This window comes from Lynx rufus, unplaced genomic scaffold, assembly GCF_022079265.1.
Source record: "Lynx rufus isolate CCGP_SWC_20201006 ecotype Redwood Valley unplaced genomic scaffold, mLynRuf1.p SCAF_1, whole genome shotgun sequence".
Lineage (NCBI taxonomy): Eukaryota > Metazoa > Chordata > Mammalia > Carnivora > Felidae > Lynx > Lynx rufus.
The window spans coordinates 112,494,431-112,637,611 of record NW_025814823.1 but is presented as its reverse complement, the minus strand read 5'-3'; the positions used below and the strand labels follow the sequence as shown (position 1 = coordinate 112,637,611).

At 47.2% G+C, this 143,181-nt stretch overlaps 2 protein-coding genes and 3 long non-coding RNA genes across 11 annotated transcripts in view; 3 read left to right on the top strand and 2 right to left on the bottom strand.

The window, feature by feature from the left end:
- Window positions 1–36,932: 36,932 nt before the first annotated feature.
- TGFBI (transforming growth factor beta induced) lies at window positions 36,933–69,966 on the bottom strand. 2 transcript variants are annotated; one of them, XM_047084928.1, is made up of 17 exons: window positions 69,736–69,962; window positions 64,520–64,618; window positions 54,669–54,733; window positions 53,253–53,413; window positions 52,752–52,916; window positions 52,348–52,494; window positions 50,207–50,348; window positions 47,421–47,633; window positions 46,438–46,575; window positions 45,708–45,853; window positions 44,605–44,741; window positions 43,678–43,808; window positions 41,138–41,262; window positions 39,768–39,870; window positions 39,109–39,188; window positions 38,007–38,031; window positions 36,933–37,584 (listed from the first exon to the last, which is right to left on the bottom strand). In XM_047084928.1, exons 1-17 carry the CDS (start codon window positions 69,867–69,869, stop codon window positions 37,544–37,546), a joined length of 2,052 nt encoding a protein of 683 aa, XP_046940884.1. In that variant the 5' UTR covers window positions 69,870–69,962; the 3' UTR covers window positions 36,933–37,543. The 2 variants fall into 2 exon arrangements, with proteins under 2 accessions (XP_046940884.1, XP_046940892.1); XM_047084936.1 differs by lacking the exons at window positions 36,933–37,584; window positions 38,007–38,031; window positions 39,109–39,188 and having other exon boundaries at window positions 39,781–39,870; window positions 41,134–41,262; window positions 69,736–69,966.
- On the top strand, window positions 51,737–55,320 carry LOC124515890 (uncharacterized). Its single transcript, XR_006962915.1, has 2 exons — window positions 51,737–52,186; window positions 53,659–55,320. It is a non-coding gene; the product is annotated as an uncharacterized LOC124515890 (long non-coding RNA).
- On the top strand, window positions 57,771–61,198 carry LOC124515907 (uncharacterized). The gene is made up of 2 exons (XR_006962922.1): window positions 57,771–58,714; window positions 60,266–61,198. It is a non-coding gene; the product is annotated as an uncharacterized LOC124515907 (long non-coding RNA).
- Window positions 69,967–73,586: 3,620 nt separating the features above from the next.
- On the bottom strand, window positions 73,587–108,346 carry LOC124515895 (uncharacterized). 6 transcript variants are annotated; one of them, XR_006962921.1, is made up of 9 exons: window positions 108,269–108,346; window positions 101,817–101,978; window positions 99,492–99,692; window positions 96,511–96,735; window positions 88,852–88,937; window positions 83,230–83,488; window positions 78,916–79,016; window positions 75,338–75,622; window positions 73,587–74,856 (listed from the first exon to the last, which is right to left on the bottom strand). It is a non-coding gene; the product is annotated as an uncharacterized LOC124515895 (long non-coding RNA). The 6 variants fall into 6 exon arrangements; XR_006962916.1 differs by having other exon boundaries at window positions 73,587–75,622; XR_006962917.1 differs by having other exon boundaries at window positions 73,587–75,622; window positions 83,230–83,470.
- A 30,853-nt stretch (window positions 108,347–139,199) lies between these two features.
- Window positions 139,200–143,181, top strand: part of LECT2 (leukocyte cell derived chemotaxin 2) — a 10,930-nt gene continuing 6,948 nt past the window's right edge. The window contains exons 1-3 of the mRNA XM_047097026.1: window positions 139,200–139,245; window positions 140,767–140,863; window positions 142,775–142,920. Of these exons, the coding sequence (XP_046952982.1) occupies window positions 139,200–139,245; window positions 140,767–140,863; window positions 142,775–142,920 (289 nt within the window). The remainder of the gene's footprint in view (window positions 139,246–140,766; window positions 140,864–142,774; window positions 142,921–143,181) is intronic.

Below are 143,181 nucleotides of genomic sequence, written 5' to 3'. Positions count from 1 at the left end.
GTGAGCTCACGGTGCAATGTGAATGTCAGGTTCTGGGAAGAAATGGCATTTCAATCAGTTAGATCTCAGGTGTGTTGTGAATCATTTTGTCTTTCAAATTTCCCATTACTCTGTCTACTCAGCCTGCCCCTCCTTGTTAGATACGGGACTGCTATGGGAGGAATGGATGTTTGATGTATGTGACTAGAGATGGTTGAAAAAAAAAGCAAAATAGAACCCTCCGTAGGACTCCTGGCCATAAGCTTGGATTAGTCACTATAAGACAAGGCCGCCCTGAAGATAATAGCTCACCAGAAGTAAGAGTTAACATTTATTCAGTGCTTACCATATATCAGCTCCCACTCCAAATACTATCTAGCATTATATATAATAAACATTTAATTCTTTCAACAATCTTAGGAGGTATGAATTCTTATTATCTGAGCCTCACTCGAGTTAACGAGGTAATCTGACCCCTCAGCTTGATGTAAGCTTTCCTCCTCAGATGTCTTCTTTTATAGAGCATTCCAGACACATCTCATTTGATGTTCAAACAAAATAGTGCTGAGAGGCTGTGGGGAAATGTATTAATGTGCTCATTTGACAGGTGGGAAAACTGAGGCCCAGATATATGCTTTGTGTGAGACCCCATCTCCTTGCTGGAATGCGAACCAAGTCCCTTGACGGTGATTTTTCACATGATACCCCAGTTGAGCGTCTGTCCTTGGGTCTCAGGTATTTCTTCAAAGCGCAGGGTGTTCTCAGGGCTTGAAGCACTGGGCATGGAGCCAGCACAGGTGGCTCCCAGCCAGGTGACAGGATCTATAGACAAACTCTGTCCCCGCCCGTAGCCCGGCATGCCTTGGGCAATTATTTTCAGAAGCCATTGACATCTCGGTTGGCTAGAAAGCCTGGCTCTCACCCGCTGCCCAGGAATTGAACTGCTCATTGGCCCATGGGTTTATGAGTGTCAGCTGCTTTTTCTCATTACCACTTTCAATTAACTCATTGTTCTGAGTCCAAGCTAACGGCCCCCCTTGGGATTCATTTACATTAATGTTGGGGCCCTGGTTTCTTTCTTTCTTTTTTTTTTTAGAAGAAAAATTCAGGTTTTGTGAAGTGAACAATTAGAAACATCAGGGGTAGAGGCCCTGGTTGTGGGTCCAGGACAGAAGGGGCACACATTTCCCACAGTGGCTCTGCCAGGACTAGGTGCCCTGGCCACTTAGACAAATTGAACACATCCTTCAAGGCCCAGACCAATCCTTTTTCTTGGAGGCAGCCGGGACTGCAGGACCAAGATGCTGGTGGGTGAGGAAGCAACGTGCTGTGGAGCTTCAAGAAGGCACCTTCCTATCCTGCTGGGACCCACTCCCTAAGGGAAGTGTTCACAGGCTTCCACCAGAGAAGGAAAAAAATTGGAAGAGAACAAACGTTTATTATAACCACCTACTGCATGCAAAGTGCCATAGCTTTCACTTCACATAATCGCCAAATAAGAACTAATATCCCCCTTTTATAGGTGAGGAAACTAAGGCACAGAGAGGGACAGTGACTGGACCAAAGTCACACATCCAGCAATGGTGGCATGGGGATTTGTACCAGCAGACACGGGTGAATGTGGGGAAAGTGAGTGTGAGGGACAGGAGGAGTGCAACTGAGAATTCCTTCCAATCCGTTTTTAAAAGTTTCTTGTGAGAACGCGCCCATTTTCATGCACTTCTTTGGGAATCACTTGTTCCTTATTGCCTTATAGATAAGCCAAGAGCGCTGGTTTGAAAACGTTTCCTCTTATTAAAAAAAAAAAAAAAAAAAAGGTTTCTGCCTCTTCTCCCCTTTCATGTGATTGTTGGTCCAGCTGCTGCTGCTGCTGCTGCATGGCTGGGACTTGTGGATCAGAGTGAACCCTAAGGAGACCCAGCTGAGCGTTTGGAGAACGGAAAGACGGGAGGCAGAGACAGCAGGGCAGGCAAAGCCCAGACCTGGGACTGCCACCTTGCTTTTCCAGAGATGTGTGAGGGGAGGTATAACGACACCCAAAAGTGGGCCCTTGTGCTGGGAAGCCCCCTGTGCCATCAATCAAGGGACCTGGGGTAAGTCCTTTCCCCCTGGGCAGAGCCTCGGTTTCTCTGCCTGGAAAGGGAAGGAACGGCAAGAGTGGCCGTCTGAGGACTCTCCCAGTTCCAAAGTCCTCTGCCGTGAGTCGGAGAAGATCTGGGTCTCACTATTCCAGAAGCTGGGAAAGCTGCCTTACCTATTATTTTTTTCACACCCAGTCACTCTGATGGTAACAGATTTTGCATTTATTTCCCTTTGGGTGCCGTTTTAAGTTGTGAGTTTGTTGATCTCTTTCTCTGACTGAGGACCCAGTCTGAATGTATTGGATCTGAATCTAGCCAGACAGCAAATGAACCCAGGGGCTGAACTGCTACCCTCCCCACCCCCACCTGCCGCGGCATCCCCTGACCCTCCACTAACTGAACGTGGTGTATAAAATCCTCAACACGGCTGCAGCAGTTTGCAGGCCACCTTTTGTTTCTCCTCCGGAGGGTGTTCACGTGTATGAGCTAAAGGAGATGGAGCGTGAAGAAGCTGAGAGATCTAACGGAGAGGAAAGGCCGGAAGTTTACAGGGAAGATGGCTAATCCTTGCCAAGGGGGTGAAAAAGTCAGACATCTGGTTGCTGGTTATGTTTCCTGCTGAAATTCAGGGCAAAAGGTCCCCTCCAAGTTTGGATCTGGGTGGGAGGAGAAGAAAAGGAGTAGGAGGATAGATGTGAGACAGAAACCGTGCAGCCGGGGGAGACGGAAAGGGCAGGCGGACACAACTGTTTCTGTATTCCTGCGGTTCAAATCTTCTTCCAAGAGTGGGAAGGAGATTTGGCAAAATATTCAAAGCAATCCTGCTTCCGGGGAGTGAGCACTATCTCAGGGGCCCTTACAGGTTTGCCCTTGGTTCAACTACGTTTCCAGGAGGAGCCGCCCGGCTCGGAGCCAAAGTCCTGCCAGAGGACCGAAGCGGGGAGGTAACCGGGAATTCTTCATTAACAGCGCAAATTAGCGAGAAGGAAAATAAACAGATCCCCGGTTGCTTTGTGTGGGCTGCCGCCTGCCATAACCCCTTACGTTTAAACGGCACTTTGTGCTTTGTATTTCCTACATCTGATTCCCATCATCCCATCTCAGTGAGCAATGAGGAGGTCAGGCCTGGCATATTAATCCCCATTTCACAGAAGAAGCTGGGTGGGAAAGGAGAACCAATTCGACCTGCACCACAGAGCCTCGTGTGGTCTCGATTAGACCCTCCAGGCCCAGATGTATTCCGTCCCCCCAACACCCAGTGTCACCAGGAACTGAGAGGAAGCCTCAGTTCTGTGTGTGGGTACCTGCAGCTTTCTGTCCAAGGTACTGCTTCTGGGCCACCTTGTGTAGAACCAGTGCTTTGTAACTGAGAACTCCCAAAGCACTTGGCAGTGAGCGCTGGTCCAATGTCTAGCGTGCCGCAACCAGCCGACCCAACTTTAAATTCAGTTTTCCTGAACATGAACTTCAATCGGTAGCTCTTAATTTAAGTTAACAACCTTCGTTGAAGCCATACTACACAATTCTTTCCACTGACTGTATGCCTTAACGTTTTCGTAATATAACGTCAGGGAAAACAGTTTTAATTTTATCTTTGACCCTTCAAAGACAAGTGATCCGTCAGCCTGCCTGCCTTCCCTCCTTCCACTCGCTTTTCCACAATTATTAATAAGCACCGTGCCCAGGGCTGAGAAGACAGCAGTGAACTGAACAGGCATAGACGTCAACTTCATGAGGGGAGGATTAACAATATACCAAATCACGTGTTCGAAAGTATGTGGATCTCTCTTCATATGTGCCTGGAAGGAAAGGAAGTGCTACGGTAGAGAAAAATGAGCAGGAAAATCTGTATTTAAGATGTGGAAGGAGGCAGAAGACCAGGAGGGAGAGAAGGATGGACTAAGAGAGGGCAATAGCAAAGACTCCTAGGTGGGTGGGCAGAGTGCGAAGGGCCTAGAAGCCCGAGAAGAAACCCAGTGTGGCCTGAGCTCCTGGGGGAATCCGAAGGCAGCCGCTAAGCCAAGAAATACCTTCAGCGACACACTGGGGAGGATGTTTTCACCATGGACCTCAGTTTTCTCATCCGTACAGTATGAGATACCAGCCTCACTGGATGTTTGAGGCAATAATGAAAATCCTAATGATGGCCATCCTAAGCCGAGGTATACAAATGTGTCTTTATCACATTACCAGATTTGCTTCATCGTCACGTCTCATGGGTCTTCCTTGGTGGCGGCTCGAGCACTTTGAGTCTCTCCTACCATTAAAATGTTCTGTGATCTGTAAGCAAACATTGAGAGTTTGGGGTTGCCAAAGGACACTGCATAGCTTTGGTCTAGCACCGCTTCACCCCCCCAATCTATCGTTCCAGTGCTAATGGCAGGGTCTAGCCTAAGTAATAAGCAAGGATTGCCTCTGTATGTAGAAAAGAAATCTTCCCATCCTCTTATCCCTGCCACTTATTTGGGAGACTTTGAAAACTTAGGGAAAATATTGAAATAAATACAGACAACTGTTTTATTTACTGGAAAGCAGCGTTTCTCCACCTTTGGCCCTCCGGATGTCCTCTCTCCTTTGAGACACCTTTTCTTTGAGAATCACAGAAGCTTGGGTGGTTGGTATTACAAATATATGGGTACTTTGTCGTTTTCTGAGAATTATATTTCATATCACGTAGTATCGTTTACAAAACCCTTTGATGCAACTCATTTGAAGCCCCAGCAACCCTGGGAGACAGGCGACCTGTCACGTTTAACCATATCACCCCACCTGATTGTCTTTGGGGCACCTGCTGGTAGCACTGATATCCGATGGTGGGTATTAACTGGTGAATGTATTTTGCTTATCACCTCTTTCCCTACTTCTGTAATGTAAATTTGAGGATATCTTTCTTGCTTACTGCTATGTGCAAAGCACCTAGAAATATGTCTGGTGCACAGGCAGCACTCAGTAACTAAGAGTTTGATGAATTAATTAATGAATCTCATTTTATAGATGGGGCAACTGAGGCTTAGCAAGGTTCAGTGACTTTTCCGGGTCCATGCAGGTATTAAATGGTAGGGCCAGGACCAGGAATCAGGTCTTTGGATTTCTCTCTGAGATGCTACCCCTTTTTCTATGCTATAACCATAAGTTCAGAAATAAATGAAATATATTATCATGGATCTTAAATATCTGAGATCACAGTCCTAATAGCCCACTCTTATAATAAACTTGGTGTTTTGTTTCCTCAACAAAGGAGATTAGAAACCCCTAACTAACGTGGGAAGGAGCAGGAGGGAAGGCCACCATCTGACATCAAGGGAGAGGTAGAAAGACTAAGGAGGAGGCCTGGGGCTCCTAGAGGTTGGCTGGCTGGGGCCATTTAGTGTAAGGGTAGAATGCTCCCTACATTGTCATAGCTCTAGATGAGAGCATCTCAGCATCACACCATTTGATGCAATGTTCAGGAAAATTCCAAGTTGCGAAGGGCACAGACTATAAGAGTGAATTGCAGCAGACTGGGCAGACTTCCAGTTTCGACTTTATAGACTCCTACATTATTTATGTGTATATACTGAGGTATATCAAGTATAACAAAAGCAAAGGCATTTGCTGTATTTAGTATATTCTATTTAATAAGCCTGGAGAATATGCACTTCATTGTAGAAGGTTTCCATAAAACCATTTGAAGTTTAAAGAAAAATAATTAAGATATAAAGGAAAAGGTCATTTTGACTGATAGGTCGAGACGCAGCTATGAAATAATGCTTAACATATATTGAATGCCTGTAACATGCCAGGCTCTATGCTAAGCATTTTGTGTACTTATCTCATGTAACTCTGATTACAACTCTTTCATGACCCCAAATTTACGGGAGATTTGGGCTCATAAGATTAAGAAATTTGCACACAGGCAAGCTATAGAACTCAGACTCACACGCAGACCCTTCTAACACCAAAGCTCAGGTTCTTAACCCAGTGCCCTGAGCTGCTTTGTTTCTTGTGCGAATCCCGTATTAAGGGGGCTGTGGCAGATTAGAGGTTGAAAGAAATGTCTCCATTCTACAAAACAGCATGCCTTCAACAATTCTTTCCCTGCTCCCTGCTGGTCACAGATGTTAATTAGCAAACCCTCTCTCTTCCAGCTGCCCCCCCCCCCAATCTCTGTCCCCCAAACCTGCAGGCTCTAGCACCAGATAACCCCATGCCAGACCTCATGGCTGTCTCCTTGCAAACAAAGGGCAATAACCCCCCATCCACTTGACGTAATAACTCATACATGTCCTGTATCCTCATAAGATGTTGTTTATCTTGCTATCTATTTGACATTTACAAAGGAGCATATGGAAGTGAAAAGATATTTTCCTTTGGATCCAAGAAAGGATTTGGACACTTGAATCATGAATTCCTCAAGGGTCCTGGGTTTGCTTTGTATCTTTATGGTGGAATGTGACGTTCTGAAATGTGGAGCTATTTGTCACGGATAAAGTTTTGCGTACTGAAACAAAAAAAAAAAAAAAGAAAAGAAAGAAAGAAAAAGGAAGGTGAATTTTTAGTATTTTGTAATAAAGCCACTTTATATCTTTGAAATGTAATTTTGATCTGCTGGAGTAGCCTCAGAAAGGGGTGCTGTGGTGCTGCCTAAGGGCCAGAAAATGAAAGACCTAGTCCTTTCCTAGAGGGAGAGAGCTTGGCTTCCGGATGATCCATCTGGATAGAAAAGAAGCCTGCAACTCTCAGACCAGAAGCAGTAGTTAGCCAGTGGAGGCAGGTACCAGCCCCACCATGCAAGACAAGGCATTAAACCTCTGTCAACGTCATCAGCTTTCTCCTCCGTAAAACAAGTACGAAAAGAATCTATATCGTAAGGTTATTGGGAGGATTAAATGAAGTAAGACACATTAAAGCACTCAACTATTTCATAGCACAATATAAATTCTCAATATAAACTTCAGTTACCACTACAGTCTCAGTGAGGTCCCAAATACTGAATACACAAATCACACACAAATAGTCACACTATGGTTGAGATAAAGGCCACAAAATGTAAGGTGCAATGGAGACTAATGAAAGGTCACAACCTAGCTTGAGTGGTCAGAGAGAACTGGGAGGAAGGGAAGGTCAAACTGAAACCTGAAGGATAAGAAGAGTCCTTCAAGTGGGAGAAGGCCAGTACAATTCCAATTGTGTTTTTCAAAAACCAACTAGTGTGTGTATGATAACCTTCAAAGACTCTGCAAACGTGAAAGGCATCTATATGTTAACACTGCTCTGTATTTGCATATTTTTGGTGATTAATGAGGTTATGTTTTCAAATATTTATCAGTCATTTGAGTCTTTATTATAATCTTTGCCTAAGTTGGTTATTGAAGAGGAAACTGTTTTTCTTATTTGTTTCTAAAGACTCTTTATATATTAAGTATATTAACCTTGTCATATTTATTATAGATAATTTTCCAAATTTCTAATTTCCTCCATTTTGTGATGCTCTTTAAACTTAAAGAAAAAGTACATGGGTGTCTGGGTGGCTCAGTTGGTTAAGTGTCCAACTCTTGATTTTGACTCAAGTCATGATCTCACAGTTTGTAAGATTGAGCCCCACATCCAGGGGCACTGCCAACACGGACCCTGCTTGGGATTTGCTCTCTCCCTCTTTCTCTCTGCCCCTCCCTACTTGTATGCACTCTGTTTCAAAATAAACATCTTTTTAAAAAGTACATATGCAGGTACATTAATATTCTGATAAATACATTTGCTATCATTGATGTTCTTTGTTAAGAGTTCTTGCCCCTAACATCAGATAAATACCTATATTTCCTTCCTTTCTGATGGTTTTGTTTTTGATTTACATCCTCACAAGATTTTTTTAAATCCCTGCGATGTTTCAGTTATATTTGTTCTACATGTACTGACGATGATTCTTACTTGTTGGAATTAGTCTCTATTATTTATCCTCCACGTAGATAATTTCCTTTCTCATAATCTTGATCGCCTTTCCTGTTTCCTTTGCATTTTATAAAGATTGCTCAAGTTTCTCCTCCATGTTAGTGATTTAATTTTCTGGGCATTTAGTTCTTTTTTGCCTCCAATCCCGATGATTTTAATCTTACCATTAATATAGCAGTTTCCCTGACTTCTTAATACCCCTTTTCATCTTGTCTTTTTTCTTCATGATTTTCTACCTCTATTACTGGAAGCTATGTTTATCAGATATGCCAAACAGTTTTCAAAACTGTTCTTCTGGGTTCTGCTATCCATCATGTCCGCTATCACATTCTTCCCGTGTATTTCTTCAGATGTTATTTCTATTCTGCCTTCTTCATGAGGGTTTTAGTTGTCCCTTGTCAGGTTCCTCCTTCTCGACTTGGTTCTGCACGAAGGGGGAGCTACCCACAGGGCAGCTGTGTAGGTGTGCTGCCCAACTCCACTTCTGTGAATTCAGCACTAGAGCAGGTGGCTGTGACAGCTCATGACCCAATTCCCAATGTCCAGTAGGAGTGACTACCATGGTTTTCAGCAGAAACTTTTTTCGGGAAAAAAATCTTACATTGAACTCCAACATAAAACCCTCTAAAATCATAAAAAGCTTGATTGAAGCGAAGGATAAAGGCCCAGACTATCACTCTGTCACATGCCTCTCTTGTCCTAAGACGGCTTTTCTCCTCCTTCCCAACTCCTGGCTTTGATGCATTGAATTGCTGGAATAAGTGGGACAGGCACACCTGTGTCAGGGGCTATTATAAAGATTTCTTCTCTCTTCCTTATTGTCAAAGCAGTGACCTTGGGTCCTCAGCACTTCGAAATGCTCTGTATCATCTCTTTCCCTCTTGCCCGCCCTCAAACTCCCGGCTCTCCTCTGTTCTGTGATTTGCAGTCTCTGGATGCACTTAAGACAAACATGTGGTTCTTGGGGTGGGTGGGAAATGACAGTCCCAAGAGGCAGGCTCCTGTTCTGAAATGCTCCCTGATTTTAAGGCTGCTGCAGGAAATGGAGTTTGCTGGGGATTCTTTCTGCCTTCTTTCTAGGAAAGAGGGATACTCTTTCCTGCTCAATTAGCCCTGTATTTGGTGGAAATTCTTCCCAGATTCACTTTATAAACTCTCCTTCAGGCATTATGAGCCTTGAGCATTTTCTGTACCTTCTAGGAGACCACTTTCAGTTTTGGTGGGAAATTGGGGATAGGGGTTGGTATTAGGCTGTTTTTATTTGATTTTTATTTAATTTTTATTTATTTTTTTTTAAAGTTTATTTATTCCTGGGAGAGAAAGAGAGACAGAGCATGAGCAGGGGACTGGAAGAGAGGGGAACACAAAATCCAAACCAGGCTCCAGGCTCTGAGCTGTCAGAACAGAGCCCGATGCGGGGCTCAAACTCACAAACCGTGAGATCATGACTTGAGCTGAAGTCAGTGGTTGGTGGCCAACCAACTGAGCCACCTAGGTGCCCGTAGGCTGCTTGTTTTTAAAGCTACAAGTTCCAAGGATCATTTCATCTTTCAGCTGGGGACCATGGGGACCAGAGGTCTGTTCCTATCTCATCTATAAAAGTGGTCTTATAATTAAATTTATCTTATTTTTTAATTTCATCTTTAAAATGTTGGGTTTTTTTTTTTAGTTTATAAGATATTCCACATATCATTATAATGTATATTGGGAGTATATGCTCAGACATTTTTACCCAAAGAGGCAGTTGTGATTAAATCAGCAAGGGGGGGGGGGGAATTGCATGGAGACTGCTGGTCTATACAATATTCTGGCACCTCTGGCCCAAGAGGTTTAAGTGCCACCCTCTGGCCCTCCCATCATTCCCTCTGGGCCCAGACCCCAGGAGAGGGGGAGGAGGCCACCTGAGCAGCGCACCTCCTGCCCCAGACACCCCCGCCTGGCTCCTTCCCCACCCAGGGCTCAGACACAGGTGCTAGGGTCCCCTTTCTTTCCAGTTTGCTACAGCTATGAACTTGCTTTAGGATATTTTGCTCTGTTCCAGAGCCCAACAAAGTCAGCATTTAGCTAACGAGCCCCATATTACCGAGAATGTAAAAGACCCCATTGTTTCGCCCTCCCCTTTATAGAGGGACGTGGCTTCCTGAGGTAAATTAATTTGCGGAAGGAGTCAGAATAACCAATTGCTCTACAATGAGCAATGCTGTAAGCCACTCACATACCGGGTGGGGCTTGGGAAAATGATCACACAGTATATTTTTCTTCAATTTAAGTCTTCTATGAAAAAAAAAAACTTCTTAAAGCTCTTATTAAGGTATTTGGGCCATGAACTCTGAATGGTTCCCCAACACACCCCTGCATTCTTCCTCATCTTCTTTGACTACCTTTACAAGAGATTCACGTGTTAGGTCACCGGAAGGAAGGAAACAGTCACAACACGATGGTTAAATATGGCTCCTACCCTAGTAGGAAAGGTAGTTCAGAGGGGATCACAGAAGCACCTGGCAGTGACAAGGGGCAAACCTTCCAAAGAGTAGAAAGTCACTAATGAGAGAGGCTTGTCAGGGAGAAAAGCCTTGTATGTGCGTCGTGCGTGTGTGTGTGTGTGTGTGTGTGTGTGTGTGTGTGAAATTTTTAATGAACTAGTACATTTAAAAAAAATTTTAAGTGTATTTATTTTGAGAGAGAGAGAGACAAAAGGAACAGGGGAGAGGGAGAGAGAGAGGAAGAGAGAGAATCCCAAGCAGGCTCCGCACTCTCAGCACGGATCTGACACGGGAATAGAACTCAGGAACTGTGAGATCATGACCAGAGCTAAAATCAAGACTTGGACGCTTAGCTGGCTGAACCACTCATGTGCCCCTGAACTAGTACTTTTTTATGTTACTTAAGTAATTCACCTTCAAGGGGAAAATTCATACAGTACAGAAGAGAACATGTGATCCTGGTTTTATGACTGTCGGAAAACCACATATATATGTGCAAATGTTCACGTGTGACATTTTTCTTCCAATGAGGTCTTTTATAAATATAAACGGGGCGGGGGAGGGAGGGAAATGTTGCCCTAAGTTATTCAAACTATTAACTCTAAGTAGTTTTCAAAAGCCACCCCGGATCCTACTTGTCTCGTCTTCTTTGAGAATGTTTGGAAGAGAAGCCATTTTTCAAGTCAAAGACAATTGAGGAAATAGAACAGATGAAATTTTTAACAACAGGGCAATGGAAAAGCCTGGTCAGTAGTACCCACTCATTAAATATTTAGTGAAATATCAGTTTGTGAACTACGGCTCTAACACCCTTTTGCAATTTCATGTTTTCTCTGAGTACACGTTGGGCACCTTCCAGAGGGGTCTGCGGAAATCGCTGGCGTTACTCCCAGGTACTGGGTTGTGTTACATCATACACAGTCACTTGACCAAACCGATGGACATGTCAGTGTTGCCACTTTGTAAGCTGTCACAATCAAAGCTGCAAGGAACATCTTTTTGTGTTATCTTTGCACATGGCTGTGAGTTCCTCTGTGAGACAAAAAAAAAAAAAAAAAAAAAAACCAACCAGGCCATGGGTCAAAGGGCAAAGACAGGAGAGAGTTCTCAGGAGAGAACTCAAGTCCAAGGACTCAAGAAATGGGTCAGGACTCCTCAGCCCTGTCCCTTCACTCCAAATACACTTGCAGCATTTTTACGTGGTTAACCCCGAAACCGCAGACAAGCATATGCTGGGGATTCTAGCATCAGTGTTCAATGTTAGAAAAGACGAGAAGGAGCAAAATGAGGTTTAAATAGAGGAGCATTAGCCAGAGTTTCATTTGGGACATCACTGATTAGAGGAAGAGAGGACATTTTTACATTTCTTGGGAAAAAAATTAAAAGTTAATACTATTGAAGTTGAATTCTACCAAATGACTACCCCAAAAAACCAACCAAACAAAGCCTATAAAAGATGTAGATGTCTGTGTGCATGTAAGTGGGTGGGTATGATTAACAGGTTATGCAGTAAACGCTAGCAATACATTGACAGCTTTATGGGTGACTTTTTAACAAAATTTATAAAAATAATGGAACAAAATAATTCGACATGCGGAGGCAGGACAAGTTTCGCACCCCTTAGGTACAAGGGATGTGTTCTGGTCTGTCAGCAGCCCTCTGGGGAATGACCCCTCCTGAACTCCATACTCTCCTGTCTGATCCATGCGGCGCGGTGCCACTGAAACCGGGCAATTAGACGGCTCATCCTGTCAATCGGCTCAGAGATAGGTAGGTGATGCAAGGTGAGACTCAGACTGTAGGCGACAATCTAGCTCTTTCATCTGAAATAGCATGGCATCATCTTTGCCTGTCCCAGAACGAAGCCACATGGTGGTAAATCGGTAAGAAGAAGCAAAGACAGAGCGGGAAAGACCAAATGAGAGAGATAAGAGATGACAAGTTTGAACACCTCTACTTTGCCAGCTGACTCCTCAGACTCCCCAGTGGTTTGAATCCATACATGTCTCTTCCTCACCTAAGCTAATCTGAGGTAGTTTCTGTCAGTGGTAACTAGAAGAATCCTAAGGCATCATCCCAGCCCCTGCAAGTCTGGGCCACATTCACAGACGTGAGCTGTCGGGTCTTACTTTAATCAAGAATGCTTTCCCCTGCCAGTATGATGTGATTTTTGCCTGAGATAAATTTTTCTGTGAAAGCAAATGCCATTCACAAAGCAACTGCCTCATGAGTAAGGAGAGCTTTGGGGACCTCTTCTTGCTATTGTCCATCGGTCTGTCCTAGCAAAGGGTATAGTTTTGGGGGTGATTCCACCACCCTCCTTAGGCCTTAAAGCCTCATCTGCACTTGCTCTATAGAGACCCTCATTCCCAGAAAATGTGGCCCACTCCCACCATCCAGGCTTATCACCTCTCAGTCTCTCCCATGCAGTTAAACTCCAGATGTTTTTCCTTTCAAGACCTCAAAACTGCCCAAGTGTCACCTGACCCCAGGCCTGCACCCACACTGCCCCCCCACCTGCAACTTTATTCTGAGACCCTCTCCTTCCTTCATGTGATTGCCTGCCTCTTCATGTGTCAGCTTGAATAGTACTTGCAATATCCCTTCTTCTCACATCTTTGATAATCGAATTGAAGATCTTTTACTTTAGTCTTTGCTTTTCTTTCACGGCATTTATCACAAGACATAATTATACAGTTAGCTGTGTTTCTGCAGTCAGGTGTCAAGTATCTCTTTCTCTAGAGGACAAGCCCCACGCGGGCAGGGGCAGGGTCTGTTTTATCCGTGACTCTCTGCTCAGTATCTAGAAGAGTGCCTGATCCATGGTGGGTCCTCCCTAGATAGTTACTGAACGGGTGAGTGCATGTTCATGACCAGTCTTGGATGCACTAGATAATTCCTGGAACACAGAAAGTGGCCTGATTTCAGAAACAGGGCAGCTCTTAAGAGCTTTGCCAATAAGACGTCAGCAGCCTTTGCATGACTTCACAATAAATAATCAGGAAGGAGGGTTTCCAGGAAAGCTCTGGAGACTGGGGAGCAAATGGATGGCATGGAGCCTCCACACTTCCATTTGTTTCTTACAGACATCAGTCAGGACTCCTGCATCCTCTTTAACGGAGTATTTTGCGCCAGTGTTCAGCCAGATTAACTAGGATGCCCCTGGCACAATCACCCTTACTTTCACAGCAGGAGAATGATAGCCATCGAATGCAGACGGTGTATTAGAAACACTCAAGCAGCAAAGTTGAAGAAATTTGCCTGATAAAGGTGTTGGACACTCAGTACAGAATAGAAATGGCTTTCATAAAAGGATGCTTTTAAATTTTAGGAGCATTTTTTATTGTTTTCGATTATTTCTTATCGTATAGAATAATGTCAGAGCAAAGATCCTGGAGTCAGCAAGACCTGGGTTTTAACTGGGCCGTGCTACTTACTAGCTGTGTGACACAAAGCAAGTTGCTTAACCTCTCTGGGCCTTGGGTTTTTTTTTTTTCCTTCTGAAAATGGAAGATACTATCAGAACCTACCACATAGGGTTATAATGATGGATGGGCATTAAAATGGCATAATCAATGCAAAGTACTTAGCACCATCCCTGGCATCTAATGAACTACTGTTGTTAGCTACTGTTGTCTTATGGCTATTGCTACTGTTGTAGATACAAGGAAAGCATCTAGAATGGAGGGGGGTGACTGATAGCAAAGAGTAATGAACGAGCGCTACTCTTTTGGGTCCAGCATAGGTGATATTCATGTATTTAACAGCCCTGGCACGAGGCAACCACTGCAAAGCTAGGCACTGACCTTTGGGCAGCTGGACTTGCTAGGTGAGGAGTGGGTACCATGGGACATAGGGATGAGGGATGACATCATGATGGCTGTGATGGTTAAGAGTCATTATGGGGGAGTCTGGGCAGGGGCTAGTTACCAGCCAGTGCAAAAGTAGCTCTGCAGTGAACCCCCAGCACAGCCACACTGGTGCAAACCAGCTCACATCAGCCCTGGAGCAGGTACTGAGTTGGAACCTGCGGAGGATCTGAACTCAAGGGCATGGCTGGTTCTCACCCAGTTAGAAAATGGCCTGTCAATACTCACATACACTGCCCGGACGTTAGCAGGCCTCCGCCTCCTTTTCTGGACCCTTCTTCTTCAGCGGCTGCCTGCACAGGAACCATGAGCTCTGTCCATGTCCAGAGACTTCAGCCTCAACACCTCCTTAGCTGCAATTTGTAAGGACTGGCCTCAGCCCATGTTCCCCATTGTACCCCTCTCTCCCCACCCCCGCACCAGGCAGAGTTGGGAGCCACCCCTCCCCACCAGCAATCAATACAGCAGCCATCTCACCGTCTGCTCTGTCACCACCACCCCCCATTCCACCCGCCCCTCCCCGCAGTGTGAGAGCCTCAGGGGCCCTGAACTTTGCCCCCGCTTCCCACTTTCCAGCAGGGGTGCAAGACGCTCCAATGGTCAGAAGCTGTAGGGCTGGGGCTGCCTTCCCACCCCCAGCTGAGTCCCACTCAGGAAATGGCCAGTCTCTATTTTGAGCAGAGAAACGTGTCACACCTCCCTGGGCCAGGACACCTCCTCCCTTGTTAAGAAACCACACTCCAACTGTGCTTAGCCAATGACATTTCAGCCGCCGTCTGCAAAAGCCCTGAGGACCTTTCAAGTTGCCTCAATCCTCTGAGCCTCCAAAAAGTAAATCTTATTTTCTCTTTCTTCCCCAAAGTCAGCTATATATAGCTCTATGCACAATAGCTAACCTTGGAGGACTGGACTCTTGGACGGAGTTGGCCTATTGTTTCAACACCAGCCCAACTGGCAGCTGTCTGCAGGGAGGGGTCCACAGAGCAGGGGCGGGGTGGGGGGGGGGGGGACAAGTGCAGCCATCTCAGGCCCCTCATATCCCGGCCCTGCCACTCCTTCGCTGTGCACTTTTGGAAAGCTGACGTGATGCCTCTGACACTCATTTTCGAAACTGTCACACTACTCTAAATTTATCGGGAGGGTCAAAAGGATTATTGTATGCATTTGTCAAGAATCTGACTCAAGGAGGGAGTCAAGTTGGTTGGTAAATAAATACTTGCTGTTAATTATATTACACGGTGACTTTTTGAAGCCTCTGGTTCTTTGGGCACGTGAGAAAAATGTCTTCTGTTTTTGTGTCTCACAAATAGCACGCTCACACATACTCAGAGAAGTCTATTTGCTTTTTCTTAATGTTTAACTCTTATTAATGGCCCATCACGGAACTTGTTCCTGACATTTGTGGAACAAAAGCAGAGTAACAGGGAGATCAACATACTAGGAGCCTCTATACTCAACAGCTTTATCGAGGTGCAATTAACACACAATAAACTGTATGCAATAGGTTGAACACACGTATACGCCCATGAAACCATCACTGCAATCAGACTGTGAACACATCTAACATTCCCCAAAGACCCCTCCCCCTGTATAATTCCACCCTGCCATACCTCCCACCCCACCCCTACCATCCCCAGGCAACCACTATTCAGCTTTCTGTCAAAAGGGATTAATTTGCATGTTTTAGAGTTTTAGGTAAATGATCCATATTACATGTGCTCCTTTCATTTGGCTTCTCCATCTTAGCATCATTATTTTTTTTAAGTTTATTAATTTTGAGAGCTAGTGAGCAGGGGAGGGGCACAGAGAATCCCAAGCAGGCTCCGTGCCGTCAGCGCATGTCAAGCCCAACGTGGGGCTTGAACCCACAAATCCTGACATCATGATCTGAGCCAAAATCAAGAGTCAGACGCTTAACTGACCAGGCAGCCCTCGGCATGGTTCTTTTGAGATTCATCCATGTTGATGAAACTACCAATATTTCATTCCCCTTTATTTCCGAGTAGTATTCCACTGCATAGATACGACACAGACTGTTGATCCATCGACTAGTTTTTGACTATTTGTTTCCTGTTTGGGGCTATTATGAATAAAGCTGATAGGAATATTGATGTACAAGATTTGGTTTCTACACATGCTCTCATTTCTCCTGAGGAAACACCTAGGAGGGAAGAAGCTGGTATGTTATGAACATGTTGACTTTTTAAGAAACTGTCCAACTTTGCCTTACACAGGTTTGCCTCATCATTCATACCGGCAGTGCATAAGAAAATTCCAGCTCCTTCCCACCCTAGGCTGTGACTGCCACTTGGACTGGTCTCTCCCAGTCTAGCCATTCTGACAAATGTGTAGTGGAATAATCCTACTGTGACTTTAGTTTGCATTTCCCTCAACAAGAATGATGCTGAGAATTTCTTATCATGTGCTTTTGTGTCATCCCTGTACCTGCTCTGGTGACATGTCTGTTCAAACCTTTGGCCCTTTTTTGAAAAATGAGCTGTTTATTTTCTTGACGTGGAGTGTTTGAGAGCTTTTCTATTCTGTGTTTTTCAGGTCTGTGATTTGCAAAGATTCGTCTCTCAGTCCCTGGCTTGTCTGTTTATTCTCTTAACAGCATCTTTCAAAGAGCAAAGTTAATTCAAATGATCTTTTTTTTTTTTTTTTTCAATCAGGCTTTTTGCTCTTGTATCTAAAAAATTTCTGCCTAGCTCAAGGTCAAAAAGATTTTCTCCTGGAAGCTTTATGGGTTTTGGGTTTCTCATTTAGGTCTATGATCTGTAAGTTTTTTAAGAAAAAAGTTTTTATGATTTCTTTTTATATATGGTGGGAAATATGGCTTAAACTTACTTTTTTATATGGATAACCAATTGTTTCAGCCCCATTAGTGGAAAAGGCCACGACTTCTTCACCGAATTGCCTTTGCAAATTGGTTAAGAATCAGTTGTCTCTTTTTGGAGTCTCCGTTCTGTTCCACTGATCTATTTGTCCATCTCTGTGCCATTATCATCATCTGATTTTTACTTTTCCAATCAGGTAAGGTGAGCCCTCCCATTGTACCCTTTTTCCAAGTCATTTTGGCTAATACAGGTCTATTACTTTTTATACGAATTTCAACATAAACTCATCAATTTTTAATTTAAAAGAAAGCCACATGGGACTCCGATTGGGAGTATATTACATCTATAGAACACTGTGGTGAGGCGTGAGAGCAATACTGAGTCTTCTGATCCATGAACAAACTAAATGTTTTTTCCATTTATTTTGATTTTTAAAATTTGTCTCAGCCAAGTTTAGTTTTTCGTCCATGGGTCTTGCACATCATTTGCCATGTTCATCCCTAAGGATTTTATAACTTCTGGTACTATTGTAAATAGTATTATCTTCAATTTCATTTTTGGTTGTTTGTTGCTGTGAAAGGAAGTAGAATCATAGACTGATCTTGTGTCCTGCCACCTTGCTGAACTTGTTCATCAGTGCTGGTAGCTTTTCTGCGATCCCGTCAGATTTTCTACATAGATGATTGTGTCATTGGCTCCTAAAAACAGTTTTACTTCTGCCTTTCTGATTTGGGTAACTCGTTACTTTTTCTTGACTTACTGCACTGATTAGAACCTTCAGTATAATGTCAAATCCAAGTGCTAAAAGCAGACATCCCTGTTAACTACTTGATCTTAGTAGGGAAAGTCTGTTAGTCTCTTCCACTTATGCAGGTTGTTAGATGGGCTTCTCTTGTAGGTGCTAGTTATCAAGTTGAGGAAATTCCCCACCGTTCCTGGGGTGCTGAGAGTTGTTTTGTTTTGTTTTCTTTCTTTGTTTTATTAATCAGGAATGGACGTTGGACTTTCAAATGTCTTTTCTGCACCTATTGCTATGATGTGTTCTCTGGGCTTTAGTTTATTAATATAGTGAACTATGTTGATTTTCAAATGTTAAACCAACCTTCCATTTCTGTGGTAAAGCCTACGTGGTCATGATACATTGCATTTTTGTAGATTGTTGGCTTCTATATGCTAAAATTTTATTTAGAATTTTCACATCTATGTTTATGAGGGATATCAGTTTGTTTCCTTGCAATGGATTTTCCTGGTGTGGAATCAGACTAACGCTAACCTCAAAAAATGAGTTGGCTTCCCCTTGGGAATGGACTGTTCTAGGGAGGATGTGAGGAGGGAAAGGTTCACAAAGACTCCAAGAGACACTCGGGGCCATTCTGGAGGTGACTTGAGTATTCCAGTCACCTGGAGTATGGTCTAAAAGGGGCCCCTGATGCCCAGGACTAAGGCACACCACCTCCATGAAGCCTTCTGGAATTCTGACTAGCTGTCATCTGGAGTCTTTGCTTAATATAGAGCTAAACTCTCTCCCTCCATGAAGCCTTGCTGTGTGAGTCATCCTGGTGAAAACACTCTCTAGTGAGTTTTCAACTTCCCTTGGCTACTATTACTGCCTTCCCTACAGCATTCAGACATGTTCAAGGCTGTCATCTTTTTTTTTTTCTTAATGTTTATTTTTGAGAGAGACAGAGACAGAGCATGAATGAGGGTGGGGGGCAGAGAGAGAGAGAGGGAGACACAGAATCCAAAGCAGGTTCCAGGCTCTGGGCTGTCAGCACAGAGCCTGACGCAGGGCTCGAACTCGGGGATGGCGAGATCATGACTTGAGCCAAAGTTTGATGCCTAACCGACTGAGCCACCCAGGGGCCCCTCAAGGTTCTCATCTTAAAGGCCGCTAAAAAATGAAGCTCTCCCCAGTCCCGAAGACCCAGGCCACTACTTGCTCCCTCTCTCTCACAGCCAATTTCCAGCAAGAGCTGAATACCCTCCCTCTGTCCCTACATCCCATCCATCCCTATAAAAAGGGGAATGTGATCCTCACCACTCCTGCCAAGGTCACCAACCAACTCCTTGTTGCCACTTGGGAGCCCTTCTCTGCTTCCCCAGGCACACCCTTGGGCACTGCTAGCTGCACCTCCGCCTGGGTTCATCTTCTGCTGGCTTCTGTAACACCCGGTCCTCCTCCTCTATCTCTGCCTTTTGCACCTTCCACAGACCCCTACACATTGCTGCTCCCTTGAGGTCTATCTTCTCTTCTCTTCTTACTCCTCAGATAGATGCCCTAATTCCAGGCGACATACCCCATCCTCACCAGCAGCCACATGTTTGCTCAGGTTGTGCGTGGCCTGACTACGGACAGCACTGTTCACACTGTGGTCATTCCTCAGGGCAGAGCCCAGATTTGAGTTATGCACAACCTGGCTATATGTGACTGCTCTGCTTCTACACACTCCCAACACGCCCCTTGACATCTTCCACAGCAACGGTCTCTAGACCGTAAAGCTTTTAAATGCCGAATTTACCCCTTAATCATCTTTGACAGGCCTGGTGCACCATAGATGATCTCTAATGGTGTGCTGTCTGGGGGAAGTCCACAACCCTGTCGCAGCCACTATAGATTCCCCCACTGAGAAAGGCCACCATGTCCCAAGTGGGGGAATGTCCTCCTTTCAGATTCTGTTCCTTTGGACCAAAAGAAGGGATTGAGCCTGACTCTAGGGGTGTCTCTTCCTCTGCCTCTTTGGGCCTGAGTTTGCTCAGCGAGCACATAATACGGTCAATCTTACAGACTGTGGGGAGGGAGGTTTCCTGAGGAAAATGTCCCCTGCCTTCTGTCCCCCTGCCTCATCCCCAGGGCAGTACCTCTTACAAAAACCTACCCCAGGAAAAACATTTTCTTATCCCATGGAGACAACAAGAGCCCAGACCCCAGAAGGTATGTCCTGCTTGACCCCTGCTAGCTCTCGAGGTCAGTTCTACTCCTGCGTGTAATAGCGTCATGTATGTATTCACTCGGCCATTCTTCTAACAAGTGCCCAGAGCATGCCATCGCCCAGGGGCCAGGCCAGGCACTGGGAGCTAGGGAGCACAGCTACGACAGATACGACCCCCGTCCTCAGGACACTGCACTCCTCCGCACTTGGACATGTCTGAGCTGATCTAGGTGTGGACTTGCTCACGGAGGAAAAACACCAGCTGCCGTGACAAGGAAGAAGGTGGGTGCTAACACCCGTTGGGCAGTGTTCATGGAAGGGCCCTCTGAGGAGGTAAGTGTTAAAGAATGAGACTGAAGGGCGGGAAGATTTTTTGAGACACAGCACAGCAGCTAGAAAAGGCATGCTTGAGGAACCAGAGAGGGCAGTGTGGTGGCGACGCGACAAGGCAACAAGAGAGGGGCACCAGGTATCATCGGAAAAGGAGCCAGGTACCGGATCACCCGGCGAACAGAGTCTGGGCTGGGTTGTAAGAATGGGAGGCCTTTGCTGAGGGTTCGGAGCAGGCGTGGACGGAACCGGGTTAGGCTTCCCAGGTGGATTTCCTTACTGTCAAGGGACATCTGCCCACCAGGGGGAGCACCCGCAACGTACCCGCTGAGTCCTCCCCTTCCTGCTGCCCAGTACTTATTCCTCAACCCAGACCCCAGGCTCCAAACCCTGAGCCACCTCAGACCAGCAGCTGGATTGCAGAGACGTGATTGACGGCAGGTGAACTGAGTTCACAGCTGACAGAATCCCATGCACCTGGCCTGAAAGAGGCACAGTGTCTCGGCACAAATTCCCAGGCCTCTATCCCACGCGATATTCTTAATACCCTAATTTTGGATGGCAATTTGGTGATTACAGTTTTGAATGTGTAAACGGCTGCCCAGCAAGTCCGCTGCTGAGAATTCACCCTCAAGCAACACTCATCTGTTTCGGTGAAGAGACTTGTACAAAGATGTTCAGCGGAGCAAGATTGTAAAACTGGTTAAAAACAAACAAAGTAAGAATCCAGAAACAACTTCAGTGTCTAATCCTACCAGGGGAATGGCAAAACGCATCGTGGTTCATGTCCTGGTACTCTGGGGGAGCTATTATAAATAAGGAGAGATCTCCAGACACTGTTGTGGGATCGTTTCCCAGACACAATTGAGTTTCCCACAAAGCCGGGTCACTGGAGTCCCATCCTATCCAACAAAAGAGAGACATAAGCAAAATGAAGCTATTTTTATTTAAATTTTACCTTCCTATGTAAATTTATAGAAAGACGACTAGGAAGGAGGCACAGCCAACTCACTAAAAAAAAAGCTGTAATTGGGGTGCCTGGGTGGCTCAGTCAGTTAAGCATCGACCCTTCATTTCGGCTCAGGTCACGATCTCCGTGGGCCCATGGAGCCTGCTTGAGATCCTGTCTCTCCCTCGTCTCTGCTCCTCCCTCCCTCACCATGTCACGCACACACTTTTCTGTCTAAAAATTAAAAAAAAAAAAATAGGGAAGGATCAGGATGAATACCTAAAATTAGGTTAAGGGTGGCTTTTATTACCTGTACTGGCTTTAACTGCTCGTGCGGTTTTTGTTCCACACAACATGTTTTTAAAAACCAATTAGTCAAACATTTGAGCTTCGAGTTTCTAGGCCAGTTTCTACAACAAAGCTGTCCAACTCTTCCTGTTGCTCACTCACTCGTGTTTATAGATTATCTACTGTGGCCCCCACACTGTGCCAGGCACAGGGAAATGGGAAAGAATAAAATGGTTTATCCGTCTGGTGGAGCTTACCAGATGTTGGAAACATTTTAAAGTAAGACCGGCAGACAGACCCTTACAGATAACTCTTCCCCTTTCCTTAGAGTTCACACTGTGGTTCTGTCACTGAGTAGTTGTGTCACTTTTCCATTTCTTACTGTTTCAGTTTCTTAAACTCTGAGTCTGTTTGTCTACAAAATGGGGCAACATTACCAATTAGGGTATAAATGAGACAGCTTAACCCGGAGCTTTTCATGGTGCTGTATGCTCTAAACGGGTATGTTATTATGCTTGAGGTTTGAGTCCCTTTTTTAACACTTGTATATGTCAGGTCTCTATCCAGCTCCTGAATCCTCCAATAGGAAAGAAGTGGAGACCAGCCATGGGATGGGAAAAAGGAAGGACACTTAGCCCTACTTTATCCCTGAGAGAGGACTTTCTTATGAGCTATGAGGCTTTCAAGTTTTTTTTTAATTTTTTATTGTTTATTCATTTTTGAGAGAGACAGAGTAGGAGCAGAGGAGGGGCAGAGAGAGAGGGAGACACAGAATCTGAAACAGGCTCCAGGCTCCGAGCTGTCAGCACAGAGCCCGACATGGGGCTCGAGACTCACAGACCGTGAGATCATGACCTGAGCAGAAGTCGGCTGCCCAACGGACCGAGCCACCCAGGTACCCTGAGGCTTTCAAGTTTTGAGCCTCCAAGCTCAATTCTGGGCTGAACCTTGGGGTCCAGAAACCGGATAATCCTTCATTAGTTCACTCACGCCCCATCCCAAAAGCATTTGCACATCACGAACTCCGTCACTAGGGGCCAGCTCAAGGGCCTGGCATAGAGATGAAATGAGCTTGTCTCTTAGCCCTAGGCAAGATCACAGGCTGTAGGGGGAGATTTTACTGAGACTTGGGCTCCCTGGGCCTGCTCAAGGACACCTTGACAAGTTTCTAGCGGGGGAGGACTTCTCCAAGTGCTGGCTGCTTCTCATAGCCCTCGATCTGCAAACCCATCCCCTCCCTCCTGATTCTCATCCCCTCCCTCAGCTCTGCGGGAAGGGGAGGGCCAAGAGAACAGGACAAGCTCCCGGGGAACAGGCAGGACTGGGCGAGGCCAGCAGCTCTGGGGGCGTGGAGAAATGCAGCCCTGCCCCTAGACGTCACTCCACACCACTACAGTTGAGAGGTTGAAATTGCAGCCAGACACTCGGGTCGGCTTTAGCTCAAGCGGTTACTTCGCATGTGGTTACTCAACCTTACAACCCTCTCGTTGGGGTTCGAGACCCGCGGGTGCTTTCTGACCCTTTTGTCCTCAAATTCTCTGTATTAATTCCTTCTTTTTGAGAATTTTAGATTATGTTCTTTCAGTCTTCATTTTGCCCCATTACTTATCTGTTGATAATATATATCGGTGTAGCTTTGATAGCCTGAAGGAGATTATGGAAAGGGTCACTTCTGGGCCCAGAGTCAGACTAGTTCTGTATGACAGGCTGACCAGTCAGATACCTGCAACGGGGCGAGGCGGGGGGGGGGGGGGGGCGGTAAATGCCAGACAAGAGAGTCAAGGGGCAAGATCAAAACTGTGTAGTATGGATCATGGATTTCATTTCAAGTTTTAGAGAGCCTCCGGAACTTTAATAACAATTACTGCCATTTATTCTTATTTTACCCTTCCAGACTATTTTGTTTGCATATACCAAGCTCCCCAAGGACCTGCTGGCTCAACCATAGCTGAGACCTCCCCCTCCTATCTTACCCCAGATTTTGCTTTTAAGTCCTAGAATCCTCCTGTGGCAGCCTGTTGCTGTCTTACTCACATGGGCCGTCCCTACGCATGCCTCCCTCCCAATCAAAAGGCAATCTCTCCTTTTATCTACACCCCCCACCCAGGTACCTTACTGGTTTCCTCATAACGCTTGCCCAAATCCTAGACATTTTATGGGATTTTGTTTAATGTGAGGGGTCTTTCTAGAATATAAACTGCATGAGGAGGGCAGCATCTTTGACCCCTGCTGTACCCAGGGCATCCAGCCCTTTCAAGGTTAGATTGAGTTAAGGCACATTTGAGGGTGTTAGATACTCGCAGCCCAAATTCCCTGCGGAGAGGTCCAGTTGGGGGGGGGGTGACCCTTGGTTCCCCCCAAAATCCCTACAAGCCCCATGAGGCTGAGACTGTGCATGGGGCAGGGGATCCTGACATGACTGTGCTCTTGGGCTACAGTTCCAAGCCCTGGTCTCAACACTGCAGCCGTTCTGGGACAGGCAACCAGCGGTCCTGCCTGCTATCCAGCCCCCTTGACTCTGGACAGGCTACATGCATTGTGCAAACCACACTTCTAAGTCTTTGCATGTTTCCGAGTCTTTGCAGGCGCCCTGTTCTGCCTTCTGGCTGCACCGGCTCAGCCCTGTTGCCTCTGCACCCTGCCTCCAAGGGCTTGCCTCCCCTTCCTCCGACACTGTGGTGGGGGGCGGGGAGGCAGAGGTCCCGGGCGCACCCCCTCTGCTCCCTACCGGATAGGCACGAGATCCTGAAAGGGGACTGGGAGCAGGGAGCAGCGAGCAGCAAGCAGCCCCAGCCCACGAGCAAGCACCAGCATCTGGGAGGAACCTTCCCAGCGCAGAAAAAGGAGCATGGGTCCATCACAATCGACCTGGATTCCCCTAACCTCCTCCCACATCACCGACCTCTCCCCCTCTACTGGGTTCTTCCCATGGTCCCACAAACTGGCCTTAGCATGGTCCAACCCTCCAAAAACAAAACTAAGACCTACACCAACAAAGAGGTTCCTTCTAACCCATGTCCTCCCCTGACAACACCCCCCACTTCCCCGCCCCTCCCCCCCCCCCGCCCCTTCTTGGCAAAGCACCTCTGTCTCCATTTTCTTAGCCTTCAATTCTTTTCTCCTCTCACTGGGTTAAGAGCTTTTCTCTCCAGCTGAGGTACCCTCAGGCTAAGTGCAAATGTCAATTCCCTTTCCCAACCTTATTCTGTCCCACCAACTTCAGCCACACTTGCTGCTCTAAGCCTCCTGACACCACTGGTCCCCTTTTCCCACCTGCCTTCCTGGCCTGTCTTTCCTGGTCTCCTCTGCGGACTCTTGTTCTCTGGACTCCCAAGGGTTGAAGGCCCCATGGCTCTCCCATCTTTTCTGCGACTATCCAGCCCTCTTCCATCCCCCTGTAACCTTGCTCAACCCTCAGGCATTAAATTCCCAGGCTGCAGATGATTTCCAAACGCAGATCTCAAGCCCAGGTTTTTTTGACCTTCACATTTTAATATCCAATTGCTTACCTGATATATCTCTGACATTTCAAACTTGATTAACCCAAACTCTTGATTCCCTCCCTCTACCCACCCAAACATGTTCCTCGCTCCTTCCCATCAGGAAATGGCAGCACTACCCACTTGGATGCTATCTTTTGGTCTTCGTCATCCCCCCCCCCCGCCCCCATTCAAGCCGTTAATGAACAAGTCCTAATGATTTTACTTTGTAAAATAAATCTTTAATTCCATCACTTATCATTGCCACTGCAACCTGGTCCCCAAACATCCTGACTCCATCACCTTTCACCTAGACTCCATGACAGCAGCCAGCTGGGCTCCCTGCTTGGTCTGAGCACCCTCCAGTTCACCCTCCACATGGCAGGGTCACCTGCTAATGGTCTATGAAAAAAGCAAGGAAATGCTCCAAGCTGTTGGGGTCTAATTAGAAGGATACAGAAGCTGGATGTTCCAGAGGGGCAGAGAGATGTGACAGGAGCTCCCTGGGATCCCTGAACCTGAATCTGGGGAGGATGGCTGGAGACACCCAGATCCTTAATCCAACAGCTGGGGCAGGGATGGCGGGGTGGAGGGGGGGGGAGCCACACTGCAGGGTGAAAAATCCACGTATTTATGTATTTGGCAGAGGGTGAAGTGGAGACCGCGTGCTCCTCTGTTCTGCCCTCCACGGCTGGCTGGCCCTTGAGGCTCACTGCTGCAGACTTGTCACAGCATTCCTAAAACACGGCTTCTCTCTTCTGTGAGGAGCTCTCAGCCCTTAGCCATCAAGAGACCTACAGGTGGTGTCCTGCTATGTAAAAAACCTCTGTGCGGGGCCAGGCAGAACAGGTGGACTTTGAAGGGGGTCTCATGTGACTGCCCAGCTCAGGGAATAGGGAGCTGGAGGGCTGGACTTGTTCTCCTGGACAGAAGAGGCCACTGGGCCCCCATTGGTCCCAGGCTCTTGTACTTCCCGCTCCTTCGCCTTCAGCCCTGAGCCCTTCTCTCTTCAGGACGCAAGGTTCCAGCTCAGAGAGGCATACCTATTATTTCATGCTCTACTTTAAAAAAAAAGGGGAACCCATCAGAATGCCCCCTAAGGCCCCTGTTTAAAAGCTAGATGTTCCCAGAATGTAGGAATGTGTCCCTATAAAGGGTACCTGGTGACCTGTAGGGGAGAGGATCCTGGCACCTGCCTCTGGGGTAGGCAGGAGGTTGGTGGGATGGGGTACACAATAAATGTTTCTGCCATTTCTCACCCTGCTTCCTAGCAGAGGGCTTGGTATACACCAGGCATTCGATATGTACTTACTCAAACAAAGACTGAATCAATGTTCAAAGTGAGAAATAATCCCACCCTCTCCTTTCACAGAAGAGCTCACTTTATTTCCTCAAGCCAGGGAAATCCCACTGCTTTCCAGAAAAGGGTATTTAGGCTCCAGAAACTGATGCACTGAGAAAAAACTCGACCTAACTGTGCTGCATCCTTCAAGAATGTTCAGTTTTCCGTATTTGCCTCACAATATCTACCTGGCTGCCCCAGACCTTGTCAGGAAACTAGGGAATTTTTGCTGGTTCCAGTGTGGCTGCTGGAAGCCTTGCCTGCTTCCTGTTCCACTGGCTTGTCCTCCTGGGGAAACAAAGCTCTGCCTTTGGAGCCCAAGGCAGAAACAACGAAGAGAGCAGACACCCCTTCTCTGCCAGCCCTGAGCTGCTATCCCAGATATGGCCGATTTCTCAGTGGTTCTCAAAACGTACCCCACATCAGAATTACCTGGAAGGTTTATCCAAAATGCTGACTCCACCCCCTGAATTTCTAATCCAGTAAGGCTGAGGTGGGGCCCCCCAGTTTCCCTTTCTGTTAAGTTTGCTCACCAGGCTGCTGGTCCCCAGACTACACTTTGAGAAACATTGGTCTAGGGTACTTCTAAGTCTGCTGGGACATTGGCCACTTCAAATGTAGCCCCTGGACCAGTACCGTTCATGTCAGCTGGAAATTTGTTTAAAATGCAGACTCTGAGGTTCCTTCTCAGACTTAGAATTGGAATCTTCATTTTCAGCAAGTTTAAATAGCACGGACGGCTATTTAGCACACACGGCTGGGGGTGAAATATGCTAATTCTTGGTCTTTACCCCACCCCAGCTGAACCAGTCTCCCAGGGAGGCCCAGGCATCTGCGTATGTGAGGAGGGCCCTAATAAGGATCTTTTGCATAACACTGGCAGAGAACCGCGGTTCTTCACCTTAAAATCTCCAAGAGAGGTTCTCAACTATTGAGGCACAGGTTCCCTTAAAACCATTCATGTCCAAATATCTGTTGGAGTCCAGGCCTAGGGCTTTTAGAAGGTTGCTCAAAACTCTAACATGCAGCAGGATAAAAAGCACTGCTCTGGGTTGTTGCTGAGGCAGTCCTTCCCCGTGGCTACCCAAGGTAGTGAATGGTGACAAGAGTCTAGAGTCAGAGCGGGATCAGAATCCCCACTTAATCATTAACGGTGCCTCCTTGGGTACATTATACAATCTCTTGGACCCTCAGCTTCTCCCTCTGTAAACGAAAACAATAATGAAAGAGAAGGTGAGTGTAATATAGGGAGCATAAGGCTTCACAAAGCTAGGCGTTCAGTAAGAGAGGTCTTGGTTTATTACAATAGGCACCAGAGGGTGAGATTGGTGGAGCCCCAGAGTCTTTGTGATTCAATTCCTCTCTCACGGGGCAGTCCTAAGGCCACCCTTGGCGGCTATAGGATAACAACTTTCAGGCTTTTCCGTGTGTTCAAATGCAAAGGTGGGGACTTGTTCCCAGGAGGCCCTCTGAATGCTCACAGGCTCCTAATTTGTCAGATACACTGTGTGGATGCCCTGGGGGTGAGCTAGCCCACCAGGGGTGTGCCTAGGAGCACCCCCAGCTCAAAACAAGTCTCTTGTGAATCTGGGAGAGCTTTACGGGCAGGGAATCACTCCGCTTCGCGGAGTGGGTGCGCAGTGGGGCCTCACACGGCCTGGCCCCGAATCCCAGCCCCAGAGACCCCATCTTGACACAGGCTTTCCCTGGAACCAGAGCAATCGAGAGGCCGCTGCAGATGCCGAGTAGAAAGAAATGAAACTAAATCCACAGGATTATTCCCCAAAGTGATTTTCCTAATATTGAAAATACAGTTAGAAAGATAAATGTGTTTTCCTTTTTAATCATTCACTAGTTTAAATACCTACATTAGTTTCAACTGCCGTGTAAGAAGTTACCACAAACGTAGTGGCTTAAAACAACACTAACTGTTGCCCAGTTCCATGAGTGCTCTGAGTGGGTTCTCTGCTCAGCATCCCCTAGGCTGACAGTATGGCGGTGGGGGTGCGGGGGGCGGCTCTTACCTGGAAGTTCTGGAGTAAGATCCATTTCCAGACTCCTTGAGGTGGGTGGTCAAGCCGAGTTCTTTGGGGTAGTAGGTTCTAAGTCCCTATTTCCTTGCTAGCTCTCAGTGGGAGCTACCCTCACTGTTAAAGGCTGCCTGCTTTGGGGGCGCCTGGGTGGCGCAGTTGGTTAAGCGTCCGACTTCAGCCAGGTCACGATCTCGCGGTCCGGGAGTTCGAGCCCCGCGTCAGGCTCTGGGCTGATGGCTCGGAGCCTGGAGCCTGTTTCCGATTCTGTGTCTCCCTCTCTCTCTGCCCCTCCCCCGTTCATGCACTGTCTCTCTCTGTCCCAAAAATAAATAAACGTTGAAAAAAAAATTGAAAAAAAAAAAAAAAAGGCTGCCTGCTTTGTTCTCCACTTGACCATCTCTGAATTCAAAGAACGACTCTGCCTCCATCCGTCCTAAAACACCACGTCGGCCTAACGTCCTCTCCTGCCCGCAGCTGGCGAAAACTCTGCTTTTCAATAGTTGTGTGATTAGATTGGACCCACCTGGATCATCTCCCTTTTGCCAACAAAGGAGTAACACTACAGAGCCAAGGTCACGGAGGCCCCCTCCAAAATTCCGTCTACCACAACACCTGTTTTGTTTTTATTTTGCGACTTGTGAATAATTTATTTTAGCACAATTAAGGGAGATTATGAGCTGTTACATATGCTCACATTTGCCTCAAAAACAAAATCTGGCAGAACCTGCTCCAATAATTTGACCAAGGTTGTCCCTCGTTGATAGAGGTATAGATGATTTTTACTTTTTTTTTTTCCCCCGCTTCTCTGTATTTTCTGAAACTTTTACAAGGAGAAAGTGTTAATTTCACAAAAAGAAAAAAAGTTACCTTCAAAAGCAAAGAAATCTGACTCCAAGGTGTTAAAAGATGTTAAATTAACACCAGTTGATGGGGTGTGGTACAGGTGCCAGCACAGCTAGGTAGATGAAAGGAACAGAAGATGAGAAAACATGGTCCTGAGACACAGCCGATATGAATAAAAATCAAAAGTATCTCTGAGAAGACAAAACAACATAATAGGGGAGGAAGTAACTGTTGAATTTCTGGCAGAGGGATAAAAGATTGGAGGTGACATTATTCATCAAAACCTTGAATTTTGGGGGTGACTGGGTGGCTCAGTCAGTTAACCATCCGACCTCAACTCAGATCATAATCTCATGGCTTGTGGGTTCGAGCCCCGCGTCGGGCTCTGTGCTGACAGCTCAGAGCCTGGAGTCTGCTTTGGATTCTGTTTCCCTCTCTCTCTGCCCACCCTCCCCCCCCCCCCAACTTATGCTCTCACTGTCTCTCTCAAAAATAAATAAACATTTAAAAAAGAGACCCTGAATTCTTGTCTTAGAGTAAATCAAATTCAAATCAAATTTAAACATGAACACAAATATGATAGATGCGTTAGGAAATAAAACTAAGTTCACAAATAGGATTTTTCTCAAGCTAAAAGGTGGTCAGAAAGATGACTGAAGGGCTTTTATTTTTAATCACTTACTGGTATAAATTCCATGATTTCCAAAAAAGGTGTAGGCTATTGAGAACCACCTTCCAAGACTGACTTTCTGTATGGGGTGTCCTTGTGGTCGAGTCGACACAAGGATATAAACTATAAACCCCACATAGTGGTGCTTCCCCATCACTCAAGGGCACAGGGGTTCCCATCGGGGTGGATTCTCTCATGTTAAAAACGTTTTGAGTTCTGAGGAAAGGTCTTCTCACACTCCTGACAGCCGCGGGGCTTCTCACCATTTCCATCTGCGCCGGTGGGTGGGCCACACCATGAGACCCCAGAAGGCCTTTCCCCATCAGGCCTGGTGACGGCTCTCTCAAGTCCCTTGCTGTCCAGCTACCCCTGTGCCTCTGACGGACAGCCCGTGTGCACTGTCACAGGCTCAGAAACCGGGCTGCTGTGGGATGGCCCACATTTTATATTTACTGGTGTATATTTTATATTTTATATAAATGTTTTATATTTCTTTTATAAATATATGCTATCTTTATTAGTGTACATTGTGTGTCCAAGTGGGATGCTGGGGAGGCAGAGAACTTGGTGCCAAGAAGCTCGCAGTGCTAGAGAATTTCAGCCAGTAGGAAATGTGCTTAGGGCGGGGCTCAAGGGCCAGCGGTCATTCAAACTGAGTATAGGCGCCCGTGTCCCTGGGAGAGGGTCCCAGCTTGCATCAGGAGCTCGGGGCTCAAGGAGGGTGAGGAAGCCCTGCTCTAGGCTGGAAGTCGACGGGGTCTGATTGGTGGTGTTTCCTGTCACAGTAGAACTGGGATTTGAGGCTGCATCCTGGCAGGTCAGAGTCTGTTCTTGCTTTGCTCTCAGATATGTTCTGAGCTCCTGTGCCTGTGTGCTGGAAGAACTGAGGATACAGGAGTGTGTGTGTGTGTGTGTGTGTGCGCGCGCGCGCGCGCGCACGCTAGCCTTGGGTCACTCCCCTCCTCGACCGACCACAGTGTGGCGACGCCACCCCCAGGTCTGTTTGCCTCATTCTCCACCTCTGGGAGCCCGACTGAGCGCTGTCATCAGGGAAAGGTCCCTGCATGCAGATGGCTTCCTTGAGCTCGAATTATTTATGGGCTGTTGCCAGGAAGCCATAGGGACGTACTGGCCCCAACTGACAGGGGAGAGAGTGGTTTTTCCATCTGTTCCCTCAAAAACTCATTTCCGCCCAAATGAGGATATTTAATCCAAAGTCTTTCCCCTCTGTCTCTGCTGCTTCCCAATCGCAGACCTTCTTCCTTCAATAGAACTGGAGGGAGAGGATCCTGCACACGGTGAAAACTACCTAAGCATGAAACTTCCTCCCCAGAGGGGTTAGAGGGTCAGGTCACCCGCTCAAGATGAAGTCACCTGCTCGATGGCGTGATTACCCAGCCGTATGTCTGCCGTCTGGACCAGACGTCCTCCTCCATCTGGGGCCTGCTGGCCCACGGGTGTCCCCTCTGAGTGAGGGGGAGGCCTCTTAGCCAAAGTGGACTGAAGCAGAGCAGAGCAGGCCACCCTCTGCTTTCCGGGGAGAGACCTCAGGAGAGCCCTGGATTCATGCTTCCTCCCATCCACATGCGTAACAGCCTCCAGAGGACATCCCCCGTATCTGGGAAGACTCCTTTTCCTTTTCAGAGAAGAAAAGGGGCCTGAGCCCACCTTGTTGAAGAAAGGAGCTATTGCCTGTCTGGAAACCAGGCTTTGGGGTAGTTCCTACTGAGCGCTTACCGCGAGCCGGGCCCCGTGCCGGGTGCTGGGACAGAGTCCCTACCTGAGAGCAGCTCACTCTTTAGGAGGGGGAGGCAGAAAGGAAGTGGAAAACTACTCCAAATAAGTGATGAAGGCTATGATAATGGATGCATGGGGGATGGCGGAAGGGGCTTCTGAGCCAGACATGAATGAGGAGGCTGAACGAATGGACAATGTCCAGGTTTTTTTTCCCCCCCTCCGGGGCACTTGTTCCCTGAAAAGGGCATCTATTCACACACTCAGACCACAAAACGTATCCATCTCACCTTTGTGCCCTCCCACTCCAGATGCAGTCCTCTTGCCTCCACTGACCATGTTCTTGCCAAGGCTACTGAGGGCATTCATGTGGTCAAATCCCATGGGCATACCAGTAACTTAACACAGCTGACACTCTATCCTTCTGGAAAGGTTCTCCTCCCTTGGCATCCAGGGCTCCACACACAAGTTTTCGGGTCCCTCTGCAGCTTTCTCTGCCTCGGCCAGGCCTCTGGATGCTACAGAAACCCAAGGCACTCTTCTTGACCTGTGTGATCTCACCCAGGCACCGTTTGTGAACAACCCTTAAGTGTCATGACTCCCAAACACCGCAACTCGGTCCTGACCTCTTCCCTGAGCTCTAGGCTCGGATATCGAAAAACCTCTTTGACACCCGAGCCGGATGTTGAACTGGCTTCCCCAGCTTCGAAACATCCAAAGTAGAGCGATTAGTTTTCTTCTCCCGACAGCTTCTCCCTCATTCTTCTGCATTTTAGAAAAAACTGGCACCACCTTTCAGCCGGATGTTCAAGGTGGAAACATTAGCACTTTTGAATTCTCCTCTTGTTTCACACCACTCCTCCAACCCAGTTCCAAGTCCTATTTGTTGCACCTCCAGAATAGATCTCATCCTTCCATGTCCTCCCGTTTCTAGTGCCACCACCCTGGTCCTGCGCCGTCCCTTGACCGCATGACTGTAACAATCTCCTGACTGGCTTCCCAGCTTCTTTCTACTCCCTCCCTCCACCCTGAAGCCAAAGCAATCCTTCAAACACAAACTGGAAAATTAAGAAGACAACGGCATTTCCAATAGCATCAAAAAATTAAACACCCAGGTATGAATTTAACCCAGGTTCTATGAAGGATTTACACACTGAAAAGTGTAAAACATTATGGAAAGAAATTGAAGATGACAAAAATAAATGGAAGATACCCTGGGTCCACGGGCCAGAAGACTTAATCCTGTAAATGTGTCAATACTACCCAAAGTGATCTACATTTTCAGTGAAATCTCTACCAAGATCCCAATGACTTTTTTTGTTTGTTTGTTTTTGTTTTGCAGAAATAGAAACATCCATCCTAAAATGCATTTGGGATCTCAGGGGACTCTGCTTGGGCAAAATACTCCTGAAAAAGAACAAAGTCGGACAACTCACGTTCTTGACTTCAAAATTCACTACAAAGCTACAGTAATCAAAACAGTGTGGTTTTGACATAAAAATCAACATATAGGCCAATAGAAAACAGATCCCAGACATAAAACCTTGCAGATATGGCCAAATGATTTGCAAAGGTGGTGCCAAGACCATTCAACAGGAAAGGGACAGTCTTGCCAAGAAATGTTACTGAGAAAACTGGGGTCTGCATGAAATGAAGTTAGACTCTGACACCACAACTCAAAATGGGACAGAGATCTAAACATAAAAGCTAAAACGATAAAACTCTTAGAAGAAACATAGGGCGAAACTTCACAACATTGCATTTGGCAATGATTTCTTGGGTATGACACCAAAAGCATAGGGAACAAAAGTAAAACAGATACACTGGGCTTAATCAAAATGAAAAATTCCCATTCATCAAAGGGCAATATCAACAGAGTAAAAAGGCAACCCACAGAATGGGAGAAGATATTTGCAAGTCATATATTTTACGAAATAAAATATATCCAGAGTATGTAAAGAACTTCTATAACATTCACGAAGCCAACAACCTAACTCAAAAATGGGCACAGACTTGAATAGATATTTCTCCAAAGAAGATACACACGTGAAAAAATACTTAACTGATCATCAGGCTTCAGACGTGTGCGGCCTGCCGCCAACAGGCCTGAGGCCACAGCCAGAGGTTCCTGGGGGGGAAAGTGGGACCCTGCTGCTCCCCTTCCTCTCCCAGGTCCCAGAGTCCCCTTGCCACCGCCAGTTACCTGCACCCCAGGCTCTGTTTGGGGCCTTTCAGGCCTGCGGAAGGGTGTGTGTGTGTGGGGGGGGGGAGTTAGTGTGCGAGTGTGTGAGAGTGTGTGCATGCATGTGCAGGTGTGTGACCATGTGAAAATGAGTGTGTGCAGGCGTCTGACCATGTGAGAGCACATGCATACGAATGTGTGAGCATTTGTGAGTGTGTGTACTTCCCCAAACTGCTTCAGTCCAGCATTTGGCCACAGGATCCCACGGAGGGGATGCGTTTCTGTCCTCGCCAGCCTGGGATGGCCAGAGATGGCCTCATTTGACTTGTCTGGAAAGGGCACTGGGCCCATCCCTCATTCCATGGCTTTCTCTCCTGGCTTTGGAAAGATTTCTGAGCACAGTATTCCGGGCAGCTCCTCTCAGACCATGACACTGAATATGGCTTCAAGCACAAAGGCATTTTCCCTGCATGCGAAATCCCCTTCCTCTCTTCTTTCCTGACATCCCTGTGGCCCGGGCACCCGCAGCTGTTGCTGACCCCCTCCTGGCCACCAGCAGCACAGAAACAAGTTACGGTCTAAGTTGTGCAAACAGAGACCAGGCTTTCTGGGGCTTCTCAGAAGGGGTGGGGGCGTCACACCCTTTCCAGCCCCCCAGAACCATGTCCTACTTGGCCAGACACCCCGGTGTGAGTGGGGCCGAGAGGGCAGAGTGCTTGAGAGGGTTCGGTCTGGAGCCACGTGGGCCAGGTTTATGTTCCAGCCTCTGCCCGGTCTGCCATCTGGCAGACGTCCTCTTTAAGCTCCCATTTCCACAGCAGTAAAATGAAAACTACTCATACACACTTATTTTATAAGACTGTAAAGACCAGGAAAGATAAGGCATTTAGTGCATGGCCCAGTGCAGGGTTCCCTCCTCTGGCCCCAGAGCCAGGCGGCCCTGTGTGGGAAAGGCACGGCCCTGCTCAGGGTCTCTGTGGTCCTCTCTACCCCGGAGGCATTGGCAGCCACCCAGTGGCTGAAGCAGAGAGAGAAGGGAGCCAAGCGGAGCCCTTCCCTTCTCCCTCTCCTTCCTTTTCCTCATTGGGGCTCAGTGGTCAGGGCCGGCCCAGGCTTGGGCTGCCTCTGGCCTTCTGTTGGAAGGGGACACAGGGCAGGCACACACCTCCCTCCAGCAGTCGCCCACCCCCCCAAACATCCAGGGGCCGCTCCCCCAGCCCTGGGCATCCATTCCCAGATGGGAGCACCGAATGTTTAGCCAGGGTCTCCAGGAAAAACACAGGCGGGGGTCAGGGTGTTGAGGACCCAAAAAAGGGAGCTTGACCCTCTTTGCCCAGGAGGGGAAGGCAGGGCCAGGCTGTGTGTGATGCTCAGTCACAAGGAGGACACAGGCAGCTGAAAGAATGGAGCCCCTAGTTGGGGAGGCAGGGGTGGAGGCAGGGCAGGGATCGCAGGGACACAGGGCGTTTTTAAGGAACTTGTGTTGATTTTTATTTTAAATTAAGGGATCTTTAAAAGTTACACCAACCACTTCTTTGGTTCTGGTGTTTTCTTGGAAGGTCTGGGGTGTGCATTTCGGGTGCTTAAGTGAGGTATGGCTGCAGCAGTTCTGTGAGAGCTAGCCATCACCAGCAGCCCCTGGGTGCAGGTGAGCAGGGCAGAGCTGTGGGAACAGCACCAGCCCGCAGAAGGGGCTAAATGTCACCTTTCAGGGCACCCTCTCCCCGAGAGCCCTTTGCCCCCAGGCTAGCTCCTGAACCTGCTCTCACTCCTCCCACTTCCGGGAGCACCCTGGCATCCCTTCCTCCACCCCTACTTCCTCAGATTCTCCGTCATCTGTCACAGAAGCTCAGGGGGTAGTGCCACTAGCAGATTCACAATTCGCTTCCCCATGAGCAGGGAAGCTTCATGAAAACAGAGCCTAACACAGCTATTTGTGGAGCCACTGAGAAGCGCCTTGGGGTGATGGATGAGTGACCTTAAGGTGTGAGAAGTAACGTCTGTCTTTCCCCAGGCTGCGGGGCAGGGGCTCTATTGCCAGCAGTGGCTCTACGGACGCACCGTCCTTGGGTCTCGGGGTCCTGGATGTGGAATGAGCTCCGCCTGCTGGAGCCAGACAGCCCTGGCAGAGTGTGGGAGGCAGCACTGACCCCCTGCTCCGAGTAAGCGGGCTGCCTTCGAGACAGAACCAGAGAAGGGCTCTCAGCTGCACTGATAATTAGCAATCCCCGACACCAGGACGGGAGTAAGGATACCTGATGCTGTGCTAAGCGTTTTACCAGGATCATCTCATCTCTTCCTCATGATGGACCCAGGAAGGAGATGATACGGTCATCCCCCTGGTACAGATGATGAAACAGAGGCCCTGAGAGGTGAAGGCCACATAGGCAGGGAGTGGTGATGCCCCGGTTGCACTAGCCTATCTGTGCTGAGGATATTTCAAAACGGAGAAGACAAAAGGAGCAGGGGCAGGGATTTGTGTGTGGGTCCGCACAGGGGGTCTGGGTCTAGAAAACCTTGAACGGCTCCCCTGCCTCGTCTCTGGGAGGCAGAAGGCTTGGGAGGCAGTCCCAACTCAGCTATTTTCTGTGTTGCCAGTGGCTCTCCCTTTCCGGAACCTTGGTCTCCTCATCTGTATAATGGGACTGTGTCTGTAAGTTCTTCACAGGGCAGAACGCTGAGCATTCAAAAGTCCAACCCGAAGGCGGGGCTCACGAGGCTGCAAGGGAGATGGGTACTTGGGGAGGAAAGCGAAGACTGAGGACTCAGCCCCCCAGGGCCTGTGGAGACTAAAAAGGAAAAAAGTTCAGCAAAACTCAGCACGGCCCACAGAGGGTCCCCTCAGCGCTCCTTTCAGGCCTACTGCAGCTGCTTGCGGGTGGAGCCCCGGTAAGAAGGACCCGCGAACCGCGAGAAACAGAAACCTATCCCTCGTGAATACCCAGACCAGCACACAGGTCCCGTCCACACAGGCACATGTTCCTTTGGTTTTATTTTCACCAACACACGATGGCTCTGCCACACCTGGAAAATCCTGGGCTCTGCGTGTTCCACCTGCCCTCTCTTTCCTACCTGGACAGGGCCACAAAGAAGTGTCCAAACCACGTGCAGGCACGAGACGCGCTGGAAAGAGCAGTTCCAGCTCATAGCTTATAATGATGCCATTTCTCCAGTTGCTAAAGAGCTTTACAGAGACCACGCCAGGACTCCCCCCCCCACCAGGATGCTGGAGCGTGTGATTCGTGTTTTGTGAGCTCCACAAAACCTCAGCTCCCTTTTCCAGAGCACTTGGCATGGGCAGGAAATTCCACGTTTGGGACAGGGCCTTTTTGGAAGCGACTCTCAGGCAGTGACATCCAGGTCTCTGCATGGAGTAGTTTACCAGCCGCGTGTAGGGGGAAAACAATTTAAAGGACATCTCTTTCTCTCCTCCCTCCACCCACCCAGGGCTCAGATCTCATTATGGTGCCGCCCAGATACACTGAAGTGTGTGTGATATTTGGTTTCAAAAACATTCAGTCTCTTTGGTAAACTCAGAGAAAGTGGCAGGGAGCTGCCGAAGTGCGTTCTTCCTACATCTTCCGCACTAATGCTTCATCCTCTCTAATAGCCGCTGATAGACAGGAGCTGGAAGAGAGAAGTTTCAAGGTGAGACGTGCAAACTGCCCCTGTCTGTCAAGACACCGTCAGAGTCACAAGTGCATGGCCGGCGGCCCCTTCCGCCACTCTCTCCCGCACATCCCGGGTGCTTTTTGGTTGGTGAGCCTTGCTGTCTCACTCAACAATGTTCTGAACTGGGATTTTCTCCGTCTTCCAGCTGGGTTCCCAAAGCCAAAAACTCGCAGCAAGCCTAAAATGTTGGTACTCTTATTATCTCCATCTTATGGAGAAGGGAAGTGGGTGTTCTGCGTCTGACCCCAAAGGCCAGGCTGGTTTTATTGCACCATGACGTTCTTATCTATATACAGCAGATGGCACGTTTGGGCCTGCTTGGGGGAAAGGCCCAAACTAGTTAGTATACAAGGACTTCAAATCCAGGCCAGACTCACCTAGTTTCACAGAGGTCCGGGCGGCCTGAAAAAACAAACAAACAAAAAAACGCACAAAGTGTCAAGTTTTCCAGTGAAAGCTGTCCCTGCATGTGTTCACAGCGATGGTTTTGCCCCCTGCCACACTACTCACAAAAAATGCCAGGGGTGAGGGAGAGGAATGGGAATGTGTAGCTGCTGGGCCCCAGGGAGCCCCTCAGTTAGTCTCAGCAGCCCCAAGTGAGGTGTAAGCCCCAACCAACTAGAGTCTGAGGTGGATATTCCTGGGAGACCACAAAACCTGACTTCCACAGAGACCAAAGCCTAGAGCCTGGACAGCTGGGACGGCACAGGGGGTGGCCCTGAGGAGTAGGAGCTCAGAGCCAAGAACCCTTCTCAAGGGGCACTGAGGAGACCTCTCTGTCCAAAAGCAGAGGACATATTCCAGCCCTGGGTCTCTGGGGTAAGAACCACCTCCAGCCACACCCTCTTGTCTTCTGTAAGGTGCCCATATTCCCAAAGGGCTCCACCTCACTCGAAGCAGCAAAGGAGCCTGAGTGGGGCTTCTAGGAGGCCCTGGGCAAGCTGGGGAGCAGGAACAGAAGCCCAGGAAGAATCAGAGAGGCTCTGCAAGGAAAGGGAAGCTGGAGCAAGGAAGGGAGGTTCCACACTCACACTTGCCCTGTATCCAGAATCCTCACCACTACCCTGAAGAGCCCCAGCATCACCCAAGACGGGCCACATCATGGAAACCAGAGGGTGACTTAGAGGCCACACTGTAAGGCTGATTCGGGATGGGTTGCCCTGGTTGGATAGATGGATTCTAGAGCTTTATCTGTTTGCACCAGCATTCTATGGGCTTCCCCATAGAATGAGGCTCAGAGGCCTTGGTTTATAGGCCTTGGTTTTGGCCCACAAAGGTACAGGGGCTGCCTGGGTTCTTTTCTCTGAACTCCACACAGGCCAGTGCTAAGGATTCCTGAATGGGAGTGAGGAGAAGTTTCACGGGAGCCCTGGGAGGGCAGCCAAGGAAGACAGGGACCCAGAGAGCCCTCCCCCACCAGGGGCCCAAGCAGAGGCACCAAGGGTGCTGAGGCCACAGGCAAACCTAGCCGCGTCTTACCCTGGAATATGCAGACGCCTGTTTGAAGATTTCAAGTGCAGAGTCTGCAAGTTCATCCCCTCGTTCCTGAGGTCTGATGGCTGGCGATGAAAGAAAAGGCAACTTTGGTGAGAGCAAAACTATTAGCACGGCATTCATAGCGACCGTGACTGAGGGGCACTGTTGGGTTTCCTGCCTCACATTCGCCAATGAATTTTTCCCTTAAAATTTTTCATAACTGACGGTGGATGGAATCTGGCCCATGGGGAGAGAGCTCCAAGAAAGGTGAATGCACAGTGCAGACAGAGGCTGGACTCAAGTTCAGCTTTGCTGGAGGTAAAGAGAGCTCCCATGAGGCGAGATGTAAGAAGCGTGCTTGGAACCACGTTCCCAGCATCCACGTGTGAGAAATCCGCGTCTGTGTCTGTGTCTGAGTTGGGTGAAGACAGCCAGGCAATTCAACAAAAAGAAATCTGGCTTGAGTTTCTGGGGTAGCGCGTTTGAAACCAACAGTTCCTAATTCACTTTTGGATCAGCCACAGCGATGCTGGCCACGGACCCTCTGTGGGCACGTTGCACACTACTCTTTGCTTCGAACAGTTTTCCTGTCGAGTACCAGCTGCTGTGTGGAGAAGAGTCAGCCGCAGACTGCGGGGCCATGGGATACTTTAGGGCCTTACCTGGAGGCTGCAGGACACTAGAGATGGCATAGACCACGCCATTTGTGGCCATGATGTCAGCTTCAGCAACAGGCTCCTTATTGACATTCACTACATTGTTTTTCTGGGAGAAAAAGAGACCACTGTTGAACATAGACCGTACATATCTTACTCTCAGCAAGTGCTTACCGAGCAGTTCTGGATGCCAGAGCCTGTGCTAAGCGTGAGGGACACCTGGTGAATGGAACGGTCCCTGCCAGCCACACCTTCAGTCTGGCGGACTCTTTCTAATCCCTTGTGTGCCTCAGCCCGGTGTAATTTACAAAACACCCTTCCGTGCTAGTCACTTGGTCCTCACAGCGACATGTGGTAAAGACACAGATGTCATCGTCTCACTTAGCAGAAGAGAAACAGAGATTCAAGAGAGGCCAGGTGCCTCCTTTAAGCTAAGCGGGTGGGATGGCTGGGAACAGAAGCTGGGCCTCCAGTTCTGGTGCAGGGCTCCTTCCTTCCACTCGTCCTCAATGCCTTACCTCTCCCATAGGAAGCGCACCCGGGTGTCTCTCTCTGTCCTTCCTGAACCTCAGGTGTCATCCCAGGGGGAAGGAAGAACAGAAGCCTGTGACAGCATCCCAACACCCCAAACGAGCGGGGAGATTCTCAGGTGACCTGCAGAAGTCAACTAGTCATCACATTCCTACCCCTTGCCATGCTTCCTCATGGGGAAGTGATATGCAAAGGGATGGGGGAAGGACGGGAGAGAGGAGCAGGCAGCAGAGGCCGAGCCAGCCACATACTGGAAGAGCGGTCCCTCCATGGGGAAGCCCAGTGACCTTGCCAGGTGCAGCCAGGGAGGCCACGGGCAGCTTCACGGAGCGGGGACAGCTATCTGTTCTCTCTCTTCAAGGCAGGAACCCCCTGAGGCAGCTTCAGAGCGGAATGTGTGTTATCAAAGTGCAAAGCAAGGGAAAGCTTGCAGACCAAGCATCTGAAGGAAAGGGCTCTTGGGATGGTCTGGCACGTGGTACAGCTCAGTGAGCCCCAGACTGGAAGAGATGGGGCGGGAAGGGGCCGGGGGGACTGATCCCTCAAGACCCGTAAGTAATTGCCTATCGTCTCTTTAAGGGGAGGAAGATCTAATGGCCTCTCCCAGAGGCCCTCCATCTTGATTCCTGAGCAAATCCGAGAGTTCTTATTTGTATGCCGCCACAGTCTCGCCTCATTTCCCTGAAAACCCTTTTCTCTTTTCTTTCTTTGGACAGAATGCACTCAGAGATTCAAGGTGAATCTTCAAGACTGTGTGTGTGTCTAAGGCTGGCCCAGGGGCAAGAGAAGCCCTGGAACCCCAGTGACGGTGCCCGGCCGGCTGTTTGGTTCTGAAACACACTCACTGAGCTGACTTCCAGCTTGTCCCCCTGGAGAGACTTCAGCCGCACCAGGGATCCGATGCCTCCGCTGACCAGGATCTCATCGCCAATGTGGTATTTCAGGATGTTGGCAAGCTCTTTAGCATTGCCTGCAGGTTCATGGGAAAGAAGGGAGAGCAGAGTTCATTCCAAGGCTGGTCACTGGCATGGTCAAGGAGGGCCCAGAGGGGATGCGAGTGGTGATGCCCGAGATGGAGAACTCCCTTAACAGGTAACGAGCACTCTTTGAGCACCTGCCGTGTGCTCACCCCTCAGACCCCCCCCACCTGCCTAAGGCTCAGGGGAAAAAGGTCCATGTCTGCGGCCCTGCATCTGTCTCGGCAGTCAGGGGGCTGATGGGGTAAGCGAGAGCTCTCTGTGATGCCGAGAAGGAGTTAATCCATACTCCTCTATGAGTATGACTCATTTTTCCATGAGCTAAATATTTGCTTGGAAAGCTAGGAACCTTTCCAGCCCCGGCATCTGGGACATTTCATCATCAGCATGGCTCCCGATGGTTATAACACAGTAGTGAAATATTTACACGTTCTGCCCTCAAATGCATATTCTGCGGCCGCTGTTTCCTGAAGGGAGAACTTAAAAGAGTCAACAGCTGCAGTCTGTGGGGGGGGCTGTGGAGCCGATGAGGTCAGGGCTGAGGGGGGCATTCCCTCCACGGCGCCCCTCCCGTCACGTCTCAACATTCCTTCCAGCCCACATCAGCTCCTCCACCAACTGGGGAGAGCATCCGATTGCTCATAAAGGTGCACAGGCATTTTCCAAATTAAGTGTGGGAGGCAATGCCTGAAGCCGCCAGCTGCCCTCTCCTCTCCATCACGGCCGCCCCGACACTCACAGTCCCAGCCCAGTGGCTAGATTTCCCCAGGGCCTGTGGATGGCTATTTCCAGCATCTCGAAACTGAGAACGGGGGAAGTTTTAAAGCATCTTGGAGAGTTCACTTGGTTACTGACAAATCCACATCAGTACCCGTGGGATGGAGACACCAGGTACCAAGTAATTTCCAAACACCCACAGCCTGGCTGCCACGGATTCCCATTCCACGAAAATACTGCCGGGAGCTGCTGCGCCCAGCCGGCCCCCGGGGGTGCGAGAGGCTTCTTTCTTCCGAGACATTTAACACCTGGATTGACCTCTTACACCTGGACGGCCTTCCGTCTCTGTCTCCCAGGAGGGCTGGGGGCTATTCCTGCCCGTGGACCTGGCGGAAGGTGTGTGTGGGCAGCCTTGGGCACACCATCCCACCCCGTCCCTGTTCCTGCACGACCGAACACGCAAGGGAGGCCGAACAGGCCCGAGGCCACTGGGGAATATTGCAGTCCTGCTGGACACAGAGAGGATGGAACAAGTTTACGTTCAGAAGGAACTTCTCCCCTCTTCTCGGGAACATACGTCAGCATCAAAGAGACAGGCGTTTACCAGGCAATAAAGAATCTTAAACAGAACACAAGTTCAGCTCAGGGCTGCCTGCAACCTGAATCTCCTATTCTCCTGCTCCAGAGCAGGAAGGAAGGTGTCTATGATGTGGGCCCCAAGGTCTGGCCAAGATCCTTCCTCCTCCTCCTCCTCCTCCCTCTCTCCCCCCTCCCCTCCTCTCCCTCCTCAGGCTCACCTTTTTGTGAGGTGTGTGTGTCAAGGGCAAGCTCAACACTGCACCCCCACCCCACCCCCTCCTCATCGTAGCCATCACCGAGGGAGGACGCGTGCCCAGCGCCCAGCAGCACATTTATTCCGCACAACACACAGCAAGGTGCTCTCATTTTTCTAATGGGAAAACTGAAGCTCAGAGAGGTTAAGCAACTTGCTAGAGGTCACTCAGCTGGTGAATGTCCGAGCCAGGATGGGAAGCAGCTTTGAGTTAATCCCAGAGCCCAAGCTCTGAACTGCGAGGATCACCTCTGAAACATCCTCAACTAAATTTCTCAGGGCCAGGAATAGCTTGTTGGTAAAGCTTTTATCCCGAGGGACATTTCGTGAAGGTACATGGCTTCATTATCGCTGTCCTCAGCGGCAGACATGTCTCAGTGACCAGGCTGGCTGTTACCCACTCAATGCCTTTCCACTCTTCTCTGCCTTGTATGGTTCCCAGGGAGGCTGATGACTGTGAAGCACATTGTCCAGGCTCCTTTGCCCCGTGTACCCCCAACTCACAGCTGATAGGAGGCCCACGGCAACGGGAATGCGGGAAGAGAACGAGGCTAAGGTAGTCCTGGCCCCCTTGCCCTGGTTCTGCCAGCAGCTGCGTGTGGCTCTGGCTGCTGTCCTGTGTCCCTCCTCTGAAGCTCTGGTTCTCCCTGTCCCCTCCTCCACCTTCCTCCCCAACCCCAGGCCTGGGTGTCATCACCCTTTGCTGGTCCCTTCCTCCTGCCCATAGTTTTACAAACAGTCTCCTCATTAAGTTCCTTCCAGTGAAACCCTCTGTAACGTGCCACCTGTTTCCTGCAGGTCCCCTGACCGATACGGTCACTTTAGAAACCATGGAAAATGTACTTCAGTTGGTCTTTACCCAGGAGTTTGTTGAGCTCTCCCGGTGGCATGGCCTGGAAGGCTTCATTTGTAGGAGCAAAGACCGTGTAGACGCCTTCCCTGTTGAGCATCTCTGTCAGCCCTGCAGACTGGATGGCGGCCACCAGCATGCTGTGGAGACAGCAGAGAAAATGTCACCTGCCTGTGGTGGGGAGAGGGGCAGTCACTTTCCCAAATGCCTCTCCACTGTGGGTAGGTGGGGCCCAGCACTGGAATTCACACCCCTGGCTGGTTTTCACTCCCGGCTTGGCTCGGCTCGTACACAAAGAGGGAAGATTCCAGTCTGCATCTTCTCTCCATAAATGCTAAGCTCAGTCAAATGGCCGGAAGTCAGAGGCCAGAGAGGGAAGGAGGAAGGGAGAGGCCGGCAGCATGGCCAACCCACAGACTGGCCGAGCCACTGGGCCCTGGGGATACGATTCAGGGGAGTGCCTGGCTGGTCTCCCAGACTCCGGTGTCAGAGCACCCTGTGGTAAGTGAGCAAGTCAGAAAAGGAGAGAGAGGAGCAAGAAAGCAAAGCAACACAGGGAGCCTGAGAAGGAGCAGCTGGGAGTCTCCAGGCGCCATGAGTGGATATCGTTCAGAGCGAGATTCATCCCACACTCAAAACCAGGTGCTCTCCACTTACTTGGGACTTTAAAAAGAGAATATGATGTCTTCCTCGGACTTCAATATAAAAATGTCGCCCCCTCCCTGTTCCCAAGGATGTGAGGATCACATTCCCAGAAATAACGCTTTTTATCAACATAAGCTTCCAGTCTGACCTTCACCCTTCCCAGATCCCCAGCCTGGAAGGTGACCAGTGCACCGTCAGCGTTAACTGAATCCCCGAGGAAGTGGGGAGCTTGACAGATAGCTGAGACCCAACGTCCTGCCCCAGCATGACCACTTGGGAGAAGCTGGTTACCTGAAGCGATTGTCCCCCTTTAGGACATCCATGACGGTCCCCATTGGGGGGGTTAGCATTCGGTCCATGGTGAAGAGTGTCCCATACCTGCCCCTCTTGTCATGGGCGGCAATGCAGCTGTTCTCAATGCACAGGCTCTGTGCAAAAGAGGAGCAGAGAAAGGGCACGTTATCCTCCCACATGGGGGCCTCATAATTTGGTCAGGGCGTTTGCCTGCCGATGGCTTCATCCGCAAAGATCAATGGAAATACACTGGTGTGGGTCATTAAGACTAGGATAAAATATGTTTTCTCCAGAAGAGAAAAAATAAAAACTGTGTTGAGGAAAAATGGCTATTGGGCCCCAATAAAGATATAGAGAGGTCCCCTAATGAGAATATCCCATCACACGTGGTGTCCATCAACAGTGGTCAAATCAATAGATTGAGTCTATTGACTCATCTATGTAACAGATGACAACCATCTTTAGTCAATGGTACTGGCTGGTTCCAAGGAAGGACTGCATTGTGGTGTGCTTCCTGTTTGATATTTTGTTGGGTTTGAAGACAGAAAAGAGACTGGAGAAGAGAGAAAAGAGCCTTTTGGACCAGGAAGGGCTGTGCTCATTCAGTTAAGGGGGCTTCTGTTCACATAAGCCAAGGATTTAAAACTTCCATTCCTCCTCCCCTGTTCATCACTCTGAGCTTGAGGCTGACGGCTGCCTACCCAGACAGCTGAGACCGCTGTGTGGTTTATTCCCAAAGGCTGTCAGCAAAGGAGATTCTAATCCTTCTACAGTTTCCCATTTTGATCCTTTCAAATAAGATACTTTCCAGAAATTCCTTCCTTCCTTATTAGAAATCAGTATATATATATATATACACACACATACTCAGGCAAGCTTCTGTTTATTGAGATTTTATGTGTGTGTATATATATATATATATATATATATACATATATAATAGGTATGTATATATATACACACATACATATACAATATATACGTATATACACACATACATAGACATAGACATAGACATATATGTTCTTTTACCACTAATACAGCTTCCATTTCTTAGACCTGAGACAAAGAAAGAGGACAATTGGGGAACCAGAACTTACATTGCGATAAACAAAAACTCTCAGTTTTTTGCCACCTAGAGTGTTGAGGGTCTGTCCATGGTACAGATACTTGGAGGCCAGCTGCTCTTTAATCAAGTGATTGAGAAGCAAATTCTTTGTGCGCGCATCAATGTTAGGGGTTCCATCTGTAAGGGAAGGTGTGCGTAGGTCCAGAGGCATGCTCCAGAAAGGAAGAGAATGAGAGACCAGTGTAGTGAGAAGGCCAACCCTCCTTAAGTTTGGAAACGGGAGATTGAGAAATGCAGTGAGGCTGCCAAATTCCTTAACATCTGCCATCTTCTGCAAATTAACCAAACAAAAAGCTCTAGATAATCGAGGGTGTTTGGAGATTTGCCCGTGGAGGGAGGGGAAGGCATGGACACCATTTGGGCCCCTCCTCCGCCCTCCCCATGACCACAGCTCAGCTGTATCCTCACTCTGACCTTCTGATGATCACATGGGCGATTGATTCTGTACATAAAAAGGCATGAGAGTGCTCTGCTCTCCGGCCAGATGTGAACTTTTGAATTCTGGGGACCAGATCCCCAAAATGCATTCTCTGCTCTGTCAAATGATGTGCCAGAGCCTCCGAGGTTTCTGTTGAGCTGGGTGGGAGTGCTAACATTCTGCAGGGTGCTGGCAATCAGGGAGGAGGCTGCAAGAGGTGACAGTGGTGGGGGGGGGCAGCTACCCCAGAGACAAACTCCTGGGGCTGCTGTCGCCATGTTACCTTTGAACACGGAATTCAGGGGGGCCAGGAGGGTCACCCGCTCGTTTCCGGAGAGATGAGTGCCAAGGCCAGCTTGTCTGAAAAGGTCAACAGCTGTGGAAACGTCCGACTCTGCAGCCAACTCAAACAGCGTCTTGGCTGCAAGGAAGGAGAACGCAGGTTCAAAAGTTAGAAGTGCTGTTTTCATTTATCATCCGTCCACCCCAGAGCGTGACACACACCAGCAGGAATGTCATCCTGCGAGTCAACAGCCCTCTCGGCACTGCTGGGGCGCAGCGGGCTCGTGTCATCAGGGCACTGGTCGCCCAGGTCTCACTGGGCAGGGGAGTGAGGGGAGGTGCAGGCGAGCAGGGGCTGGCCTCTGTCCCCACCCTTGGTCAGGGCACCGGCTAATGCCTGCAGCAGGGCAGCGCCATCCGTGTCATGGCTTCTGAGTAGTAGATAATGCCAGCAACCACACCCGTACAAAGTCTTCTTCTGGTTTGGTTTTTTTCCTGTGAAATTGCTTCACTCCTGAGCAACCGACCTCCCTCGAAGTCCAGAATGGGGCTAGCTAGCATGCTGAATGAAACCCAAGCCAAAGTCCATTCGGTCATTTCTCCCAGGGTCAGCGACTCTGGGATGCTTGGGCATCATTGAGAAGGCACATGCTCTGAGGTCAGCAAACGGCCCTCTGTGCAGGCAGATCTTCTGAAAGGCTTCTTCTGTGATCGAGCGGCTCCCTCCCCAGCTCCCTTCAACCTCCCTTGAGCTTCCTCCACTGCCTCCAAGGAAACGCCTGGACTCCTAGGCCGGCAGCTCAAGATGCTTCAGTCCCGGCTGCAACCCAACAGGGGCCCAGGCCCTTTCTCCTGAGAGGCTGTGAGCTGCGTGCAGGCAAGGAAATGGCCCCCCAGATCCCTACATTCCCCAAGTGTCTCCACCCTGGATGCCAGAGGGGACAGGAGGCCTGGAAGGGCCATAGCCTAGGAGGCCTGGCTCACCTGAGTCTGGGATGAGCAGCTCATCGATGTAGTGGATCACACCATTGGTGGCCAGGATGTCTTTGTTGGAGATGATGGCCTTCCCGTTGATGGTGAGCATGTCACCGCTGCAGCCCACCTCCAGCGTAGTGCCCTCCAGGGTCTCCACGGACATCCCTGCGACGATGGCTTCGGCACACATGGCTGACTTCAGGATGTGGTTGTTCAGCAGGTCTGGGGGTCGAAAAGGACACAGGTCGAGTCGGTGCTGGCTCCAGGCTGATATCAGAGGCCAGCACACAGCCTCCATGGCTGTAACGATTCTATTCTCTCTGACGCTGCCCTTCACATGAGGCTGGGGCACCACACAAGCCCGGGTCCTCCCCTCCTCCTGCTGCTGTCCCGAGTCGAGCCCAGCTCCGCGGGCAGACTGCCTGAGTCTGAATCCCAGCTCGGCCACTCACCAGCAGTTGGGGCCCCAGACAAGTCACTGAACCTCTGTGAGCCTCAGTTTCCTCCTCAAGGGAGATGATTCGGCATTCCTCTCCTGGGGGCGGTGTGAGCTCTGAACGTGAAGTACCCAGCACGGTGCTGGGCAATAGTGAATGCCCAACACGTGTTAATGACTGGCTCATTTGTACCTGAATCTAAGGGGAATTCTCTTACTAGTACCTGAACCTTAAAGTGAGTTCACCCTGGGACTTTTTATCGACAGACCTTTAGAAAATGTAAAATGTGGGAGGCAAAGATGGAAACTATAGCAAATGAGAATTCTGGGAGTATTTGCTCATTTTATCTGTTTTTGTTCATTTTACCCAAGGGTCTCCTAGTTGCCAGGACCTTGCTTAGGGGCTGGGGATAGTGACCAAAAAGACACGGTCTTTGCCACTGCATTCACCCCACCCATAAATCATAAATAGAATCCTTTATTTACTTGTCCAAGAGCCCTTCAGGGACAGGGCAGAAGTTGGGGGCCCTGAGGAAGCTGCAAGGGGCAGTAGGGTGGGGAGCGCATGACCCCAGCCACCCAAAACAAGTTCCCAGATGGCCACTCAGGGCCCTTTGTCTTATGTTCTCGCCACAGAGGCGCGTCTCAATCTGTGCCGAGTGTGAGAACCAAAACCGCACAGTCACGGACAGGAGGAAGCCCTGAGGACCTGCAGAGTCACAGGGCTGCTGCAGGGGCGTTGGGGGCCTTGAAAGCCAGTGCTGATGCCCTTCGGCCGGCGGGAGAGAAAGGACAGCTGGGTCGCTATGGGAAAGAGGCCTCGGGATTTAGCTTCTCAGGGAAGGAAACTGAAGGCAGGGTGGGGTGACCCACTAGGGCCACTGGGAGGGAGAGCAGGGCCAGGGCTGGAAGCCAGTCTTCCAACAAGGCACGCCAGCCCAGGCCTCTCGCTTGTCTGCCAACCCACTAGAAACAACAGAGCCTGTCCGGCTGCACTCCTGTCCCTCCGCCTTCAAGCCCGCCAGCCAGAGAGCCCTGTGCAGAGGGCTCTTGCTTAGAGCAAATGGGTTACTGAGCAGGAAAAGGCAGATGTGCAAAAGGGAAAAATTAGTGCCTTTTTCTTCTCATCAGGAATTCTGATATCTACAAAGATGCAAATGTGCTCTGCACAAAACAGGTGTTACGGGAAGCATAGCTCTGAATGGCAAGTTCAGTGTGCTGAGATGGACCCAAGTCTCAGCTCCTCCAGGAAGCTTTGGGATGCCTCGGGCTGCAGGTGCCCATGAGGGTGGGGGCATCTCTGTCACCACGGCCTGTCTTCAGAACCCACGGCCTGTCTTTAAGCCCAGCTAGGCTTAAACTTCCTTGAAGGCAAGTCTGTACCATGTTCCCATGTTCCCATGGGACCTGTGGCCCCAGTTCCTGCCACACGCCAGGCACAGAGGCGCCACAACATCTGGACACAACAGATCCCCATCTGTGCTCTCAGAAATGTGCCCTCACCCGTCCCTGCGTGGCTGCAAGGAGAACATTTTACGTTTACAGGGTGCCTGAAATGCAGTAGGTATTGTAGATTGTAGATTTCAAAGGTGTGTTTAAATAGATTCAAAAGAAATGATGTCACCCCTGGATTATAGCTGGGATGACTAAGTGGGGTTGGGGTCCACAGGGGACCTGGGACCAACTTCTCTCTGCAAGAGATTCGCGGTCAGCAGGAGCGGCTCAGCACTCGTGGAGCTGAAGGGGGCAGTGGCAGGGGGCAGGGAGGGCCGGGCCTCCCCTCCCCTCCCTTCTCTCACGTGCATGGTCCTTCCAATAATCAATGCACCCCTAGCTAAGCAACCCACTGAGGAAGCACTGAGGGACTCTGCTATGAAGTTGACCGTAACTGAATTTAATTGTAATTTTCAATTATCCATGAGGCCCCTGGCCAGACATAGGAAGAATTCAAGGGTCAGCACGATGGGTTCATTTCCAAGATGCCAGGACCTGCCATCTCCTCCCCACACCTCCAAGCTGCTGCCTGCTTGGATGCCCTGCTCTGGATTTGATCGTTCAGGCCTTTAGCTCTTTCTGAGTCTGGCCAGGGCCCGCTTTGGACCTCCAACTCTGCCTTGCTCCTCAGCCCAACTGTGTCATTAGACAAAGGTGGCTGGATTCTGTATTTGCCCCTCCAACCATGGCTCTGCTCTGGCTTCGGCAGAGATGGAGCCAGCTGGGAGCAATGAGACAGGATGTCAGGTGGCATGTCTGTCCTGTAACAGGACATCAGGCCACATGTCTGTCTTGGACAAGAGCAGGCCTTAGGCTCAGTCTTGCTGCTCCGGTGAGGGGACAGCAGGAGCCGAGGGGTGCTCACCTCTCAGGGCCTCTGGGTCACCCAGGATCCGGTTCAAGGTTTCAGCAGGGATCTTCTCGAAGGCCTCATTGGTCGGGGCCAACAGCGTGAACTGGCCATCACCTTCAAGCAGTGTGTTGAGCCCAGAGGCGGCCACGGCGGCCTGTGGGGCGGGGAGAGGATGGAGGTTTCCCTAAAGGTTCTGGGATGCTCCGCAGGCAAGAGGCACACACGGTGTCACCAGTCTTGCCTCAAAGGGCCTCAGGCTTGTGTAGAAGCCCAAGACGAGATGGAGAGCCGAACCAAAGCTTACCTCTCTGAGCTTTGATGAGCTCCTACCCCTCTGGCTAGCTCTCAGTGACTTCACGTGGCTTTGTCCTTCCCACCCCCATGCTTTGGCCCCACCATTCCCTCTGCCCTTCCTTCTTTCTTTGCTTCTCTGACCCCTATTCCTTCTTTGGGACTTGACTGAAATGTCATTTCTCTAGGTAGCCAACCCCCGATCGCCCCATGCCCACCCCCACTCTGCAACTGAGAAGGGGTCTGTCGCCATACCCTTAGGGCTTGCTGTCCTCACGTTGTATAAAGAACTACTAGCTATACTACCCGGGTGAGCTCCAGGAGTGGGAGGGTCCCATCACCCGCATCTACAGAGCAGCCAGAATATCTTGCAAAAGCATCAAGCGCCTCCCTGTGCTCTTGGGATGAGGACACACACCTGTGCCTGGTCTGTGGCCCCGCAGGACCGGCCCTTGGTGGCCCGGCTGCTCCTGCCTCACGCTCTGTCGGCGTACTTGTCCTCATTCTGGCCCTGCTGGCCTCCTCCTTGCTCGACCTGTTCCCCTCTGCTGACCGTGCTCTTGCCCCTGTGCTTTGTTTAACTGGCCGTTCTCATCCTCTAGTCCTCAGCTCAAAAGTCACCTCTTCCAGAGAGACCTTCCCTGACCATCCAGCGTCAACTGGCCTCCTCTGCTCCCTACTCACTGACTTTACAATGCCCAGCACAATCCATGGCTACCTCGTGTGCATCTTGTCTGTCTCCCCAGGAAAAAATAAGAAGTGCCACAGAGGACACAAATTGGTCCATCTTGTTCACCTGTATACCCCTGGCACACGGAACAATACCTGGGAAGTAGCAGGTGTTACTAAGTACGGGTTAGTGGGAGGAAGGATGGGCGTTAGGGGGATCCAAAGAGGAAGAAGGAAAGAAGGAATATTTGCCGAACCTAAACAGTAAGAGGAGGTTACTCAGCGGGGTCAACTACGGTTAATCAAAAGATGTGCCCCCAACTTTGTAGGGACATCATTCCCTTGCAGACCCCTGCCCTTGGAGTGACCCAGAAGGAAAGCATGGGGAAAGTTTGGAGAGCAGAGTCTCCTGCAGAGCTACTTCCTGAGGCCACCTCAGAGGCAGCCCAGCCCCAGGGTGTTTGTCTCTCTGTGTTGGAGATCTCCAGGGGAGGAACTACCCCACCCCCCTTGGTGTCCTTTGTGGTCAGGAAGTTCTCCTTGAATCAGGGCAAAACCACTGACGGGGCAGCCTGTGTTCACTTCCTCTCAGCAGCCACTGCCAAGAGCAATGCCTGCTTGCCACTCCAGTTGTAAGACAAATGCCTGCTGGGAAGGGCAGAAGGAACAGTACTCGGTGGCCAGGTCAGAAGCCAGGCCAGAAGCCAAACCGAGCCTCCCATGTCCACATTGGTGGCCTCACTGCCAGTCTGGGTTCAAAGGAGACACGGGTATGGCTGCAGCAGGGCCCCATGGTAGGAACATGTGTTCCAGAAGATCAGGCAGCCTGCCATTATTCTAGTCCCACGTATGGGAGCCACTGCCTGGGAGGAAAGGCCCTCTCCCCTCTGGAACCTGCCCCGCTGCAGCTGGAGACCACGGAACTTTCCAGGGGAGTCACGAAAGGAAAGCTTGACAAAGGAGAAGACGGGCAGAGACATTTTTTTCCAGCAGAGGATTATGATGTTTCATTGTGGTCAAGCCGAGCATCTGGTAAGTGGACCCTTCCTGTTCGTGGGCACTTAGAGGAGCTTGTTCCATGTCCCCTAAATGCTCATGAACATGGAGACATCCTCTGCTTCTCCCACACAAGAAGGCCCTTTGGGGAGGTGGTGTGTCCCCAGGTCGGCTCCCCTCCCAGGGCAGTCCCTCACCCGAAGGGTCTCGAAGGTGTCCTCGATCTCGATGATCTGCTGAATGTTGTTGGTGACGGTGGAGATGACCTTATCGATGAGGTGCACCACACCATTGGTTGCGTGGTGGTCGGCTTTCAGCAGCCGAGCACAGTTGACGGTCACGATCTGCCCAGAGAAGAAATGAGGAGGAGTGGTTGACACATCGGAGGCACAGGCCTGAAGCCCCAGGAAGGGAAAACGTGGTGCAGAAGGCGGGTTCCACACCCGTGGACCCAGAGGGCCTGAGGAGACGCAGGCGCAGGAGGCAGGGATTACCTCCGGCCAATCTCACCTGCAAGACAAAACCCCAGAAACCAGCCCCACATGCGGACCAGGGGCAGGCTTGGTGTGGACACAGGGAAGTGTAGCTGGGGACTCCCTACCCCATTGGGATAGTGGTGGATCTGGATGTCCGAATTCTGGTACATGGAGGTGAGGGCCATGCCGTGTTTCAGCTCATCTGTCAGGACTCGTCTGTTCACCATGTGGTAGCGAAGGGCATTGAGGAGCTCGATGTTGACGTTGCTCACCAGGGAGTCCAGCACTTCCTAGAAGGAAGGCCAGAGTTGCACTTAGCTGCAGACCACATGTTCAAGGGGGGAGGTTCTCGTTACCCTGGGAAAGGCGCTTCTGAAACCCCAATGGCCCCACGCCTCCATTCTGCCAAGGACCTCTCCTCCGTGAGCACCAAAGTCAGTCTGCTGAGCTCAGTTGGACAGATGGGGCACTGGAGGCAACCTGGTGAGGTGTATTCTAACTCGGGTTCCCCAGCTTTCTCTGAGGGCTCAAGGAAGCCGTTTCCTGAAACAGTGGGAAAGCACTAAAGAGCCTCATCCTTCATGCCCACAAGCACCCCCCTCTGGGAAGTAAGGCAGGCATCTCACAGCTGGCAAGGAAGCCCAGGCCTCGTTGCTGGGGGCGAAGATGGTGAAGCTGCCTGGCCCTTCCATCTCGGGCCTCAGCTTCTCTGTGCGGTCTGTGTACAGCTGGGTGGTGGTCGAGCCGACGACTCCCAGGGTCTCGTAAAGGTTTGAGAGAGGTAGGGCTGTGGGGGCAGAGGACAGAGGAGGCACAGGCTGTGGGGCCCACCCCAGGCAGACGGCCCCCTCCCTGGGCTGCAGAGAGCGTGGGTACAGCTGCGGGACAAGTGTGCGGGAAAGCCCAGACACGTCCACTGTGTCTCAATGTGCCTCAAGCTTGTCATGTGTGTCACACGCTTCTTACAGCGGCTCCGTAGGTCAAACGCCTCCCTACTCGGACTCAACTAATTGGTAATTTTTCATCTTTTAGCCATACGCAAGATGAAGCTTCTGTTCCCAGACATTTAGAGAGTACCGGCAGGAATGGACATCGGAAATAGATATCCTTATTTACACACCAGGCCTTCTGATTCGTCTAGTTGTCCCAACTGGGTTCCTAATGGCCTCTACTAGAATGAAAGAGCGTTACAGACCTTCCAGGTTCTTTGTATACTTACAAGCAATAAAATGTTATGTCCCACAAGGGGCCTTCCCCTCCCACAGTGAGCTCACCGTCCATTTCAAAGGGCGCGAGGGAAAGCTCAGAGGCTGAGCTCCTCTCAGAGGCCATTCTCCTTTCTCCACTGCCTATTTCCCACTTGCCTTCCACCTGAGCCTCCCGCCACGCCAACCATGACCTCGAGACCTTGGTACCAACCAAAGTGCCCCTTCCTTTTAACTCCGTCTCACATGCTCAACGAATCAACAGCAAGTATTTCATAGTTAAAACTCCCACTCTGCACAGCCCCTGGGGCTATGCCTGATAGCTGATAAAATTCACAGGGGCCACACAGTCTTTGGCCATTGGTGGTTCCCTATGCCATTTCCGGGTGATCCTGCCTGGTCTACCGCTCTTCTCGTTGGACTGTGATGAGCCAAGTTCTGACAGAAGGAGGAGGGGTGGCTTCGTGCTCCAGCCTGGCTCTCTGGCAGAGCTGATCAGAAATCACTCCTAGCCAGAGACAACAAGGCCAGCAGCCCATGGCTGGGAGGCCAGCACAGGCCGGCTGGAATTGGAGTCTGTTCCACTAGCCCCGTGAGGAGGTCAGCTTGCATAGGAAGGAGCAGGGCGGGAAGCTCCGTGTTCCCAGCTTCCATGCTCTGGCCCTCGCACGGAGCCCAGAACCAGAGAGCACGTGGGGGGCATGTCCGTGCAGCCTTGTGTGTCAGACCCGCGCCACCTCCCCCCCCCCGCCATGGACACTGCTGCCTCTCACATGGGTGTTCCTCCTTCCCCATCTCCCTCCAACTGTACCAACGGGCCAGGCCTGGCTTACTCACCTGCAGGACAGCCCTTCTCTCCTGGCACCTTCTCGTACCCAGGGCAGCACTCATAGCTGATGACTCTGCAATGAGACACACGCATGAGGGGAAGGTGGGGCTCCCCTTCTCCTGGCTGTCATCAGTCCTCACTCCAGGAAGGGCGTCCACAGGCAGAGGAAGGGAAACGATGGTACAACACTGTACCGTCTTGGAGGAGATCATTCATTCTCAGTCCTATTTGTGCCTTTCGGAGCAAAGACCTTGTCACTCTTCCTCAGCTTCGTAGAATGTTCCTAATGGTCGCCATCCCTCCAGCAATCCAGAGGGGACTGTGGTGGCCTGTTCAATAGCAGGATTAGAAAAGAGCCCCACCAGGAACTTATCTCCAGCATAACTCACGGCGAACCCCATGGTTAGCGTTCTTGGGCCAGCAGGGAGGAGGAAGGGGAGCCCCGGAACTGTCCTGGCTGAGTCTGCCACTAACCAACTGGGACCTCCCCTGCCAGTCCCATCTCCTGACTCCATTTCCTTATCTGTAAAATGTACGTGTGTATCTTCCAACAGTCATGGGATTCAGTCTCTCACAGTCATTTGCTCTCCAATTCGAGGACCCGGAAGGACAGTGTATAGATGATCATCAAGTTTTTCTGTCTTTACAATCAAACTCTAACACTTTTAAAGTTAAAGTAAAAAACAAAGCTCTTTTTTCTCATTTCTTTAAAATAAAAACAAAATGTTAATCAATAAAAACATTTATATGGTTTCAAATTGAAAATATACAAAGGATTACATAGCAAAGTGTCCCCCACTCACCCTCATCCCTCAACCAATTCATCCTATCGTCCCTCCAGGACCACATCATTGATGTCACCAGTTTGCAAGGTTCTTTGGTACCTGGATGAAAACAAGACTGGCAGTATACAATTTGTGGGTTGTGTGTGTGTGTGTGTGTGTGTTATTGTTGTTGTTGTTATTGTTGTTTGGAGATAGAGAGAGAAAGATAGAGAGAGCAAGCAGGGGAGGGTCAAAGACAGAAAGAGAGAGAAAGAATCCCAAGCAGGGTCCATGCTCAGCAGGTGTCACGACCGTGGGATCATGACCTGAGCCAAAATCAAGAGTCAGATGCTCAATTGACTGAGCCATCCAGGCGCCCCTGGCAGTATACAGTTTTAAACTTTGAAATCATTTGGCAGAAAAACTTCCCTTCTCCCAATTCTGGCCAGTATATTATGGGACAGTTGCTGTCTTCTGGAGGTCTGAAACACACAGCTTCAGCTAACCGCATGTTCTGGGGAACCAAAAAGACTGAGAATTCCAAGAAATATCACAAGGAAGTAAGTGTTCTAAAAGCTTACACTTAGGCAAGACTTGCTTCTGATCAAATCCCCAAGTTTTCTCGAAGACCACTCCTGCACTGGCAGTGAACACAGTCCTCTCTGGCAGCCTTGTAACCAGATGTGAGCAGCTATGCCCTGCCCCTTCCTTTCTTGTCCCTTCGGGACAGGAGACAATTCAGACTTGAACTCGGGTTTTGACACATAGGTGCTCACCACGGGGCTCTCACAGGATGTTCAATAACCTCGTTCAAAGACAGGCGGGCAGACGGGGGAGAAATGCGGGCTTGGGAGTTGGGGAGGCTGCTCTCCATGAGCCCAGGACATTCTGCTCTTATTAATTCAACAGGAGTCAGCTCAGGGAAGCCCTGGTGAGTCATGAGAAGACGAAGCCAGGTTCATCTGTCGTCCAGGGGGTGTTTCAGAGACAGACCGACTAGGATTCTCAGGCAGCCAGGGAGCTACAGGAATCGCTTTGCCAGAAATGAGTCAGTCCTCTGGGAAATGGCTAAGGAGTGACGAGCCACGCATATTCCTCTTTGCCCGGCTCCCTCCATCCTCCTGCCCACCCCATCCTCCTCCTCTCCAGCCTTTCCCTCATCCTGCTCCCTTCTAACCTCTTATCCCTAAACCCATAAGAGTTCTGCTTGTAAGGGCTAAATAGTCTCAGGACTCATGTCGACCAACCTACAATTTTATTTTCGGAAACTGAAGTCATCTTCTGCAACGAAAGTAAGATTTGACTGATGTGCAAAGGTATGCCACTGATTCTAAAGGCAGTGTGGTGTCATGGAAACAGTACTAGAGCTAGAAGACCTGGCTTGTGACCTCGAAAGTCCACTTCTCTCTCGGGGTCTCAGTTTCCTCATCTACGAAATGGGGCGAGGTTAAACTAGGTGATATCCAAGGTTCATTCCAATCTCACACTCATGGTCCTAGTCCCTGGGAGTATTGTAGGGGGCAGAGAAGTTGTCTTTTGAAGGAGAGTGTCCACTGGCTTCTCCCAGATAAGTCTGGGAAGAGCTCCAAGCCTTGGGCCCATAGGTCCACGGGACACCCATATGCGGGATCCCAGCGCTCCTCTGATAAACGCCAGGGCTCTGTGGCTGGGGTTGGAGAGGTGGGATTATGGTCAGGTCCGCCAAAGCTTAGCTTCTTTCCAAAAGTGCTTGGGTGGCACTCCATGAAATCAGAGTAGCATGGCTGGAGGATGGGTCTTCTCCTCAAAGCTCTCCTCACCCTGGGGGGCCCCTGTGCACATGGGTGCTGCACACTCCACACCCGGGAGCCCCCAGCTGTGCTGGCCAATGGATTCTCTCAGGGTATCCAGATGGAACCTTTTGAGTTCCACCTCAAAAAAGCAAGACAGAGCTCCACAGCTCAGGCGCCTCACCAGGATTTCACGGAGGACAGAGAAAAGCAACTCAAGTGTGCACTCACTAGTTTCTGTGGCCGCGTATACATGGGCATGTGTGGGGGGAGTGGGTTGCATCGGGGAGAAACGGGCGGGGTTAAGCATCTGGGAGGTGAGACGTACTTAAGCAGGAAAGTGTCAGCATGGAGAAGGATACTTAGGATGGAACCAGAGAGCTGCAAGGGTGTTCAGGGGCAAAAGGGTGTCTTAAGATCACAGCTGGCTAGGGGGCGCTTGGGTGGCTCGGTAGGTTACGCTTCTGACTCTCAGTTTCCACTTCAGGTCATGATCTCACGGTTTGTGGATTCAAGTCGTACCTTGGGCTCCGTGCTGAGAGCCTAGAGCCTGCTTGGGATCCTCTCCTTCCATCGCTCTCTGCCCCACCCCCACTAGCACGTATGCTCTCTCTCTCTCAAAAATAAATAAATGTTAAAAACAAAAAAAAGATCACAGCTGGATAGGAGCAGACCTAGGACTCCCCTGGGATTTTATGGAGTCTAATCCCTTCTCCATTGCTTTTGGCAACATACAGATTGGGGAAAAGCAGACCGATCTGACATGAAGGGGACCCAGGGGCTCTCTCTGATGTGGCCAGAGCCTACACTCATCAGCACCCTTCCCACCGTGCCTTGCCACGTGGGCTCTCTGCGGCCGCGTCCCACATCGGCTAGACGTGGGTCACCCCCAGCAGAGCTCAGTCCGCCAGCCGAAGGCTTTTTCCTGATTAACTGAGTGTGGCTCTGCCAGGAAGCTCTCTCCTCATCCTCTCGCCCTGCTGGTCTCCCCCAACTCCCGCTGCCACAGTCTGGCATCCTTGGCACTCCCTAGGTGCGCAGGCACGGGCCATGCCCCTCACCCCCAGCCTGACAGCCTCCTGGGCCGAGACGCTGCCTCAGCTGGCAACTTCTCTACTCCCAACCCTACCCCACAATACCAGCTCTTCTCAGGACAGGTCCGTGTGGCCCCAGAGAAGCAGAGGGCAGCTGGAAGTTGCAGACTGAGAAGACAGCCCACCGAGCTCCTGGACGAGCAGTGTCTGTCGTCAGCCCAGCGTGCATCCTCCTTGGTCTCTGGCCCCGGGGAGAACACACGTGGGAAGATGTGGCTGGGGACCCTCACAGGCTCGTGCAGCTGATGCCGTCTCTCTAAGATGAACACAGGAAAGACGGACACTGTGGGGGCCTCCATCTGCGTCTCCCTAGTTTCTTGGCCTCCCTGTGCAGGGAGGACCATCTACTGGTCTCTGAATCAAATCTCATCAGTGCAAGCTGTTCTCAAGAGAGGCTCCTGGCTTTTCCTTGACCTAACACAGTCCAGTAAGTAAAGACCTGAGATCAGAAAAAGAATATCCTCTAGGACCATTAGACACTAATATTCTCCTTCCAGCTTCCCTGGTCAGAAGAACAATTTGAGGAAGAAGGTGAGGAAAGGTGCCCAATTTAGAGGGGCATTTAAAGGAGGAAGGCAAAGGCAGCATCGGTCCAAGGTCTAAGAATAGAGACAGTTGGGAGGCTCTCTGCCATTCCCCTCCAGAGTTACTCATGATCAGATAGACAGAAGCATTGGTACTTCTCTCCCCAAAGTCATTTTCCGAGCAGTTAATATAATAAGTTAAAACAATCACTCTCTCCAAGTGCACTGCACACTTCTGGCTGGCTGTCAAGGCTGTGAACATCTAGGGACTGAGCAGACTCTGGAAGCAGGCTGGGCAAGGAACGCAGCCCAAGACAGAAGGTAAACCGCTCAACGTGTCATGATTTCCAAGCAGAATCACAGAGCAAACACAGCCCAGTATGGTCTAGACATCAGTTGTCCCTCCCCCGCCCCCCCCCCCACACAGACTGCCCATGTGGAGTGGTTCCTTTCCTGTCCTCCTGGCTTGGAAACTCAGCTGAGCTTTCTTGAGCCCCCAGTACAAAATCAAAATTGTGAGCTCCCCCATGAAAAGGGCTTGTTTAACCTACTGTCCACCATCAAAGGCCCCATCACCAACCAGCGTCCAGCTTGGTTCATGAGGAAGACAGCACCTTTAAATTTTCTTTAATGTTTATTTATTTTTGAGAAAGAGAGAGGCACACTGCAAGCAGGGGTAGGGGCAAAAAGAGAGAAGATACAGAATCCAAAGCAAGCTCCAGGCTCCGAGCTGTCAGCACAGAGCCTGACGTGGGGCTCAATTTCACAAGCCTTGAGATCAGAACCTGAGCCGAAATCAAGAGTCCGACTCTCAACCAACTAAGCCACCCAGGTGGCCACTGATCAAATCACATCGTGATAGACGAATCCCCCATCACACATCTATAGCACTTAACAGACAGGGCCTGCATCAGCTGCCCATTGTTGCAGTAACAAATAATCCCACATTTAGTGACTCACAACAACACACATTTATTGTCTTACAATTCTGGATGTTAGAGCCAGAAAGCGGCCTTATGAGGCTAAAACCAAAAGCTGCATTCTTTTTAGATGCTCTAGGGGGGAATCTGTCTTTTCCAGTATCTGGAAAAGCTGCGTGCACTTCTTGGCTTGTGGTCCCATCACTCAAACCTCAGTTTTAATTGCACCATCTCCTTCTCTGACTCTGCCCTCCTGCCTCCCTCTTAAAAGGACCCTTACGATTATACTGAGCTCACCAGATAACCCGGGATAATCTTCCCCTCTCAAGATCCTTCACTTAATCATGTTGGCAAAGGCTCTCTCTTTCCTGGTCAGGTAACACTGTTACAGGTTCAGGGATTAGGATGTGGACGTCTTTAGGGGGGTGTTATTCACCTACCACAGGACATTACCCCAGATGGTACATGGATTCATGTAAATTCTCACCCAAGCAAAATTCCCTGGCAGCTAACCTGCCTCCTTGGAATTTACAGAGTGGGAGAGAACCTTCAGGAAAACCTGTATGGCCAACGTGTCCGGTGAACCCCCGGTGTTTGGTCTACGTCCGATCTCAGTTATTTTGAAGTGGTTTATCCCAGGTGACTACACAAGGAACATCAAACAAGGAAGGAAGTGCTGCTGTGGGCCTGGGGACAGCCTGGCGTCCCTGGACCATCCTCTTCTTTTTCCTCATGGGACCAAGGCTGTGGGATACAGGACGGGGAGGAACAGGAGGGCTCTTGTTCAGCTTCCCTGCAGATGTCCCTGGGTGCCCTGACAACGTGAGACCTACTGGAAATGGCTCTGCCCACTGACGGAAAGGCTTGGCCATACCCCCGCTGCCTTGGGTGCTGCAGCCTTAACACAGTGCTGAAGAAGTATTCATACTTCAGCCCCTGGGCAAAGCAATGCTGCTCCCAGAGAAAGGGGTGTGCCCCGCCAGCTCATCTTGGCTTCGAAGAACTGGCTGCTGAGCTCGTGAGATGTGTTACTCACAAAATAACTTCAAGACTCTTAGAATGGACAGCTACCACTCTTAACTGCCGGCTCCCCTGCCGGCCCTGCCTGTGCCACGTTTATGATGCCTGCGCTCCAACGATGACTGCTACGTCCCCGTGATGTCAACTCTGACCCGACTTGGCCGTTAAGCAGGCCTCCCTCTCCTGGGGCTCGCACAAAGGAGGCCTGTTGAGAGGCGGCGAGGTTTCCTGACCACCGTTTCCTGCAGCATTGCTCAAACCGCTGCATATAAAGTTTTTACAGTGACTGATCAGACTGGGGCCTGAAATCACGGAATGGGATGCCGTCTCCCCCCAAACCCTCTTTGCTTGATTAGCTATTGTATCGTGCTGGTGCTCTTTAGGACCTGAAATAAAAGCTCATGTGAATTTCCAAGTAATAAAATTCACTCAAGTCGCTAAATAGGGGCCCACTGGTAACCACTTCCTGTAATAAAATCCATATGGCAAGCTAGACGAACAGCACCAAAGACTCAGGTTCTTCTCTTTTTGGAAATGCAGCAAAACCTCCGTCTGACAATGTTCTGTCCTTTGACTGGAGGACAGTGTGTGGCCAGTCCCCTTCCTTCCTCCATGGAGTTGGAATCCAGGGCCTCCAAGCATCCAACAAGTGGCTTCAGGGTCCCAGGTCTCTGTGTGACTGGACACTGCAAAGTCTTCACCCAGAGGCCCTGGGTTTAGTGCCACTTGTCTGCTTTCAAATTTAAACTCTTCCTCCAGACTTGGGCCCCTTGGTGACCTGGGCTGCCTCCTTCCCCGAGACACTTGGCTTCCTTTCACCCCAGCACACACCTCTGCTCCAGCCTCTTCCCTAAAAATTCTCACTGCCCAAGTCGGCCCCATGCTGAGACGGTCCTCTCTGCTCCAACCACAACTATGTTCCCCATTTCCCACTCTCGTCTTCACCCAAACAAATGCACCAAGGGACCCATTTTGGCTGGAGGGACCCCTTGTCAGCTCCAGCCAACACAGCCCTCTGCCCCTCCCTTTGTGGCCACCTCTGGCACTGAATTCCTGGGGGTCAGATGGTAGCTCTCTCTCGGGTCTCGGTCCATGTACACATGTGAACCACAAGGCTGCTCCTTCTCAGTCTCTGAGAATGGGGACGCGTTCTACTGCCTCCCCTTTCCCTGCCTGAGGCCTCTGGACCTCTTCCAGGTCAGCTCCTCCGATGTTGCATGTGATGTTCCAGGAAGGGACCCTCTTGTCCCGGATCATGAAGTTTTATATCAACTCATGGTTTCCTATCCTCATTTCCTGTTTTTGAAGTCGCCCAAAGCAAAGGCCACATGGAAGAGTTGAATGCGCACGCAACCCCTTCTGCCTCTGCAGGACCAGGTCAACGGCTGGGGCTGGGCATGGGGCGCCGCGTGACCCCACGCTACACCTCACTTTCCCCCCCACAGCCTAGCCGCCCATTCCCTATCTACCCCAGGCTTCCCCTGTGCTCATTGGTGTAAGGTTGCTGTGCTACCACATCACCACCCTCTTAAAGCCAGACCTTCCCCGAGGGAAGAATGGGCCATCGAGAACATTTGCCAACACACAGCTATGCGGCCTATGCCCTGTCCTGTCACATAGATGAGAAGGGTGTAGGTACTGAGAGCCAATAAGCCAAGGTTATGACTCATCGTTGACAGGGGTATCAGCCAGGAACTGCTGAGGAACGTTACCCAGCTACGGTTAACTGGTCAGGCAAATGCTTCTACACAAGGCTGAACAAAATACCACAGCCAACGCCACTCCGAGGCCAGCTTGACATTACAGGTGGGTCTCATCTTGAGGGAAACCAGGACTAACAAAAGTGTGCAACTCTTGAAACCCAGGGTTCCGAGATGTAGAAGGGCTATTTGCTCGGTACAGGTCTTTGGTCACCTTCCAAGAAGCAATTATGTGTGGCCTACCTCTATGCTTAATTAAGTAATTAATTCACTGTTACATCGAGTAGATAATACACACACATGGGAAAAATCAAACAGTACTAAAGACTTTTTTGTTGTTTGTGTAACAAACACCATGGAAGGACACCATGGAAGGAGGTATGGTGTAGAATTTGCATTAATCTCTTTTTGTCCACGGCAGCAAACACTGCTGGGTGTTTACTCAACTGAACCCAGAAGGTACGTCCTCTTAGTTCACTCAGCCCTTACCTTTGAGGCTGGGTGTGGTCAAGCGAGAGCCAGCTGTCATGGATCTGCCCTTGACAAGCTCCCAGGGAGCTGCCGGTCTCTCCCCTGCTCTGCCATGAGCCCTAACTTCTCCTGATTCATACCAGGATTGATAATTGCCTAAAGCAGTCAGGGTCACAGGCTGGGATATTTCTTTTCTATGTACATTTTCAGGAAAGAGCATTTTCCCTTCCTTCGCAGGTTATGAAGCCGAAGGAGAAGTCTACTCAAAAGCAATGTCCCAAGCAATACATTTAAAATTCCCTAACATGGGGAAGAGTTCAAGAGAGTGGCTTAGAAGCTCTTAATCCTCCTAGTATGCAGACAAGAGGAAGGTCAGGCCCTCAAAAGTGGCCCAGGAGGTTTCTCATAGCACTTCTTCCTGTCTGTAGCAGAGAGCCAGCTTTGAGATCGGTTGACTGTTGGTGCCAAAACAGATTAAGCCTCCCAGGAATTCTGTTAGGACATGCATGCCACCCTATTTCCACCAGGCAGCACAATTGGAGCGAATGCCACCTCCCTGGATGCTGACAGAGGCACTGAAAAGCCCTGTTGTAACCACACTGGTCCACACCCCGTTGGCACTCTCACCACTGTCTACATGGCCTAGATCTGCAAATAACAGCAGGTAGCATTTACTGAGCATTTACTATATGCAAGGCACCTTATTCAGCCTTAAATGCATTCCTTCATTCAATCCTCATGATGATCCTGTAAGGCAGTCCTTTGTTGTTCCCATTTGACAGATGAGGCAACTGAGGGTTCCAACGGTGAAGCTGCCTGTCCAACTAAGTGGCACAGCCAGCATCTGAAGCAAGGGAGCCTGAGCCTATGTTTTTAACACGTTTGCTGCCTCATAACATGCATGTTTCTAGGCATCCAGTCTTTTGGGGGTGTTTACCTTATGACTGCAGAGCAGGAGTGCTGTGTAAGTTCACCAGTGGGCTCTCTTTCCTAGAGACACAGGTCAGTGGCATCTCTACTGACTCTGTACCACTTGGTGAGTATTGAGAAGCGTGCCCACACATACATGCACACACACACGATGGTTTATGCTGCTTATAATCCCACAGCAGCCCTGAAGAATGTATCCAAGTCTTGTCAGGAGCCTTAAAAACGCAAACCAAAGTTGGCCAGCCTCCTGGGGCACCTGCGTGGCTCAGTCGGCTAAGCATCCGACTTCAGCTCAGGTCACAAACTCGCTGTTCATGGGTTCAAGTCCCGCGTCGGGCACTGTGCTGACAGCTCAGAGCCTGGAGCCTGCTTTGGATTCTGGGTTTCCCTCTCTCTCTGTTCCTCCCCTGCTTGCACTGTCATTTTTCCTCTCTCTCTCAAAAATAAAGATTAAAAAAAAAGAATTAAAAAAAAAGGTTGGCCAGCCTCCTAAAAGCGCCCCTCCCCAGGACACAGCTGTGTGACACGTTTGCACATGCATCTGCGTGACTCCTTAGGCAGCCTAACCTTTCAGAAGGCCGGCCCTGGCCCAGGGGCCCTGCAACTGGCTTACGTGCAGTGTGCCCTCTGAGGTGGCTGGCAGTCTCGAGTGCTTACAGATACTCACGTTGATTTGCCACAGATCTTCCTCTGGTACCACTGCTTGCAGTTGGTGAAGTACTTCTTGTTGGTGCCTATGAGCTTCTGCACAGCACACACGTTGGGGCTGAAATAAAAGCAGTGGTGTCAGCAGGACGGTCGGCACCTCTACCTGCCTACCATGTCCTTCCTGCCATGTGGGCCTTCCAGGGTCGTTAGAATGTTCTAGAATGGGTCGTTAGAATGTTCTAGAATTGTCATGGGAATGTTTTAGAATGGGTCATTAGAATGTTCTAGATATGGAGAAGGCACAGTCATGTCAGTGTTGGGACCTGCGGGGTGGCTTGGGGGCAGATACTGTCTCCCTTGATTTCGAGCTCCCCTGCAAGTTTCCTACCAAATTAAACCCTGTCAAAGTGTATCTCGCACACTGACATAATTTCATGGAAGTATCCTTTGACATAGGTAGTGGGTCCGTGTAAATAAAAGCATCTTAACATTTTTAGATCACATTACAGATTGAGAAAGCTAGCTAAGTAGTACGTTTGTGAAGCCAGGCAGCTTTGAGAGAAGCCCCCAGCCCTTCTCTGCACCCCCAAGCCCCCTCTGAGCCACAATGTCCACAGGCTCTAACTGGGCATCCCAGTGCACATAGCCAGCCCCTCTGTCATGAGAGGAGGCCAAAGTCTGAGCCCGGCACCTCCTAGGCAGCTCCACACAGACATGCTCCACATCCCTAAGCCAGGAGCCTGGCTCTGAACACTACTCTGCTGGCTGAGGTGAGGACCTTGGTAGGCGACACTCTCCCAATGGACTCTCAGCCATTCACTAGTTAGGCCCCTGCCTGAGTCCACTGCCCCCAGAAAGCCTCCCTCCAGTGTCCCAGGCGACCCTCTCCCGTGCAAATCTACCCCAAAATACGGCCCCTGTTTGATGCTTGGTACCAAACAGAATCCAAAACTGATCAGAGTACGTATCTTTCTTCTCTCCAATTACCCCCCCAAAGACCCTTGAGGGTAGGTGCGCTGCCTTGTTCTCGCTTTTACATTCTACATGGGGCCCAGCACTGAGTCAGGGTGAAGCAAGAGCTTGGAAATGACCTTGCTGAAGATACTGTTGTTGGGACCACCCACTCGGAGGAGTTCTCAGGAATGCTGGAAAAGCTCAGTGCAACGCCCAGGGTTCTGCTGAGAAGCCCCCCTTCCCAGAGCTGGGGGGGGGGGGGTTTGTTGGTGTGTCTTTTAACCAATGTATGGAGTCGTGACCCAAACCATGCTCAGGCCACGCAGTGGCAGGATCTTCATTAGGAGCCCCGGGGGAAAGGAGTTAGCTGTGGCTGTGTAGTGGGAGACAATTGGGAGGGGGTCTCCCTGACCTGAGGCAGGAAGTTCCTCGGCTGAACCACAAGTCGGAGGAAAACAAAGCGAAGAGACTGAGGGCTTCCACAAAACCTCTGTGTCCTGAGAGATTCAGGTGTCATTTTTATATATCACCTCCACTTTAAAAACGTGCTTAGCAATCATCACTTGCTGCCAGGAGGCCATGGGTACTGCAGCAACAGCTACACCTACCATCCCCATCATATTAGCTACAGGAACGTGGTCAGCTCTCAAAAAGTCAGAATCGGGTTATTAGGTAGGAGGGCGCACTGACCTTTTGCTTCTCTGCCCTCTCTCTTCTACCATATGGAGGTCACTTCTTTGTCCAGTTTGTGGCTTAGGAGGCAAAGGTGCACGGGCCAAAGAGGCACACTAAATATTCATGGGTCGGCATAAGAAGCGGAGGGCAAGGGAAGTCGGGGGGGCGGCAAATCACAGGCTGGCAGGGAGGTAAGCCCGTGTCCCCTTAGTCCTAGCTGGGTCTGACCAGATGCCCACAGCCTCCAGAGGATTCTAACCGAAGCCACCTTGCTCCTCTGTTTGCCGCCTGGGATTCACAGGTTACAGCCGTCCCCAAATAACCCCTGGAGAGTCCCCGCTGGCCACACTCCAGCCCTAGGTACTGTTTATTGCTGTACAACCTCAGAAGTTCTTCTATCTGCCCAAGCAGGAAACAATTACTGTCGATGAATTCCCTGCAACTTTCCGTAGGCGGCTGGCGAATCTTCAGTGAGTCTCTTGTGGATGTGGCTCTAACATTCCTCTGTGGAGTGAGTTTCCACTGCTGCGGCCCCTTTGAGACAGGAGCAGAGGCTGGGGGTGGCTCCCACTCACAGCAGTGGGGGGAGGGGTGGGCTGTATACACAGGAAATCTAGGCTGAAGTTTAATAGAAATGACCTAGCCATTTCTGGGCCCTCTGCCTCCAGCACAACAGTTCTGCTGTTCAACTCGGATTTGAAAATCAAGCGCTTCTTGGGGCACCTGGGTGGCTCAGTCGGTTAAGCGTCCGACTTCAGCTTAGGTCACGATCTCCTGGTGTGAGTTCGAGCCCCACATCGGGCTCCGTGCTGACAGCTCGGAGCCTGAAGCCTGCTTCAGATTCTGTGTCTCCCTCTCACTCTCTGCCCCTCCCCCACTCCTGCTCTGTCTCTCAAAAATAAATAAACATTAAAAAAAAGAAAAAAAAGAAACTCAAATGCTTCAGGAAATCCAGTCCAGTTTTGGATGTTGGGAGTCAGAAGTGCAAATGCGGGGGCGCCTGGGTGGCGCAGTCAGTTAAGCGTCCGAATTCAGCCAGGTCACGATCTCGCAGTCCGTGAGTTCGAGCCCCGCGTCGGGCTCTGGGCTGATGGCTCAGAGCCTGGAGCCTGTTTCCGATTCTGTGTCTCCCTGTCTCTCTGCCCCTCCCCCGTTCATGCTCTGTCTCTCTCTGTCCCAAAAATAAATAAAAAACGTTGAAAAAAAAAAAGTGCAAATGCGTTTCTACTTCTCTGTCCGTATTTCTTTTCCCCTCCCTGTAGCAACATGGATGCAGCTGGGAGTCAAGAGGTCACATCATAGTCTCTACTCTCCGAACAGCTTCCCGTGTTGGGACTAAGTCACTCCATCCCACTAAGCTGCAGTTTCCCCACCTGTAAGATGGGAACACGAACAACAGACCTCCCGCGCTGTGGTGGAGATGGGGGTGTGGGGTGATAAAACGCTGTCCATGGGCAAGGCACACTTCCTAGTTCTCCTACACGTCTTGGAGCATGCCGCATTGCCTGAAAAGAGCAGATTTTTCTTCCCTCTCCGCCACTTCTCACTTTGAATGAAGGGTTGGGGCTTGAACAGGGTTACCCATTTTGCACAGGGTGCCACACCTATGTGCAAGGCCAGGCAGTCCCTCGGAATTCTCAGGGACAGTTAGATCACAGGAAATGCAACCGTGCCTGCAAGCGTTTGGTCACAGTTCACCTGCCTGCACACCCACACTTTACTGGGGAGGGTGTGTGTGTGTGACTTCCCAGACCATTCTGCCCATCCCCGATCTCCATAGGCCTTCCTAGAGGCCTTCCTTTGCACCCCCCAAGAAGCAAAACAACAGGATTGGCCTGCAGGGGCATGGGGAAGAGGGGTGCAGAGGAAGTTGAGCTAATATCTGAAATCCATAACAAAGAGCACTCGCCTTGTTAAAAAAAAAAAAAAAGTCCTATTTTTCAGTTGGTCATTGTCTCTTCTGAGCTCTGAAGGGAAGGAGCTTCTCTATCGAGATGACTCTTGGTGGAGCCCTGACAACACCTTTGGGGAAGCTTCACTGTGGTGTGCATGGAGATCCCACTCTGGGGGACAGCGCTGCTCGGCATGCTATCGGGACCTTCTCCTGACTTAGTGGCTAACATACAGAAGGAACAGAAACCTCCCACGCAGACTGCGGCACCCAAACAGAACATGCTTCTTTGGCAAGAAAGGCAAGAGGGGAAAGGTGAGCTGGGCAGAGACAATGAAGATGCCAGTCGCACACTTTTTGACTTTTACGTCTCTTATGATCCCCCTCAACTTTTTGAGCCGCCCCCCTCACCCTTCTGTACACACAGCCACAGTCTAAGGTGATTCTCCCCCTTCCCTAAAGACCCCAGGACATTCTCCCGTGCTCTACTCTTTCCAGGAGGGCACTGAGGCCACAGCTCACCCTGCCAGTCTGCAGAAATCCCCCTCCCCGCAGCCCTGGGCACCTGAAAGGCCAGGTAAGCCCAAGGCAGAGGGAACTAGGACAACTGCTCTCTGTGGGGGGTAGCCGGCACCCACCCCTGGAGCACTCCTAAGGGTGGGGAGCCAAGGCATGGTGAGGCCTCTGAAGTCACCTGTAGTCACCCCCAACAGTGAGTTTTGACCTGAGTACAGGTCTGCCCAGTCATGTGCCCAGGGCACCACCTGGGTTCGAATGCCAGACCCAGTGGCATGACTCTATCCACGTATGGTTTTACTTACTTGTGAAAAAAGAGTTGGTGCAACGGGACAGGCTGGAAGCTATGGCAAAGCCCGGGTGAGTGTGAAGCGGGATGGTCTAGTCTGGGATGTAGAAATATCACCTGTCCCTGCCTGGGTCTGGGCTGGTGTCTTTACCAGGTCAGACCCTCTGCCTGGGTTTGCCTCCTTCAGCCAACACATCAGTGTCAGTGTCTCAAAGGAATATCTGCGAGGATCATGTGCCACATTTATGATCCCAGTTAGTGTTTTAAGGCAGATTCCAGTGTTGGCTCCAGTGCAGGACTAGAGAAAAGGGATGTGTCCTCTCTGGACTCAGTTTCCCAGTCTACACAGCGTGCGTGAGGCCCACGGAATTCTGCTCTTCATCTGGCAGGGGAGGAGGTGCCGCTCGGCCCCTGGGGTGCCTGGTGAGCACTGCCTGAAGCCAGGTGGTGGGCGTGGAGCCTGACCAGGTGAACAGGAGCCCACGGGCTTTGGACGGTGCCACCTTGTGCCGCTCCAGTGCCACATCTGTAGGCGCTCTCTGGACAAGGCCCTGGCTGCACTGGACCATGTGCCCTGCGGGTGGGCTTCCTCTCTGCCCTGGCCACCTTTCCACGGTTATTCTGGGCACGGCCGCCAACTCCCCCTTCCCACCCCTGGGAGAGGAAGCTGAAAGCCTCGGTCGTCCGGTGCTCTGGTCCCGAGGGCCGGTGTTGCCGCTCAGTTCTCCCATCCCTTCCTCTACGAAGCCTGTGCCACGGGCTTGCCCTCCAGGTCCCCCACCTCATTCCCTCACCCGGTGCAGGGCCGGTCCCTCCGGCCTCCCCGTGCTGCCTGCTCGGCGTTTTTGCGCTCTGTCCCCTGCGCCCCCGGCCCGTCCCGCGGCCACCCCCGGCGCGGCGGCCGGCTTACCCGTGTTGGCGGCCCCGGAGCCGGCTGTGCTGCAGCACCAGCTGGTAGGGCGACTTGGCGGGGCCCGCCAGGGTGGCGGCGGGGCCCAGGGCCAGCGCCAGGGCGAGGGGCAGCAGCCGCACGAGGAGCGCCATGGAGCGAGAGGACGCGGACCTCGGGAAGTGAGAGCGCCGCCGCCGCGGGCCAGGTTAAGTAGGCGGCGAGCGGGAGGGAGCGGCCGCGAGGGGCGGGGAAGCCGGGCGCCCCCGCCTCCGACCCGCCGCCCCCGCTGCACGGCACCCCCGCAGCCCCAGGCCCGCGCTCCCCGCTGCGCCCTCCCCGGGGCCACGGGTCATCCGGCAGCGCAGCGGGTGTGGGGGGGCTGGCAGCGGGGACAGCGGGGCGGGGCGGGGCGGTGGTGTGCTGGGTTCCTCACAAGTCTCTGTCCTCCAGGCCCGCAGCTTGCCCAGCTCCGAGGTCCCTCCCTGGTCTGAGGCTACAAAACTCTGGGGGAGAGGGGTGACTGACGGGCACCGCTGATGCCCACCGCACTCCCATCACACTCGGCCTCTGCATTTCGGGAAGAGCACTCACCCCAGGGCTTGCTAACTGGCAGACAGATAAGGAGTAAACCTTATGACTGCCAGGAGCTAAAAATACACGGGGCAGGTTTTGTTAGACGCTAAGCCACCCTTGGAAACCCTGGAGAAGGGTGGGGTCCCTCGCCTTGGTACACACTCATTCTCTTTAAGTAAACGTCTCTGCAGCACCACGCGCCAGATGGATGCTGTGAAGAGATGGAAGAAGGGGCAAGATTCCTGGCCCGGAGCAGCGCAGAGTGCCTAAGCAGACAGTCACATGGGAGGGAGCTAAGTATCCATCCAAACACCTATTAATCATCCACCAGTTACCTGGCACTGGTAGCCCTGGGGAGACAGAGACGTGCAGGCAAAGGAGATCGAGGCTCTTTCTGAAAAAGCTCACCGTTTGGAGATCCCTGAGCCAATACCGTGCCATGGAGAGTGGCAGCTGGGGCCTGGGGGGCCGGGAGGAGACCCCTGGCTCTATGGAAGTGACACCTGTTCCTCGGCCTGAGGGTGAAAAGGAGTTAGCCAGGCAACCACGGCATGCATTCAGGAACAGGGAGGTCAAGGAGAGAGGAAGCGGGATGACACGTCACAGGACCCAGACCCAAACTAAGAGTCGTGCAGGTGACGGAAAAGCAGGCAAGTGACATGATCAGTGTCAGGAACAGGCTGGGAGAGGCCCAGGCAAAACAGGGCGAGCCTGGGGTGGGAAGGTCAGGTGACTAGGAGTGGGACCATGTAAGAGCTGGACCAATAGTGGTGGAGGTGGGCATTCAGAGAGGCGGACAAACTCCAGGGGTGTGGAGGAGGTAACACACTCAGCAGGACTTGGACGCTGTACGTAAGAAGGGGAGAAGGAGGAGGCACAATGACTAAGGTGCTCTTGGCATGGGCATCTAGGCGGGTGGCGATACCATTTTTAGAATAAGGGACACGGATGGGGTTGCAGGTTTGCCAGGAGAGGGTAAGTGGTTTTGGATCCTCTCAGGTTGATGTGCTTGTGACTCATCCAGGTGGAGGGTCCCACAGACAGCTGGAGGTGGGATGTGGCTCTCTGGGGAGGCTGGGGTGTGGAGATTCCCATGTGGGCGTCACCCTGGGCCTGCATGAAGCTGAAGCTGCAGGAGTCCCTGAACTCTGGGGGAGGGCAGGCAAAGCAGCAGGTGGGTGACGGCAATGATGGGGAGGAGGCAGGGCACAGAGCAGTCACCAGGCAGGTGGTGCAGCTGACAGAGGGACAGGAGATGGGGAGTATGGAGCTACACTGGGGAGGGAGCCCCGCAAGGAAGGGCTGTTAGCAACACTACTGTATACATGACAGACTCAGCCTGCCATGTTACAGAGAGCCCCTGGGGACCTGGTTGTGGGCAGCAGGATGGCTGAAGCCAGACTGCGGTGGTTGGAGTGGTGACATGAGTATGGAGTAGAGAAGATTCTTCTCAAGAATCCTGTCTGGGAAGGGAAGGGGAGAGTCAGGACGGAGGTCAGGTGAAGACAAAATCAAGAGAGGCTTGTACATGTTAGAATGCTGATGGAAAGGAAGAAGAAAGAGAAGAAGGGGTCATCAGAGTGTGGGGTGCAAGGAAAGGAGGGGAGCAGAGCAGTTGAGGGCCTGGGGAAGGGGCAGGAAGAGCTATTGGGGGCCTGACTTGGGGGAACAGAGGGAGTCGAGAGGGGAGGACAGGTTGCAGGGAGATTTCAGGGTAGCCTTGACTAGACTTGGAAACCCCGTGGGCACTGGAGGGTAAGGGAGGGAGGGGGGTAGTCAGAGTTAACCAAGGCTTGAGGCTCGGATGACTGGATACATGATGAGCACCCCGGGAAGGGCACACTGAGGTGCCAGTGGGGAGTGAACCATGAGTCCGGGTGTGTCCACATCATGCCTTCTGGGTCCCCTGCATTTCCAGGTGGAGAGGCCCAGGACAGACCTGCCCTCACAGGGCGGGGGGCCAGGGGAATCCTGAGGCCTGGAGATGCAGATTTGAGTCAGCACACCAGCAGGTGGTGGCCAAACCGTGGACTAGGTGAGCTCTCTGCAGCTCCTGCATTGGAAAAGACAAGGAGGAAGAGCAAGGGGAAGGGAGGTGAGGAAGCAGGTCCGAGCTTGAGGAAGGATCCATCTGAGAGGCGGAGAGGCAGGCAGAGAAGAAACCCTGAAGGGAGGTCAGTGGAGAGGAGGATTTCACAGAGCTACCACCACTGTCAGCTGGGGCACAGAGTTCCAGCTGGATCCCATCACTAAGCGGCTTCTAGCCTCTGGCTGGCACTCAGGAAGCCAAAGACCAGAAGGCTATAGTTTCCGGGAAACCCCACTTGTGTCTTCTGCCCTGAAGACCAGGAGGTGATCTGGAGTGGTCCTGACATTGACCTTCCCTGATGCCCTCCTTGTCTCCTCCCCTCCCCACCTCCCCAGAAGGGAGGGTTGGGACATTCACTCTGCTGGCTATCTGTGGGGGCCAGGCTCAGTGCTGGGGACCTCTGCCACTTTGGGGAAAATATTCCCTTTGCCTATCTCTGTCCAGATGAGGCTCATTCTGCTCACTGGGGAGCACTATCAAATACACACTTCAGTCTGGAATAAATGCACTTTCCTGAAAACAAATTTCTGAGAGAGGAAAATGTCTCTCCTGCTGCCCTAGGTTCTGGGTTTGGGCCCCTAGGATTTAGCTCCACTTTATCTATGAGTTCTTTCCTCATCGTGGTGCTTATTATCATTTCTTTTTTCTTTCTTCTTCTTCTTCTTCTTCTTCTTCTTCTTCTTCTTCTTCTTCTTCTTCTTCTTTCTGGAGCCTCTGGGAGAAAATCCAGAGAGCAGCATAGGAAGAACTATTTTGGTGATTTTCCCATCAAAAAATCCTATCTGCTGACTTTCTGCTCAGCCACTGGTCAAGCAAAGAGAGAGGTATCTTTGGCAATGACCCCACTCACTGAGTCAAGATGGATGGCCTCTCAGATCACCTGCTGGGAAGGCTGCATTGGCTGGGCTGAGGTCTGAGCACACAGCAGCTTCCATGGATTGGCATCTGAGTATGAGCTGCTGTAAAATAACTCCTTTAGAAATTTGGGGTGGCTTTGACAAGAAGGGTAGGGTAAGAAATGACAGGAAGTTTCTGGGAAGGAAAGGGAGGAAGCAGCCCTTGGCAATTTCGCTTGATGGTTCAGGTTTGCAGCTGGTTCACGTTTGTCCCCACGCAGGATCCACCATGTAGACAGCCAGTCTTGCCTGAGTAATGACACCAGTATAACAAAGCTGTTGAATACAGGCTCTGGAGGCAGATGGCCTGAGTTCAAATCCCAGCTCCTTATAAACTGTGTGGCCTTGGGCAAGCTGGTCAATTCCTCTGAGCTTCAACTGCTACTTATCTCATAGAGATGATCATCAAAACTACCCCATAGGACTTAGGGTAGATTATGATATAACTCAAGTCAAGTGGTCGATGCATATGAGTTGCTTACTTCTCCCCAGTAACTGTTTTATATAATAGAGGTCACTGATTAACAACTCTAGAAGCGATCATGTGAAAATGATCTTTTAATTAATTTCAAGCAGAACGTTTCTCTGTTTCAACATGACTGCTTGGCACAGGACATTAGGAAGCACTCAAAGAGATCCAAGCCCAGGCTTGAAATTTCCCCCGGGGCTGGAGCATTAGCTGCATCGCAGTTTTAGGGAAGATGCATCTCGTGTGTAAGAGCCCGGGAGCCCTGCTTTCCCAGCCTAACTCTCCCTGTAGCAAGATTTACGGGCTTTGGAGCCAGTCAGGTAATGTTGCTGTAAAACTTCCCTCATCTGTAAAACTAACATTCGATGACTTGAGTTTTTCCATGAGCTCAGTAAGAGATTACAGTAATATTTCATTGACTGTTTAGATGTAAGTAAAAAATAAATCCCGTTCTTGCCCACCACTGCCCCTCTCGGAAACCGTAAAACACAGAGCGCCGTGATTGTAAACATGCTCTCCCACCAGAGACAGCTGCTTGGAGGGGTGTTTTTGGACCACAGGACAAGATGCAGCTGGAGAGAAAAGCAGGGGTCCCCCATCCCCGCTGACCTGGATCCAGCCAGGGCGAGTACAGCTCACTAAAAGACCGCTCATTTGGAAGGGATTTTCTTTTTCTTTCCGTGTCAGACAAACTGAAGAGAAAGACCGGCTTGTTTGGCACAATAATTACTAGGCTTTTTCAGGCACTTTATAAAAATGACTACTTTCACATTCTGTGGCTCATGTAAGATCACCAAAAACGGTTCAGTTTTTGAAAATAACCCTGTTGTGCTTGACGACGTGCCTTAAACATCACGATGAATTAGTGGTTCCAGCAAGTTCCCCACAAAGGAAACCGAGAGAAACTGGTTTGGGGGGTCTGTGGGTGGGAGAACTGGTGTTCGCAGCTTGGTCCACTTCATACCTCCCTCTGGCCATCCTCGCCAGAGTTCCTGGTGATGTCTGTACATCAGTGGGGACAGATGACATGGCCAAAATAATTTCCAGAGGGCACTCGGCCTAAAAAAGCTGCCGCCATGTAGCGAATTAGCTCTTCAGCACCCTAAGACTTGCTGGGGAGAAAGAAGGATGAGCTTTGGCATGAGATATCCAACTTAAAGGAACACATGAGTCACATGTGGGGGAAAGCTTCCATTCCTTGTACAACACACAGCATTTAGAACAGTACTTCACACAGCAATTCTCTATCCCCCTGACAAATGCAAGAAACAGCCCTGTCTACTAAAATTGAGGGGTTACTGCAGTGCCATTTGGGGAATTTGGATTTGGGTTGTCAAGGGCGTACCATAACCTTGCCCCTGAGAACGTGTGGAACACATGCAGAATCTTAGACACCCCACCCCCCGTCAGATACTGTATTTTAACAGATCACCAGGTCATTTGTGTGCATGTCAAAGTCTGAGAAACAGAGGCCAGTGGCGTTTTAGGTTAAACGGGTAAAGCTCAGATGAGTTTAAACTACGATTCAATTCATGTAAAGCTTTTCAAGAAATACAGACATCGACAAAGAGAAAGACACCCGAAAATTTTTACCAGCGACATGACCACGTTGGAAAGTGGTCAGCTGCTGCACTGAGGCCCAGCTGACTTTCTGAATGTCCGTCAAGATACCCTGGTGACTGGCAGGTGGTTTGTCTTTTTTTTTGCTAAGTCCAGTTGTTAGATATTCAGTGTCTTCACAATGAACAGGGAAAGGAAACTGTGTCTGGTCGGGGTCACCTTCAATTCTTCTTGCTTTTCAAAGCCTGCAAAGGGGGCCTGGGTGGTCCACAGGCTGGTAACAGCAAGCACTTCAACCTGCAGCGTCAGTCTCTACATCTGAAGGGGACAGAACCAACTGTCACAGCCCTAAAATGGCATGAGGTCCCCAGTGTTTACTTTCCTAAATGACTGGCTGTTGTCACAACTTCTCCAAACACTGGCTTTCTTAATCAGGGCTTGCCAAACGCTACTGCTTGTTGGTTAGAACCCAACTTCATTTTCCAGGGAAATGGATTTTTCACACGAGAGTTGCATTGATTTGGCTCAGATAAAATCTCCTAGAAGAATCCGCAGGCACTTTTGAGGTTGCCTGACCTCAAATACTTTCGAGGAGTGATACCCACAGTAGGGAACTTGAGACACAAAGCTTACCCATGCCTTTTCTCTACTCCCCTCAAGTTTTCCTGCTTGGAGGGCAAAGGCCTCAAAAAAATAGACATCACCCAAAGGCAATGCATTCCAAACTCCAGCAAGCCCCAATGGCTGCTTTGTCCCACTCCTCTCCTTCGTCCGACTCCCCTTGGCTTCTATATTCCTGCCAAGGGCACCGCCCAGGGTTGGAAACCCCACAGCAAGTTTTGCCTCTTCCCTCTTCTTGCCCCCCACGCGCAAACAGTCACCAAGACCCTCCAAGCATTCTTTCCACACCTCTCCAGATGTTTCTGCTCCCCCAGGTAGCACTCAAATACCCCACTGCCTCACTTCTCACCAGCAGCAGTCCCCAGCCAGTCTCCTTGACACCCTACCCTCACTGCCGCCATCCACCTTTCCCAACACTGCCTGCCTTATCTTCCCCAAATACCGCTTCTCTGGAAACACTGATCTCCTAGGACACGCCCAATGGCTTCTATTGTTTATGAGAGAAAATCCAGACTTCCCTGTCTGTTTTCTTTCATTTTAACGGACATTTTTTTTTTCTGGTTAAAAAAAGAACGCATGCAGATTATACAGAGCTTGGAAAACACCGAAAAGGCTAGATCATAGAATAAAACTGATCCCATCCATAATCCCTACGCCCAAAGTTACTTTCCACGCATTGCCGTTCTTTTGCTGTGCCTGGCCGCTAAGGCTCTTATAGAATGCCTCCTTTTGATGGATCTAGCCTGCTCTCCCACGTATCCTGACATCAGCCTTGTCTCCTGCGGGGCAAGGCACACAGCACACAGCCCACACCCCACACAGCCCCACTTCTGCTTCCGCTATGCAGAGCACTGGGCTCCTCCTGGTCTCCACTCATGTAAGAACAGCTTTGCTCCTGAGAAGCTGTGTGCCCTCAGGCAGATTCCGTAACCTTTCCGGGCTGCTGTGTTATCATCTCGTCTTCGTTCCTTGGCCTTCCCACTTGAGGGAGGCTCTCCTTTCCCATGTCAGCCCTTAGGCCTGCCATGACACTTAGCCCAAGTGTTTACACATGCTCTTCTTTTAGAACTTCAGAATAGCTCCGCATGGAGCCCAGTTAACAACTACAGCCTCAGTAATTGACTGCTGTCTGTGTTTTGGAAGGCCCAGCCTAAATCCCTTCTGGTGCAACCCCCACCCATTGCAACGGATGGGTCTGGAGTAAGCGGAGACGGACACCACTTTAGCTGGTGGTTCCTCCACGCAGCTAGGATTCTGATTTAAGTGGCCCCCAAAGTCAGGCAGAAACCAAGGGGCTTAAAAAAATGTTTGTCCTGGCTCCCCTCCCCACCTTCCCTCCCAACGTCACATCCTGATTTTGACTGCTTCCCCCCCGCCCCCCCGGCCGTGCTAAAATGCAGAGAAAGCCTCCACTTCCTCAGCCACAAGCTGTGTGACCATCAGAAGAAGGGGGAAGAGGTTGCAGCCATCGAGAGATGTGGCTCTACAGCAGCCATCCTGAGAGCCATGTTGAAAGTGCCTAAGAGGGGCGCCTGGGTGGCGCAGTCGGTTAAGCGTCCGACTTCAGCCAGGTCATGATCTCGCGGTCCGTGAGTTCGAGCCCCGCGTCAGGCTCTGGGCTGATGGCTCAGAGCCTGGAGCCTGTTTCCGATTCTGTGTCTCCCTCTCTCTCTGCCCCTCCCCCGTTCATGCTCTGTCTCTCTCTGTCCCAAAAATAAATAAACGTTGAAAAAATAAAATTTAAAAAAAAGAAAGTGCCTAAGAAATGCTCTGATCCTGCCCCCACCCTGCCTCCCCCAAAAGGCCTCAGGACATTTGAATCCATGGTACAGAAGGTGATTTGTGCAGGCCAGACAGCTTGAGAGATAACAGACACATCTTGCCTGCTGGTTGGCACACTTTGGAACATGTCCATTCTCTAGATCAGCACCTTTACCCTGAAATGGAGGCAAAATTACTCCGCATTTCAGCGTTCTGTGATACACACCCTGACTTCTCTGGACCCGCCCCACCCCTCACGCAGCAGTCAGGCTCTGGGCCCAGAGCCCACCTGTCAGCACCAGCCGCCTCTCCGAGCCTGCTCCCTCCCCACTCCCAGCCTTCCCCAGCATTTCCTCCTCAGGCTTCCACCCATGGGGCTCCTGACCTTTCACCAAGACTTGAGGGCCTAAATGCTGTGATGAGAGGAGCCACGGAAAGGGGCTTCGACTGCTGCTTCCCAAGACAGCAAAAGCAGGGGTTAGCCCGGGGATCCCCCAGATGAGGCTGTTTCTAGAAAGGCAGCGAGGTTCAGAGCGATGGGGAAGCCGAGAAAGGCACATACATGCACGCATGCGCACACGGACTAGTTACCCGTTTGCACACCACTCTAGCTTACCAACGGCAGGTGCTGTCTTAAGTACTTTCTATGCATTAAGTCATTTCATCTTTAACATAATCCTATAGGGTGGGAATCATTATTTTTTCTGTTTTACAGATGTTAGAAAGGCAAGGCTGGGAGAAGTGAAGGAGCTTGCCAGAGAAGTGATGAAGCTGTAAGCGGACGAGTCAGCATTTGAACACAGATGGCCCACCAGGTCCTAGCAGCCGCACTGCCTACACCACTGTTGAATGCCCCTCGGCGGGCAGTGTAGTTGCACACTTTTCAAAAGCTCTAGAACTTTCTCTCGCTTGCACAGATGTTCACTGAGCAAACCCCTGCAAGTCCCCAGCAGACTTTCTGGTGAATGAGGCAGCTTCGGTGAGGAAAGTGGTGACACAGAGCCATTCCCTCCCACCCCAGAGAGGCAGAGGACTGAGCTGTGGAACCATCGTTTATCTTCACCATGAAATCTGTGTTCCTTTGAGTGACTCAACTAGAATTATTTAGCACCCCTCAACAACCTTACCGTTAGGCCACTCCCAGCCTACAGAAAGAACCATCTGTATTTACTGCTTGGTGAATCTAGATGAGCCCGTGCCTCCCAGATACAGGGGAAGGGATTACCCACCTGCTCCCATAGCATTGACTTGCTGCTCCTCCAGATTAGCCACTTGCAGGGTCCTCTGAAGTCTCCAGAATTTGCGCTGACCAAATAAAAATGCTACTCAGCTGGCATGGGCAAGACGAGAATTGCTTTCTTGAATTTGGGGGAAGCACATCCCTGTCTTTTCCCCCACGGCTTACGCAGACACCTGAGGGAGTTTGCAGCACTGACACTGGGCTCCCCATGGCCTGGGACCTCCCAAAGGGAACATTCCCACCTGCACCCAATTTACCATCAGGTAGCCTCTAGGCTCCCAGAGCTAACTTATGGTCTCAGCACATGTGGACTCTTAAACATACTGCAGCAAGCACTGGCAAGGCCTCATCATTCCTCTTTAATTATCTAGACCCCTCTTTGCAGCCTCCCGTACTCCAGCAATGACCTCCGTCTGACTCTTTGGCTGGCAAGACAGATCGTTTTCTTTCCTAATACATTTCACACTGCGGATGGACTATGTATTCTGAGCCCTCATTTCTCTTAAAGCACCGTAAAAGTGTGTAACATAAGAAGTGAAAGATAATTCTTTGGGGTGCCTGGCACAACCCCACATACGACAACACTTCAGCATGTCTCATTTAAACAAAAACCCAAACTTTCCTTTTAGTCCTCTTTAAATTACTGATCAAACATTAATTATCTGTCCTTGAGAATTCTTCAAATTAACGGCACACTTAGATTAACATTTAATACAACAGAATCCCAGGACAACAAAAGAATTAAAATGACCCCCAGAGTCTGTAGAAAAGATGTGTCCGGATTAATTAGCACATGTCTGAAGTCACAGTTGAACTGTAGTTTGAGTAAGTCCTATTTTTCTATGTCATTAAAAAAAAAATGCTACTGCCGATGCATGGGTCAACCGTCTCGCTCCACAAAGTGGTTCTGGACTGATTGTACAAACACTCACAGAAATCATGCTAACGAGCTCAGCGACGGGCTGCCTGTGGCAGTTGCAGAAATGACTCAGTCATTCCCCGTCCATGAGGCACTCAGTCTGGTGGGGGAGCCAGGCGTATATACAATGAAATAAGTGCTTAATATATGGCTCCATAGAAAGGAGCTCCAAAGGAAAGTACCCAACCACACGGGGCAAGGGGGGGATGGTGGCTGGCTAGTCGGTCGAGGGTGAGAGGAGTGGAGGGGGTTTGGGATTCTTCCCAGAAGAGGTGATTCATCATCTGGTTGGGAGAGAAGCCAAGTCAGCAAGGTAGACTGCAACTCATCAAACCCCAAACCAGAGACAGAGTTAGTACCAGAGACAGACATACTGCTAGTCTGGGTTTCTGGTTCTCGTTAGCACCTTACAGTTTCTGAGACCTACAAGAGCCTGGAAGAGTTGCTTTTCTGTGCATCCATTCTTAATGGCCAAGGAAAATGCCTTCTTGATCATTCGATTTAAGACCATCCTTCTCCACCCTTCCATTGTATAGAAATCTAAATATCCTAACGTTTGAATTTGGGTCCTTTTCAAAAAGCCCATCTTCCATATAGCACTTTCCAAACTTTAGAACCAATAAGCACTCTGGAACAGGCCCCTAGGCCTTGTGGACTATTTCATCTTCAGGGCACTGTCAGCAGCTAACGGCACATGGCACTGGTGCGTGCAGACACAGGTCAGCCTCCACTGAAACATTTCAGTTACTTACAGTTTAAAGGAGGCAGGCAGGGGAGGTAACAAGTGTGTCCCTGTGTGTGTGTGTGTGTGTGTGTGTGTGTGTGTGCGCGCGCACGCGCATGCACAAACAGCAGGCTCTATCTGCATGTCCAAATCCAATGAGCACATATCCTAGCGTGCCCTGGAGACCTATGTGGCAGAGTCCTGCCAAGTTGGGGAGGAGCATGAAGCTCGAGGCAGAGCTTAGAAAGGCTTGGCTTGGTGATTAAAGTCCAACACACTATGCAACTTCAAAACATGTTTATTTAGATGTAAAGTTCATCCAAGACCCCATAAATAAGATCTTGGCCTGTTTTCGGAGCGTATTGTGACTGTCGTGGCCCCTTTTTAACTTCGGTTCCTGTAACTTACACTGGGGACCTGAGTTGATCACTCCAAACCAGCAAATTAATAAATAAAGCAGCAGAAAGGAACACTGCAGGGTCATGAGGCCCAGGCTTTCATGCCTCTTCCTTCTTCATAACTGTTTCCAGATGTGGGGATTGGCACAGTGCCAGCTCAGTGACAATAACTAATGAAAGTCCTTCCTCCCCAGCTAGCAGCAGGCGGCTACCGGTCCCGGCAGGATGGCCTGTTTGTGTTTTCATTTCAGAGGACTCACTTGGCTGGAAGCATGGCCCTTGTTGAGTGTGTGGCTGGCACAGGCCTTGGAGTTAACTGCAGCCAAACACAAGCACCGCAGTGCAAGGTGTCTCCTGGAAAAGGCAGTTGTGCAAAACGGCCTATTTGCAAGAGGAGTCCTAAGCGATGGAGGAATATAGGGGCTGGATTTGGGCTCAAACATCCCGCCAGTAAGGAAATGGTACCTGTGGAGTCGGTAGCCTCGGACCCCATCCCTCCCATTGACAAAATGCTTCCTCTAGAGCTGCAAAGAGGACAGTCAAGAAATGGTTTGTTCCTGACTTCACAGGGCTTACAACCCGAGGTGGGGCACACAGCCATGAAAGAAAACCCAAAGGAGTGACCAGGGCCAGGTGAGATTGGTCAGGAAAGACATCCTGGAAAACACACATGTTAAAGGTCTTGTAAAGGAAAGTTGGGACTACTTTTAGGAGCAAAAAGAAGTGCTCTTAGAAAACGGCAGGCTCGGGGCGCCTGGGTGGCGCAGTCGGTTAAGCGTCCGACTTCAGCCAGGTCACGATCTCACGGTCCGTGAGTTCGAGCCCCGCGTCAGGCTATGGGCTGATGGCTCAGAGCCTGGAGCCTGTTTCCGATTCTGTGTCTCCCTCTCTCTCTGCCCCTCCCCCGTTCATGCTCTGTCTCTCTCTGTCCCAAAAATAAATAAACGTTGGAAAAAAAAAAAAAACTTTAAAAAAAAAAAAAAAAAGAAAGAAAACGGCAGGCTCGGGGCGCCTGGGTGGCGCAGTCGGTTAAGCGTCCAACTTCAGCCAGGTCACGATCTCGCGGTCCGTGAGTTTGAGCCCCGCGTCAGGCTCTGGGCTGATGGCTCAGAGCCTGGAGCCTGTTTCCGATTCTGTGTCTCCCTCTCTCTCTGCCCCTCCCCCATTCATGCTCTGTGTCTCTCTGTCCCAAAAAAATAAATAAACGTTCAAAAAAAGAAAATTTAAAAAAAAATAAAAAAAGAAAACGGCAGGCTCACTACTAAGCATTTATATCCAAAGGATACGAGAGTGGTGATTCATAGGGGCACGTGTATACCAATGTTTAAAGCAGCAGTATTAACACTAGCCAAATTATGGAAAGAGCCCAAATATCCAGTGACTGATGAATGGATAAAGATGTGGTGTATATGTATGTGTGTGCATATGTGTGTGTGTGTGTGTGTGTGTGTGTGTGTGTATAATGGAATACTACTCAGAAATGAAAAAGAATGGAATCTTGCCATTTGCAACAATGTAATATGCTAAGTGAAATAAATCATTCAGAGAAAGACAGGTATCTTATGTTCTTACTCGTATGTGGAATTTGAGAAACTTAACAGAAGACCATGGGGGAAGGGAAGAAAAAAAATAGTTACAAACTGAGAGGGAGTCAAACCATGGGAGACTCTTAAGCACAGAGAACAAACTGAGGGTTGATGGGGGGGGGTGGAGGGAAAATGGGTGATGGGCATCGAGGAGGCCACTTGTTGGGATGAGCACTGGGTGTGGCACGTAAGTGAAAAATCACGGGGAATCTAGTCCCAAAGCCCAGAACACACTGTATACTCCGTATGTTAGCTAACTTGACACTTAATTATATTTAAAAAAAGAAATAAAGAAAGAAAATGGCAGGCTCTAGTATGGTTCAAGTGGCCAAGTCTCCATGTGCAGGGAACTTCACCCTAGACCTCAGGCTTTGGTCAATGTACTGGTCAGGCCAACAGAGCCAAGTGTTCTCACATTCTGCTTTACTCTTTTTCTGATCTTTGGGAAAGTCTCCTTCTACTGATTTTTCTTTGTCAGCCAACCTGCTCATCACAACCACAGGGAAAATAAACTGAATTTTTTAAACTGGAAACACATAAATTAGTTTGACATAAATGTAGCCTTCGCTAGCAGACGGATAGGGAGTGTGTTTGCCTGTGTGGTGATATCACTGACCACTCTGGAGCCAACCGTAAGAATGAATTTCATTGTTTCTAGTACACAAGTAGCACTTACTTGTGGATTTCCAGGAAAATCTTGCAACTGGGAAGGCTCTGAAAAATCACAGAAAATCTTTGCTTTCATGCCTCAAAAGACATATCTGATCTCGGTTGGTGGATTTGCAGTGTCCAGATCTTGTTTCTTGTTTCATTTGCAGGAGTTAATTTTGCAGACTGGAACAGAAAGCCCCAGAAAGTATGGGGGAGAGAGGGTGTCCAGGGCCACTCCGGGGAAGCAACAAAGGCGAGTCTGTCTGCTGGTGACAGGATTTGACCTTCAGTCACAGAGAGAGAGTATAAACAGACAATCCTGCTCTCCCTGCCCTGCTGCTGACTCTGTGCTCTTCTCTGATCTTGGGATCGAAAGGCAGACTGGGACAAGCCACACATTTCATCCACCCTATAGACCCAAAGCCCCAGCTCTGAGGCCACGGGGTCTGTATGCCCCTTGCAGGTGAAGTGCTCCCACATAATCCTGATTTTGATGTGTGAACAGATATTTCAGAGCATGGCTTCCTGGGGATGTGTGTCCTAGGGACCAGCAGATGGGGTGCTGTTAACCCATTTCCTGGCTAGAATGGGTTCTATGCAGTGCTCCAGGAGGTAAGAAATGAGCAAATATAGGGTGAATACAAAAGATGTAGAAAACTCCTTGTGTTTTGACCATCTGGGAGGGGCAACAGAAGGCAAGAAATCAAGCTTAGGACTAGGAAATCTTCATCCATGGTCAAGTTTACTAAGTCCTATTCTCAAAGCTCAGTGGATCTTTTCTTACCTCCAGGCCTATGAACACACTGCTCCTGCTGTCTGACTTCTACTTGTCCATTTGATTTTAGTTTAGACACCACTTCCTTCCAGGAAGCCTTCCCTTCCTTGATGCCCCTTACGTGGGCTTGCGCTGGCCCCTCTTTTTCTACTATTTTGGCATCTGTCAGTGTTGCAATTGTCTGGTGACATCTAGACTGCAAGTTTGGTGAAGGCAAGGAAGTGCCTGCCTCATTCCCTCTCCCCGATTCCCAGCATTCATTCATTCACTGATTCATTGATCTGCTCGTGAAAACCTAGTGTGAGCCAGTCAAATGATCAACAAAAAGAGAGGTCATTGTGAGGCTTTATCACTCAGAGGGGGCATGCTGGAGGAAGTGCACTGTGATGTCTTCTTTGAGGAAATTTGGACAAGGAAGACAAGAGGATGCATAGCTGCCTCACACTACCACCCCCCACAGGGCATTTTATGCCATGGGAATGAAATCTGGGGATCATTAATCAGGTGGACGGGCGCTTACATTCAGGGAGCTCCTACCACACGCCAAGATGGCTTTCCAGATGCCAACCATGTTAATAATATCTGCCATTCATCCAGAACTGGCTACGGGCCAGGCTACTTCTTGGGCTCTCACATTTGCTCTTTCAGCAACCCTGCTGAGCAGAGATGCTTGTTCCATTTTTTGCAGACAAGGGGCTGACCCTCAGAAAAGTGGGACTGGGCCAAGACTGCATAGTCAGTGAGCCAAATTTTAAAGGCGATAGTTAAAGATCTTTACCATATGTTTAAATAACTGCCAAAGATGCCCGAGTACTGTACTTTGAACATGGACATCACATTGTATTTTTGTCAAAATGTTGGAACTATAGATTGAGTTCGTGAAATTTATAGAAAATATCAACCCTTACCAGCCATGTGACTGTGGACAAGTTACTTAACCTCTTGTACATCAATATTCTGTGTCAACTGGGAATAATAGTAGTACTTAATTATAAGGCCTTTGAGAGGATTAAATCACTGCATTTGTGTAAAGTGTTTGGAATAAGGACTGGTCCATACGGCTAAATAAATGTATGATCTAATTGCAAAGTCAGTCCTCATTGTCAACATTAAGCAAAGTTGACTTACTTCTGGTCAGAAAAGAATGATTTCATCTTTTGAATTCAAATAAACATATTGCTGCGGGCCCTCCTGAGAATCCCTTACAAGATATGATTCTAGCAGTGATAGAGAAGGCTCTGTGCTCACGAAGCCAAGGGCAACACTGTCAACTATTTCTTGCTTTGATCGCGAGAGCCTGCATTTTCTCGTTGCCCTCTGGTACGAATCATGGGGACTTTTGCATCCGGCCACAGTGCCCCATGGTAAGGCCTATGAGAGGGAAATCTTCCCTCTGCCAAGGGTGAGGGAAGAGACTGGGAGGGAAGGCGAGGAGGAGTAGGCTGGTCAGCATGGAGGAGGGTGCCCTCCGGCGGATCTGTTGTGGGAGAGCCCAGCTGTGGAAGCTGAGGAAACGGATCCAGCAAAAGTTGCCCATGCTCGCTCAACCCCTGAAACGTCTTCCTCTAGCCCTAGGAGTATGTGTGCTTCAGTTTAGAGTTCCCATTTGTCCCTGAAGGACAGCGACCGCTAGTGAAAGAGGCTGCCCTCCCTCAGCAAACGCCAGCATCCCAGGGCATACCAGATGGAAGAGGTCAAATGTTTTCCGTTTTTCCTCCCCAGCAAGGTTCAACTGCAGGCAGGTGCTCTGCGTGGCCGAGTCCTAAGGACCCTCTTGCTACTCCAAGAGTGGCCCGTGGACCACGACCACTGGCATCACCGCAAGCTTCGAAAACAAGTCCCACCCCACTGAATCAGAATGCAAACGATTCGTTCTTCACCTTGACAGCATCTTAGAATCAGTGACTATGGGCAGCTTTTCACAAATCCTAATGCCCGTGGCCTCACCTCAGACCATTTAAGCCCGAACTCAGGTTCTGTGCTCCCAGCCTCAGTTTTTAAGCTCCCAGGGCCCACTGACAGTCACTATCACAGACACACCTGCAACAGCACTGCCAGACTCGGCTCCTCTCCCCTGGGCCACTGTGGCGACCCCCAGCCCTTTCCCTCCCACACCAGACCCTCCACAACCTGGCCCTGATTACCCTTCTCAGCCTCTTCTCCAAACTCTCCTCCTTCCCCAGGCATGCCTCCAACTTCCCCATGTGCCCTCTTTTCATCTGTCTTCTACTCTGTTTCTTGTCCAATTCCTGACCATCTTTTGAAGTGCATCCTAAATATGCCTTCTCCACCTGATGCCCCCTGCCTGGTGGTGATCTCCCTGCAATGTTCTATCAGACTTTCACATGGCCCTTCATACTTTCTGCTTTAGATTCACATTGGATGCCCTCTCTCCCCATCCCACCTGGCCCCCTCAGGCTCAGAGCTGCCATGAGGGCAGAGTAAGGTCGGCTCATCCTTGTTCATCCTGGCTCTTGGCTCAGCACTCAGAGCTACTCGTGAAGAGCTGCACCCCTAGGCGGCGGGCAGGCCCAGGACAACTCCACAGCCTGGAAATTTCAGGCAGGGCTGAGAGCCCTTCAGCACTGCAGACCACCTCCACCCCCACTGGGGACTATTTGGCATGGCAATTTGTTTCATTAAATTAAAGCTCTTTTAAAATTACTACTCTAAGGGGAGTGGGCAAAACCCATATTAGGCAAGTTGTTTTGGTCTCTGCAACATAAAAGCTGTCTGGAAAAAAAAAGTTTTCTATCATTTGTAATAATGTTAATACAGAACTTCAAATGCAGGCCCCCTCCCTCCTAAATAACAGCCTTCCTCTTTGGTGGGATAAGATAGGTTCGCTACCACAGCCAGCAGAGATCTGACCACCAACTTCAAAGGAAGCACTCTCCAATCTCTCCTTCCAGCTCTCTCTGGCAGCCTGAGCCTGGCCTTGGTTCAAACCCATAATAAATGTTTCTTTAATGCAGAGACTTGCATTAGCATTTAGGCTTGGACTCTTCCTCTGTTTTCCCTTCACACTATGAAAAGCATTCAGAGATTTGCTCAGGCAGTGAACCAGATATTTAATGTCTAGAAACAGGATGCTGGGAGGAGGGCTCCACCCACCATCACTGCTCCACGTGCCTCTAAGCAGGGCAGACCTGTGTCTTCCTCCCCAGGGACCCGGGGCCCCAGCTGGTGCTCCTTTAGTGTTGGGAGGTCTTCTTCACCTTCACCTCCTGCCCTTACCAGGCACCCACCCACACCTTTTTTTAAATGGAGGGATAATTTACATATAACCTTGTATTAGTTTTATTTCTCCAACATGATGATTTGATGCATCTCGCAAAAATGATTACCCTAGTAAGTCTAGTCAACATCCATCACCATACATATATATAATTATTTTTTCTTGTGATGAGAACTTTTAAGATCTACTCTCTGAGCAACTTTCAAATTTGCCATTCAGTAGTATTAACTATCGTCACCATGTTGTAAATTACACCCTCGGGACTTTATGATGAGAAGTTTGTACCTTTCCACCCCCTTCACCCATTTTGTCCCCTGCCCCTGTCCCCTACCGCCCAGTCTGGCAACCACCAGTCTGTTCTCTCTTGATTCCACGTATAAATGATATCAAACAGTAGTTTGTCTTTCTCTGTCTGACTTACTTCACTTTGCATACTGTTCTTAAGGGCCATCCATGTTCTCACAAATGGCAACAGTGCCTTCTTTCTTTCTGAATAGTATTCCATCCCGTGTGTGTGTGTGTGTGTGTGTGTGTGTGTGCACCTCCCCTTTCCTTTAGCCACTCATCCATCAGTGGCACCTGGGCTGCTTCCATATCTATCTGTTATATATTCCATATTTATTACAAATAATACTGTAATGAACACGGGGGTGTAGACATCTTTTTGACTTGGTGATTTGGTACCCACTTCTTCTATGGCTCTGCCAGCCTATCTATTAGACAGGGTTCTGATATGCATCCGTGTGGGTCACATTTGAAGTTCATTTTTCCTCTGAGATCAGAATTTATACTGACAAGGCTGCAGGTGTATGGCAGGATTTAGTAAAGAGCCGCAAATTTCTGCCTCCGTATCTTCTTAGCACCAAACCATAGGCCTCCAGAGAAATTTGAGAAGGTGTTCCTTCCTTAGTCACATCACTTAAGAGGGAGCATATTTAACAGAGATAGAAATCAGTCTGTCTCTCCACACCTCACCTGGACATGTGGTATTAAGGCAGCGCCCCCACGGGGTCCCCAGATTAGACCAGGGCAAATTTATATTACACATTTAGAGGATTTGCTCTAGTGTTAGGCTTGGGACAGGTTGCAAAAGCTGCTGGGAGGTGTCCTGAGATCTTTAGGAGCGCACAGCCATGCATTTGGCTGAGGGCAAGCACCGCAGAGAAGGGGAGGGGTGGAGAAAGGGACCTTTGAAAGCTGCTTCTACGTTGGGACTTCTTGAGGAGTGCAGTCGGCCTCATCCTGACTCAGGAGAAGCTGGCTGGGCTTTTGGGTAAGCGTGTAGATCTCCAGATCACTGTCCTACTCCCGCTCTACTGCAAGGGTCCACTCTCACACAGAAAGTGCAGGCCAGAGGGGGAAACAATCGAGCTTTCTGGGCCAAACACCAAGAGACTTGTTTGCACATGCCTGAACATTCATCTCGTCAGAGGTAATAGCACAGTCCTCGAAGATCTAAATTCGCAACTGCCCCTTGTTTCCAAAAAATCCTTACAAAAAGGCCACCTCAAAGTCAAACAGCCCCTCAGAGATTTCTATTTCAGCTCCGAAATTTCTGATGAGAACAGCAGTTCTGCTACTTATCGGGAAAAGCATGTATCAGACACTTGTAGTAAGAAGAGGAAATGGCTTACCAAATATCAGCGTAAATTCTCCTGATTCCGTTTAATTACACAATACTCGACTTCCTCTTCCTGAGTGAACATGAACAAGCAATTGTCTGAAATTTTAAATGTACAAAACCAAAGTATTAGTAAATACTAACTAATAAATCCTAAAATTATATATGTGTGCTCTTCATGGGCAAAGACATGGGATTCCGGCTTTCCAGCCCCACCCTGTTCCCTGGAGATTCCAAGGAACCATTTTCCAAGTTTGATTCCTGACTTAACAAAACCACAGGCTGATAGCATTAACTGGTTAGCTTTTCAATCTTTGGCTGCAACCACCCAGGGTAAATTACTCCCTTATTAACACAGGGAGAATAATCATCAAGTAAAAGATCGTCTCTTGTTCTTCACCCATGATTTGTTTCAAATGCATCTATTGAGCCCACATCCAATTATTTTCCACATATGTGAACACTTAGACGTGGGAATACGTCTCTTGTTAGCTGTCATTGTGCACTGCATTTCAATAAAAAAAAGATTTAAAAGATCATCAAATAAAAATATTTAGAAGTTTAGAACAAATCCTCCTGTTGTATTCACAACTACTTTTTATCTCTTATCATAAGGTCAAGCAATAGTTCTGGCTGTTTTCCCAAACAGACATATTTTATGCGAGGCGTGAGTCACAGCAGCCTGGCTTTCCTGGTTAGGGACAGCCTCCTGGAGTGAAGAATAAAATGGTTCTTAAGTTATTGGTGATGATGGACTGGGAACTAGACATTTATCCAAGTGAAGAAACACAAAATAGGAAAGTGTTGCCTACCAATTTTAAATAAAAAAGAGCTAATGGTCTTAATATGAATGTGTCGACTGAGAAGTATAGAATCATGGCAGAGCCTGGACACAACAGACATTTGCGAGGAGTTAAATCATGAATGAGATAATTTAAACTCTAGATTAAGATGTGGACTTTGTAAGTGTTTCAGGAAAAAAGAATTACTGTTTTTCCTCCATCTGATGTTTTCTGTGTAGTAAATTTTATGATGGTGATTTCAATAGTGAAGTCCTTTCGTTCCTCAAGTAAAGCAAATACTATTTAACATACGTGGGATGAGACAAAAATGATTGATGTATCGGGTGCCTGGGTGGCTCAGGTGGTTAAGTGTCTGACTTCAGCTCATGTCACGATCTTGAGGTTCATGAGCTCAATCCCTGCGTCAGGCTCCCGTGCTGACAGCTCAGAGCCTGGAGCCTGCTTTGGATTCTGTGTGTCTCTCTCTCTGCTCCTCCCCCACTCATGCTGTCTCTCTCTCAAAAAAAAAAATAAATAAACATTAAAAAAATTTAAAATAAATGATTGATGTATTTATATCTAGAGCCTTTGCCCTTTGATGCCCCCATCTGGGAGAGCTTCTTTTCTGCCAGACCACTCTGTGGGACTTTTGTATTTTCAAACCAAGACATCAGGTCAAGGAAGACAGAACCAGGAAGGAAAGAGGAAGAAGCAGGAGGAAAAGGAGAAAACTGGTAAGTCTTCATTGATCTGACTCAGCACTGTGCAAAAGAAATATAACATGAGCAACATATGCCACTTAAAATTTTCTACTAGCCATACTAAAAAAGCAAAAGGAGGGGCACCTGGGTGGTTCAGTCAGTTGAGGGTCCCACTTCAGCTCAGGTCATGATCTTGTGGTTTGTGAGTTTGAGCCCCACGTTGGACTCGCTGTTGTCAGCGCAGAGCCCAGTTTGGGTCCTATGTCTCCTTCTCTCTGCCCTCCCCCTGCTTGCTCTCTCTCTCTCTCTCTCTCTCAAAAAAATGTATATATACATATATATACATATATCCCATATATATACATATATATGTACATGTATATATATATTATATACACATATATATGTACATGTATATATATATTATATACATATATATTTTAGAAAAATCAAGAAGAAACAGGTAAAGTTAATTTAAATTTTTTTTTTCAACATTTATTTATTTTTTTTGGGACAGAGAGAGACAGAGCATGAACGGGGGAGGGGCAGAGAGAGAGGGAGACACAGAATCGGAAACAGGCTCCAGGCTCTGAGCCATCAGCCCAGAGCCTGACGCGGGGCTCGAACTCACGGACCGGGAGATCGTGACCTGGCTGAAGTCGGACGCTTAACCGACTGCGCCACCCAGGCGCTCCATGGTAAAGTTAATTTAATTACATATTTCATTTAACTCAATATATTAAAACATTATCATTTCAACTTGGAATGAATATAAAAAATCAGTCAGTTATTTTAAATTTCCTTTTTAAATTTCATATCAAGCCTTCAAAATACGGTGTGTTTTTTACACTTAGTGCACATCTCCTTTCCGATCAGCCGCACTTAAAGTGCTTAACAGCCATACGTGGCTAGTGGCCACCATACTCTGGACAGCACAGATCTAGGTAATTAAATACTAAGAGGAAGAGTAGAAATGAAGAAGAAAGGCCACACGGGCTATGGGGTTAGGTGTTTTGGCAAGGGCAAGAATTTTTTTTCTTTTTTTTTTTTTTTAGAGAGCACGAGCAGGGGAGAGGGGCAGAAGGTGGGGGGGGAGAGAGAAAGAGAGAGAGAATCTTAAGCAGGCTTGACACTCAGTGAGGGGCCCAACAGGGGGCTTAATCCCACGACCCTTGGATCATGACCTGAGCTGAAATCAGGAGTCAGATGCCCGACTGACTGAGCCACCCAGGTGCCCAGGAAGGGTATGAATTTTGAAGAAATCTGTGCTGGAGAAGCTGTGAACTGTCAGGTAAAAATGTAGAGAATTGCTGTGAAGCATGTACTTAGATTCCCTTCAGAATTTTCAAAGAGTAAAGAATAAAAATACTTGAGCTATTTTGAAATTAATTTAGATAGATGGTCTGTGTTTCTTGAAACTGTGCCACTTGGTCCTGGCTTTATAAAGGTTTCCTAGCCAATCATACATGGAAGGGAGGTAAATGAAAAGATGCAGGTGGTTGAGGGCAGAGGTCAGAGCTGTATTATTACCTCCATCTGCACAAAGAAGGCCTGTCCCTTATCTGGCATGCGTCACAACCAACCCAGGAGGGCACAAAAATCAATCTGTTGCAAGAGAGAATATCAATTATAATAGCACATTGTGGTTGTGGAGAAATGGTCTCAAAACCCTCGAGGGAGAGAGGCATGGCCATGTGGTATAGATCCTGACATGTGGTGCAGTGTGGGGTGGTACAGCAGCAGGGGACAGGATAAAGGACGCCTGCCACCAACAGGCCATCTTCGGGGGTTACAGACTAAAAGGGCACCACAATCAGGACATGAACAGGAGAGACTGATGCTCAGGCCTTCACATGCACCTTGAGCCCAAGAGTCATGGTAGCCCAGAACTCTGAACTCATCCTGTGTCAGATGGGAGTAAAAGTCATCCCAAATCAGGGGCGCCTGGGTGGCTCAGTGGGTTAAGCATCTGACTTCTGCTCAGGTCACGATCTCCCGGTTCGTAAGTTCAAGCCCTGTGTTGGGTTCTGTGCTGACAGCTGGGAGCCTGAAGCCTGCTTCATATTCTGTGTCTCCCTCTCTCTCTGCCCCTTCCTCACTTGCACTGGGTCTCTCTCTCTCTCTCTCTGTCTCAAAAATAAATAAACATCAAAATTTTTTTTTAAAGTCATCCCAAATCAGCATGTCAGCATCATTCAGATGGCCATCTTGTGAGATCCAGTGAAAGAAATACCATGCTACCCTGGGAGAGTGAACTACTCATCAGACCATCATCCTGGAACTGGGGCCTGTCCACAGGGCCCCAGGATAACCCCATGGATGTGAGTTCTCAAGTTCCTCCCAGCCTATGATTGACTCTGTAGGTGAAAGAGGGACCTAATGGAAGAAATGAGGACCAGAGCACCTATGAAGGGACTGATGGCTCCAGCCCCAGTAATTTCAAGGAAGTTACTCCAAAGCATGGGGCCCCCTGAGGCATGAGGTCCAGGACAGACACTCTACCTTGCAGGACTGAAGGCATCTGGGAGGAAGCTCTGCTAGAGTAAGAGAAAATAAAGTCAGTGCAAAGAGAGAAACAGAGTGACAGCTGACAGAGACAGTCCTGCTGACACTGAACCCTTCAAGTTCAAGCACAGTCACTATCAGTCTTGGCAGCCGACAAACTCCCTTTCTGACTTTAGCTGGTTCATGTGGTGTCTCTCTCACTTACAGTTTAAAACAGCCCTGGTCAGGGGTGCCTGGGGGGCTCCGTCAGTTAAGAATCTGACTCTTGGTTTCAGCTTAGGTCATGATCTCATGTTTCGTGGGCTTGTGGGTTTGAGCCCCCCGTCAGGCTCCATGCCTGCTTGGGATTCTGTCTCTTTCCTTTCTCTCTGCCCCTCCCTGGTTCTCTCACTCTCAAAATAAATAAATAAACTAAACACACACACACACACACACACACACACACACACACACACACACACAAAACCAAAGAGCCCTGGCCAGGGTGGAGTTGTTCAGTGCTTTCAAGCCCAGAGTTGTGGTTTCCATCCTCCTGAGAGCCAGTCTCTCTCCTCTACAGGCCCAAACGTGCACCGGAAGGGCTAAGCAAGTGAGGTGGTAGCCAAAGAGCAGCAGAAAGTCACGTCCCTCCCTTAAAAGCAGCATGACAGTGGAAGGGTCATCCCCACAGAAGGATGAGACCCTGGTTTGACCACGAGGTCTTCTCAAAATGCCTCCATGAACAGATTTGTGCCACCCTCCCCCACCCAGCTTAGAGCACCTCAGTGGCTTCATGGCACAGGTAGACTAATCAGGGTGATCTGGCCTCAGCCCACCCGCTTCTTTATTCCCACGCCACCCACTCCCCACTTCCACTCTGCGCCCTTTAGCCATCTGGATGACTTCTTCCTGTTTCTCTAGCATGCCACGTTTAGTTCTGCCTCGGGGCCTTTGCACTAGCTGTCTCCTCCATCTGGAAGGCTCTTCCCTCTGTCTCCCTTCTTTTGTCCTCAGAACTCGCTTTAAAGGACACAGGTCTTCCCTGACCCTTATCACTCTCTATTCATTTTCATTCCTTTAACAACTGCTGCCATTTGATTTGTTGGTTGGTTGTTATCTGTCCCCTCATTAAATTCGACCTCCTTGCGGGTAGGAATCTTACTCGTCCTGTTCACTGCTGTATCCTCAGTATCTAAAAGAATACCTGGCATAGAGTAGATGCTCAGTAAATATTTATCCACTATAGAAACCAAACACACGCAGGCTGTGTGGGTGCCTTCTGGGGAAGGCTGTTCTCTCTGCTCTTTAGCGAAGTCTTGAGCTGACTTATTTATTCGGTGTAAGCAGTCGCTGCTGAGCACTGAGCATGCGCTCTGCATAGGCTGCGTCTGAGGTGAGGAGTGGACATGTCTCTCTGATGGAGAGACAGCCACACAGACGAATACGGGACAGTCTGGAAAATGCTGTGACCCAGCTGGGGAAGCAGAGAAGGCACGATCTTCTGCTGACCCTCAGGCAGCAAAGTCTGGGGCAGCCACAGAGAAAGATCCTTTGGGATGCGTGTGTTTCCCCCTCTTGCAACATTTCACAGATACTAATGATAACAACAGTTCTCCCCACTCTCCTCTCTCCTGCAAGTATGGGTGCGTGTGAGAGGCACCAGTATGAGCAGTTTGTCTCGGAAGAAGGGAAAACTGCAACACAACTACCAGGGAGCACTTTCGATGATCTCTCTATTGGGTTGCAGATCAACAGCCAGTTAGATTATTTATCCCCCGCACGAGGATTTTGCGTCAACCTGAGTACCTGGTTTTGGTGGTGTCTTATAATCTGCTAAATTAGCTCCCTGCCCTCCTATCCTGGTGGTGGACGGGGGTGGCGGGGTTCTCACATGAGACACAGTGGAGGGAAGCAGGGCCTCCCACTCAGGAGGACAGCCAGGCAGCAGTGTCCCCACGGGGAGGACAGTCCCTGAGGCCCCAGGTCTTTATCTCACCAACCCAAGGCAGGGCAGGGTTGGGGGAGTCATACCTAAGACCAGCCTCTTCAGACAACAGCGTGCCAGGCTGCTGTCTCCATGGGTGCTGACTCACCTCTGCCTGCCAGACACTCATGGAGAATATGGAATTCTGAACACAGGAAGAAACTCTACCTGGAGCAGAGGAGGATCCAGGCCAGGTCCTGAGGTCTCCGCACACCCTGATGTATCAGAAGTTACTCACTCGAGCCTTAGACCTCTTGTCTAAACTTGGCCTAACAAAAGGGTCACGGCTTATTGTCAGAAGGAAGCAACACCCAACTCCTTAGGGCTAAATTATGAATCAATTATAAAAGGGAGAATGGACTTTTCCCTTTTAAAAAGGCTCTGACATCCATTTTCTGCTACACTGAACACATACATGCACACAGGCGGGATGATTCAAACAGACAAGACCTTTGTAAACTTCATGCTCATATCGTTTACAGGCCATTATGCGTAAGGAAATCTAGGAGACAAAGAGACAAGCAAGAGACACGGAGTTGAGCAGCCCTGGAGGTATGCAGGCACTCCCAGCATGGAGGCAGGACTCAGGGAGGGGTCTGTAGTTTCTGCTTCTTTGGCCTTTAGAGGTGATCCCTCAGTCCAAGGGCAGCCGATCCCTCCTTTCTACAGAATTCCCACTGAATCACAACAGCTGAGAAAGATGAAGAATGTTGGAGCGGGAGGCATACTGGAACTCTCTAGACCAATTCCCTCATTTGTAAACAAGGCAAGAGAGTTCCAGAAGGGAGCCCTGCCTTGTCCGAGGTCACACAGCAAGTCCATGCTGGAGGCAGGAAGGAGAAGCCGGAGTGCCCGAGTCCTAGCCTGCTGTACTCCCAGGGCACCCATCAAAATACACTGTCTGGGATTGTGGGTTATTTTCCACATGTACCTGTCTTAGCCCCTTAATGAGACTCTAATCTTTGTTGGCTGCTTCCAGCGCTTTATTCTTTGTGAGCCCTGATAGCTCCTTAATTAGAAGCTTCTTTAGAACTTGAGTTTTTAATTTTTTTTTTAATGTTTATTTATTTTTGAGACAGAGAGAGACAGAGCATGAACAGGGGAGGGGCAGAGAGAGAGGGAGACACAGAATCGGAAACAGGCTCCAGGCTCTGAGCCATCAGCCCAGCTCAGAGCCTGACGCGGGGCTCGAACTCACGGACCGCGAGATCGTGACCTGGCTGAAGTCGGACGCTCAACCGACTGCGCCACCCAGGCGCCCCTAGAACTTGAGTTTTTAAATGATGCTTGGTTAATAGCTCCCTAACAAGCCCTTCCCAACTTCTCATGAAAATACCTAAGATTGGAAACAGTAAAAACATCATTCAGTGAGTTAGGATCAATATTCAAACAAATGCCAGGCAATGAACTGGATTAAAGTGCCACGTCAGGGGGCGTCTGGGTGGCTCAGTCGGTTAAGCGTCCGACTTCAGCTCAGGTCCCGATCTCGCGGTCCGCGAGTTCGAGCCCCGCGTCAGGCTCTGGGCTTATGGCTCAGAGCCTGGAGCCTGCTTCCGATTCTGTGTCTCCCTCTCTCTCTGCCCCTCCCCCGTTCATGCTGTGTCTCTCTCTGTCTCAAAAATAAATAAACGTTAAAAAAAAAATTAAAAAAAAAAAAGTGCCACGTCAGGACCTCACATTCCATGAGCCAAGATCCCTAAAACCAGAACCACAGGGCTGACCTGTCCGAAATATCAGGACACCATCCAGAGTGCTGCGTCCATGGGCACCCCTCTCTTCATGTCCTAGGAAACGGGGGTGGAGAAGAATGAGGCTCCACAGCAGCCCAGGACGGGAGTCTTCACAGATATGCCACGAAAGTCACAGCCTGCAGATGGCACAGCCCCTAGGCAGGCACGCGAGGGCACCGTTCTTTACGTTCTCCATGTCTCCACTGCGTCAGAGAGCTATCCAATGGGGCAGGAGAAGAAGGATTTCAGTTAACAGATATTCAGTAAATGCTACCTGATGGTCACTAGGAGCAAGACCGGGAAGTTGCACCACAATCTATGACTCAACTCCTGGAAAGGACTTTTGACAGACACCACCCCCAATGACGGGGGCAGTAATAAGCCTAAGCCCCCACGACCTCTCTTATGGAAAGTAATGGATCGAGATAGACTTCTCACTGCGGAGAAAGGCTGGAGGGGGAGAAGCAACAACATGAAAATAACATCTGAGGAAAAAGCACTCAGGTTTGCAATTTAGAGGTTTTTAATGCAATACCAGACAAAAACCTACCTCCCAACCCTGCATTAGGGGTGCAGGAAGCAGAGGTGAGACCATAGAACCATGAACGAGTAACATGGAGGACAAGCATGGAAATAGAAGAGAATGCAGAGAAGACAGGCAAAGTGATGGAAATAAAAAGGAAGAGGGGTGCCCGAGTGTCTCAGCTGGTTGAGCGTCCAACTCTTGATTTTGGCTCAGGTCATGATCTCAGAGTTTGACAGTTTGAGCCCTGAGTAGGGCTCCAGACAGACAGAATGGGGAGCCTGCTTGAGATTCTCTCTCTCCCTCTCTCTCTCTGCCCCTACTCACTTTGTGCTCTCTTTCAGGAAAGGAAGGAAGGAAAGGAAGGAAAGGAAAGGAAGGAAAGGAAAGGAAAGGAAAGGAAAGGAAAGGAAAGGAAAGGAAAGGAAAGGAAAGGAAAAGAAAGAAAGAAAGAAAGAAAGAAAGAAAGAGAAAAAGAAAAGAAAGAAAAGGAAAGGTAAGGAAAGGAAAGGAAAGGAAAGGAAAGGAAAAGAAAGGAAAGGAAAGAAGAGGAGAGGTTGTGTCCTCCTTGACTATCTCACCAAATTCAAGAATTATAGAACATCTTAAGGAAGAAACTTGTACAACCAGAACCAAAGCAATGATGAAAGAATTAAAGACAACTTTATTTAGTAAGCAATTTGAAGGGGCTCATCACATTCTAAGGAAAAATAAACTGAAAGAGGGCTGTGCAGAAAAGAGTTAATAAAGCAGACTGAAGCCGTTGCCCTTAGGAAGCCATGCTGGCTGGTATCTGGGAACTTGGCTGGTAACTAGTTCCCTACACTGACAGAAAACTTCGCCTAACTGGAAAGAGTGGCTCACAGTGCCTGAACTGTTTTTACAAATGCTGGGGTATACGCTGACACCTGCTTTCCTTCTGGTCCACGCTAGCTGGAGGGCCTATATGATCAGACGCCAATAAAAAAGTTGAGAATGGAGTCTCTAATGGGCTTCCCTGGGCAGACACATCACACATATGTTGTTCCGTTTTCCTTGCCAGGGGAAGAGTGAGCTCTCTGTGACCCCTAAGAGAAGGGAGAGAGGAAAAAGAAGCCTATATTCCGCCAGACTTGCTTGTGCCTTTGCCCTTATAAGCTAGCTGCATATTCCTATGACTTTGCTATAATATATCTTAGCCACAAGGATACTTCAGGCGGAGTTCTGGGAGTCATTTTGGTGAATTTCCAAACCTAGTGATGGATGGCCTTCAGGACCCATCACACAGGGGCTTCATTTAAAACACATTCTAGCAAAATATTTGAATATTAAGAATAATTTACTTTTACATTATAGGCATCAAGGAAGAAAAAACAACTTCTTATAAAGAACATAAAATATTGATTGGCCTCAGACTTCTTTTACCACTCTCTGTGGAGCAGCCTTCAGAGGGTTCTGGAGGGAAAAAGTGGGGACCCAATCATTTTGCAGTCTTTGGAGCAAGGGCAATAGACATTCCTGGACACGTAAGCATGCAAAACAGACTTAGGCTAGTGGCTGAGATCGTGAACTCCAAGAATGTGAGAATGGGGAGTTGTGGATATGCACTTCTTCTTTTCTGGAGATCCCAAACTCAAAATCCAGTTGGGTTGCTTTGGTGGAGAGTTCTGCCACTTTACCTCATCTCTTCACTTAGTTTCCTCAGCTGTTTTTCAGCTTGTGCAGTTTTGCTGAGGCTAAGAAATGGATTTTTTGGTGCTGTATCTCTCGCTTCACATCTAGGAAGGATCTTCTGCCATGGTTGATGGCCACGGAAACTATTGGTTAGTATACTTCTATTCTTAATGATTGCTGAACTTGATGGCCAGGAATAGGCCTCAATTTATGAGACTTACTGTACTGAGGATTGTTGTGCTGGGGAGGAAACTGAGCCACATGGGCACTCCAGAGGAAAGAAGGAGGGGATCAGTGAGTGATGTCTGTCTTGGGGAATCCAATGGAAAATGGCAGTAAATGTGTCATTCATTTGTTACCTCTGATCACATACTCAGGATACTGCGATTTAAAAAAAATAATAAACCGAAAAATCTTAATTTTGTCCATGAAAGAATAGTCGGTCTCACAGTGTAAGAAAAAAGAGCATTTACATTTCAAGAAGCTAGAGCAATAGTTTTGGGGAAAAAATTCTCCCATTAAATGACTTGGGTCATTTTGTGTGTGTGTCTGTGTGTGTGTGCGTGTGCGCACACGCACGCGCACCTGCATGTTTTAACATATTTGGAAAGTTAATAAACCACTCAAATGCAATGATTATCTGTCATCAAACCCTTCTTAAAACAGTTTTTGTTTGGACCTCGGTTTCCTGGTTAACTATGCTTTCAAAAGCAATTATGTAGTAGATCTCAACTGTATAAAAGTAACCCGTATGACAAACTCATTGCAAACTGACCGAAGTGTTAATCAAAGTTACCTCTGGATGGTGGACTTCTGAAGGATTTTTAATTTTCTTCTCGTCTTTATCCTGGCTAATTCTCTGTGCTTCCGCTTGCCATGAGACCCATTTTCCACGTCTTTCGACCTTGGTCTGTGAACTTGGATCTGTAACCTCTATAGGACACAGTGCCCAGGCTCTCTGCTCTGGCTTCTGGTTGGGTTTTGCCAATGAGCGTGTCTGGAATAGATTAAAGGAAGGAAAAAAAGAGAGGCCAAGGAAATGTAACATTAGAGTAACACTGGCATTCAGTGGTATTTCTCAACAGTATGGTAGATCACTCATGTAGATATTTTACTGCTTCTTCCTGTCTTTTGGATACCTTTCCCCATGTATATAAGTAAATGAGGCCATCTATAAAGGTTTTGCAAGTTGGAATCCACCCCATACTTGTTGACCTATAAGATTTCTATTCCTTTCCATGGAGAAGAAATTGAGAAGGCATGGAGGCATCTGGACTGGGGACTTGAGGCTGGGATCAGGATGGCACTCCTTGCTTCTGAGCTCTGTGGCAGAATATAGATGATATCTTAACTCTGAACATGTAGAAACTGGGTGCACTTCTATGCTAAAAAGTGCTTCAAGTCATGAAATGTTAGCTTTATAATGATTATGAAGAAAATTAAGCAACACTTTCTGATATTTAAAGAAAATACATATGAATTCCATTCATAAGGTAAGAAATGGTGATATCTTCCTTAGGAGTTTGACAAATCACACCAAAAAATAAACACATAAACATTTCTTTCTCCTGTAGTTGTGTGATAAGATAAAACAACATAACTGTGTCAGTCTACATCTCCGTTTCAGGATCGATGTGTTATTGGGTTGTGTTTTCCTGGGTAATTAGCTGGTACGGTTTCATTTCACTCTCTTCTATCACTGAGTCACCCACTCTGACATCTCAGTGCTTTAGTTCATGTTGTAGCAAGTTTAATTTTAAGCAACAGGATAAAATCCACATTCAACATGAATGTTTATGTCATATTGCTGAGGAGACAGAAGGAAGTTTAAAAAAAAAAAGTAAAGGAAGCAGGCACAAAGAAAAAGATCAATAAATCAGCTGCATAACATTTTCAAGCCTCTAACGAAAATGCAAAAACATCCTAAGGTAAACCCAATTGAATTTTATCTTAGGATAAAACTGATTAAAAGCAAGACAAACTGAGATACCTATTTGCAATCCAGAAGGCAGAGGATTAATATCCTTAATCTAATAAGTTTCTGCAAGTCAATCTAAAAATGAATCACACACACAGTAGAAAACTAGGTAAGGAGCATAAGCAGTAAATTTACAAAAGAATAAATTAAAATTGACAATGAATAAATAAGAAAGTTCATTGCTTGATCACTAAAAAAATAACTTAAAAGTTTAAAAGTTAGATATAAATTTTTTAAAATGCTGGGGTGCCTGGGTGGCTCTTGGTTTTAGCTCAGGTTATGATCTCATGGTTCATGAGTTTGAGCCCCGCGTTGGGCTCCATGCCGACAGCAGAGAGCCAGCCTGGGATTTCTCTCTCCTTCTTTCTCTGCCCCTTCCTGGCTTGCTTTTCTCTCCTCTCTCAAAAATTAATTAATTAATTAATTAATTAAACAAACATTAAAAAAATAATAAAATAAAAATGCTTGCCAGTTTGATAGAAGATTATAATACCGAATGTTGCAGGTATAATTTTTCTTAAAGGTGATTTGCCAATCTTTCAAAACTCTTTCAGGTGTGTGTGTCCATTCACGCAGAATTCCACTACCATCAAATCACGGGAGATGGGCTTAAAAAATCTGTACTGAGTGATCATCTCAGGATCACAATGGCAAAATCTGGAACAATCCAAAACCAGGGAAGTGGCTACAAAGGTTAAGATAAGTCTGTGCAGTGGGATATAGGCAACTGTAAAACCCATGTGTAGAGGGCTATCAAAAGAATGAGAAATTAGTCCCAATTTGTTGTTCAGTGAAAAACTGGACACACATTAGTCTGTATCCCACACAGATGTGTATCGTGAGGTGGTTTGGAGCTGTGGAATCTGCAGAGCCCAGCCTGCTACTGAATCCTGGCCCCACCATCGCCTTGGGAAGTCCTGGGCAGATTTCCTGCCCCTTCTAAACTGCAGCGCCTTCATTTGTAAAAATGGTGGTAATAAAAGTGTTGACGTAACAGGGCTGTACTATATGCAGCCTGAGAGCATCCAGGCAAAGTACTTAGAACGATGCCTAAATCAGAAGCGTATAATTAGGTCATTAATGTCTTTAAAAACAATGCTGAAAAACATTCACGGAAAATAGACTGGCAGAACACATACTAACCCTTGGTAGTGGGACTGTCACGAGTTTTCGCTTCTTTTTACTCTTCTGGGTTTTGTGCATCAAATGCAGATTACATTTATAATGTTAAAACACACATACAATAAATACGGCTTTTTCAAGAGGTTACCAGGAGTCTTGAGGAAACAGCTGAAAGCCATCTTTCTAGGAAGAAAAGAAAGAAGAAATGGTCAGATGAGGGGGAACCACCCCCACACTCTAGGAAAGCAGATCCCAGCCTCTGGGGCCACTCCCCAGCCTGCCAGGCAGCAGGCCCGGGGTCACCGCTGCGGCCGCTCTGGGGGCAGGCTGCACACTGGCCCATTGTGTTCCGTGGCAGCACCGCGGTCAATGAGAAGCAGATGGCCCAGACGCCCTCGCACGCTGTGCTTCCCCTCCTCACACACCTCCGATGCGGGCCGGCTTTGAGCCCCCCGGCAAGGCAATCTGCTTTTCATTTTATAGGCAGAGAAAAGCTGCAGAGGAAGGAGGGCGGGAGGCCATAGTTTTGAAAGTGTCAGGGGAGTTGATGTAACAATGATTCAATTCTCTCCTATTCTGAAAGGCAAGGCCGTCCAACCTCCCTGGGTGCCTGCCTTGGCTGAGCTGTAAACTCAAAGCCCATCTTGCACTGCCTCAGGCGGAAGCAAGTCGACCCCTGAACCCATGGTCTGGACCCCGCGGCTCTAGGCTCTTAGGACCAGCAAGGGAAGAATTCAAACTGGGGCTTCTTCAGTTTGCATTGTGTACAGGAGCTAGGAAGGAAGGTGGAGGGGCCGGTGGGTAGCAGGCCTTTCACCCTGCAGTGAAGGGAATCATTATAAGCAATGGCAACAAACAGGTAGCCATCCTGCACGTGGGGCTCTTCCTTCCCCTTGCCTTGAGGCACCATGCTTTCCTGGGTAGGGGCATGGGCTCTGGAACCAGCTGTCCTGTCCAGGATTTCATACAAGCTCTCTGCTTACTTGCTGCGTTACGTTAGGCCAGCTACCTAAACGCCATGAGCCTCGATTTCCCCATCAGACAGATGGGCATGAGACTTCTGTTACCACATAGGAAATATCATGCAGGAGATAAACCATAGCAGGTGTCTACAGAGTAATTGGCACACTGTAAGTGTTTGTTAACGACTGGCTATCATTGTTATAATTGCCAGATTCTCGCTGTTTTATTTCCCTCCTCTTTACACCACAGCATAACTGACACCACGGCATGCTCTTGTGCCTTATTTCTTCCCATAGCAGCAACTATTTTCAGTCTTTACTTGAGGCTGGTCCCTGCCTATGTGCCCCACATGGATCTCCACCTGCAGTCACCAATGATTTATGCTGTCTTTGGGAGGAGTCCGGATTGTTGTATATGATCACTGTGTGACAATCCAATAAGGCCCTGTGTTTCCCCCCATCAGGCAGTTGTGTAGCAGGGACAACAGTCTTGAGAGCCAGATGGAGGCTTGTAGATAGTCCCAGTAGAGAGGCATCCCCTGAAGCCCTAAGATATGAGGGAGCAGGAGAAGAAAGCCCTTAGTGGAGGGTTGCAAAGGCAGGTCTAGGAAGAAAAGGGGGAAACAGTCCTCAGAGGAAGGGAAGCAAACAAGGAGCATTTCACAAGACGTCAGAGAAGGGACAGACCTTCAAAATGCTCAGGAAAGAGAAACAGTTCAGTGGCAGAAAAGAGAGATCTAAGAGAGAGACATAGTCAACACACAAGTCTGTAAACACAAGAATCATAAAGTCGTCAACATGATGGACAAATTACAGGTGTAGGAAAAGAAAAGAGCCAGGGTCTGTGTAGACTGCACGGTAATTGAGATTTTCAGAAAGTGGGGACAGGGAAACTGCATCAAGCACATCCAAATCAGGAGAGGTTTCACCTGCCTGGCTGCTTTCTCCAAATGTGCTAATTACACGTATTTGTTCTCAAACAAAAATAGCTTATTTGTCATAATGGCCAAGGTCCCAGGGTGTGAGAAAGCATCTTCTCAGTGAGCAGGTGGGTAGTCCTGCTTGAATGACAGAAAGAAAATACAAGACGACACAGCAACACCATCACTTTTCATGAAGGTTTTTGGATTGGGTCCTACAGCTATATCTCACAGAAGAAAATGGATCAGGCTAAGGTGAGAAGTTCCATAGACAACAACCTAAATGTCCATCAATAGATGAATGGATAAGGAAAATGTGCTATAGTCAGATACAATGGAACATTATTCAGCCATAAAAAACAGTGAAATCTTGCCACGTGCAACATGGATAAAACTTGAGGGCAATACACTAAGTGAAATAAGACAGAGAAAGGCAAATACTGTATGATTGCTCTTACACGTGGAATCTTAACAGAAACAAAAAACAAAACCAAGTTCATAGATACACAAAATAGACTGGTGGTTGCCAGAGACAGGGGACCTACGGGGTAAACAAAATGGGTGAAGCACATTAAAAGCCATAAACTCCCAGGGCTCCTGAGTGGCTCTCTCAGTTAAGCCTCTGACTTCAGCTCAGGTCATGATCTCGCAGTTTGTGGGTTCAAGCCCCATGTCAAGCTCTATGCTGACAGCTCAGAGCCTGGAACCTGCTTTGGATTCTGTCTCCCTCTCTTCTGCCCCTCCCCTGTTCATACTCTGTCTCTGTCTCTCTCAAAAATAAATAAACATTTAAAAAATCTATCAACTCCCAGTTATAAAATAAATAAGTCATGGGGATGTCATATACAGCATGCCAACTACAGTTAATAATACCACACTGCATATTTGAAAGTTGCTAAGAGAATAGATCTTAAAATTTCTCATCACGAGAAAAAAATTGATAACCATGTATGGTGACACATGTGGTCATAAAATTATGCAAGTATTGAATCATTATGTTGTAATGAAACTAATATTGTGGGTTAATTAGGCTTCAATTAAAAGAGAGAGAAGGTGGCAGCAAGATTAACATTGATACTGTCCTTTGTATCAGCCAGGGATAGGCTAGGTTATGCTGCAGTAACAAACAACCCCAAATCTCAGGATCTTTAAACAACAAAGGTTTATTTTTTGTTTATGCCACAGTCCAAGGTGGGTTGGCTGGGGCTTTGGTCTGCATACCCTCACCTAGGGACCCAGGCTAAAGGAGCAGCCACTGTCTCAAATCTTATCAGTCACTGTGGCAGAGGAAAAAAGAGCGACACAAAACACACACACTGGCTCTGAAAACTCCCACTCGGAATTATAGACGTCACACCTGCTCACATTCCATTGGCCAAAGTAAGCAGTCCTACCATGTGCTTTGTCTCCTCAGAAGGAGAGGAAAGGGTGTATATGTGGACAGCCCTAACAACTACACCAACCACCCATTCCACAACGTACCCACCTGTTGTCACTTGGCTGTCCTCTCCCTCAGCACACACCCTTCTCAATGACAGTCAGCCATCTTTGCCCAGCAGGTCACCACAATGTTTCAGTCACATTTTGGAGGAGAGGATTGGTAACAGAGCTTCCACCTTGAGTCCATAATCATAAAGGAAGGGAAAACACAGAGCAGAACCTCTGAGAGGACCTAGCCAACAACTCCTCGCTTAAAGGTAGAGGCAACGGGGAGTCAAAAGAGAAACCAAACCACGTGTGGTAGGCAGAATTCGACGATGGCTCCCAGCCACCCACTCCTTGGTGTACATCCTGCCTGATCTCCTCCCCTTCAGCATGAGTGGGATCTATAAATATGATATCACTCCAATGATTACGTTACTTTACATGGCAAAAAGGGGTTCTACAGATGTAATTAAGATCCCTGGAGTCAACCGAAAGGGAGGTTATCCTGGGTGAAGCTGACTTAATCTGGAGTGCCCTTAAAAGAGACAAAGTGACAGTAGGCTCTCTCCTGTTGGTCTGGAAGAAAGCAAACAGCCATGTTGTGAATGACCTATGGAGGGGGCCACCTGGCTGGAATCTGAGGGCAGCCCCTAGATCAGCAAGGAAGTGGGGACCTCAACCCTACAAGTGCAGGACTCGAACTGTGTCAACACCCTGAATAAACTTGGAAGAGGATCCTGAGCTCCAAATGAGAACACAGCCTCAGCCAACACCTTGATTTTAGCCTGATGAGACCATGAGCTGAGAACTCTACTTAACCTATGTCCCAACTACTGACTCAGAAAACTGTGCGATTAAAACAAAACAAAACAAAACAAAACAAAACAAAACAAAACAAAACAAAACGTGTTGTTTCAGCCACTGATTTTGAAGTAATTGTTATGCACCAACAGAAAACTAATACACCATGACAGAGGTATGCTGTGCGACTTCCCGCCCCCATTGTGTCTCGGCCCCAATCTATGACCAGGCATGTTTTGCAGCTGGGGAGGCCACCCTTGAAGCTGGCAAGAAAATGAGCTCAAATGAACACCTACTGTTTGTTATCTCTATTCTTGCATTCTTTGCTCCATTCAAGCTAATCTGCCCACGAATGATGGGAATCTTTCAAAAATACAGCTTTTGCCCTTCCCTGCTCAAAACCTACAGCACCTCCATTCTTTTTGCTTGGGACATCAATTCTGAGCTTCTAATCCCAGTGTTCAAGGCCTTCCAGCCCTTTTCTCTCCCTCTCACTGAACACAACTTCTCTATTCCAGGTCTGATGGAATCCGCATGGCCCTTCCCACCTGCCAGGATTGCTCCCTCCTGTGTTCCACTCCTGTCTACTCCCAGGAGCACTTCCCCTGCCCCTTGCTCCTTAGTCCCCATTCACTTGATGGAGCTTTAACATACCACCACCCCCCCCAGATAAAATAACAGTGACTCCCTCCCTCTGTACTCCCTCACTCTCTGTTCTATCACACCTGGTACAGCTGTTAAGCATCCCTGCAGTTGATTACAACCAATAATACACCTCCACGAATATCGCATCATTTAAACCTCTTCCTGCCAAGATTTCAAGCTCTCTAAGGGCAACAGCCATGGTTACTCCAGGTGCTACATCCAGAATCAGAAAAGGCATTTGTAGTCATAATACCCCCTACACTGGACACACAGGTAAAGAGATAAACCAATCGTGTGATTTCCATACAATGGAATACTGCTCAGCTAAAGCAAGGATAAGTTACTAATAACATGCTATTATATGGATGAATCTCAAAGACATTATGCTGACCATAAGACAGGAAAGTAAACATACTGTATGATTTATGTGTGTAAAAATCTAGAAAACACAAAACTCATCTGTACTGACAGAAAGTAGATATGTAGCTGCCTGGGGCTAGGGGTCAGGGGGATGACGGCCAAGGGGCACAAAGAACCATGTGGGGTGATGGAAATGTTCTGTATTTTGATTGTGGTGCTGGCTACAGGGAAGTATACATTTGTCAAAAGTCATCCAATTGTATTTTTAAAATGGGTGCATTTTGGGGGGCGCCTGGGTGACTCAGTTGGTTGAGCCTCTGACTTCAGCTTTGGTCATGATCTCATGGTTTGTGAATTTGAGCCCCGCATCAGGCTCACTGCTGTCAGCGCAGATCCTCTGTCCTCCTCTCTCTCTGTCCCTCTCCTGCTCATGCTCTCTATCTCAAAAATCAATAAAACATTTAAAAGATAAATAAAATGGATGCATTTTATGATATGTAAGTCATGCCTCAAGACTGACTTAAAAAGAAAAAATCTTTGTATATTCGTAATCAACTAAGACTTTGTTGGCAACGTCATACCATTCTGAAATGAAGACGTGCACATGCTTTGTAAAGGGTGAGCCCGGGAAAATGCCTGCGGACTCATGTTGGAGGCAGCCAGCCCCTAGAACGCTGATAGTGCCATCTCTCCCAGACAGATGAGCTCCTAGGCTGAGACCAAAATGTGGCTTATGAGGTGAACTAACTGACTTAAAACAGTGTCCGCTCAGCAACAAAAGCCCAGAAAAAGGAGAGAGAGGAAAACAAAGAGGGGCCAGGTGTTCTGAAAGAGAAGCCTGGATTTGGAGGTTCAAAGATGGTCTGGCCACCCCCAAGCTTACCCCATGCCATGCAGCGGGTAAGCCATGCAGCGGGTAAGCCATGCAGAAGCCTCACCATGGCTCAGAGGGAAGAGCTTTCAGGACATACCATGTTGCTCTGAATCCACACGTCCTGGCCACCAGCCTGATTACAGTCTGAACAGGGGGCATGGGGTTTCCCACCAATGAAAGGCATCCTCACCAGGATCAAGGGTCAGAGGGCCATTGCTCAGGTCCTGCTGCCTGGTGCGGCCTGTGGCTAGCCAGCCACTACCCCACTTCCCACTGTCACTCAGGATACTGCCCACGAGATGAGGTTCAGCAAAGGCAGTGGCTGGAAAGCAAGGAGACGGCAGCAGGGTTCTAGACGTGGAGAGAACCAGGTAAAAAGAAAACATCCCCATCTTTGGAAGCAAAGAGCTCACACCTGAGCAACTAGCACCCCTAACTGTAGAGAGGCAGAAACCAAGTCCTGGGGTTAAAACAGAGAGCGCTTACACATGGGCTGATGGCTTGTGAGAAGTGGAGAGTCTCAGGAGGTCGTGGGCACTGGGAAGAGGAAGAAGGCCGTGAGCTGAGCAGTGGTTAGTGGCAGCAGCAGAGACTAAAAGAGGAAGAGTGGGTGCTGATGAGGAAAGACAAGTGCAAAGCGGCTTTAGGGTCTAGTAGGATCATGGGGCCTGGGTATACAAATGGCTATCAGATGGCCCCTCTACCTGACCAAACTCCAAAAGCTCCTCTTCTCCCCCTGAACACGATCAACAGCACCACCTTGTATCAGGGCCCCCAACTCCACACTCATCGGCGTGGCCCTGACCCACTTAACCCAGCAGTCTGGACTCTGCCCACCCCTCCCTGGGAAGACTGCTAGAATCACCTCCGGCCACCCCACTTGCTGAATTGCGCCAATAGGTGCTGAGTCACAGACAAGAGAACCAACACATATTAAGTATTTCTTATCCTAGACATTTTAATTACAATTCTCATAACAACCCTGGGAGGAAGGAAGTCCTAGGTCCACTTTGCTGACGAAGAACCTGGGGCCCAGAGGGTTTGGCTAATTTGCCCAAATCTAAACAGCTGGTGAGGGCCCCCTGCCATGATTCAAACCTCTTCCCTCTCCTCTCTCCTGATCTAAGGCAGACGCAAACACAATTCCATTCAATGCATTTCCCTGATTGAAATCCTTCAGTGACTCCCCATTGCCTACAGCTCGTGTTTCTAAAAGTATTTTCCGTGGTTATAGACTATTTTCTCCAATACCCATTTACACAGAACACTAACCTATCACACAGATGGGAGCAGGTGTGAGGGGGGTGAGGCCCGCATGCCTGGTCTGCTTTCCCAGTGACCTCTCCGCTCCAAGCTTCAATCTCCTGTCAGTCTGTTAAAGACGAAACTCTTTGATTGGACCCGTGGCCTCTTCCTGAACTTCCTATTTTAATGAATGGTCAGACCATCCATGCAGGAACCTGAGTGCCACTCTTCTTTCCATCTTCTCGTTCCCTCACCTTCCATACGTGATCAGAAAGCCCACTTGGTTGGCCTTCCACATCTCCCTTGAACTAGCCTCCTGCTCTTCATTCACAGTGCGAACACCCCATCACCCAAGCCCAAGCTATTACCGTCTCTCACCTGGAACAGTGGCACAGCCTCCCCACCCCTACCTGTGCACCCTGAGGGTGTAGTCTACTCCCCACACAGCAGCCAAAGTAACTTAACGCAAAATTCCCAGCCAAAGAAGAGGGCCACTCTGACACAGGAACTTGCTGACCTTTGAGTGGCATTGCCCTTCCCCTCAATCAAATGTGGCCATACATTTCTCCTTATTTTTATTTAAAATACTTACGAGGTGCCTGGGTGGCTCAGTCTGTTAAGCATCTGACTTGGGCTCAGGTCATGATCTCACAGTTCGTGAGTTTTGAGCCCCGCATCGGGTTCTGTGCTGACAGGTCAGAGCCTGGAGCCTTCTTCCGATTCTGTGTCTCCCTCTCTCTCTGCCCCTCCCCCACTCATGCTCTGTCTCTCAAAAATGAATAAATATTTCAAAAAAAAATTTAAAAATATACTTTTATGACTTTGAGCAGAGACTATCAACCAAAAAAGTAAGCTGAGAGTCAAAAGGGTAGGGTGCTGGTTACTTGATTTGTGGTGTGACCACTGAGTTCCATCAGCCATAGAACAGAGTTAATGGAATCTGTTCCTTCTCTCTTGCCTGCAGTTATCATAGAAATAAATTATGTAAAATATTCAGAATTACAAGGAACATATATATCTACAGCACTCTTGTGATTCAATGATGTGAGATAATAAATGTGGTTGACAATATGAGGTTCTAAGATTTAAAACAAGTTTGATGATGTAATTAAGTACCTATCTTTCCCCTTTTACTCATGTTTAGAATGAGATCCCTCTTGGACTCTATCTGTGTTTATACATGGAGTTGGCCACAAATCACATAAATCATGTGAAGATTTGGAGATGTTACTGCGTAGCTGGAATTCTGTTAGGACTACATTTTAATGGAAAAATGACATGGAGCAGACTTCCTACATGCTTCAGAGATAGAGTAATATAGCTACTTGAAAGGAATATTTATATTCCAGATAGGCTGATTTGTAATCAACGAACCTGATTGCTTACTGTCTGCTCTTGGATGAGTCAGACAGCCGAGGGGGTAGGCATTTCTGGGCAGGAGAGGAGTGAGCCACTGGGGAGAAAATTTCCAGTATCTTCTCTGTCGGGGTGGTCTTGTGCCCTTTCTCCTTTTGCCGGCTGACAGAGTGCATCTCCCATGGGCTTTCAGCCTCAGAAACTTTTGCTTGCAGGGAGGTGGGTAAATGTGAGCTAAACCTGAAACCCCACCAATGACAGAAAAGAGATCTGTGGCTGTGTACATTTCAAAGGTTTTTGAAATCATCTGTTTTGTTGGTGTTGACTCCTTAGAGCCTGTTTCATCTGAAGTCTTTGTTTTGGACAATTTTCTAGAAATGATTTTCTAGGGAGGCAGAATGTCCTTCTGAAGATGCCTATGCTTCTGAGACAAAGTAGGTGACATTCTGCTTCATGTAGACTCCGGCTCCCGTGTTTTTATCTTTCCCTTTCAAGTTACCAAGTGGAGCAAGCATCACAGAGCCATCGTCCAGATACTCTCCTTCTTCTTCTCTGCCTTCCCCGCCTCCTCCTCCTCCTCCTCCTCCTCCTCCTCCTCCTCTTCTCCACCTTCCCGTCTTCCTCCTCCTCCTTGTCTTCCTCCTTCGCCCCTTCCCCTTCCTCCTCCTCTCCTCCCCACCCCTCCTCCTCCTTCCCCCCTCCTCCTCTTCTTCTCTTCCTTCTCCTTTTTCTTTCTCATAACTTAAAAAATGAAGAAGTAAAGCTACAACATTCAATGTGGGAGGTCTGGTGGATAAATGGATTGGAAAAGGACTTAACCCAAACAATGACTCAGTTAGATTTTCTGAGACAGAATAAGGTTGTTGATCTCACCTTAGGTTAGGTGTTCTGAATAACTTAACACACCATTTTCAGCTGGGTGGCTCTCTGTGACTTCAGGGGAGAGGTGGGGTGGGCAGCCAGAAGAAGTGGAACTGTAACAAGTGCTCCCAGAGTACATGCTGGGGTTTGGGATGGGGAGACACTGACATGCTCCCCTCCCCGTGCCGAGCACCTGGGCGCAGAGGCCTTGCTGTTAGCGTTCTTCCACTGAAAGACTCTGGGCTTGGAAAGGCAGCCACGGACCCAGCACGTGGCCTGTGTCATGTCAGAGTAGCCTGGGTTCAGTCTGACAGAACAGAATGACAAGAATGCCATAAATCCAAAAATCACTTTTCTGGCTGAGGTAATTACAAGGATCGCCGAAAACAGAGTAGATGTTATCAATGTGTTTTATAGAGGGGCTTGGGCATGCCTATTAAGATTCGGTACCAAAGCTAGACTAAACTGCCCTTATCACTTTGCTGTTTCAAAAATTCATTGGATAATTACTGTATACTAAGCCCTGTGCGAAGTTCAGTGGTCACGTGACAACCCAAGGAAACAGATTTCCAGGTTGTTTGCATCAGCATAGGGTAGTATGCATCACACAGAGATACACAGACCCTAAGAACATACAACAAATTATTATCTATGGCCCTTAGGATAATTGGATAATGGGCAATTTTTATGTTTATAGAGCATTTAATAATATATACATACCACTACCTAGGTTATGTCTGACTTAGCCTACCAGGAAAATGTCCTCTCGACAGTGAATCATCAACACTTAGCAAGGACAGCAAGTTATTTGCTGCTGTAACTAAACAAATTGTTACCGACTGGTCACATTCTGTGTTTGCCATTGGAAGCTGGTTGATTTCAATGTCCACTTCTTAGAAGCCCCCAAACTTAGGTCCTTTTGGATTTTCGCAGAGCTTTGCATAGTTCCTTGTTGGACGAATTTGATTCAATTCCCAGAGGACCCACAGGCCAATGCCTAATTTGTTCTGACGGACTTTACGTGCAAGAAAATGGAATGTATGCCAATTTCAAAGCCATCCCCAAAACCAGACCTTCCATTTTCCTCCAGAAAACTGCGACACGCTGCTGCTTTTAATCTTTTTTCTTGGGCCAAGTTTAGACAAGACATAAACTCTAGGCAATTCAGAATGCACCAAGGCATGGAGGGACACCTGCTGCGTGAACAAGGAGGACTTCAATGAGTAGCAGTGAGGGCACACTCAATGGTGAGTGATGGCCAATGACTCAACTCCTTATAAATGCTGATTGCACTGAGTAAGCATTTTTGGTATTTCATGTAAATATTTCTCTTTCCACATACTTACAGAATCTGTAAGAAAACAACAGTAAAAATTATTTGGTGAAACAGGCATGACCAGAGGTCATCTCACTGCAGAGGGTGGGGGGAGAGGTGTGTGGACTTGTCTTGCATGAAATTTGATACTGTTGTGAGATCCAGATACACCCCAAAGTCACAGGACACTTTGATCATTATCCATAGTGACAGAAAGCCCACCTCACCACTGCTACAACGTTCAGGGCACACAATGTATGAAAATTATTTCTGCTTTGTAGCCAAGTAGTGGAAAATCCCAGTTTTGAATGTGGACCTGCCAAAGGGCACCTCTAAGTTATGCTTTGATTATCTCAGCACAAATTTTCTTAATATGTTTGCTAAACAGGGTAACATTGCCATGGATACTTTCCACTGCCCCACAACTTCCCTTACCCATTCTGGCACTTTCCTCTCCAAGCGACCACATATGATACCAATTGAACGCATTAGCATGTCATTTGTTCTCCCCACGGATGGGAAATCCAGAGGAAAAAGCTGCATAGGAATATGACGAAGAGAGAGGAAACATAAAATGGAAGAGAAGGAGCAGCAGGGGGGGAGAAGGGCAACTTGACTCAGAAAATGTACTTGGCTGACTTAACCCTTTCCTGGCTCATGCAGCCTCCATGTCTGGGCAAATCAGAAGTTCCCTCTTCCGTGTGAGGGAACACATGGAGCTAGCTGACAACAGGGGACACAGAGGAAGGGCAGCTGGAGCACACAGAGAAGACAGGAGGGAGCTTTTCCTCTACTCATCGGTGTGGGTGCTAAGAACCAGCAGCTCCTTGTTACCCCAGAGTGGGCCACATGCAGAGGGCCTGGGTTCACCTGCCAGCTTCTTCACACACCTGAGCTGCATCGAATGGAAACATCTTCCCTGCAGTCACTCCGGAAGGCCTGTCTGGGAACCGACCCCTCTGAATGACATACTGGGCTAATCCAAAGGGCTGATGGCACTACTGGTAATCACTCAGGTACTTTGTGCTGGGCAGTGACAGACTGCAGTGAGCACAGCACAGCACATGAGTGTTCCTGTTATCGTGCTGCTTGTATTCCCTCCAAAATGTCTCCAAACTTTGTCCACTTCTCTCCACTTCCACTACCAGCGAAGACCCAGCCACTGATACTGCGATGTCTTCCCTGCTACCCTTTCTCAGTCCCTCTTTGTCATTCTCAGTTCCCTCCCTGCAGCCAGAGTCCTCTTCCCAAACACAAATTCGATCATGGCTCTTATTCTGCTTATAAACACCTTCAGTGGTTTCCCATTTTATTCTGAGATAGACACCGAAGTCTCTCATGTGGTCCATGAAGTTTGTGCGCTGGACTTCTGCACACCTGCCCCGAGCCCCACCTGTGGTCTCCTCTCACCCCACATTCCCTTCTCGTGCCCCTGCAGGACACATGGGTCATCTCTGTGCAGGGCACTGGCGCGAGCTATGCCTGTGCCTGGGGTGCCCTCCTCTTCTCTCCCCCTTGGCATTGCCCCAGCACCAGCCCCCTCTGATCCCCTGCCCTTCTTGCAGATCTTGGCTCAGGCCATTACTTCCTCAAGGAATCCTTCCCTGACTCACAGGCTAGGCCAGACTCCCTTGTTATTCACTATAAGAGAAGCACACACTTGTCCTCAATGGCACTTACTAAAGTTTGGAATGAGACATTAAGCAAGAGGGGGAAATGCACGCATCCCAAAGCATCTTTCTCTGTGGCTACCCCGGACTTTGCTGCCTGAGGGTCAGCAGAAGATCGTGCCTTCTCTGCTTCCCCAGCTGGGTCACAGCATTTTCCAGACTGTCCCGTATTCGTCTGTGTGGCTGTCTCTCCATCAGTCTGCACGCCATGTCCACACCTCACCTCAGATGCAGCCTATGCAGAGCGCATGCTCAGTGCTCAGCAGCGACTGCTTACACCGAATAAATAAGTCAGCTCAAGACTTCGCTAAAGAGCAGAGAGAACAGCCTTCCCCAGAAGGCACCCACACAGCCTGCGTGTGTTTGGTTTCTATAGTGGATAAATATTTACTGAGCATCTACTCTATGCCAGGTATTCTTTTAGATACTGAGGATACAGCAGTGAACAGGACGAGTAAGATTCCTACCCGCAAGGAGGTCGAATTTAATGAGGGGACAGATAACAACCAACCAACAAATCAAATGGCAGCAGTTGTTAAAGGAATGAAAATGAATAGAGAGTGATAAGGGTCAGGGAAGACCTGTGTCCTTTAAAGCGAGTTCTGAGGACAAAAGAAGGGAGACAGAGGGAAGAGCCTTCCAGATGGAGGAGACAGCTAGTGCAAAGGCCCCGAGGCAGAACTAAACGTGGCATGCTAGAGAAACAGGAAGAAGTCATCCAGATGGCTAAAGGGCGCAGAGTGGAAGTGGGGAGTGGGTGGCGTGGGAATAAAGAAGCGGGTGGGCCGAGGCCAGATCACCCTGATTAGTCTACCTGTGCCATGAAGCCACTGAGGTGCTCTGAGCTGGGTGGAGGAGCGTGGCACAAATCTGTTCACGAAGGCATTTTGACAAGACCTCATGATCAAACCTGCATCAAAACCATCCAGAGTTTGTGGGAAACACTCTAGCCAAAAACCTCTGGGTAGGGGACCCAGACATAAGCATGTTCAATAACCATACCAAGGATTCTCATGTGTACTGACATTTGAGGACCACATAGCTGTACTTAATCTTCTGCCTTGAAGGGTCACATCTTTTCCAGTTTTATTCTTCAACTTGAATTTGTAAACTGTTAGGATAGGGAGAAAGAAGGATGTAGAATAAAGCCTACAGTTTTCTTGAATCTTCCCACTTGAAGTCACTGGTACTTGGGCTGAGTGAGGGACTTGTATGTTATGAAGGCTTAAGAGAGAAAGAGTGTATTGCTAACATTACAGGAATTATCTTGAATGAGAGAAGGGCATTGCTCTCAGTGGCCTCTGGCTGAACTGATCCAACCTACTACTTAGACTTACAGTCTAAACAGACTTTAGGCAGCCTAGGAGATCTGGCAGTGGAATCCAGGGCCTGTCAAGTAAAAGACTGAAGTCACCCCCTTTGCTTCAGGGCAAGACACTGAAAATCATCTGCACCCCCAGGGAGTAGGGGGGAAAGAGGGGGGTAGGTCTTGCAGGGACTGTAGCTCATCTGAATCTTAGAATGCTTTTGAGCTCACCCTGGCTTCCTGGGATGCTTTGGCATGTGGCAAAAGCAAACATAATTCCTCTCTAGAATTATACCTGCATCTTAGTCCTCTAATTATTTCTATAAAAAATCTGTAAATATGATGTTCAACATGGGATTAAAAATAACCAGAGGCACACAAAGACATGACAACATGAGAGACAATTAAGAAAAACAATAGAGAGAAGAAATAAACCCACATGGGCTTCAGATGTTTAAGTTACAACACAGACTTAAAAGCAACTATGCTATTTACCTTCAAAGAGATAGGAGATAAGCTTGAGAATATTGGTCAGAGAACTAATAGTTATAAAAAGAATCAAATGTAAGTTTTGGAAATTAAAAATACAATAAATGAAATTAAGAACTCAATAGATGTGTTTAATAATAGAGATAACCCATGAGAAAATTGGTAAGATAGGCTAGAATATTATGCTTATACTATGGTTTGTGGACGAGCAGCACTGACACAAGCTGGGGGTATTTTTTTAAGTAGATTTTTAAATTTTTAAATAATTTTAGATTTCAGAAAAGTTGCAAATATAGTACAGAAAGTTCTCATATAACTCACACCCAATTACTGCAATCAGTAATATCTTATATTGATATGGTATATTTGTTACAATTCCACTCAAGTCCAACTTTATTCATACCTCCTTAGTTTTTTTTTTTTTGTTTTTTTTTTATGTTCTCTTTATGCCTGGGAGCATTTTAGAAATGCAGCATCCTGGGCCCCACTACAGGCCAAGTGAATCAGAACCTATATTTTAATGAGATCCTACGTGATTTTAAAGACATTAAAACTGGAGAAGCATTAGTCAGAAAAAGGAAAATTTTCAGAAAGGAAAAGGTACTAAACAACACAGAGGAGAAAGGAAGAGGCACAGCAAAGATGGTGAGACTCTGGTCTTACAAAAGTGTAGTTGCAATCTCCAAACAAGATTACAGAGAGACTGGATCCCAAGCAAAAGTTTAAGAGACAGTGGTTGAGGGCTTTCCAAAAATGATACAAGATATCAAGCCACAGAGCCTAGAAGCTCTAAGAACCTAACACGACTAAAGAGAGAGCCACAATAGGACCATCACAGCAATTCTGTTCAAAATCACAAACAAAAATAAGCAAACAAAAACAACTGTAAAAACATCCCAGACAAACATTAAAAACAGATTACCCGGGAAGGAGTAACTATTGGACAGACAGGTGAGAGCACAGAGCCTGGAGGCTGCCTGGGATTCTGTGTCTCCCTCTCTCTCCATCAAACACAGAATCCCAAGCAGCCTCCAGGCTCTGTGCTCTCAGCACAGAGCCTCCAGGGTAAGGACAGACAGAGTGGGAGTCACAGAATCCCAAGTATCTCCTCCAGGCTCTTTGCCCTCAGCACAGAGCATCCAGGGGAAGGACAGAGAGAGAGAGGGAGACACAGAATCCCAAGCAGCCTCCAGGCTCTGTGCTCTCAGCACAGAGTATCCAGGAGAAGGGCAGAGAGAGTGGGAGTCAAAATCCCAAGCAGCCTCCAGGTTCTGTGCTCTCTGCACAGAGCCTCCAGGGGAAGAACAGACAGAGAGGGAGACACAGAATCCCAAGCAGCCTCCAGGCTCTGTGCCCTCAGCACAGAGCCTCCAGGGGAAGGACAGAGGGAGATGGAGACACAAAATCCCAAGCAGCCTCCAGGCTCTGTGCTCTCAGCACAGAGCCTCCAGGGGAAGGACAGAGAGACAGGGAGACACAGAATCCCAAGCAGCCCTTCCAGAGAGCACAGAGTCTCCAGGGGAAAGACAGAGAGAGAGGGAGACACAGAATCCCACGCAGCCCCTCCAGGCTCTGTGCCCTCAGCACAGAGCCTCCAGGGGAAGGACAGAGAGAGATGGAGACACAAAATCCCAAGCAGCCTCCAGGCTCTGTGTTGTAAGCACAGAGCATCCGGGGGAAGGACAGAGAGAGTGGGAGACACAGAATCCCAAGTAGCCTCCAGGCTCTGTGCTCTCAGCTCTCACAGAATTCTATATCCACCAAAAAATTTCTTCAGAGATGGTGACATGAAAAAATTCAGACAAGTAAAAAAATGAGATTTTTTTTTCTCCAGCAGGCTTGCACTGAAGTAAATACTAAAAAGTATTTTTTGGGTAGAAGGAAAATGATCCTAGACAGAAATGTGAAGATGCAGAAAGAGACAAAAAAGAAAAGAAATGGACAATATGTGGATAAATCTAAATGACATTCAAGTGTGTAAAATAATAATGTCTTATGTGTTGAAAAGTCATAAAAATGAAAATACAACCAAAAGCAGACAGTTAAAGTATTAAATAAAATCACAGCATTGTCCAGAAAGAAAGAGAAACACCAATTCACACTGGATTTTGGAAAGTCATAATATATGCCAAAATTTCTAAAATAATTATTAAAAGAATGACTAATAATCTGCAGATTCAATGCAATCTCTATCAAAATACCAACAGTATTCTTCACAGAGCTAGAAGAAATGATCCTAAAATTTGTCTGGAACCATAAAAGACCCCAACTAGCCAAAGCGATCTTATGAAAGAAGACAAAACTGGAGGTATCACAATCCCAGGTTTCAAGATATACTACCAACTTGTAGGAATCCAAACAGTATGATACTGCACAAAATAGACACATAGATCATTAGAACAGAATAGAGAGTCCAGAAATAAACCCACAATTATATGGTCAATTAATCTTCAACACAGGAGGCAAGAATATGCAGTGGCAAAAAGACAGTCTCTTCAACAAAAGGTGTTAGGAAAACTGGACAGTAACATGCAAAACAATGAAATTGGACCACTCTCTCACACCATGCACAAAAAAAACCTCAAAATGAATAAAGACCTAAATGTGAGACATGACACCATAAAACGCCTAAAACAAAACACAGGCAATAATCCCTTGAACATTGGCCTTAGGAACATTTTTCTGGATGTGTCTCCTGAGGCAAGGGGAACAAAAGCAAAAATAAACCATTGGGACCTCATCAAAAGAAAAAGCTTCTACACATCTAAGGAAACCATTAACCAAATGAAAAGTCAACATACTGAATGGGAGAAGATATTTGCAAATGATATATCCAATAAGGAGTTAATATATGAAATATTCAAAGAACTCATACAACTCAACTGCAAAAAACTTGTAATAATCCAATTAAAAATGTGCAGAGGATCTGAACAGACATTTTTCCAAAGAAGACATAGAGATGGCCAACAGATACATGAAAAGATGCTCAAAACACTAACCATTAGGGAAATGCAAATCAAAACCACAATGAGATATCATCTCACACCTGTCAAAATAGCTAAAATCAAAAGCACAAGAAATAAGCATTCGTGATGACGTGGAGAAAAAGGAGACCTTGTGCACTGTTGGGTAGAAATACAAATTGGTACAACCACTGTGGAAAACAGTACAGAGATTCCTCAAAAAAATTAAAAATAGAAATACCATGTGGTCCAGTAATTTCACTGCTGGGTATCTACCCAAAGAAAACAACACCAATTTGAAAAGATACATGAACCCCTATGTTTACTGCAGTGTTATTTACAATAGGCAGGATATGGATGCAACCTAAGTGACCATCAATGGACGAATGAATAAACAAGATGTAGTGTGCATGTGCAATGGAATGCTACTCAGCCATTTTTAACGAATTTTTTTTTAATTTTTTTTTAACATTTATTTATTTTTGAGACAGAGAGAGACAGAGCATGAACGGGGGAGGGGCAGAGAGAGAGGGAGACACAGAATCGGAAGCAGGCTCCAGGCTCTGAGCCATCAGCCCAGAGCCTGACGCGGGGCTCGAACTCGCGGACCGCGAGATCGTGACCTGAGCTGAAGTCGGACGCTTAACCGACTGAGCCACCCAGGCGCCCCACAGCCATTTTTAAAAAGGATGAAATCTCACAATGAGTGACGACAAGAATGGATCTAGAGGTATCATACTATGTGAAATAACTCAGGCAAAGAAGAATACCATATGATTTCACTTATATATGGAATCTAAAAAGCAAAACAAATGAACCAACAGAAGGAGACTCATGAATACAGAGAACAAAATGGTGGTTGCCAGAGGGGAGAGGGGTGGGGGAAAGAGCAAAATATGGGAAGGGGATTAAGAGGTACAAACGTCCAGTTATAAAACAAATAAGCCACAGAGATGAAAAGGATAGCATAGGGAATACAGTCAACAATATTATAACAACACTGTATGGTGGCAGATGGTGACCACATTTGTTATGGTAAGTCCTGCGTAATGGAAAGAACTGTCAAATCACTATGTTGTACACCTGAAATGAATAAAGCGTTGGATGTCAACTATACTTCAATAAAAAAGAGGAAAAAAGAATGACTAAACATACAAAATGCTTCTGTTAACAGAGGGACTAATGCCAATATAAAAATCCTTAGTCAAAAGAAAGGAAAGAGTGGGGAGAAAAGCTAATATAGAATAGGCAAGAAAAATGGAAAGGGACTAAGATGATGGATTTAAACGAAAGTATCAGTTTTTACGTTAAACAAATGGGTCTACGTAACAAAGAGAGTCTGCCTCCATTTTTGGAAATTTCAGTGCCGACAGGTCTTAAGTCTCACCCTTCCCTCACCCTCCCCCACATCCAGGAAAACTGATAAGCTGGTGCTCTCTCCTTTGGCACCAGTAGGAGATTCAAACCATGTAAGCCCCGGACCCAATACTCTAACCACGTCTCCCTTCCTTGCTCTCTCAAGCCATTTCAGACCTCCTCTGGGAGCCTGATGTGTTCTCCCAGACAGCTTCACTTATGTAAGTGACAAACCTTTTCATATCCTCTGGCACGTATGTGTGGCGCCATCAGCCTCAACGTCCAGCACATTTTGCGTAGGGACCTATCATGCTTCTTCAGCGTGGCTAAGGCAGTTTACGTATTCTAATTAAAAAAAAAAAAGATTATGACACCTGATTTAACAATACAAACCCCAACTATATACCATTTATAAGAGATGTACCTAAACCATAGGGATCCAGAAAGGTTGCAAGTGAAGGAATGAAAAAAGATTAACACGGAAACCTCTAACTATATTTGACTTTGTTAGATGAACATTTAAAGATAAAGGAGACTTTAAGGTAAAGTGTATTACCAGAGATAAACACTTTTTTAAAAATAAGTAGTTCAACTCACTACTATACAATGGAATACTACTCAGTGATCAAAAAGAATGAGATCTTGCCGTTTGCAACAAGATGGATGGAACTAGAGTGTGTTATGCTAAGTAAAGTACGTCAGGCAGAGAAACACAAATCTCATATGATTTTGTTCATATGTGGAATTTAAGAAACTCAACAGATTAACATAGGGGAAGGGGAGGAAAAATAAGATAAAAACAGAGAGGGAGGCAAACCATGAGAGACTTAAATACAGAGAACAAACAGGGCTGCTGGAGGGGTGTTGGGGGGGGGATGGGCTAAACAGGTGATGGGCATTAAGGAGGGCACTTGTTGGGAGGAGCACTGGGTATCACATGTAAGTGAGGAACCACTGGGTTCTACTCCTGAAGCCAAAGCTCCACTGTAGGTTAACTAACTTGAATTTAAACAAATTTAAAAACTGTTTTTGAATAGTTCAATTCAGAGGATAATGCAATTGTTCTAACACTGTATGCATCTAATAAAATCACCTCAAAATACAAGTGTGTGAATAAAGTATCAGAGAGGATACAGGCAGGAGATTGTTGTGCACCTATTTCAATAACCAAAAGAGCAAGCAGCCAGCCAACTGAAATATAGTAAATGTAGACAACATGATTAGCAAACTAACACAATGGACACATCTTCTACAATCCCCAACACAAGAGATACATTTTTGTTCTCAAGCCTACATGGAATATTTACAAAAATGGACCAAGTGGTAGTTGCACGGGGCTTTCTTTTTTGATAAATCATTGTGCTGTATATTTGTATTTTATTTACATTACTGTTTTTATACTATTTCTCCACATTAATCTGGAAATTCTCTGCCTAGGATTATTAAGACCCTCCACTGTGTCAGAGACTGAGGCTCTTTTTATTTCCTGTTTTCACAACACATATGTATCTTCCATTTTCAAGGCCACCCCTGGTCCAAAATGACTGCTGAAACTCCAGCTGTTGGAACCACTTTCCAAATACGGGAAGAACAAGATAAGAAAAGGGATTTCAGAGCTCATTTAATTAATTAATTTATTTATTTATTTATTTATTTATTTATTTATTAATTTATTAATTTAGAATGTGCAGGCAGGGAGAGGGGCAGAGGGAGAGGGGGAGACAATCTTAAACAGGCTCCATGCTCAGCACGAAGCCTCATGTGGGGCTCAATCTCATGACCATGAGATCATGACCTGAGCCAAAATCAAGAGCTGGATGCTTAACTGACTGTGCCACCCATTTAAACAAAACAAAACATTTTTTTTTTACAAGCTCATTTAAAAGTTTTTTTTCAAGAATTTGCAAGTCCTATTTCTGCTTGTATCTCTTTGGCCAACACTTGTTACTTTCACATCTAGCTTCACAGAAGGCTGGCAAGGGAACTTTTATTTTGGTTGGCCATGTAGCCAGCAAAAAAGAAAGAAAGAAAGAAAAAGAAAAAGAGGGTTTCATTGCTACACAGGGAAAACTAAAATGATATCCAGACACTGAAATGGAAAGAGAGAAACAAAGGATTCCCATTTTGATCTTATCTTATTAAATGAACAATTTTTTTCCAGCCCCAGCCTATCACCATCACCACCATCAGAAAAAGACAAACGTAGCTCCCTAGGGTCCTCTTTGGCTGTATTCTTTTGGGGTGGTATAAGGTGGGAATGGATGCATCAGGAAGGAATGCATGAGCAAGCAGTTACTAGGTCAAATGAGTTTTGCATCCATACCCTAAACATAGTAGGTTTAACAAATAGCTATGGAAGTTGTGAGTTCCAAGTTAAAATGAGTGAACTGCATGGAAACTGAAGTCATTAATAAATACAGCCTCTATTTCATGTGGGATGTCCAAGGCTAAATCAAATGCAACTGTTGAAAGGCCAGATGTTATTCCCATTGCTACATTTCAGTGTTTTCCTGGAAGTGATCTCACCGTGATGGCAATGCTGTTGTCCAACTGTGCATACTATTTATATCTAGAACCCCAGCTTTCAGGTTTATAATGCAACAAACTGAAAACAGCTATTGCTTTGAATATTGAGCCTGTCAAGGGAATTCAAGCAGAATCCTTGGACTGTGGTGTATTAACTCTGATGGCTGTCCAGAAGGCAAGAACTTATGTAACTTATAAACACGTGGGGGTTATTGTCATGGGGATCTGATGCACGGCTCAGACAATGCTACCACATTGACCCATGTGGGGAATCAAAGTCTCCACTGTCCTTCACTGTCCTCTTCTGTGAAGAAACAAGTTAACCACAATTATCACCTACACATTACAAAGTGTATGTGGAAAAGGACTTTGGGTCAGAGCCATAAACACAGTGCCAATCCTTAAAAGAAAAAAAACACAACAGAAAAGAAAAAAAGAAAAAACAAAACAAAGAGAGGGGTGCCTCGGTGGCTCAGTCATTTAAGTGTCCAACTCTTGATTTTGACTCAGGTCATGATCTTGCAGCTTGTGGGATTGAGCCTTGTGTTGTGCTCCATGCCAACAGCATGGAGCCTGCTTCAAATCCTCTCCCTTCCTCCCTCTCTGCCTCTCCCTTGCTTGTGCGTGCTCTCTCTCTCTCTCTCAAAATAAATAAACTTAAAAAGAAAAAAGAAGAAAACAGACTATCAGGAAGAAATGCGGTGATGCCTTTGATCTGGAGTGTTTTTTTATTTTTGTTTTCATCTTTTTATATACTTTTTTTTTAACATTTATTCATTTTTGGAAGGCAGAGAGAGACAGAGCATGAATGGGGGAGGGGCAGAGAGAGACAGAAACAGAAGCAGGATCCAGGCTCCAAGCTGTCAGCACAGAGGCCGGCGCGGGGCTCGAACCCACAAACCATGCGATCATGACCTGAGCTGAAGTCAGATGCTTAACTGACTGAGCCACCCAGGTGCCCCATGTTTCGACCTTTTTAAATGTGAGGGTGAAGAGATGCATCAGGAGAAAACAAACTGTTTTTGAAGACTAGCATAGAATTTTTTAAGCAGAATTATATCACTTTGGTTTTATTTGTTCATTTCACAATAACATTATTTATATGAAGGACAAATGATAGAGTTATTAACATATTGATAGCTAAATATACTTTTAATATTTCGCTTACAGTATAAATGGGAACATAGATAGTTCTTGTGTTGTATATCAATATGAAGGAAACTAATGCCTTAGAATGACAGAAACAATAGCTAACATTTTTGGGGTGCTTCCCATGGGCCAGGTTATCTGCTAAGTGGCTTGTACGCTTTATTTCACTGAATAGAAGGAGGTTCTAGTATCATCCCCAGACTCAGCAGAGGAAAATGAGGCACAGGGAGGGTATATCACTTGCCCCAGCCCACAAGTCTCTTGAGAAGTAGAGCTGGTACTTGAGCACAGGTTGCTGGCTCCAGAGACTGTCCTTATGAGGCTGGACTGCACGGCCTGGGATTAAATGAGACATAATGCATTTGGGGAGCTTAGCTTAGCACTTGGCATACAATGACTGGCCAATAAGGGCAAACTGAAGGACATTTATTCAAAAACAGACCAATACAAGCTGCAACTCACATACCTTCCGCATCACTGAAAATGCCAGAGAGGGCAGTTAAGGTAATGAAAGCTACGAGAAACCTTGAGTTGAGGGTCACTTTTTGGGTCGACCTCTGCCTCACAAGTATCCCTGGGTTCCAGCCCTGCCTCTCTGAGGGGCTGGGTGGCTTCCAATCACTTAATCCTCTCTGGATCTTCTGTAAAACAAGAGGATTTGACTAGAATGACTCCTAAGCTTTCACTCTGCTCTGAACTTTTACAACTTAAGTCATCTCTAAGATTTTGCCTGTGAAAATTAGTCCAGGAGCCCAGGGAGGATGAAGCCTGCCTTGAATATGTAGGAAGAGATTAATTGCCTATTAAGAGAGCAGAGCAATAGAAGGGTCAGCATTTTCCACAAAGGATGAACTGTTTTGATGGCAACAGGCTGTGGTGGAAAAACTGCAAGCTTCCAGTGTGGGCATGACTCAAAACCAGAGGGCCAAGGAAGACCTTCAGAATAGCTGATGGCGTCGAATTATGCCCAATGACTTTCCTAATCCTATGCCATTTCAGACCCAAATGCGTCAGTCAGGATGGGAAATGCTGCAGGCTACTCCGGAGAGCAGAGGCAGAGGCAGTCTCTGAAGTCTGCTCAATGGCACCCACTAGTGGAAAGCCATGATGTGACCATGCAGACTAGCTGGTGGCAGGGGTTCCAACAGCTCTGAATACTGCTTAGGCCAAAAGTCCACTCGTGCATCTCATGGGGGTTGGGGCGGGGGGGGGGGGGCGGGCAAGGAACTGAAGGAGAAAGAGGGAACACCTTGTCCAAGGTCACCAGCTAATTAGAGGTAGAGTTGGCTTGTTGGCAGTCATTTTGGTCCATGCCGAAAAGTCACCTTCTGTACAATACACTAATCCTTCATCATTCATTTAATATTTATTTGTTGCTAGATACTAGTCACCATGTTACAATAGAGTGCAAAGTTGCTCTATGCTTAATCCAAGGAAATATAAAATATCTGGGAGAGTCTTAGTTCTTTTGATTCTACCATAATTTAATAAATGTGAAAATAAATGCTTGGGAACCCCTCTCCCATGAACATTTTATTGGAATCAAATGGTTCATAGAGATAAATAATATTGAAAGTAAGACTTATTTGACACATATTCTGAACTCCTCATGAGTGACCAGGACAACATATTGCAAATACTCAAATATAAAAAATCTGACAAAACCCACCAGTCTCAAAATAAGTATGTGGTAGTAATGCCATTTACTGGATAATCAACCAACACTTTTTACTTTTATTTTATTTTATTTTGTTTTATTTTATTTTTAATGTTTAGTTATTTTTTGAGAGAGAGACAGAGCACGAGTTGGGGAGGGGCAGAGAGAGACAGAGAGATGGAGACACGGAATGTGAAGCAGGGTCCAGGCTCTGAACTGGACCCCATGATCCACAAGATCATCATGTGAGCTGAAGTTAAACCTTAACCAACAGAGCCACCAAGGGTGCCCCTCAACAAATACATTATAAATTAAGCATAGTTGTGTTCAAATAGCATTTAACCATGTTAGAGAAAGAAAAGTAGCATATGACTCCGTTCCTACTTCAGGACAGGTTGCAAATCTTCACAAGGAAATAAGATATATATGTATATAATAGATACAATATAGGACTATAATTTTGAGGTAATTTAAGTGGCTCCAAAAAAAAGTTCTGAGGGAGTTTTGAGAAAAGGTGCTGACAAATCTAGAAATAGCTAGAAGAACTTCGTGGAGCAGGTAGGACAACTTGACCGAACTTTAAGGACAAGAAGGGCATTCGAGTAGAATGGAAGGAAGAAAAGTGTTCAGGGAACCAAATTCACAAGGATTAATGGCGGTGGCTGAAGCAGGAATGAGCTCCGTGGATAGAAAGAGAGTATTCAGACTAATCCTGCCATCACTCATCTCATGACTTTAGGTTCTCAAACTTCTTCCAAGTTCCCATCTGGCCTCTTTCTTGTTTCTCTGCCTAGCCTAGAACTCATGGTCAGCACTTTCCCTCAAGCGTGTCAGTCCTGGGCTTTAGATACCTTTCAACCTCCCTCTGCTCATCACATCCTCTGTTCCCACTCCTGGGCAGTCAGACACTGCTGGAGACTCGATGCCTGGCTTCCTGGGCCCCAGCTGCTTCGCAATCCTTTTCTTCATTTCTCATTTCTCAGCTGCAGTTCCAACCATGCTTCATCTCAAGCTCATGGTTGTTTGTTCACCACCTTCATCTTGTTTAGTTACCCAATCTTAGAAGATTGTGAAGCCATTCTACATGACTTCCCAACATACCCTGTCACCACTTTAAAATGTTTCTTTGTGGTCACTTACTCTCCATCCATCCTTCAGACCACCCCTCATCTTCCTACAGCACTGCCTTAGGTAACATGATATAATCAGGTTCCCTGACTCTTACATTTTCAGTCTCCCACAGAAGAGAGCACCATTATTACCTTCGGTATTCTGTGCCTTAGGTGAATGTGAGATATAAAAGGGAAAATCTCTTTCCGACTTATTCACACCCGGAGCTCCCATGGTTCCAAGAGACCAGGAATGAAGAGTCATCCCAGAGAGACCATCCTCAGACGGCAATGGGTACAGAAGAGAGCTTCCCAGGAATCAAGGCCAGACAGTCATCACTTAACTCATCTGAGCTGCAGTTCTGGCATAAACCAGGACCACAAACGAATGAGTCAGTAAAGGAAAACACACAAAAAAGCGCTTTGTTCTTTTAAAAAGAAACACACCAAGAAATGAAGTCCTCTGAATTGTTAAATAGAGGATTTTTGCATAACATTTCCCTGCCCTTTTTTTTCTTACACCAAGATTTAGGAAAGAAAGGGACAAACTGTAACTTCTGATAATGAAAAGATGTTTCAAAATATTTGATAATGATCAACAAATGCACTAAGTCACTGACTAGGTGATTTCTGTTTCAAAACCCATGGCCAGAAATCCCTCTTCCAACTGACATTGCTCTTACATGATGAGTTGGAACAGCCTGTGCTATTTGCTATCGAAAATGTGGGGCCTCAGGCTAACCTGAATGCCTGCTCCCTTGTGGGATTCTCCGTTTGCTCTAGCACACCACCCACTCTCTGCTCTTCCCGGGCCGCCTTTCTGTTTCTGTACAGTTTGGCAGTGGTAAAATACAAAGAGAAGTGCAGAGTGCTCACAAAATGCAAAACATGCTAATGAAATGTGGGAATTAGGGACGTTTCCCTGGCTCAATCATTTTCATTATGTCTTATTTCTCCTCTAACTCCTCATCAAAAGTTTTAAATTGGACAAACCATAAGGAAAGTTTTCAGCGACAATGTAATTAGGTACATAAAGCTTCCATAAATTAAACCAACATAATGAAATTTCCTGAAGTCCTGTGAAGGCTCCCACAGCTGCAGGTCCCCACAGCATGTCAAGTTTTGCCTCTGTTCTAGTTCAACTCTTGAAGTCAAAGCACATAGTTAAATTCTTATTTCCGAAGCAAAGGTGCTAGGCTCGTTAATTTTATGGATTAACTTGGCTAGGCCATGGTACCCAGATATTTGGCCAACACCAGTTTAAATATCTCTATGAAGGTAGTTTTTGGATTAACATTTAAATCAGTAGACTTTCAGTAAAACACATTACTCTCTACAATGTGTGTGAGCCTCATTCAACCAGTTGAAGTCTTAAAAGAAAAAAAGATGGAGGTCCCTACAAGGAAGACGGAATTCTGCCTCCAAACTGCCTTTGGAATCCAAGCTCCAACATTAACTCTTCCCTGGGTCTTCATCCTGACTGTTTGCCCTGTAGACTTTGGACTTGCCAGCCTCTACGATTACATGAGCCAATTTCTTAAAATAACTCTTCCCTCACTTTTTTTTCTCTCTCTAGTATGTAGTCTATAGAGGGTTATTTTGGTATACATGGACTATATACATAAGTATATAACATAAATATAAAAAATAATAGGGCTATTTTGAATGCACATACATGCAAATACACACACATACACACACACACACACACACACACACCCTACTGGTTCTGTTTCTGGGAAGAACCTTGATTAATACAAATGGATATTCTTTTGTTAACCACAGAAAGAAAACATCTCCAGCAGAAATAAAATTAGAGTTGACCCTGGAACCACATAGGGGTTAGGAGCACTGATCCCCTGAGCAGTCATGTATAATTTTTGACTCCCCCAAAACTTAATTATGAATAGACTGTTTGATCAGAAGCCTGTTTATCAAAATAAAACAGTCAACTAACTGCAACAGACATGTTTTGTATCTTCTATATATGTTGTATTCTTTAATAAAGTAAGCTAAAGAAAATGTTACTAAGAAAGTCAAGGAAGAGAAAATACATTTACAGTATTGTATTGTATTGTATTGACAACCCCCCCCCCCAAATCTGCATATAAGTAGACCCACAGAGTTCGAATCCCTATTGTTCAAGGGTCAAAAACATCTGAATTTAGAATTACAAAAGATCCTTCCATCCTAGAACTATTCTATTGTCCCTGTAAACTTCTGTTTACCTTGCTGTCTGGATCAGGTTCAGTTTAGGTAGGGTGATGAACTCTGAATGTCACAATCTCTATCTTTGATGTCCAACAGGTCCAACTACATTTCTTTTCCTGATGGTTTCTATTTAGCAACCACAAAAAAATTGTTTTATATCTCTGATATCACTTCTCATAAAACACTTTAAAAGTAAACTTTGAAGACAGAAACACAAATGTACCTCACCCTTGCACAAATGTATTTACATATCCAACAATTACTTCCTTATCCTCTTTCATAGCATCCAACGCAAATCTTCCTGGAGCAGTTCCAGATCTCCCTAGAGTCAAATGAAATCCAAAAATCCCATCTTTACTCCTGGAAACAAGCAAACAGTAGCATTGGGCTTGATTTATAAGGCGCTCTGAAATCCTTCATGGGCTCAGGCAGCTACAGGACAATCAACACTCCCTTTGCCTGTGTCGTACATTCTGACCCATTGTCATCCTCATTCTCGTGTCCAGGGTTGACCCCTCCCAAGTTCTCAGGCTTTCCTGGCTTATTTGCCTCCCGACTCCTCTTCCATTCTCACAGTGCTGCACCCAGCACCTTGCACACACACTGCCCACCAAATGTGGGCTGGCTTGAATTGTGGAACGGTGAAGTAGCACTGTAACTTTCGAAGTCAGTTTCTTTTTCAGCAGGTATCAGTAGCTAGAGAGACATTTTAATCCCTGAACAGAAGAGCATCATTTCTTCCATTGTTGTAATGAATTTATCATTCAGTTTAAGAAGTTCAGCTGGTCTGAGTCAATCAGAACAATGGTGCCAAGAATGTGTGTGTTGTAACCTCTGGCAGTGCTCTGACCATGTCTGTGTGTGGTGCAATTTGAGGGTTCAAAGCTCAGTGGGCCCATTACATCTGTTTACCATGGTTTGAGGTAATCTAAGTCTGTGTTTCCCTAGGTGGCCCTGGGCTGTTTGCTCTCTGTTGGTCAAAGTACTAGCAGATGGTGAAACTGGGTGAGGAAATATGCCCACTGTGGGTCTGGAAGTATTTGACAGAGTGAGGGTTGTCTATTGACTGGGGCTTAGTACATTCTAGAATCTTATAATCAAATGGTCAGTGGTGAGACAAAATCTTTAGGCAGGATTTTAAAACCAAGAGACTCTCATTTGTGAAAAAAGTGGATTTAAATGAAGAGCAGGTATAGAGTCTTTGTTGGTTATATACTTGTGCCCAATGAGATAAAGAAAATTTTTATTGGGAAAAATTCATGTATAATTTAAATCTTGCAGGCTAGAGTGGTCTTGTTTTATTTTATGTCTTTTAGCTATAAGGTTTGCCAGAGATGGAGAGTCAATCAGTTCACAAGAGCTCTTGAGAGCAACCTCAGGTAAAATATTAGTGGCTGTAAGCTGTGAAGGCAGAAAGTGTAAGTTTGATGAGTTGTAAGGAGTAACCTCCTCACTTTTGATCCTTTGTCCCTAGCACACAGTACAAATAAAGAGAGAGGACATTTACATTTTGTACAGGTACAAACACTTCCCATGGGGGTCAAGGCTCTGACAATCAGAAAAAGCCACACAATTTTATATGAGGACTCAGCACAGAGAGCAGCCAATAGATGTTGTCATTAGGAAAAGCAGATGCTGCACAGGCTAGACAAAGATTATAAGTCAGTACTTTAAATATGTTCAAAGAACTAAAAGAAATCATTTATAAAGAACTGAAGGAAAGTATGAAAACAATGTTTCACCAAATAGAGAATTTCAATAAAGTGACAGAAATTTTATATATGTATATAAAATGTATGCATATATAAAATGCATTCTACAGCTGGAAAACACAATAACTGAAATTTAAAAAAAATCTCTAGAGAGGCTCAACACCTGAAGGGAGAAGAAAGAATGAGCAAACTTGAAGATAGGTCTATTAAGATTACCTAGTCTCAGGAACAATAATAATAATAATAATAATAATAATAATAATAATAATAATAAAGACAAATGTACAGAGGCTCAGAGACCTGTGCAGCATCCTCAAGAATACCAATATATGCATAACAGAGTCCCAGAAGGACAGGAGAGAGAAAGAGAAAGGCAGAAAGAATATCTAAAGAAATAACGGCTGGAAACTTCTCAAATCTGATGAAAAACATTAATGTACACAACTAAGGAGCTCAACAAAATCTAGGTAAGGAAAACTCAAAAATTCAAAGACCAGACACATCATACTCAAACAATCAAAAGACAAAGGCAAAAACAGAATCTTGAAAGCAACCATCACATACAAGGAATTCTCAAGGAGGCTAACAGTTGATTTATCATCAGAAACTGTGGAGGCCAAAAGGCATTGGGAGGACATAGTACAGAAAACAAAACAAAAACAAAACAAAACTGAAAGTACTGAAAGAAAAACACCTGCTAAATAAGAATTCTACAACTGGCAAAACTATCCTTCAAAAATGAAGAAGTTAAGATATTTGCAGATAATCAAAACTGGAGAGAATTTGTTGCTAAAAGACCTGCTCTACAGGAAATGCTAAGAAAGTCCTTCAGGCAGAAATGACAGGACACTAAATAATAACTCGAACCCATACAAAAATAAATAAATAAAAAGTACCAGTGAAGTAACTACATAGGTGAATAAAGCAATAATTCTAAATCTGGGTGTTGATGAGCACACAATATATACAGGTATAATTTGTATGACAAAGCAAAGAAGAGGAGTGGCAGAATGGAGCTATATGGGGGAAACTTTTTGTATATGATTGCAATTCAGTTGGTATTAATCTGAATTAGACTGTTAAAGTTAAGTTTTAATTACCAGGGTAACCATTAAGAACTGAAAAATATATGGTAAAAGAAATGACATGGAAATAAAAGGTACACAAGAAAATATCTACTGCACACAAAAGAAGGTAGTAATGAGGAACAGGGGAATAGGAAGGCCTATTTGCAGATGATATTAGCTTGTATATCAAAAAAAACTAAGGAATCCATCAAAAAAATGAAAACTCTTAGAGCTAATAAATTAATTTGGCAAAATTGTACGACAGAAGATATATATACAAAAAGCAGTTGCATTTCCATGCACTAGGAAGGAACAATATGAGAATGCAATTAAGAAAACAATTCCATTTGGGGCACCTGGGTGGCTCAGGCAGTTGAGCATATGACTTCGGCTCAGGCCATAATCTCACGGTTGGTGAGTTCGAGCCCCACATAGAGCTCTGTGCTGACAGCTCAGAGTCTGGAGCCTGCTTCAGATTCAGTGTCTCTCCCTCTCTCTGTGCCTCCTCCACTCGCGCTCTGTCTCTCTCTGTCTCTCAAAAATGAATAAACATTTAAAAAAAAAGTTAAAAAAAATTCCATTTGTAAGAGCAGCAAAAACCATAAAATACTTAGTAATACATTTAACAAATGAAGTGTAAGATGTATACCTTGAAAACTACAAAACTCACTGAAATAAATTAAAGAGGACCTAAATAAATGTTCAAAACTTGGGGAGGGGAGCCTGGGTGGCTCAGTCGGTTGAGTGTCTTACTTCGGCTCAGGTCATGATCTCATGGTCTGTGAGTTCAAGCCCCACATTGGGCTCTGCTCTGACAGCTCAGAGCCTGGAGCCTGCTTCAGATTCTTTGTCTCCCTCTTTCTACCCTTCCCCCACTCAGGCTCTGTCTCTCTCCCTCTCTTAAAAATAAATAAACATTTAAAAAATTAAAAAAAAACTTGGGAGGTTAATATCATTAAGATGACAATACTTCCCAGACAGATCTACAGATTCAACTCAATCTCTATCAAAATTTCAGCCACCTGTCAGTCTTTTTCCAGAAACTGACGAGCTGATTGTAAAATTCATATGAAAATACAAAGAATCCAGAATAACCAAAACAATTTTTGAAAATAAAAAGTTGGAAGACTCATACTTCCTGATTTCAAAATTTACTAGAAAGCATAGTCAAGTCTGTGCATTATTGGCATGGGGCAGACATATAGATCAATGAAACAGAATCAAGAGTACAGAATTCCAACAGGGGTACAGAAAATAAAATTACATGAGGGGTTCCTGGATGGCTCAGTCAGTTAAATGTCCCATTTCAGCACAGGTCATGATCTCACAGTTTGTGGATTTGAGCCTTGCGCCAGGCTCTGTGCTGACAGTTCAGAGCCCCTGAGGCTTCCTTCAGATTCTGTGTCTCCCTCTTTCTCTGCGTCTCCCCCACTTGCGTTCTGTGTCTATCAAAAATGAATAAACGTTAAAAAACTTTTTTAATAAAACAAAATAAAATAAATAAAAATAAATAAAACAAAATTACAGGAGGGAAATGATATGTCTTTTTAACAAATGGTGCTAGAAAAACCAGACAGCTACATACAAAAAGATAAATTTGGAACCCCTACTTCACACCATATATAAAAATTAACTCAAGATGAATCAAAGACCTAAATGTAAAATTTAACACTCTTAGAATAAAATAAAGGCATAAGTCTTCATGACCTTGGATCAGAAAATGATTTTTTAGATATGACACCTGCAACACCAGCAGCCAAAGGAAAAAAAATACAGTAAACTTCATTAAAATTAAAAACTTCTGACCTTCAAAGAACACCATCAAGAAAGTGAAAAGACAACACATATGGTGAAACCAAATATTTGGAAATCATGTATCTGACAAAGACTAGTACCTAGAAGATAAAAAATAACTCTTACAACTCAACAATAAAAGGTTAAATGACTCAATTGAAAACTTAGCAAAAGATTTAAATAAGACATTTCTCCAAGGAAGATATACAAATGGGCAATAAGCACACGTAAAGGTGTTCAACCTCACTGGTTATGAGAGAAATTCAAATCCAAACCACAATTAGATACCACTTTGTATCCCCTAGAATAGCTATAATTAAAAAGAGAGATAATAAGGGGCACCTGGGTGGCTCAGTCAGTTGAGCAACCAACTTCATGTCAGGTCATGACCTCATGGGCCACTCGGGCTCTGTGCTGACAGCTCAGAGCCTGGAGCCTGCTTCAGATTCTGTGTCTCCCTCTCTCTCTGGCCCTCCCCCACTTGCATTCTGTCTCTCTCTCAAAAATAAACATTAAAAAAACAAAAAGAGATAATAACAAGCATTGGTAAAGACATGGAGAAGATGGAACTTTCATGCATTGTTGGTGCAAATGTAAACTGATGCACCTGCTTTGGATAACAGGTTAACAGTTCCTCAAAAAGTTAAACACACAGCAATTCCACTCCTAGGGACAGACCCAAGGGAACTGAAGACACAGGGCCACACAAAAACTTGTAGCTGATTGTTTATAACAGCATTATTCATAATAGCCAAAAGTGGAGACCTTCCAAATATCCCTCAACTACACAATGAGTATGTTCATGCACTGGACTATTATCCAATCATAAAAAGGAATAAAGTTCTGATACATATTACAACATGGATGAACCCTGAACACATTATGTTAAGTGAAAGAAACCAGACAGGAAAGGCCACATATTGAAGGATTTCATTTATATGAAATGTCCAGAATAGGCAAATTCAAAAAGAGGAAAAGTAGATCAACAGGTGCCAGGAGCTGGGGATAGTAGGAATGGGGAGTGGTTACTAACATGTATGGTTTTTCATTTGGGGGTGACAAAAGTTCTGGTAATATTTGTGTGATTTTGTAAACAGACTAAAAAAGGGTTTTATTTAATTTAAAATAAATTTTACAAAATTTAAAAGAGTAAATTTTATAATATATAAATTAAATATTAATTAAAAAAATATTTAATATGTCAGCAGATATAAAAAAAACACACTTACTATAGTAAATAAATAATGGTTATTCCTCTTCCTCTCGCCCCACTCCCAAATCCTAAAAAAACAGATACCGAGTGTCACTGCTTTTGTGTTACCTGGCCTACATCCAGGTACTCCGAGTTGAAAAACATGGGCTTAGGGTGCCAGAAAGGGAATCAAAGAGACAGAGGTTCATGGGTGCATTTGGTGTCACTCAAGAGGGACATGTTTTCTAGTCCATTTAATCAAGAGGAAAAAATTTAAAAGATTCCATATAGTTGGTTGGAAAAGCCCTTAAAATTCTTTATCTCTTATTGTTCTCATTCCAAATTGATCAAACCACTTCTCCAAGGGCTCCAACATCAAGAAGGGAGTACAACCCCTCAGAAAAGAGGAATCACCTCCAATGAAAGTCATACCTACTTATCTATCTACCTCTGTGTTCATTTATCTTCCAGTAACTTGATGAATTTGAGTCACTCACCCTGCCTGTGTCTGAGTCTGGGATACTGAAAAAAATACAATTACAAATAAAAAATAAATAAATAAAGTAAAATAAAATAAAATAAAATAAAATAAAATAAATAAGAGCAGACTCTGGATTAAGATAAATTTACCTCAATCAAGAATGACAAGTAGATTTTATTTTATTTTTATTTGTAATTTTTTTAATGTTTATTTTTGAGAGAGAGCACGCACATGAGCACGTGAGCGGGGGAGGGGTGGAGAGAGAGGGAGACACAGAATCTGAAGCAGGCTCCAGGCTCTGAGCTGTCACCACGGAGCCCAAGGAGGGCTTGAACTCACGAACTGTGAAATTATGACCTGTGCCAAAGTTGGACGCATAACCGACTGAGCCACCCAGGCACCCTGAGAAGTAGATGTTAATCAAGATGCTTTCCCAGTTGGGAAAGACTCTGTGAGGAGCAAGATCATGAGGACACATCCGAGTAGAGTTTGACAGATGACCATGCTTGATAAGTAATGTCTGCCATGGATGTAGGCAGGAAAGTAATGGTACCTGCACTTCACAGTTGCCACTCTGACACAGATAATGTTCCCTCAGTAGCCTCTAGTCAGCAAACCTCCTGGCCACATCCCTCTAACCTTGAAATACTGTGTTAGACATGACACAAAGTTGTGTTGTATGTCTACATTTCATAAAAAGAGCTTTCCCTTTTCAGTAGTTTACAACTTAATTTAAAGCAAATAAAATCCAGGGCGCCTGGGGGGCTCAGTCGGTTGAGCGTCCGACTTCCGCTCAGGTCATGATCTCGTGGTCTGTGAGTTCGAGCCCCGTGTCTGAGCTGCTGACAGCTCAGAGCCTGGAGCCTGCTTCAGATTCTGTGTCTCCCTCTCTCTCTGCCCCTCCCTCGCTTATGCTCTCTCTGTCAAGAATAAATAAAACATTAAAAAAAAAAGCAAATAAAATCTAATGCCGGTTTTAGGAATCACAACCTGTCCCCTCCCGCCCTCCCCCATTATCCTGTGAGTGAAAAAGTAAATGGCTTATTAGAAAATGCTTCAAGTTCCTGTTTTCTAGGATAAGTCAACTGCCCCATACATTGGAAAACTAGGAATGATTCTCCATATTAAAATTATTTTGGGGGGGATCCTGGGTGGCTCAGTTGGTTAAGTGTTCAACTTTGGCTCAGGTCATGATCACATGGTTTGTGGGTCTGAGCCCCAAGTCGGGCTCTGTGCTAACACTTCAGAGCTTGGATCCTGCTTCAGATTCTGTGTCTCCGTCTCTTTCTGCCCCTCTTCCACACTCATATGCGCACTCTCTCTCTCTCAAAAATAAACATTAAAAGTAAATTTAAAAAGAAAAAGGAATAAAATAAACACATAAATAAAAATAAAATGATTTTTGTAATCAAATACCTCCCCTTTGCTAACTGCACTTCCCAAAGCTGTGGTGACTAATGTGTCATACTTGCAATTGTTACCGTTGTCTGTCCGCACAGAGGATTTGTGGGGGGTGGCAGGAGTGAGGGGAAGGGGGTGGGAGAAGGTAGAATGGATTTAAATGTTCATTTGGCATTCTTAAATCAGAGATGGAAAGTGACACACAAGGCCTCATCATGAGGCTAAGGCTCTACTGGCCACAACTTGTATTTAATGCCTTCTTCATTCTTATCATGACTAGGACAGACTTTAGCAGAGCAGTTCTGGACTAATTTCAGATTTCTGAAGGCATTTGTTTAATAAATCAGTAGCTTAACACAGCATGCTATTTCTAGGTAGGTTCATTTTAGTGAAACACAGAAGGAAGGAGCCAGTGCGTTTGGTCAGGTACCCAGGCCAACAACCCTTTGCAAAGCACGCTGACCTCCTCTCTTTCACAAAGGCCTCCAAACTGCAGATCAAATCAAAGATCAAAGCTACCAAAGAAATTATATCTTCACCCTCTAGCCCACTATTCCCACAGTTAAGGAAAACCAAAAAGGTTTCATGTAAATTGTTCCCAAATGGAAGCACTCAGACATACCCAAAACTTCAACTCTTCTGTGATTTAGTGTTCTGTAATATAGCTACTTCTTAAAAATCAATTAAGAAACTATTAACAAAAGGATACAATAGCCCTGAGAGAAGAAAATCAAGTGCTTTCTTTGGCTAATCAGAGAAAAGCATACGATTCAGTGATTTTTATCATAAGCAATTTGTTCATTGGCTCCTGGAATACAGCCAACCCTCTCACTCTGGAATTGAACTACCCATCTCAGAGGAAGCAGGAGACAGGTACAGAGAAGCTGGGGCAAGAGGAAGAAACAATCTGAGTCTTGCAATTGCATGAGCTCTCATGTAATTTTACCTCAAACTCTTCTAACTAGACGGGAGAATGATGTGGTGAAAGAGGCAAGTAACTTTTAGTTAATCTTGATGCCGGAAGTAGACTTTAGCACCACTGCCCTCAAAGCTAAATTATAGCCAGTTTGAATTTGTCCTCTTCCTCCAGGTTCCCTCTGGCTTTAGTGAAAGTGCTGAGAAAAGTAAAACAGTCAAAGCCTGGGGGAGAAATGAGAGGTCAATTTAATGCTGATAGTTGAGCTTGTCTTGCAAAAGTTAAATGCCCTTCAGTAACTGTAGCCCAACAAGTCACCTTACTTCCACACACATTTCCTTATGAGGAAGTAGAGCTCAGAGAAGATAAAGGTCTTATGCAAAACTGTGAATAGGTCAGAGTTTCTCATCAAAAGATCTCTAGCACATGGCAACCACCTCAACACTCCTTACAGTCACGGAGGATACACAAGAGAACAGTGACAGTGCCTCCTACCACTTCAAAACGGGCATTAGCCAGCCTTTCAAACAACTGTTGGGTTAGCTAGCTTATATTTGCTTCAACTCCTGTAATAGTTCTTTGAACACCATGGCGTTTACTCTGTTCAATAACTGTGAGAGCTGATGATTTTCTACTATAAATTAAGGGGTGTGCTAGGCTGGCTTCAGTTACGGTGGCTTGGCTACAGTGACTCTGTTCCACGGGACTTTTACTCTCTTCCTGGGGCCAGCAGGTTAGTCTGGGAAGGCTCTCTGCACGGCCAAGGCAGAACACAAGAAGGCGAAAGACACGACACCCCGTAGGGCTCAAGCTGTACTCACGAACTGTCACTTGTGTCTCCTTTGATCGGTCATAGCATGTCATACAGCTGAAACACATACCAAACGTTTGAAAGGCCTTCTGCCTCCTTAGAGTCATGGGAAGGGAGTGGATTCAGGGAAGGGTAAAAAGAACTGGGGCCACAATCTCAGTCTCCCACAGCTACTGACAAGTTATTTAAAGGGGGATGTTTCTGTAGAAAATCCCAAGGCCTGTTATAATATTAAGCATAACAAGAAAGAGATGTTAATACACAGAAATAGTGTCTATTTGTTGAAAAATATAGAAAAGCACAGATTCATATAACAAATAGCCATGTATCTACCTCTAATAATTAACAAATACTTTCACATGTTTCCTTCTCACATTTTTACTAAGTATTTTAGAGTTTAAGCACTCTGTATACCCCTCCACAATTCTATTTCCCTCCTTCCTGAGAGGTACCTATTATCTTAAAATTAATCTGTGCATATTTTTGTATTTTTCCTATGTACACAGCCATTCATGAAGTTGCAGCCCAGAAGACAGTCAGCTACCTTATCACTTTCTGTTAATGTTTAGTCAGCATTTCCAATAAAATTAACTCCTTCTTCAGATCAAACACTTTTACATAGGCCCTACATGTGAACCAAATAGCTACCCAGGGAATATTTGACTTTGACTTGCTTCATTCTTGTTTTTCTGTGTGTCTCACAGTAAACGAAAGACGTGAATGATGCAGAATTCCAAGGCTACATAATTCAACCTTGGCTATTCTTCAAAGAGTGTGGGGGCAATTCCAATTATCAGAGAAAGAAACATCACAAGGAAAGCAAAAGCCAAATGTTTTCCACAGAAATCCTCCTTTTTGCTGTCTTCATTTCGACTGGTAAGTGCAAAAAACAATTTTAGAATCTTGGCTAATTTTAAAAAACGGATTTCAGTAATAGATTCAAAAGTCAGGAATATCACAACCACAACAGAAATGTGTGTGTTTGACTACTGAAAATGGACTAGGAAGAATACAGGGGAAAGGGGGACTTCTCCTGACTTCCACCTGAATGCTGTCCTTCTTGAACAAGGGAATCATAAAAGTGGAATAGAGGACTTTAAGAAAAGTCTATTAATCTTGGCCTAGGATTTAATTGGAACATAATTAGAAAATAAGAAGTTTGTATAAGAATTTGATTTGGAGAATTCCTTACGCAGCGACTGGCGTGGATTATGGCAAAGGGAACTCTCGCTCCCTTAACCATCACAGCAGGAGAGGAAAAATGAATACGCTAATAAATCACCTAATATCTGCCTCAATTCCCCAGGATAAATAAATACTAGTTGCCAAAGTGATGGTATTGTATCTCGATCAAGATGTTGACTTGAAGTTTGGCTCAAAGGTATAAGACATTTGAAGCCCATCTTCTAAAAAATATATTAAAGAATATACTTAAACAGCCATATAAACTTAAATAGCCATATTCTGTTGTTCCTCTCACAGCACATATATTAATGAATAGTAAAATATCTTTGACGAAAATCAACAATCAAATTAGCTGGTTCTTGCTTTTGCTTCTGTTTTGTTAGTTTATTCTGAAGTGAAAGGATGAGTTGGCTAACTGCATCTCTCTGTGAACGTTAATATTGGAAATCTGGGAAATTTAATTCAATTGAGCATTTATCTCAATTTAGCATATACTAAAGAGAAGATGCACCTAAAACAAGTGTGCACAAAATACACTGAGAGAGCCAGCCCTTCCTCCATGTTTTACTACTTCACAATTTTTCATATATTTCTACTCCCTTCCCTTGTCTTCTCCCTCCACTCTAGGCTAAATTGGTCCGACATGTTCTTATTTCTAAGAATCTCCCTCTTCCATGTTTGCAGACAGAAAAGAGATCTATTCAGTTCAGAGTCTGCTTTGCTAGTTCAGAGTTTGCTTCTTCAATTCAAACATTTTCTTGGATCTGATTTTTAGGACTAACGATAAAGGAACATCTCAAAGTTACTTTAGAATTTCTTGAATTATTTCTTGGCACCATGCTGTTTGATTATTTTTGCTTAACCTAAACACAGCGGTCCCAAGTAATAAGCAAAGAAAGTTTGAGAATCATAACTTAGGGCATTTATTAGTTGATAATCTGAAACAAACCGTAATGATGGAGATTAATGCTTATAAATAAACACATTTACAAATACGGTGTATGTCATAAGACAGAATTTTATGGTAAAGGAAAAAGCAAACTTTACACCCGAATCGGGAATTAAAGGAACACCTGCCCATAAAATATAGAAAGTTAGAGAAAAACTATAGTGAAAACAGAAGCGTTGAAGCTACCGGAAGACTGACAAGGTAAAAAGAGACTGGAAATATGTGAGGCCAGGAAATCTGCTTGTCATGTTTCTCTTTTTTAGCTCTGGCTGGACCATGGGCTAATATCTGTGCTGGCAAGTCTTCCAATGAGATCAGGACATGTGACAGCCATGGCTGTGGCCAGTATACTGCTCAAAGGTATGGGGCTTCACAAATAACCATAAATTCTTTTGGTTCTTAACCCCTTTGCTTAGTGTCCTTGCCTCAAACGCTCATGGTCATTTCCCTTTAACAGCAGGACACAGCGATGAAACCAGCTGGACTACTATCTTTAGAGCAACTTCCGAGACCTCTGTTTCAAGGATAGCCTCTGAATTGGGGATAAAGCATGTAATAAAGAGAAAGGGGAGCAAATGCATGTTTTCCTTCTCAGCGTTACCCACCTGGTTTTTCCAAGGTGAAAATCAACATTACTATCACATTTTATTCAAGAGGGACTTGAACTGAGGTATGAAGGGTTAAGGCACCTGTCCACCACAGTTGGAGGTGGGAAAAGCTGCATAAGGATTCACGCTTTTGGTTCCTCTTCCCATCACACCATGATGTCACTGACCCAGGATGTGGGAGTTCAACATCAGAGGCTGGCCCTCGACAGGCCATTTCTTCTAAACAATAAGGGACACAGTTGTGAATTTTCAATAATGCACAGCACCACCTTAGGGGTGCCACTCTCTGATGAAATAGCCATGTGTCCAACTGCATCATCGATCTCCATCCTAATTATAGTGGAGCTCTCACTTAAACAAATGCTACTTACAAAGCAACCTCAAATACCTGGAGCAGCAGGGTTGAGATGGGAAATATGGAAAAATGGCCGCTCAATTGCCAGAATTAAGACTTAATTTGTTCATACCCGAAAGTGTGTATGCACTTGACTTCTACAATAATTTACTGGTTTTTCACTTGGAATTCCACTCAGTGTTGCTTTATACACAATTCTAACAATCCTCACAAATTGGATTTTTCAGGTGCTAGCCTATTAGAAGGGAGAGGGGGCTGGAAAGAGTGAATGTAAACAACAGTGAGGATTTTCAGAGACAACTTCAAGAAATCTCACAATCTGGGATCATTTTGTGCTTGTTCTTGACCCACTTTAATAAACTCAGGAGGTATCACTCACTGTGTTAAAATACCATATACAAAAAATGTTGTTTATGACAACTTCTGGTCACTGAGACAAAAATAAGATGAGAGTAACGTATGATTCTTTTATGATAGGTTTCCATAAAGAGATAACTCTTTTACAACTGGTCTTGAAGGGGTGAAGAGTCATATATCTATAAAATTTACTTACATATGGGGGCACCTGGGTGGCTCAGTCGGTTAAGTGTCTGACTTCAGCTCAGGTCATGATCTCACGGTTTGTGAGTTTGAGCCCCAAGTTGGGCTCTGTGCTGACAGCTTGGAGCCTGGAGCCTGCTTCGGATTTGTGTCTTCCTCTCTCTTTGCCCCTCTCATGCTCATGCTCTGTCTCTCTCTGTTTCTCAATAATAAATAAACGTTAAAAAAATCTTTTAAACATTTACTTACATATGGACCCCTGGGTGGCTCAGTCAGGTAACTGACTCTTGATTTCGGCTCAGGTCATGATCTCACGGTTCAAGGGATCAAGTCCTGCATCAGGCTCTGTACTGACAGCATGGAGCCTGCTTGGGATTCTCTCTCCCCCTCTCTCTGCCCCTCCCCTGCACTCTTTCTCTCAAAATAAATAAACTTCAAAAGAATAAATACGTTTTAAAAATTTACTTACATAGATTGTCTCATTTCCCCAAAATGCCACATAACAATAATAGCTAATGAATTCTTAAAGGCTCTCCATATACCAAATACTATCCTAAAGACTTTAATCTTTACAATATGGTTATTACTACCTGCAGGAAGGGAGGTTAAAATTGTGCTAAAGAGAGGAAACCTGGGACCTCCCAATATGGTGTAGCAGTTTCAGGGTTTGATATCCTAGTCTGGGAACAGTGGGCTAACACCACGTTTCTGGGCAATAAAGTTCCTAGGACAGTTTCCTCAGTCTGTTCATTCTTATTTACATTTTAGAAATCATAGGCCTCACCAGGGTGTGGACGTCTTGTGCTCTGATGGATCGACTGTGTATGCGCCTTTCACCGGAACGATTGTAGGCCAGGAGAAACCTTATAAGAACAAAAATGCCATTAATAATGGAGTTCGGATATCTGGAAGAGGTGAGAGGTGCTGTCTATACCTGGGGCACATGCTGGAAATGTTTGATGCTTATTTATTTAATGCACATGCCATATGCCGAAGTGTCATACGTCCTTCAAAATAGTAACATCTAGAATACAAAGGCCATAGGGTACCAAACTAAAACAGCTAGATGCATTTTCAAATGTTCCAACTCTTCCTCTGAAATCATTTTCTTTATGCACACACTCTACCTAACCCCACAGCTGACTGAAGGGCTTTCTTCTTGTGGCCCATGTGGT

Bases quoted from the DNA above. Each gene is read 5' to 3' on its own strand.
- TGFBI (XM_047084928.1), bottom strand. From the start codon at position 69,869: ATGGCGCTCCTCGTGCGGCTGCTGCCCCTCGCCCTGGCGCTGGCCCTG. The intron at 47,634-50,206 runs GTGAGCACCCCT...TTCGACCCCCAG, and splicing joins TGACCCAGAGGCCCTGAGAG to ACCTGCTGAACAACCACATC. The intron at 43,809-44,604 runs GTAACCAGCTTC...CTGTCTCCACAG, and splicing joins AAGGGGGACAATCGCTTCAG to CATGCTGGTGGCCGCCATCC.